Source organism: Dasypus novemcinctus, chromosome 22 (assembly GCF_030445035.2).
Source record: "Dasypus novemcinctus isolate mDasNov1 chromosome 22, mDasNov1.1.hap2, whole genome shotgun sequence".
In the NCBI taxonomy this organism is placed as follows: Eukaryota; Metazoa; Chordata; class Mammalia; order Cingulata; family Dasypodidae; genus Dasypus; species Dasypus novemcinctus.
In genome coordinates this window covers 21,354,087-21,498,265 of record NC_080694.1, presented here as the reverse complement: position 1 = coordinate 21,498,265, position 144,179 = coordinate 21,354,087, and positions in this window count along the sequence as shown.

The window sequence follows — 144,179 nt, the reverse complement described above, 5'->3', positions numbered from 1 at the left end:
TTTTTCTCTTACTATAAAATTATATCCTCAATTTTGAGAATCTCAACAGCTCGTGGTAAATATAAAGCATTTTCTAATTGTGGATCTCACCTCTCAGTAGTGACCTTGCTTTATGGTAGGTATTGGAGTGTATCTTAGCTCTGCTGCTACCAAAAACTCAAAGGCAAATGCAATAGCCTCAGTGATGTACACAGTGATTACTCCCATGTTGAACCCCTTTATTTACATTCTTAGAAACAAGGACATAAAGCAGGCCTTTAAAAAGCTGGGAAACATTCTGTCTATAAAAGGATACTTTGTCTCAAGTTTACAAAAGTGCTCATGATTAACAGAGATCAAACACTAGAAGATTCTTTTTTTGAAAATGAAATATTTTGTTGTCTTTTTTTGAAGATACATAGATAACGCAAAATGTAACATTAAAAATATGAGGTTCCCATATATACCACTCCCCACCCCACCCCCACTCCTCTCACACCCACAACTTATGGTTGTGTGGATTATCATTTGCATTGTAGTTTGCAACTCCCCACAGTCCATTCAATGGCTTATGGCATGATATGTAATGTCCTTCATCTATCCGTACTATATCATTCAGGACAACTTCAAGTCCTAAAAATGCCTCCATATCACACATCTTCCCTCTCCCAGCACTCAGCAACTCCCACAGCCACTGTCTCCAGACAGACTAGTGTGTCAAATCCTCAGCATTGTTGTAAGTATCTGTGAATCTTGTCTTTCAGGCAGTGAAGCTTGGTTGTCACTGTGGGCCCCAAGGGGTGGGGGAGAGAGGAATAGAATAGATGGAAGATGGGACAACTGGGGGCAGTGGAAGTGTTCCACAAGATTATGCAGTGATGGATATAGGCCTTGTTAAAGTTCACCAAAAAATTAAATGTAAACCATAGTACAACCAAATTTTTATAAAATTGTACTATCTAAAATATAAACCATAATGTAAACCATAGTGAAACCATGGTTTGTATCTATGTTTCAATATCTGTTCATCAGCTATAGCAAATATATGCACATTAAAAAGATAATTGCAAGAGGAAGAGAGAAATGTGTTTGATGTTGGCATCTCAGATTCCCTTATATTATATATGTGACTTTATTGTGATCTAAAACTTTTTTGAAGACATTATAATTTTTTTAAACAAAGGATGAAGACCCTGAGAAAAGAATGGGAGAGAGAGCTTTTCTACTGTACATACACAGCAACACCTATTACAGTGATGAAGGCAAAATGTAAAATATATTTTATGATATTTTGCATTTTAATACCCTGACTTATTTTTTACTTTTAGTTTTTCTTAAATATAGAAAAAAATATTCTATTTTTTATCTTTAAACCTATCACTAATATTTCATTTTCCTGTTAATTGAGTTTAGAAATATATTAGCATATAGTTTTGAAGAAGTTTTGGATCACAGAGTGTTTCAACAATTGCAGGGCAGGAGCACTGGTGTGGGATGTCATTGATGGGGGATGCATGGGCAGGGGGCAGTTCTCCAGGGCATTCATGCAGGGTATATAAATATATTTTGGATATTAATTGTCATATTAGGTAGAGTTTGACATGACAACTGAGGAAGTGCTGAGTTCCTATTCTGGGAAACTATGTTGCACTCCCCAGTTGAGGAGCAACTATCCCCCAAGTGCAAGAACAAAGACCAGTGAAGAAGGATGGTCCAATGATGGGCCCTTGATACTGATGACAATGCTTATGAGCCTGTGTGCTTGAAATTTCAACTAGGTCTAGAGATGCAAGGTGCCTAAGAGTAACCTTCTGAGAGCCTCCATGTTGCTCAAATGTGGCCACTCCCTAAGTCAACTCAACATTACCTTCCCTCCAGCATGGGACATATCCCCTGGGTTGAGAATCCCTCATGCTGAGAAATTACTACCAAGCACCAGCTGGTGATACAATTAGAAAAATAACTTGAATAAAAAGGGGAAATGGGAAAGACAAATTAGTTCATATGGCTAAGAGACTTCAAAATGAGTCAGGTCTTCAGATGAGTTGGATTTATGCATCTTTCAGCAGGATCTCAGAGACAGCCTAAGTAGGTACTACCCCAGGTAGTGGTTCTCCTGAGGACTACAGAGACACCTCATTCCTATGGTCATGGCAGATGATTCTGGAGTTCAGTGCCTTGCCAGAAGATACTACTTTGGAATTTGTACCCTGAAGTGTGATGGAGTTGGACTCAGATGTGATCTTTCTACATGTGCCTCTCTGTCACTTTTACTCAACATTTTGTTGGTGCTGGGGTTGTTGTATGGTCAGGAGACTTGAATGAGCTTCAGGAGAGTTGCAACACCTGCTCTCAAATTCATTGGATTTGCCAGTGTCAGCTAACAGGGAGGTGAGGATGGTCAACCAACATACCAGGGAACCGAGAGAGTCTACAAGTGCAAGCAGGAGAATTCCACCCATCAGCCATGTGGGATCTAAGCCAACTTTCAATTTAGAGGTGGAGTGGACATCACCATCCCAGGGTACACAAGGTGGAGGAATAAAATATGGATTAGAGGAGATCTTAATCTAGGTACTTTGTAAGTGTATAGAGAGATAATCTTGCATTTGCCTAATAAAAACATACATTTGTTTCATTTTGGTATATCACGGATTCCTATTTCTTTTGTATTATTTTACATCATGTGTTCCCTCATTGTATTCCTGGATTCAGGATTGAAGATAGAAACTGCTGCCTGGATTTTCAGCAGTAAAATATTTCATTCAGTTTATTCTGTATATATAAAATTAGAGCAGGTGCTGGGGGGATGAAAGTGTATTGCAGTCACTCCCAGATGAAAGAAACTGCTTGTGTTTTATGGTGTTAGTGAAAAATAAGCTCGGGCGGCAGACTTGACCCAGTGGTTAGGGCATCCGTTTACCACATGGGAGGTCCGCGGTTCAAACCCCGGGCCTCCTTGACACGTGTGCAGCTGGCCCATGTGCAGTGCTGATGTGCGCAAGGAGTGCCCTGCCATGCAGGGGTGTCCCCCGCGGAGGGGAGCCCCACGCGCAAGGAGTGTGCCCCGTAAGGAGAGCCGCCCAGCGTGAAAGAAAGCACAGCCTGCCCAGGAATGGTGCCGCACACACGGAGAGCTGACACAACGAGATGACGCAACAAAGAAACACAGATTCCCGTGCTGCTGACAACAACAGAAGCACAAAGAAGACGCAGCAAATGGACACAGAGAACAGACAACTGGGGGGGGGGGAGGGGAGAGAAATAAATAAATCTTTAAAAAAAAAAAAAAAAAAAAAAGAAAAATAAGCTCTCCAAACAAAGGCTCTGTACCCGCTACCAGGGCTTGTTCATTCCTTCCTGAAAGAGGTCACATCCTGAACTGGAGATGTCATCTGACTGCTTTATAGTAATCCACATTCTATCTCCAATATGTGCCTTTCTCCTGCACCTTCAAAATCATAATTCAAGCGAGGTTGTAATCAACAACACATTCCCTGATTTTTCAAACAATGATGGTTTCAATAATTTCTATCATTCTTCCAGCGATGTAAGTTTGCCCTTTAAAAAATATTTCCATATTGAAGGATATTTTCTGGAAATTTCTTTCAGCACTCCCTACAATAATAGTCCTCATTTATGGGTCATAAAAAGCAAATATGTGTTTTTCTGCCTTTCCTACTATATCTTATTCTTATATTAAACCCAGATATTAGGACATAATTTCAGACTTTTATGTAAGCTTGCTGTTTTCTTCTGGGTAGACTAAGGTGAATGCTTCATTCATCAACTGATTTCCTTGCCATCACTACAAATGGCAAACCAGAGCGGCATTTTGGAAGTAATGATTTCTCTGAGCTAATGGTCGTATTTGAAGATGTAAATAATTGCTTACATATTTGTATTCACTTCAAATTCTTTGGCAAAGCTGTGAATTCATTTTCACTTGTAATTTATTGACACACAGGTGCAGTCTCTGATGTGAGTCATACACTTATCAGAACTGAAATTTTCAGGAAAACATATTTCATTCATGCAGTTTTATAAAATGTCTATGTTTTGATTACACCTTAATCTGAAAATTAAAAATCCTCAGCTTGTCACTTTTTTCTGGAATTCTCTCCAGTGCAAGTAAGAGCCCCACCTTATTCCACATTAACTTGAATTAGGATTCTCAGTAAAATCATTTTTCACATAAACCAGTTTGTCAATACCTTTCCTAGGTGCTTTCTTTAAATGTTACTGCAAACAGTATATTGTGAATCATTTTTTCCAAGCTATACAAGAGCAATTATGTATATTTACCACATGGAAATAGTGTCAGTGGTCTTCTCACTCCCAACAATTTGATGTATCAGTTCCCAATTGCTACCCTGCAAGACTGCTATTTTGTAATCAGTTCTGGTACAAAATAGTTTACATGAAAGGCTTATTTTTGAGCAGAAATCTCTTTCCAAATAAAAGCTTTTCAGAATTTTTACTTTAGTCCATTGTACATTATAATAACTAGATATTATTATTCTATTATAGATGTATTATTATAGTAATTAAAGAATTTTATCATTGAAATAAAGGCATTGGCCACCAGAGGTTCTGAGGGGAGGGAAGGGAAGAATAAGGAGTAATATGGAGACATTTTGGAGACATAAGAATTTTCCTACATGACCTTTCAATGATGGAAACAAGGCCATTATACATTTTGTCACAGCCTATAAAATTATCTGAGACTGAGGGTAAACTATAATCTACAGTGTAGTCCATGGTTAGTAGCAATGCTTCAATATGTGTCCTTCAATGTTAACAAATGTACAACTCTAATGAAACAAGTTGTTAATGTGGTAAAGTGTGGGATCTTGAGGGGCTGGAGCATATGGGAATCTCCTGTATTTTTAATGTAACATTTATGTAATCTAAAGCTTCTTTAAAAATAAAAACATTAAGAAAATTTTGAAAATGAATCTTGAGAAAAAACGTGGTAGTCATGAACACTCATGTTTCTGAAGAAACTAGAGTTATGTCTTTCAATATTTGGAAGTATGGAAAAGAGTGAAAAACAGTCCAGCTAAGAAAGGTGATACTTCTGTTATAATCAGGAACACGGTATAATCAAGTAGACTCCACTGGAATTATTGACCACAAAAATATGTCCCCTTTCTGCAGTCAGGGAGAAGGAGGCTCATGTCTTCAGTATTGATTAAATAGGCACCACCACCTGCAGTTTCCCCATCTGGAGGACAGGAATACAAACCAGAAAGAGGGAGAAAAGACTGCTAAGAATCACCTACCCTACTGAAGTCACACCCTAAGAAGACTCAGTTGTGGATGCCAAACTTACTTACACTTTGATTGTATTTATGAAGAGAGGGTGATTGGTATCTTTCAAAATCCCTTAAGAAACTTCCTGTTTCCTTTCTAAATATTTAGCTGGTACACTGATTCATAAGGTAACATTTTTATTAAGCAAATATCATATGTGAGTGATGGAGACCTTTTCAACTCTATTATATTCTCCTCGAACTTATGTTATTACAAAGATCTTTTCTTATTTCCCCATTCCTGCATCTTCTCTTTTCCTTTAAAATAAAAATGTATTCCTGGTTTTGTCAGTAGAATTTTATTCTTCTCCAGGATCCTAAAATATGTGAAAACAATGATTCACTCTAAACTGAGGGTAAAATTTGTTCTCATGTAAAACAAAGTTTATTCCTTAAGAGTCTATAAATGGCTATAAGGGGAAAAAAGCATCATATTGTCTTTTATCAGTGAAAATTAAGTACAGTTAGGTTTTTTTAAAAAGGGAAACCTTGCAGAGAGTTCCTAAAATATAGATTTAATCGAAAGACACTTCCATAATTTCAGTGAGAGATAAACACCAAGTTACAGAGGGAAAAACTGTTTTTTTTCCTGGATAAGTGGGGGATTTATTTGCTGTCTGAAAACCATGAAATATATGTTACATAGAAGGAGGGCAAGATACATTTTGAGTGATCTGTGTTCTGTTTAATTGAATGTTTTATGAGTAGAATAAATACTTTGGGACCCTAACATGAGAAATTTAGAAAAGATGAATACTGCCAATTGAAGATTTACTGTCCAGAGCGGGGAAGTGAGAATAAACACACCCAGGTCCAAGGAACATCATTTAAACCAAGAGAAAGTAGAAAACTGTAACAGAATGCTTACCTATTATAATGCATTGTAATAAGGTAGCCCATGCCTAAGTGAGTATATTTCAAACATAGGAGCAATTACTCCTCCCTCCACTGCCAAGAACTGAGTTTGCAAGAGAAGCAAATTCTAGAGTAACAGTATTGAATGAGAAGGTCCTGGATTTCACATTCTAATGTCTTTCTCCAATGTCACACTTCCCATTTCTCCTCATTTCCAGATCATCCCTCTCAGAAGAATTGGAAGCACCTGCATATTAATAGCTCTGAGATACATCATCCTAAGTGTGGTTATATATATATATATTTCATTTCCTGAATGAAAATATTTTGTATTTATTTATTATCCAAGAAGGAAAACATCAGTGGAACAATAAATCACTGAAATCAACCTGTAGATCTGTTTCACTGTGCAAAGAAAATATGAAAGGGAATGTTTTACTGGCAGTAAATGGAGGGACATGGATAAAATGTCAAGTGTAGTAGGTCCACAGATATAAATTTGGTTTATTTTCCATTTCTGTTTCAGGATTAGTGGGTCTTTGATTCCCATGGTAGATAAATTTCTCCCATTCCTACTTGGAAATTTTACATTTTCATCATTGTACATTTTAGCTTCAGAGGTTCTTTTTATTTAATTATTGAAATATACCATTTAATATAATTGCAATATTCTTTTTAATCTTCTAAAACTCATTAAAAAGTGTTGTTTCATATTCTCTGAATATTTTCAAAATCTGAAAAACTTAAAAGCTTTTATTCCTATTGTCTGTCTTTTTTTCTGTCTTTTAGTCATGATAACTTGCTTTCTTAGGATCTGTATAGATACTTTTAATTTTTGAAAAGATACTTAGATTACACAAATATCATATGAAAAAGATAGGGAATTCTAATATGCCCCACTCCCCACACTTCCCACATTTTCCCACATGAACAACATCTTTCATTAGTGAGGTACATTCATTGCAATTGATGAACAAACTGTGGAGCATTGCCACTAAGCATGGACAAATGTTTACATTGTAGTTTACACACTCTTCGACATAATTCCATAGGTTATGGCAAGATATATAATGGTTTGCATCTGTTATTGCAATGAGTTTTAGGACAATTCCCAATTCCAAAAAATGCCCCTGTCTTATAACACTTTTTACTGTTTCCTACCCTCAGAACCTCCAGTGACCACTACCTTCAGATTCCCTACATGTGGCTTTTCTGTCCTTTCTTTTGTACTTGTAATTAGTACTAGAGTTTGTAGGTTTATGTACAAGTGACTTAAGTTTGGGGGCTGCCCATGTGCCAGCTGGGCCCTGAGCCTCAATAGATTTGCAACACTTACTCTCCAGTTCATTGCTTTCACCCAGGACAACAGGCAAGGGGGTGATGATGGACAACTACATACCAAGTAACAGAGAAAGCCTAAAACTGCAAGCAACATAGTCCCACCCATCAGCTCTAAAGGATCACAGCCCCTCTCTATTAGATGTGGAGTAGACATCACCATCCCAGAATCCTCTGGTTTGGGGAATGAAATTTGGACTAAAGTAGACTTACTGGTATCTTACTATGGACTTATTGTGATTCTAGCAATGTAAGAATTTATCCATTGATATACTGATTATTAAAATTCTGCTGTTTAATTTGAGGACATATTTGTGTGAATTCTTGGAGGTCTCAGTGGAAAAGAGAGGATTCACGTTTTACATTATTTGGAAATTAGCAAGCTAAAACAATTTAATGTTAAGTTGTGCACCTTGAGTCATTAAGGTCACAAAGCTTCTGTGATTTCAGACCGCATGAGGATCATTCAGAGAGCTTTGGCACTTGTAGCACCATGGTCAGGAGAAGTGTGTCTCTTCATACACATACTTGATTAATGTATTTATACGTTGTTAACCTTTACAATGCAACTATAATTCTAAGGATCCATCTTTTATACAGAATCTCTTACCAGAGTTCCCACTTAGGATAATTTTCTAATTCATTTTCATATAGAACATATTTAGTAATATGAAATCTCAAATTCCTTAATGTGGACAGTCTCTCAAAACTGCAGCTGGCATTTGAAATCCACTACACATCACAGTCCATTTTATTATTTATTTTGTGGCTAAACTAATTCATTCTGTTAGGCCAGATTTGGGATGAATTTGAAATATTCAGGGAAATTTGTAGGTGTGAATCCTCATATTTTAAAAAATAACACATCAAAAACCTATCTACAGGGAAGCAGACTTGGCCCAGTGGATAGGGCATCTGTCTACCACATGGGAGGTCCCCATGGGAGGTCTGCGGTTCAAATCAGGGCCTCCTTGACCTGTGTCCAGTTGGCCACGCACAGTGCTATTGCATGCAAGGAGTACCATTCCACGCAGGGGTGTCCCTGCATAGGGGAGCCCCATGCGCAAGGAGTGCACCCCATAAAGAGAGCCACCCAGTGTGAAAGAAAGTTCAGTCCGCCCAGGAATGGCACCGCACACACGGAGAGCTCACGCAGCAAGATGACACAACAAAAAAGAAACACAGATTCCCATGCTGCTGACAACAACAGAAGCGGACAAAGAACATGCTGCAAATAGACACAGAGAACACACAACTGGGGGGTGGGGGCAGGGAGGAAGGGGAGAGAAAAATTTTTTTAAAAAGCCTAACTACAGATTTGTGGGAAATAGAAAAAGAAGGGCAAACTGTACCTAAATCTAGAAGAAGGAGAAAATCAATATAGATTTCAGTGAAGAGGAATGAACTAGAGTATAGAAAAAACAATTGTGTGAACCAATGAAATTGTTTCTTGGAAAAGATCAATAAAATAGAAAAGGTTTATTTAGATTGAAAAAGAAACAAGAAAGAGGATGTAAATTACCAAAATAAAAAATGTAATCAGGGATGTTGCTAAATATTGCTGACATTAAAGGGATTATGAATTAAATCTATGAATAATTGTCTACCGAAATCTAGAAAATAGAAGAAATGGACCAATTCCTAAAAACATGCAATTTATCTAAATTGACTGAAAAGAAATAGATCTCAACAAAAACATAATGAGTAAAGAAATTTAATTAGTTATCAAAAACTTCTCAAAACTAGAAGTGTAGGATCAGACATCTTCCAAAATGAAATCTATGAAATATTCAAAGAAGAATTAATGACAATATTTTTCATAACCTTCCAACTTGAAGTCAAGATACATATAGCTTCCAAACTCATTCTATGAGAATAAAGTTATTTTGATGCCAAAACTACATAAAGCATATCAAAGAAAGTAAAGCAAGGAGCAATTTCTCTCATAAATATAGATGCAAAGCACTTAACAAATACTAGCATGTCAAATCCAAGAGCATATTACAAGAATTACCCACTAAGACAAAATGGGATTCAAAATGAATGTTCAACTTAAGAAAATCAATGTAATATACCCATTAACCTAATGAAAAGGAAATCACATGAAAATCTAAATTGATGCAGAGAATGTGAATGATAAATTCCAACACCTTTTCATGATAAAAATACTTAGAAAAATAAGAATATAAATAACTCCCTAAACAGAATAAACAAAATATATAAGAAAACACAGGTAATCTTATCCTCAATCCTGAAAGAGTGGAAGTTATCTCTTTGAGATCTGGAACAAAACAAGGATGACTGCTGTCAATATTGCTATTCAGCATTATACTGGAAGTTAAGAAATTAGGCCATAAAACTAAATAAAGTCTACCTAATTTAGAAAGAAAAAGTAAAATCATCTGTTTTAAGAAATGTGGTGATCCTTATCTATATCATGACAAGCTGCCCCAAGAAAACCCTAGAGATCATAAATGAATTCAGCCAAATGAAACCTATCAGGTTTACATGAAAAAAAAGTTTTATATTATACAATAGAAAGAACATTCTTAAATGGACAATAAAAAAATCCACTCACCATACCATCTAAAGAAGAAAATGCATAGGAATAACTTTAACTAAAAAGGATGCACAATGAAAACTTCAAAAAAAGAGTTGAATGAAATAATAAAAGAACTAAGTAAATGGCAAGGTATTCTGTGTTCATGAATAGGGAGAATTAATATTGTTAAGATGTCAGTACTACCCAAAGTTATCTACAGCTTCGATGTAATTCCCATCTAAGTCCTAAGAGCCTTTTTAGCAGAAATGGAAAAGCTGATCCTGATATATGGAAATATACTCCAGGAGGATTCCAGTACCATCTTATTATGTTGCATTTACTTATTTGCTTATCTCATGCCTTCTAAAGTCTGTGAGCTGTTTGAGCAGAAGCAAAATATCTCACTCTTCTATTCATTCCCAGAATATAACTTACTATTTACCATACAGTATTGTTGAATAAATATTTGTCAAATGATTAAGAAATAAATGATTGAGTGATTTGCACATATATTGCTAAGTTTTGGGGAGAATGGAGAAGAAGTGAGAGAAAAGGAAATCTTGTTGAGAGAGGGAAGTCCCATGACTCCAAAGGAGACAGATTGGAAACAAGATATTTTAGTGTACCCAGAATCTTTTTTACTATCAGTGATAGAGAAACCATTTTGGGAAACCATGTAATATTAGAGTTCACATCTAAAGAAAGGTGAATTCCTACAGGGAAGGAAGGTGTTCAGTGGGATAAGAGATGGACATGATTCTCCTTATCTGTCTTCTGAGGTTCAAAACTGGCATGAGTTTGCTTTGTGGTTTTCTTTCTTACCTCCAGAGAAGTATGTATCTTATCAAGAAGAGAGACAAAAGAAAAATTCATTAATGAGTTTCATGGGAATGAAATCCCTAAAGGTCTCTGTGGCAGGTTGATACTATTTATGAATTCCAAGAAGAGATTTCAATTATGTTTGTAAACTGGTCTGTTCCTCTGTATATGATACCCTTTGATTGATTTAAATTCATTTTTTTACATTTACTTGATTAAATCAAGATTAGAGCTTTGATTTGATCATATCACTGGCGGTACTCATGGTTGAGTCCCTGCCCCCTTGGTGTCCTATATAAATGAACACTCACTCATGAAGAGACACTGGAGAAGACACACAGTGGAACATAATTTCATAGATAGAGATTTTTGTTTCACTGCTTTTTCTTTTTCTAAAATTTTGGGAAGAATCCGGTTCAACACATTCATCCATTTTTTTCGTTTAGTAATTCAACTGACATTTAGTCATCAAACAATATGAAGAACTAAATATGAATTTGGGAATGAAGAATTGAGCGACACATTGTTTCTTTTATAAAAGATTAGATCTAAACAATTTAAGAGACATAGAAATGAGTACATGCAATATCCTGAGCTGGCTCTGAATTCCTAGTGAAGAGGGTCTAGAACTTTGGACTCATCCTGTGTTGTGCGAGTTAATGAAGGCATCATATGGGACCTCATGATTGAACTGAGCCTTGAAGGAGGAATTGGAATAATTGCATGAGGATGTGGAGGTAGAAGCACAACAAAAAGAGATAAGAGGGACACAAATGTGAGTTCAGTATAACCATAGGATGTGGTGCAGTTTTAGAAATAATTCTGAATATCTGATGAACAATGATGGGCATTCATGAAAAGTTGAAAATGAGCCTTGTAAAAGAGAGCCTTGTGTTCTGTCCACAAATTGGATCTTTATGTTTGAGGTTATTGGAGTCTGTGTATGGTTTAGAGAGAGTGATGTTCATGAAAACCCTTGCCAAGTAGAAAGATTTCTCTGGGTTAATATGACTCTATCTGTTGTAAAAACTTTGGAAAGATGATGAGGGATGAAAATAGAAGAGTGGATGCATGGAAGGAGGTGTGATGAGTTAGCATATGTGGGGTTGAATCATAAAGTTTTCACTATTAATGCTTGGCATAATGTCAGTCATTTCATGTTTATCATTTTATTTAGTTATTCCAATTACTCTGTGAAATCGGAGTAATTTTCCAATGCATATAATTGTGTCGGTATTGAATCTTGGAGTTTTATGATCCCAGGAATTTGCATTTCACTAAAAATTTTACTTCTTAATAAACTTAATATTTAGAACAGTTTTAGAGTTGCAGAAATCCTGTAAGGATGTTATAGATAGTTTCCAAGAACCTCTTACCCCCTTTCCCCTGTTCGTAACATCTGCCATCCAAAATAACACCTTTTATTTATTTGTCATAACTTCTTAGTCACTTTGTGATTGTGGCAGCTTCTCAGACTCTTCTTGGTTTTGATAACCTGGATACTTTCGAGGAGTGTAGGTTTCCCTCAGTTTGAATTTTCTGATGTTCTTCTCATGATTAGACTGAGCTTATGGGTTTTTGGAAGAATGCACCAGAAATAAAGTATCATTTTCATACCATCATAACCAGGGTGCATCCTATCAACATGACTTATCATTGTTGATATTGACTTCTTTCAGCAGTGTTTTGTGGTTCCCCAGCATAAAGTTCCTCATTTCTCTAACCTTCCTTATATCACCTTTGGGAAGAAGTCACTAAGTGAAACCCATACTTCAAGAGTGGGATTTTTCTCCATGGCCTTGAAAAAGTAATATCTACATAAATTATTGATTTTTTTCCTGCAAGAGAGATTTGTCTCTTCTTATTTATTTAGTCAATTATTTATTAATATCAGGATGAACTCATGAAATTTATATGATACTTTTAGTAGTGATACAATATTACTTTTCTTGTTTAATTTGTTCCACTTTTGGCCATGGGGGTAAAATGTCAGCTGTACTCTTTATCTGTAGTATAACCCCATCATTGAGAGTTTTATTTTAGCACATATTTACTCTATGGTACTATAAATTGTGCCAGTCATTTCTTGCATGTTTCTCTCCTAGAGTCAACAATTTCTCCAAGAAGACACTTATTGGATAATGGTGATAAATTCCATGTTCTGAGTTCCATGGTACTGTGCCTTCTAAGGCCTCTCTGAAGAGAGTGTGAGGAACCATATGTGTGTATATACATGTAGTATTCCACTGTATATATATATATACCATATTTTATTGATCCACTCATCTGTTAATGGGCATTTGGGTTGATTCCAACTTTTGGCAATAGTGAACAATGCTGCTATGAACATTCGTGGGCATATATCTGTTTGTGACCTTGTTTTCAGTTCTTCTGGGTATATACCTGCAGTGGTATTGCTGGGTCAAATGGCAAACCTATGGTTAACTTTTTGAGAAACCACCAAACTGTCCTCCAGAATGGTTGGATCCTTCTGCATTCACACCAGCAGTGGATGAGGATTCCCATTTCTTCACATCCTCTCCAGCATTTGTATTCTTCTGTTTTTTTCATAGCTGCCAATTTTAAGGGAGTAAGATGGTACCTCATTGTAGTTTTGATTTGCATTTTCCTGATAGCTAAAGATTTGGAGCATTTTTTCATGTCCTTTTTAGCCATTTGTATTACTTCTTTGGAGAAGTGTCTGTTTAAACCTTTCCCCCATTTTTTAAATGGGTTGTTTATCTTTTTATTTTCAAGATATAGGAGTTCTTTATATATGCAAGTTATTCGTCTCTTATCAGATATATGGTTGAAAAATATTTTCTCCCATTGTGAAGGTTCCCTTTTTACTTCCTTGACAAACTACTTTGAGGTGTAGAGGGCTTTAATTTTGAAGAAGTCCCATTTAACTATTTGTTCTTTTGCTGCTCGTGCTTTTGGTGTGATGTTCATGAACCCATTTCCTATTACAAGGTCTTGTAGATGTTTCCCTACACTGCTTTCCAAGGTCTTTATGTTTTTGGCTCTTATATTTAGGTCTTTCATCCCTCTTGAGTTGATCTTTGTATAAGGTGTGAGATGGTAATCCTCTTTCATTCTTCTACATATGGATATCCAGTTCTCCAGGCACCATTTGTTGAATAGGCCATTCTCTCCCAGTTGAGAGGGTTTGGTGGCTTTATCACATATTATATGGCTATATATATGAGGTTCTATATCAGAACTTTCAATTCAATTCCATTGGTCTGTGTGTCTCTCCTTATGCCCATACCATGCTGTTTTCACTTCTGTAGCTTTGTAGTATGTTTTGAAGTCAGGTAGTGTGATTACTCCAATTTTGTTTTTCTTTTTCAATACGTCTTTGGCTATTCAGAGCCTCTTTCCTTTAGAAATAAATTTCATAGCTAATTTTTCCAGTTCCTTAAAGAAGGCTGTGTTGACTTTTATTGGGGTTGCATTGAATGTGCAGATCAGCTTTGGTAGGATAGACATCTTAATAATATTTAGTCTTCCTATCCATGAGCAGGGAATATTCTTCCATTTATTTAGGTCTTCTTTGATTTCCTTGAACAGTCTTGTATAGTTCTCGGTGTATAAGTTTTTTACCTCTTTAGTTAAATTTATTCCTAAGTATTTGATTTTTTTACTCACTATTGTGAATGGTATTTGTTTCTTGATTTCCTCCTGATCTTGCTCATTATTGGTGTACAGAAATGCTACTGATTTTTGCGCATTGGTCTTGTAACCTGCGACTTGACTAAGCTCATTTATGAATTCCAGAAGCTTTGTTGTAGACCTCTCAGGGTTTCATATGTATAGGATCATGTCATCTGCAAATAATGAAATTTTGACTTCTTCCTTTCTAATTTGAATTCCTTTTATATCTGGTTCTTGCCTCAGTGCTCATTCAAGTACTTCTAAGATAATGTTTAATAGAAGGGGAGACAGTGGGCATCCCTGTCTTGTTCCTGACTTTAGAGGGAAGGATTATAGGATTTCTCCATTGTAAACAATGTTAACTGTAGGTTTTTTCATATATACTCTTTATCATGTTCAAAAAATTTCCTTGTATTCCAATCTTTTGGAGTGTTTTTATGAAGAAAGGGTGCTGTATTTTGTCAAACACTTTTTCTGTATCTATAGATAAAATCATGTGATTTTTTTCCTTCAGTCTGTTTATATGGTGTATTACATTGATTGATTTTCTTATGTTGAACCATCCTTGCATACTTGGAATGAATCCCACTTGGTCGTGGTGTATAATTCGTTTAATGTGTTGTTGAATATGATTAGCAAATATTTTGTTAAGTATTTTTGCTCCTAAGTTCATTAGAGAAATTGGTCTGTAATTTTCCTTTCTTGTGGTGTCTTTGTTTGGCTTTCGTACTAGGATAATGTTGGCAAGAAAGAAGGAGTTAGGTAATGTTCCTTCTGTTTCGATTTTTTGGAAGAGCTTCACCAGGATTGGTGTTAATTTTTTCTGGAATGTTTCGTAGAATTCACCTGTGAAGCCATTTGGCCCTGGGCTCTTCTTAGCTGCAAGGTTTTTAATGACTGATTCTATCTCTTTACTTGTGATTGGTTTGTTGAGATCATCAATTTCTTCTTTCATCAATATAGGCTGCTTCTGTGTTTCTAGGAATTTGTCCATTTCCTCTGAATTGTCATTTTTGTTTGAATATAGCTTTTCAAAGTATCCTTTTATGATAGTCTTTATTTCTGTGTGGTCAGTGGTGATATCGCCTTTCTCGTTTCTTATTTTGTGTATTTGCATCTTCTCTCTTTTTTCTTTGTTAGTCTCTCTAAAGGTTTGTCAATTTTATTCATCTCAAAAAAACAGCTCTTGGTCTTGTTTATCTTTTCAAGTGCTTTCTTATTTTCTATTTCATTTAGTTCTGCTCTTATCTTTGTTATTTCCTTCCTTCTTCTTCCTGTGGATTACTTTGTTGTTTTTTTTCTAATTCCACCAAATATGCAGTTAGTTCTTCAATTTTTGCTCTTTCTTCTTTTTTGATGTATGAATTTATGGCTATAAATTTCCCTGTCAGTACTGCTTTTGCTGCATCCCATAAATTTTGGTATGTTGTGTTATCATTATCTTTTGTTTCAAGGTAGTCATTGATTTCTTTTGAGATTTCTCTTTGACCCACTGTTTTTCTAAGAGTGTTCTGTTTAATTTCATTATTTTGGTGTGAAATCTGGGCTCTCTGGCCCTTGTAGATTTCTAGCTTCACTCCACTGTGGTCAAAGATTTTATTTTGTATTATTTCAATATTTCTGAATTCATTAAGCCTTTCTTTGTGGCCTAGCATAGATCTATCTTGTAGAATGATCCATGTGCACTTGAGAAGAATGTATATCCTGCTGTGTTTGGGTGTAATGATCTGTATATGTCTATTAGACAAGCTCCTCTAATAAATTGTTCAAATATTTCATTTCTTTAGTGATTCTGTTTTGAGATGTTCTGTCCAGAGTTGATAGTGGTGTATTAAAATCCCCCACTATAATTGTAGATGTGTCTATTCTTTCACTTAGTTTTTCTGGTGTTTGCCTCACGTATTTAGAGGAGCCCTTTTTAGGAGCATAAATATTTATGATTGTTCATTCTTCTTCACAGATTGTCCCTTTCACTAATATGTAGTATCCTTCTTTGTCTCTCACAATTGTTTTGCATTTAAAGTCTACTTTGGCTGCTATTAATATAGCTACTCCTGCCCTTTTTTTTTTGGTTATTGTTTGCTTATAAGATTGTTTTCCAACCATTCATTTTCAGCCTCCATGAATCTCTGGCTCTAAGATGTGTCTCTTGTAGATAACATATTGATGGGTCATATTTCCTTATCCAATGTCCCAGTCTGAATCTTCTCATAGGTGATTTTAATCCATTGACATTCAGTGTTATTACTTTCAAGGTATTATTTATGTTAGCCATATTTTGATTGGACTTCTGTTTGTCATATTTTGTTTTTTTTCTTCTTCTCTTTTTGTCTTTTTTGTTCTCTTATACTCTCCTCCAACTCTGCCTGTCCTGTTTTATCCTTTCTTCCTGCAGAACTCCCTTTAGAATTTCTTGAAGGGGAAGTTTCTTGTTGGCATACTCTTTCAATTTCTGTTTATCTGTGAATATTTGAACTCTCCATCATTTTTGAATGCTAGTTTAGCTGGATAGAGTATTCTTGGTTGGAAATTTTTTTCCTTTAGTACTTTGACTATATCATACCACTGCCTTCTTGCCTCCATGGTTTCAGATGAGAAATCAGCACTTAATTTTATGGAGCTTCACTTGTATGTGATGGTTTTCTTTTCTCTTGCTGCTTTTAGAATTTTCTCTTTGTCTTGAGGGTTGGATAATTTGACAAGTATATGTCTTGGGGTGGGCCTGTTGGGGTTTATGATGTTTGGGGTTCACTGTGCTTCTTGGATATGTACATCTGTCTCTTTCAGTAGATTTGGGAAGTTTTCAGCCATTATTTCCTGCAACACTGCTTCTGACTCCTTTCTCTTCTCTTCTCCTTCTGGGATGCCTATAATACGTATGTTTGTGCATTTAGCATTGTCATTCAGGTCCCAAAGTCCTAGCTGGATATTTTCTATATTTTTATCAATCAATTTTCTATCTCTTTGATTTCCGGTGTACTGTCTTCCACATCACTAATTCTCTGCTCTGCCTCTTCTAATCTGCTGCTATTTGCTGCAGGTGTATTTTTGATTTCTTGAACCGTGGTGTTCATTCCCATCATATCTGTTATCTTTTTGCATATGTCTGCAATTTCCCCTCCAAATGTTGACTTCATATTGTTAACCTCTTCCTTTACTTCATTAAATTTGTCTGTGATATATGTTCTGAGATCTTTAATTACTTGTGCAAAGTTCTGCTCCCCTTCCTGATTTTTAGTTTGTTGATTGGATTCAGCCATGTTTTCCTGATTACTGGTGTGTTTTGTAGTTTTTTGTTGCTGTCTGGTCATCATTTTACCTTGATGGGTTAATCAGTTTCTTAGCTTCTTTGTCTAGTCTTGGGGATTAGTTAGCTGTTGTTTTTGTGTAAGTGTTATATCTTCTCTTTGTCACTTTGTTCTTCTTATTCTAATTTCTTGTTGCTGGGTGAGTTCACTTTGGAGGAAAGTATTAGGGCCAGGGAAAGGCAATTGTGTAAGAAAGGAAAATGTGTAAAGTAGTATTGGTAAGAAATGTTAACAGAGCAACAATATGAATTCTGGGAGAATGGATAATAGATTCATGTATGTTGTGTAGAGTTATAGCATTAGGTAGAGTACCTATAATGAGGTAGTTGACTGAATATGGGAGGAATATGGTATGAATTAAAAAGTAAGTGTTTTCGTGAGAGAGGGAAAGAGAAAAGAAAGGCAATAGTTTCAAGAGTGGATAAAAGACAGAACACAAAACAAAGGTATAAGAAATTAACAGACAATTTTGGGGATCAAAGAAAGGGAGGTGGAATATAGGAGAGACAATAGATGATGGAGGATGTCAATATGTGGGGGAAAGGAGATAGTGTAGGTAGCCAAAATCAATTAATACAGACATGAGGCAGTGGAGGATGAGGAAACCCAGCAAATGTGAGGTGTTCCCTCCAGCACCTATTGTATAAGTAAGATAAAATAAGAAGAAAATGAGTGACAAGAGAGAAAGAAGAAAAAAAGACCTTGGGGGATACAATGGGAGAAAAGATTAGGAGATAATGCAATGTTAGCAATCACTACAATAAAAAATAAAAAATAAAATTTAAAAAACAAAACAAAAAAACAAAAAAGAAAAAACACAAATGTTGAGGGCTAGGACATTCAATGACATCAGATGTACCACAGGGCGTGGTGGATTCAAGGAAGGAAAGTCTGTGATATTGCAGACTCAAGAGGTGTGATTCTTGGGGTGTAGACCACCAGGGTTTAGGGTACACAGACCTGGCAACCTCAAATCTGGTTAACAGGGAGCCTGGGAGCACCGCAGCGCAACAGAGCCTTCAGGGATCCCCACAGCTCAGTGCCAGACCTATGGGGGAGATCACATCCACAAACTCTGACCTATGCTTCAGAACCCCACATTTCACCCTCTCACTAGTGTCTCCTCTGCAGCTGTATCACTAATTCGACTTCAGGACAGCTCCCGTCCTGCAATCACCTGAAACAGCCACCTGTGAGTCCCTCTACACTGCAGCCAATTTAATGACACTGCAGATCAGCAGCCAGGCCCAGCCGGCGTGGCTCCAGCCAGAAGCGCAGATATCAGTGTTTGAACCTGAAATTCCCATGCCTTGCAAAATATTCCCCTAATCAGCTTCCAGACATCTCCCACCCTGCAGGCCTCTGAACCAACCTCTTGGTGATGTCTCTTTTTTGTGAGTGATTTAAGGCTGCTGCAGATTGGCAGCCAGCCTTGGGGGTGTGGATCTAGCCAGAAGCACTTTTATTCATGTCAGAAATAAAAAATTTCCCTACCTCACACAAAACTTCTGTCTGTCTCCCCAAATCGGTCTGTGAAGGCCTCCTGCAGCTCCGCCCACCCCAGGAAGGAGCGTCCCACATGCAGCCCCCAACACCGAGTAAAAGAGCCTCAATTTTATCTTATACATGAATTTTCTCTATTGCCTTCCCACCAAATCAATGTCCAGATACCTCCTGCCCTGCAAAATCTTGAAACAGCCTGGTCCTGAAGAATTTCCAATGCTACCCAGTTGCTTCTATGCAGGAGAGACACTCAGGTGCACTCACTCAACCAACATCTTGCCCCGTCCCTCTCCCCCTGCCTATGAATTCAGCCCCCTGCCCTCCAGCAAGTGTGAGGGAGGAACAATTCTTATCCAACAGTGGCCCCTAGTGGTGGTAGTTTTGCCTCTGACTTTCCACCACAGAGCCACTTTCTTTTTCCTGTAGCTTCTTCTGCCTCTTTTCTTCCCATCAGACATACATGAGAGAACTGTCCAGGACACAAGAGCAGAAGTTCTCTTCTCACAAAATGATTTTAAGAGCCAAAGATGGGTTCCATATATTAGTAAAAGGGGTAAACTTTCAGCAAGAAAGAACAAAAATAAAGATTTATGCACCTAAGCATGAGGCTCAAAATACATGAGGCAAACACTGGGAAAATTAAGTGGAGAAATAGATGCTTATACAAGTATAGTGGGGTAATTTAATACAAAATTATTATGACTAGACAGAACATCTCAACAAAGAATCAATAAAGAAACAAAGGCTCTGAATAATACATTAGAGGATCTGGACCTAATTGACATATACAGAACAGTACACCCAAATACAGTGGGATATACTTTCTTCTCAAGTGCACATGGACCATTATCCAATATACACCACATACTAAGCCACAGAATAACACTCAAAGAATTAAAAAAGATTGAAATTATACAAAGTAATTTCTCTGATTATAATGGTATGAAGCTTGAAATTAGCAGAGGACAGAAAACTAGGTCAGACACAAATATATGGAAATTAAACAACACACTCTACAACAAACACTGGGTCAAGGAGGAAATTACAAAAGAAATCAGGAAATACCTTGAAATTAATGAAAATGACAACAATACATATCAAAACTTACTGGATTCAGCCAAAGCTGTACTGAGAGGGAAATTTATAGACATAAATATATAAATGAAAAAAAAAAAAGAAAAGCAAAAATCAAAGACCTAACTACACACCTGTAGGAATTAGAAAAAGAAAAACAAACTAACCCCAAATGAGGTAGAAAGAACTAAATAAAGATTAGAGTAGAAATAAATGAAATAGAAAATAAGAAATCACTAGAAAAAATTAAGAAAACTAAAACATGGCTCTTTGAGAAGATTATTAAGATTGAAAAACTCTTAGCTCTATCAACAAAGAAAAAAGGAGATCAGATGTAAATACACAAAATAATAAATGAAGAAGGGGATATCACCATTAACCACACAGAAATAGAGTACCAGAAAACAATACTTTGAGAAATTATATGCCAACAAGAAGGATAATTTAAAGGAAATGAACTAATTCTTAGAAACACACAAGCAGCTTACATTGACAAAAGAATTTGATGAACTCAACAGACCAATCACAAGTAAATATGGAATCAGAACCTCCCAAATAAGAAGAGTGCAGGATCAGACAGCTTCACAGGTGAATTCTACCAAACATTTCACAGAGAACTATCACCAATCCTGCTTAAACTCTTCCAAAAAAAAAAAACAAAAGTAGAAGGACCATTGCCTAGCTCATTCTATGATGCCAACATTACCCTAAAAACAAAGCCAAACAAAGACACCACAAGAAAGGAAAATTACAGACTAATTTCTGCAATGTCCAGATGCTAAAATCCTCAAAAAAATACTTTCTAATCATATTCAAAAGCACATCAAATGAATTATATACCATAACCAAGTGAGTTTCATCCCAGGTATATAAGGATTATCCAACAAAAGAAAATCAATCAATGTAATACACCACATAAACAGATTGAAATAAAAAATCACATGATCATATCTACAGATGCAGAAAAGCATTCACCAAAATACATCACCCTTTTCCTGATAAAAATCCTGCAAAAGAGATAGTAATAGGAGGAAAATTTTTGAACTGGAGTATATATGAAAAAGCCACAGCTAACAACATGCACAATGGTGAAATCCTAAAACCTTTCCCACTAAGATCAAGAAAAAGACAACGATCTCCACTGCCCCTGCTTCTATTTAACATTGTGTTAGAAGTACTTACTCAAGCACTTAGGCAAGAAAAAGATATAAAATGCATCCAAATTGAAAGGAAGAACTCAAAATTTCACTATTTGCAGATATCATGGTCCAATATATGAAAGGCCCTGAGAAATCTACACCAAAACTTGTAGAACTTATAAATTATTTCAGTAATGTCACAGGTTATAATATTAATGCACTAAAGTCAGTAGCATTTCTGTACACTAGTAATGAGCAATCTGTGAAGGAAATCATGACAAAAATCCAATGTACAAGAGCAAATAAAAGCATCCAATACCTAGGAATAAACTTATCGAAAATGTAAAGGATTTCTACACAGAAAACTACACAGCCCTGTTAAAGTAAATCAAAGAAGACTTTTTTAAAAATGAAGAATATTCCATTTTCATGGATGGGAAGACTAAACTTCATTAAGATGTCCATCCTACTGAAAATAATCTACACATTTAAAACAATCTCAATAGAAATCAACACATCATTTTTATTGAATTGGAAAAACTAAATATGAAATTTAAATGGAAGGGCAAGTGTCCCCAAATAGCAAAAGATATATTGAAAAAGGAAAATGAACTTGGAGGAATCACACTTTTTGACTTTAAAACATTCTATAAAGCTACAGTGGTCAAAACTTCATGGTATTGACACAAGGATAAACATACCAACAAATTGAGCCAAATTGAGAGTTCTGATATAGAATCAGATATTCAAAAAGGCCACCGAACACATTCAACTGGGAGAGAATGGCATCTCCAAAAAATTGTGCTTGGAAAACTGGAATCCATATCCAAAAGAATTTGAAAGAAACACCATCTCACACTATATACAAAAATCAACTCAGGATTGATCAAAGATCTAAATGTAAGAGCAAACAGCCTAAAGACCTTGAAAGATAATCTAGTGGAGCATTTACAGGACCTTGTAATAGGGAATATTTTTTCATCTCTTTATTGTTTTTAATGTTACATTAAAAAAATATGAGGCTTCCATATACCCCCCACCCCCCTCACCCCACTCCTCCCACATCAACAACTTCTTTCATCATTATGGGATATTCATTGCATTTGGTGAATATAATTTGGAGCACATGGAAAATGGTTTACATTGTAGTTTCCACTCTCCCCCAGTCCACCTAGTGAGCCATGGCAGGACATACATTGTACAGTGTCTTTCCTTGCAGTACCACCGAGGACAACTCCAAGTCCTGAAAATGCCCCCACATCATATCTCTTCTTCCCTCTCCCTAACCTCAGCAGGTACTGTGGCCACTTTCTCCACATCAATGCTACAAATTCTTCCATTACTAATCACAATAGTTCCATAGTAGAATGCGGTCACCCCTCAGGCTGAAGTGTGGTTTGCTGGCCTGGCAGGGGAGTGGCCGTGGCAGGCCAAGCCGCTGCCCCCATAATAGGGTGGCTGGTCGGACTCACCGCCACCCCTGAAGGGAGCTCAGCATGGGCACAGAGTGCCCTCGGTTCTCCCCTTCTCGGCAGCCATGCTTCCACGGCTGCCCCTCCTCCCAGATGGTGCCACACGATGCCTGTGGGGCGGTAGCCTTCTTCTTCTTTTTCCCTGCGCAGGCGCTGGGCGGAAAATTCCAGTCTGCCCTTTTCCCCTCCCCTGACAGCAGCAACAGCCAGGCGTGGGAGGAAAAATCCAGTCTGCCCTTTTCCCTCCCCCCGACAGCAGCAACAGCCAGGCATGGGCGGAAAAATCCAGTCTGCCCTCTTCCCTTCCCCCGACAGCAGCAACAGCCAGGAGTGGGCGGGAAACTCAAATCTGCCCTCCACCCCAGCAACAGCAGCCACCAATCCCTAAACCCTGCCCCTTCCCCCAGCAATAGCGACAGCCAATCCCTAATCACCACCCCTCCCCCATCCAGTACCGCCCACTGACCTTTCTTTGGCAACCAATCAGAACAGGGCATGGCTTCAACCAATCAGCCTTCCCCAGGCCCTATAAAACTGTTGCCTCTTCCTCAATAAAGTGGACTTGTGTGTTGACCTTGTCTCCGCGGTGGTTCTTCTGCGGTGCGCCCTCCAGTCCTGAGAGCCCCCGAAAATGGCCTGGCCTCCCTTGTCTCCAGTTCCTCGCCTGCTTCTCCGGGCAACCCCTTCATTGCCGGCTTCGCCGGGCGACCCCATCAGCCGAACCGCGCAACCCCTGTGAGCCCTATACCTCATCTGCTGCTGGACAGACCCCTCGTCCCAAGCGGGACCAACCCCTCGTCCTAAGCTGGACCGACACCTCGTCCACAGCCAGACCCCACCTCTACCGACTGAGCAAGCCGCCGCAGCTGGCGCCCAACGTGGGGCAAGGCAACTCCACCAGACCGATCCCTCGTCTGCTGCCAGACCAACCCCTCGTCCCAAGTGGGACCGACCCCTCGTACCAAGCGGGACCAACCCCTCGTCCAGAGCTGGACCGGCCCCTCGTCCGCAGCCAGACCCCACCTCTACCGACTGAGCAAACCGTCGCAGAAGAATATCAGTAAGTTTACTCTAATCCATACTCTAATCCTCCAGCCTGTGGACCCTGGGATGTTTATGTCCACTCCACCTCTTTATTGCAGGAGCTTAGGTTCCACATGGATGAAGGATGCAATTTTCCTGCTTGCAGGTGTAGGCACTCTTGGCTCTGTGGTGTGGTGGTTGACCTTCTTCACCTCTCTGTTAGGTGGCCAGGGTAAGTCCAATAAACCAGACAGTATAAGTTGCAAGTCTGCTGAGGCTTAGGGCCTGACTATCACATGGACAGTCCAGAGATTCAGGTCTCCTGAATATACACCAACTCCAGTGCTAACCACAGGTCCAGTAAAAGTGACAGAAGAGGCATGTGTAGAAAGGTCATATGTGAATCCAACTCCATCACACTCAGGAACACAAACTCCAAAGTAGGGCCCACTGACATGGCACTGAACTCCGGAGCCATCTGCCATGACCATAGAACCTGTGGGTCTCTATAGCCCTCAGGAGAACCAGTACCTGAGGTTGTATCTACTTTGGGTGTCTCTGGGACCTTGCTGAAGTGTGTGTAAGCACAACCTCTCTGATGACCTCCTGACTCTCTTTTAGAGACTCATAGCCATATAAACTCATTTGTTCTTTTCATTTCCCCCTTTTATTCAAGATCATAAAGCAGTTTTTAATGCCTAATATTACATATAGGCTGAGGTATTCTGCTCTTCTGAGTTGACCCTTTTATTCAAAGTCTTTTTCTAGTTACATCACCAGCTGGTGCTTGGTAGTAATTCCTCAGCACCAGGGAGGGGCATCCCTGGGAGTTGTGTCCCATGATGGGGGGAAGGTAATGCATTTACATTCTGAGTTTGGCTTGAACTTCACATCCAAATCCCAAGCAGTGAAAGAAAAAATAGATAAATGGGAACTCCTCAAAATTAAAACTTTTACACCTCAAAGATGTGATGGAAGAAAATATTTGGTAATTATATATCTGATAGGAGCCTAACATACAGCATATATAAAGAAAACATATCTAAAAACAAAAGACAAACAACCCTTTTAAAAATGGGGAAAAGAGAAAGACAAAGATACAGCTCCAGTTATTGGTGCTCCTGAGAGGTATGGAGACACACAGATTCTACGGTCATGGCAGATGCCTCTGGAGTGGGCCTTACTATGGAAATTGTGCTCCTGAGTGTGATGGAGTTGGACTCAGATGTGACCTTTCTACACATGCCTCTTTTGTCACTTTTACTGAATTTGTAGTTTTTCACTGGGGTTGCTGTATCCTAAGAAGACTTGAAGCTATGGAATGGCCATGTGGCAGCTGGGCTCTAAGCCTCAGCAGATTTGAACCTCCTATTCTCTGGTTTGTTAAACCTCCTATTCTCTGGTTTGTTGAACACCAGCCAGCTAACAGGAAAGTGAAAATGGCTAACCACCACACCAGGGAACTGAGATTGCCTACAACTTTAAGTAAGAGATTCACATCCACCAACCATGTTGGAATAAGTCCCCTCTCAGTATAGAGGTGGAATGGACATCACCAACCCAGGGTCTACAGGATGGAGGAATAAATTATGGAATAGTGTGAGCTTAATGGTATTCTACTGTAGAATCATTTTGAATAGTAAGGGAAGCAGCTCAAAGATCTGGGGAAAGTGGCTATGGTAGTTGCTGAGGGAAGGGAGAAGGAAGAGTTGAGATGTGGGACATTTTTGCTACTTGAGGTTGTCCTAAATGATATTGCAGGGACAGATGCTGGACATTATATATCCTGCCATAACCCACTGAATGTACTGGGGAGAGTGTAAACTACAATGTAAACTATAATCCATGCGGTCTGGCAGCGCTCCAAAATGTAGTCACCAAATGCAAATAATATGCCACAATGATAAACAAGGTTTTTGATGTGGGAGGAGTGGGAGGGTGGTGTGTGGGAAATGGAAGAACCTTTTACTTTTTATAATACAACTTTATTTTGTGATCTATGTATCTTTAAGAAACATACAATTTAATAAATAAAAAGAAAGAATACGGAACTAGCTCATGGAATAACATGGATGAACCTTGAGGTCCTTATGTTGAGTGAAGCAAGTCAGACATTGAAGGACAAATATTACATGACTTTTGATATAAATTAAGCAAATCAAGCAGACTCAGAGAGCTATTGTCTGTAAGAGATATTTAGAGGAAATACAAAGGGAGAAGTTTGTGAGCCAATGCCCATATGGACCAAATCTATGATAAGGTGAAAGTGTGTCATTGGGTAGTGAAGGACTATGACAAAACATTGGTGATACTATTGGGTTAGGCATTGCTGGTTTGACAGGGGTGGGGTAGTGAGGGTAGGTTGGATGGCTCATGGAATTGGGGAAGGGTTGGGCAATAGACCATGTGAAGACTGGGAATTGTCAGGTATGTGGCTGAACGTAAAAAGTTGAGAACACTCCTATGGCAATATGACAAGGGAGGGTTACTGCCTTATGGTGTTGGATGGGGAGCATTCAGGACAGGGTGCACCTGGTGCAGGCTTCCAGGGAGAGTGTGAGAGATCATTTTGTCATAACGTTTTGGGTCGGTGTGTGGAAACCCACATAATGAGTGGGAAGCTGTTGAACTCCCATCCTGGGGAGAACCTATATCTTCTCAAACAATGGGACAGGAGTCATTTGAGGGCATAGGTGATTCCTAGGAGGGGAGGACAAACCAGAATGTCAAGACTTCAGTGTTGCAAGTAACTATGAATCTTATCCAAGTAGTGAAGCCAGATGATCAATATTGGCCCCAAGGGGAGGCAGAGGGAGCACATAGAGTACATGAAAGAGGGGTATTTATTGGGCAATGGAAGTGTTCTACATGATCTTACAATGATGGACACTGGTCATGTTAAATGTCATCAAAATTTATAAATGTATGTGCTGTAAAATGTGAACCACAATATAAACCATTGACCGTGGTTAGTAGCTATGATTTACTGCTTGTATAACAGTTGAAACAAATGTACCATCCACATATAAAATGGTATTAACATGGGAAGGGGAAAATGGGGGAGGATGTTGGGTATATGGGAGTCCCCTACATGCTGTTTGTGACTTTTCTGTGAACTAAAACTTCTTTTAAAACAAAATTTTATAGTTTTTTTAAGGGAATAAACAAAATGGAGTAAATGGAAGGAAATGTCAGTATACACACAGTACAATATATATTAAACTGATGAAAGAAAAAAGTTTTTAAAAAAATAATAGTTTTCATTATTTTGTAATATCCCAAATTTTAAATTTTATTTTAAATTTTTTTGTATTTTATTTTTAATATTTAACCTATCATTATTATTTGATTTTCCTAATAATTGTATTTGGCTATTTTATTGGCTTCATTTTTGAAGAAGCTTTGGATCACAGAAGAGTTACAATTGGTGAAGGGGAGAATCATTAGTGTGGAGTGTCAGTAATGAGGGATACATGGGAGGAATTTCACCTGGAAATACACATAAGGTATATAAATGTTTTCAAATATTCATGTGGCATTGCCACAGTGGATGGAGAGACACACAATAACTGAGAGAATATTGAATTCTAATCCTGGAGAGCTCTGCTACATTCTCTAATGGAACAGCAGCAATCCCCCAAGTACAGGGGCAATGACTAGTGAAGAAAAATGGCCCATTGATGGACCCTTGATATTGATGACTGTGCTTATGATCCTTTGCTCTTGAAATTGAAACTTAGCCTTGTGTTTAGGGTGCCTAAAAGTTACCTTCGAGATCCTCCTTGTTGCTCAAATGTAGCCTCTTTCTAAGACAAATTCAACATACAAATGCGTTGTCTTCCCCCCAGAGTAGGACATGACTCCTAGGGATGAGCCTTCACCAATCACATAGCAGGGTAACTGGAAAAAGATGTAAAAGAAAAGGGGGGGAATGCAAAGACAAACGAGTTCATAAGGCTGAGAGACTTCAAAGTGAATTGGGAGGTCATTTCAGAGGTAGCACTTATGCACATCTCAGCAGGATCTCATAGACTGCCAAAATAGATACTACCCCAAATAGTGAGTCTCCTGAGAGCTCTGGAGACACCTAGGTCCTATGGTCATGGTAGATAGGTCAGGAATTTGGTGCCTTCCCAGTGGGCCTACCTTGGGGTTTGTGCTCCCCATTGTGACAGAGTTGGGACTCAGTTATGACTTTCCTACACATAGCTCATCTGTCCCTTCTATTTGAACTTATACTTGGTGAAGGTGTTAGTAGATGTACACCCAAGAAACTTAAGTCTTTGGACTGCCCATGTGCCAGCTGTGCCCTGAGCCTCAGTGGAGTTGCAACACCTACTCTCCATTTCATTGGACCCACCCAGGGCAATTAACAAAGAGGTGAGGATGGGCAACCACTATACCAAGGAAATAAGAAAGCCTATAGCTGCCAGCAAGAGCATCCCATCCATATATGGGATCAAACTCCCCTCTCAATTAGAGGTGGATTGGGCATCACCATCCCAGAATCCTTAAGAATGGGAAAGAACTATGGACTAGAGTGGACTTACTGGTATTCTTCTATAGCCTTATTGTCTATACTTATTGTTACTTATTGTAATTCTAGCAATGGAAGAAATTATAACATTGGTGTGGAGGCAGTGACCGCTGGAGGATCTGAGGGCAAGGAGAGGGAAAAACAGTTGTAACATGGGGGCATTTTGGGGACTTGAAGTTGTTCTGAATGGCTTTGCAATGACAGATAAAGGCCATTATATGTCTTCCCATACCCTACAAAATTATGTGGGAGAGAGTGTCAACTACAATGTAAACTATAATCAATGCTCAGTAGCAATATCCTGAAATGTGTTTATCAATTGCAATGAATGTATGTCCCTAATGAAAGATGTTGTTTATATGGGAGAATGTGGGAGCTACGAGGAGCAGGGCATATAGAAATTCCTACATATTTTATGTAACATTTATGTAATCTAAGTACCTATAAAATAATTTTAAAAAATATTTTTTAAAAAAGAAACCAGTCTAAGTAGGATAAGACAAAACAGCAGAGATATTAGAATGATCACTGTTTGCCCAGGCCTTAGACAGAGGGAGGTACATTGAGTAGGTGAAGCTCAGAAATTTTCAGAACAGTGAAATTATTCTCTATTATACTGGGATTGCAGGCATATGACATTATGTATTTTTCAAAACCCATTGAACTTGACAACATCCAAGTTCAAAAATAATCTAACTGTATTGTAAATGCATCAAATGCCCTATCTGAGGGGTATGGGAGGAAAAGATGCTGGATTAGTAATATTGGATATGAACAGTATCTGTAATATGAAATCAATGGGCACTGTACACAGGTATGCTACTCTATTTGATATTGTGTCCCATCAGGGTATGGGTTAACAAATTTTACTTTCATACATGTACACTGGAATTAAGCAATGAAGTAAATGAATGGAATATGGGAAATATGCTTCCCAACATGGTGTGGAAGGATTCAGATAAGCAAGGGGAGGATGTTAGATTGTTCTGTTAATGAGTTAGAGACAGACACATCAGTGTGAATTTGTGTGGAGGTAAATATAGTTACACAGGGTTGGATGTAGAAATAATTGCAGATATGTATATATACATAGGATTGTGTACACACATGTGTGTTCTTGTAATATCCATGGAGATGGCCCAGTAGCAAGGCACATATAGTGCCCAGACTTTAGATATTAAAAGCATTTTTGCAAGAAGAATTTTCTTGGAGAAATAGCTGCCTGCAGGACTAGGTCAAGAAATATACAAAAAGAGTCTGGAGTATCTCTTAGTACAAAAAAGTTAGTATGTGTTAAAATAAAACTGGTAATGTTGGGGATAATTTCAAATAGACACAGGACATAGCCAAAAGGGTTCCAAAGGTCAAAACTGGAATAAACTGTAAAACAAAATAAAGTAGTACTGTATCACAACCCAAAGTAAGAAATAAATGTCATGAGGCAATCCTAATATAAATAATAGATTTTTAAAAGATACATATTTATTGTGAAGATGAATTCCATAATATATGGAGATATTTTTCTCTCAAGGCAGTGGCACAAACATCACACTCCTGAATGTGGGCTTCACGTATTAATTTCATTCCAAAAGCCATATATGGAAATGCAGAGAATTGATGAGTATTGGGGAAGCTGGGGAAGCTCCAAACACTGTTGATCAAGGTCAACATCAAGAGTGATAAGTCATGTTGATAGGATGCACCCTAGATATGATGCAATGAAAATAACACATTATCCTGGGATCTTCCTCCAAAATCCCATTAACCCTGTCTAAACATGAGAAGAATATCAGGCAAATTCAGAGTGAGGGGCACTTTACAAAATACCCGACCTACACTCCTGAAAAGTATACAACTCATAAAACATGAGGAGAAAATCTGAGACGTTGTCACTGCCTGAATGGCTTAAGAATTTTTGAAAATAAATATAATTTGCTATTCTGGCTTGGAGGTGTTAAGATGTTGGAAAAGTATGTGAGAAGTTCTTGAAAATCCTCTCTACTATCCTTGCAACGTTTCTGTAAATCTAACACAGTTTTAAAATATTAATGTTATTAATAAATAAGTTATTAGTGAAGTGCAAAATTCCAGAAACTTTGAACTCAAAGGTTCAATCCATGACAATTACATTTACATATCTTGGACAAGAATATAGCATTGCTGCCTCACATTATTCTTCCATTAAATCAGAATAGTGAAAAACAATTTCATGGAATAATTGAATTAAATGAAATAATGAATACAAAATGCCTGACACTGTGCTTAGGATAAAAATGAATATTTTTCTTTGTAGTCCAAGCCCACACAGATTCACTTCCCACTACAATTGTGCTATTTCCACCCCTCATCCTCTCTGTAGGGTTTTGGCAACAGCGATCGTCATGTTGACTGAGAGTAAGCTTTCATCATGGCAAGTAATTTCACGACCATCACCTTCTATAAACCTGCCCTGACTCTCAATAATTTAAAACATAAATATCCATGTTCTGCACAAAACACCAGGCTCTCTATACTATGGCTACTGCCAAAATGGTCAGGCTGCTTATCCCCTTTTCACATCCTACCCCTTCATTGTACATCAGATAGCAAGAACTAATTTTAAAACCTCACCACACCATATGGTTATCTTGATTGGATTGTTTCCCTCTTGTTTCTTCTTGGTGTGCTTCTACACCTTTCTCCTCTTGAAGTTACCCCAATCTCTACTTTCAGTGTCAGTGCAGTCATCTCCCTTGTGAAGCCTTCACTTGTCTCCACAGAATGAGCATAAACTTTTAGATCCACTTCACCAGGATGTCAGTGCCATCTCAGGGTATTTCATGTAGTCACTACTATTTTTGCTTGCACATAATCTCTATAAGATGTGGAAGAATATTTTACTTATCTCTTTATTCACAAAATATTATTTAGTAACTTCCATGATGTGTTTGATGACTAAATGGTTGTTGAATGACTAAAATTAAAAATGAATGAGGGATGTGCAGAAAGGTCACATCTGAGTAAAATTCCATCATACTCAAGAATACAAACTCCAAAGTAGGGCCCACTGATATGGCGCTGAACTCCAGAGCCAGCTGCCATGACCACAGAACCCGTGGGTCTCTGCAGCCTTCAGGAGAACTAGTACCTGGCCTTCTATCTACTTTGGCTGTCTCTGGGACCCTGCTGAGGCATGCATAAGCACGACACTTCTGATGACCCCCTGACTCCTTTTTGTAAACTCATAGCCATATAAACTCATTTCTCCTTTTCATTTCCCCCTTTTATTCAATCAAAAAACAGTATTTAACAACTGTTATTACGTTATTACGTGAAGGTTGAGATATTCTGCTGGTCTGAGTTGACCCTTTTATTCAAAGTCTTCTTCTAGTTACATCATCAGCTGGTGCTTGGTAATAATCCCTCAGCACCAGAGAAGCTCATCCCTGGGAGTCATGTCCCATGCTGGGGGAAAGTAATGCATTTTCATGCTGAGTTTGGCTTAGAGAGTGGCCACATTTGACCAACATGGAGGATCTCAGGAGGTAACTCTTAGGCAAACTGCACCTCTAGGCCTAGTTCATATTTTAGGCACACAGGCTAATAAGCATAGTCATCAGTATAAAGGGCTCATTGTTGGACCATCCTTATTAGTCTTTGTCATTGCATTTGGGGATTGATGCTGTTCCATTGGGGAATGTGATAGAGCTCCCTAGTTTAGGAACTCCACATTCCCTTATTTGAAGTTTTTAATTGTAACCACTATGAAAATATCCAAACATTTTTATGTACCCTATATACATGCCTGGAGAACTCCCTCCCAGCCATGTGGCTCCCATCAATAACATCCCACACAGTGTTCCTCCCCTACCAGAGTTGAACCTCTCTGTTCACACTGAGACTATTTTAATACTTACTCTTTGAAATCTAAATTTGATTGTGAAAATAATTGATTCTTCCTTCCAATGTACAATATATAGTCAAAATAACCTGCTGGATGTTGATTAAATTTAGAATATTAAAATTTTGTTCAACACACACAAAAAAAAACTTCTTAAAAAATGAAGCCTAATATATTGTCAAGTTCCACAAATAATAAAGTGGAAGATAGTGATGGATTTAAAGGTTAGATATATTATACATAGTAATTTAGAAAAACTAAATGAAGTAAAAATAAATTGGGGTATGAAAAAATGAAAATACTTCATTTTTGATGTTTTGTCTTTCATTAATGCAATAGGTGTTGCCCCGTATGTACAGTGGCAAGGCAATTTCATTTCTTCGTCAGTGTCTACATCCTTTCTTTTTTTCTAATTATTTGTTTTGTCTTCACAAAATGTTTAGATCACAGTAATTCACATATATAATATAGGGTATTCCCACATATCCAATATCAAACATTTTGTCCCTTCCCTAGCAATGATATTTTTACATGTTCATATTGTGTTTGCTGCACTTGATGTACGGATATTCAAACATAAATTTCAACCAAGGTTCCATGTTGGCTTACATTATGATCTATATTTTAGACTATACACTTTTCTAAATTTTTAGTTATCTTATGTTTTACATTATAGTTTACATTTTAACCTATATACTTTTATACAATTTTGGTGTAATTTAACATGTCCTATATCCATCATTGCATGATCTTGTGGAACAGTTCCATTACCCTACAGTTACCGCGATTCCATCTATTCAATACCCCTCTCCCCCTCCCCAGAGCACCCACTGTGACAATCAGTCTTCATTACTTGAAGGACCATATTCAGAGATACTTGCAACAGTGTTGATGGCTTGACATACTCGACTGTCCTAACCCATTTAGAGCCACCAGTATTCTTGAGAGACACATTTCCCTGTTTGAGAACATCAGTCCTCAGGATGTGGGTATAACGTCATACTAATTGTATGGATCTCCACCGAGTGATATAACCCACTATGACAAAATGAGAATTCCCACACTCCCTGGAAGCCTGACCTGTGTAAGATGTCCCTGCTTAAGCATCTTAAAGAGATAAACTTCCTTACTATATTTTCTAAAAGTTTTCTCAACATTACAGTTTCAACCACATACCTGACAATCTACTATGTCCAAATATTTCCCCACCCTCCCCCCAATTTCTAGGGCCATCTGACCCTTCCTCCCATCCCTAGCACTCCTCAAGCCATCAAAGCTCCACCCAAGGCATCCCTATGCCCCCATTTTATCCCTTCCCTCTACAAATACTTACATACAGCTTATCATAGATTTCACCCATGTAGGTGTTAGCTCTCTTCCAAACTTTCTTTAAGCCTATCAACCAGTCTGTAGCTCTCTGAGACAACTTATCATGTAATATTTGTGCTTCAATGCCTGGGTTGCTTCACTCAACGTAAGGTTCTCAAGATTCATCCATGTTATCACATGTGTTTGTACTTTATTCCATCTTATAGCTGAGTAGTAGTCCATTGTATGTATATGCCACATTTTATTTATCCATTCATCTATTGATGGGCATTTGCATTGATTCCAACTTTTGGCAATAGTAAATAATGCTGCTATGAACATTGGTGTGCATATATCAGTTTGTATCCTTGTTTTCAGTTCTACTGGGTAAATACCCACCAGTGGAATCGCTGGGCCATATGGCAAATCCATAGCTAGTTTTTTTTTTGACACACCACCAAACTGTTCTCCAGAATGGCTGTATCCTTCTGCATTTCCACCAGCATGAGTGAGTGTTCCCATTCCTCCACATCCTCTCCAGTACTTGTAGTCTTCTGTGTTTTTGATAGCTGCCAGTCTCGTGGGAGTAAGATGGTATCTCATTGTGGTTTTGATTTGCATTTCCCTAATATCTAGTGATTTTGAGCATTTTTCATGTGCTTTTTAGTCATTTGCATTTCTTATTTGGAGAAGTTTCTATTTAAGTCTTGCCACTTTTTAAAATGGGTGGGTTGTCTTTTTATTTTTGAGATATAGGAGTTCTTTATATTTGAAGGATATTGGTCTCCTATCAGATATATGGTTACCAAATATTTTTACCCATGGGGTAGGCTCTCTTTTCATTTTCTTGACAAAGTCCTTTGAGATGCAAAAGGCTTTAATTTTGAAGAAGTCTCATGTATCTATTTGTTCTTCTATTCGTGCTTCTGGTGTGAAGTACATGAAGCCATTTCCTAATACAAGGTCCTGTAGGTGTTTCCCTACATTGCATTCTAAGGTCCTTATGGTCTTATGGTCTTGGCTCTTATGTTCAGGTCTTTGATCCATCTTGAGTTGATTTTTTTATAAGATGTGAGTTGGTAATCCTCTTTCAGTGGGTTTGGTGGTCTTGTGAATATCATATGACTGTATCTATGAGGAGCTATATCAGAATTTTCAAATTGGTTCCATTGGTCAGTGTGTCTCTCCTTGTGCCAGTACCATGCTGTTTTCACTACTGTACTATGTTTTGAAGTCAGGTAATGTAATTCCTCCAATTTTGTTTTTTTCTTTTTCAATATGTCTTTGGCTATTTGGGGCCTCTTTCCTTTCCAAATAAATTTCTTAGCGAGTTTTTCTAGTTCATTAAAGAATGTTGTGTTGATTTTCATTGGGATTACATTGAATGTGTAGATCAGTTTTGGTAGGATAGGCATCTTAATAATATTTAGCCTTCTTATCCATGAACAGGGAGTATTCTTCCATTTATTTAAGTCTTCTTTGATTTCCTTGAACAGTGTTGTGTAGTTTTCTGTGTATAAATTTTGTACATCTTTAGTTAAATTTATTTCTAGGTATTTGATTTTTTAATTTACTATTGTAAATGGTATTTTTTATTGATTTCCTCCTCAAGTTTTTCATTAGTGTTGTACAGACATGCTACTGATTTTTGCGCATTGATCTCATAACCTGTGACATTACTGAACTCATTTATAAATTCTAGAAACTTTGTTGTAGATTTCTCAGGGTTTTCTATGTATAGGGTCATATCATCTTCAAATAGTGGAATTTTGACTTTTTCTTTTCCAGTTTGAATGCCTTTTATGTCTGGTTCTTGCCTCAATGCTCAGGCAAGTACTTCTAACACAATATTAAATAGAAGGGGTAATAATGGGCATCGTTGTCTTGTTCCTGATCTTAGAGGGAAAGATTTTCAGATTTCAAAATTGTAAATGATCTTAACTGGGGGTTTTCCATATATATCTTTTATCATGTTCAGAAAGTTTCCATCTACTTCAATCTTTTGCAGAGTTTTTATTAAGAAATAGTGCTGTATTTTGTCAAATGCTTTTTCTGCACCTGCAGATATGATCATGTGATTTTTTTCCTTCAATCTGTTTATGTGGTGTTTACATTAGTGTATTTTCTTATGTTGAACCATCCTTGCATACGTGCAATGAATTCTTCCTGGTCATGGTGTATAATTCGTTTAATGTGCTGCTGAATATGATTAGTAAGTATTTTGTTGAGGATTTCCACATCTATGTTCATTAGAGAGATTGGTCTGTAATTTTCCTTTCCTGTGGCATCTTTGTTCAGCTTTGATATTAGGGCAATATTGGCATCATAGTATAAGTTAAGCAATGTTCTTCTGTTTCAATTTTTTGGAAGAGTTTCAGCAAGATTGGCATTAGTTCTTTATGGAAAGTTTGGTAGAATTCACCTCTGAAGCCATCTGGCCCAGAACTCTTATTAGTTGGGAGGCTTTTAATAACTGATTCTATATCTTTACTTGTGGTTGATTTGTTGAGATTGTCAGTTTCCTCTTTCATTAATATAGGTTGCTTATGTGTTTCCAGGAATTTGTCCATTTTTTCTGAATTTTCATTTTTGTTGGAATATAGTTTTTCAAAGTATCCTCTTATGATAGTCTTTTTTCTGTGGGTTCAGTGGTGATATCCCCTTTCTCATTTCTTATTTTCTGTATTTGCATCTTTTTTTTTTCTTGTTAGTCTAGCTAAGGGTTTGTCAATTTTATAGATCTTGTCAAAGAACTGGCTCTTGGTTTTGTTTATTTTTTCAAGTGCTTTCTTATTTTTTCATTTAGTTCTGCTCTGATCTTTGTTATTTCTTTCCTTTTCCTTTGCGTTTAGTTTGTCATTGTTTTTTTTTACTAAATCCTCCAACTGTGAAGTTAGTTTTTCAATTTTAACTCTTCTTTTATCACGTTTGAATTTATGGCTATAAATTGCCCTCTCAGTACCACTTTTGCTGCATCCCATAAGTTTTGATATGTGCATTATCATTTTCATTTGTTTCAAGGTAGTTATTGATTTCTTTTGAGAGTTCCTCCTTGACCCACTGTTTTTCTAAGAGTGTTTTATTTAACTTTCATATCTTGTTGCCAAATCCGGGTCTCTGACCTTTGCAGATTTCCAGCTTCATTCCACTGTAGTCAGAGAAATTATTTTGTATGATTTCAAACTTTCTGAATTCACTGAGACTTTCCCAGCAACCTATCCTGTTGTCTATCTTGGAGAATGTTCCATGTGCACTTGAGAAGAATGTTTATCCTGCTTTATTTGGGTGTAATGTTCTGTATATGTCTATTAGGTCCAGTTCCTCTAATATATTGTTCAAAGTCTTTTCTTCTTTATTGATTTTCTTTTGAGATGTTCTGTCCAAAGGTGATAGTGGTGTATTAAAGTTCCCCACTATAACTGTAGAGGCATCAATTCCTTCCCTTAGATTCTCCAGTGTTTGTCTTACATATTTGTAGGCACCCTTGTTAGGAGTGTAATGTTTTTTGTTTGTTTTTGTTTTTGTTGTTAATGATGTATTTATTTATTTCTCTCCCCTCCCCCCCACACTAGTTGTCTGTTCTCTCTCTTTTTGCTGCATCTTCTTTGTCCACTTCTGTTGTCAGTGGCATTGGAATCTGTGTTTCTTTTTGTTGCATCATCTTGCTGTGTCAGCTCTCTGTGTGTGCAGTGCCATTCCTGAGTAGGCTGCAATTTCTTTCACACTGAGCAGCTCTCCTTACAGGGTGCACTCCTTACGCTTGGGGCTCCCCTACACGGGGACACCCCTTCATGGCACAACAATCCGTGTGCGCATCAGCACTGTGCATGGGACAGCTCCACATGGGTCAAGGAGGCCCCAAGTAGGTCCAGGGTTTGAACCGCGGACCCCCCATGTGGTAGACAGATGCCCTAATCACTGAGTCAAGTCTGCTTCCCAGGAGCATAAATGTTTATACCTGTTCTTTCCTTTTTGAATGATTATCCCTTTCACTAATATGTAGTTTCCATATTTGTCTCTCACAATTATTTTGCATTTAAAGTCTATTTTGTCTGATATTAACATAGTTACTCCTGCCCATTTTTGGTTATTATTTGCCTGTAAGATGTTTTCCAGCTATTCACTTTCAACCTCCTTGAATCCCTAGGTCTAAGATGTTTTTCATGTAGACAACATATAGATGGATCATACTTTCTTATCCAATCTTCCAGTCTGAGTCCCTTGACAGGTGTGTTTAATCCATTGACATTCTGTGTTATCACTTTCAAGGAATTATTTATATTAGCCATATTTTCTTTGGATTTGTGTTTGTTATATTTTGTTTGGTTTTTTACTTTTTTTTGTCTTCTTATTGTTCTTACACTCTCCTCAAACTCTGTTTCTCCTGTTTTTTATCTTTCCCCCTATAGAACTTCCTTTAGTATTTCTTGAAGGGCAGGATTCTTGTTGGTATAATCTATTAATTTCTGTTTGTCTGTGAATATTTGAACTCTCTATAATATTGAATGTCAGTTTACGTGGACAGAGTATTCTTTTTTGGAAATTATTTCTTTTAGTACTTTGACTATATCATACCACTGCCTTCTTGCCTCCTTGGTTTGAGATGAGAAATCAGCACTTAGTTTTATGAAGCCTCCTTTGCATGTAATGTTTCTCTTTTATCCTGCTGCTTTTAGTATTTTCTCTTTGTCTTGAGCATTGGATAATTTGACAAGTATATGTCTTTGGGTAGGCCTGTTGGGATTTATGCTATTTAGGGTGCATTGTGCTTCCTGGATGTGGACATTCATCTCCCTCAATTGGTTTGGGAGGTTTTCACCCATTATTTCCTCCAACACCCCTTCTGTTCCCTTTCCCTTCTCTTCTTATTCTGGGATGCCTATATTGCGTATGTTTTCACATTTTGCTTTGTCATTCAGGTCCCAAAGTCCCTGTTGAATTTTTTCTCTCTTTTTATCTATCATTTCTACTGTCTGTTTGATTTAGGATGTACTATCTTCCATAATAGAAGACAGTACATCACTAGTTCTTTCCTCTCCCTTTTCAAATCTGCTGTTATTTGCTGAGAGTGTATTTTTTATTTCTTGGATTGTGCTGTTACTCCCCATCATACCCATTGTCTTTTTTTTGCATGATTGCAATTTCTTCTATATGCTCTCCAAGTGTTTTCTTCATAGTCTTATCTCTTCCTTCACCTCATTAATTTGGCCCCTATTAAATGTTTTGAGAGCTTTAATTACTTGTTTGATGTTCTGCTCTTCTTCCTACTTTTTAGTTTGTTCATTGGATTGGGTCATGTTTTCCTGATTATTGGTTTGGCTTGTAGTTTTTTGTTGCTGCCTGGTCATCATTTTATCTTGGTGGGTTGATTAGCTTCTTTGTCTAGTGTCAAGGTTTAATTAGTTGCTGCTTTTCGTGTGTGTTAAGTCTTCTCTTTGCCATTTTGTTCTTCTTATTCTATTTCTGTCCTGTTGGCTAAGTTCACTTGAAGGAAAATATTAGGGTAAGTGAAAGCAAAAAGAGTAAGAAAAGAAAAAAGTATAATAGTAGTATTTTTAGTAAATATTAGCAGAAGAACCATGTGAGATCTAGAAGAATGGGTATTAGACTCATGTAAGCTGTGTAAAGTTATAACAGTAAGAAAAATGGAGTATCTATAATGAGACAGTAACCTGAATATGGTGAGGAATATAGTATTAATTAAAAGACCAGTGTGGTCAGGAAAGTGGGAAGAGAAAGGAAAGGACAATAATATAGAGAGTGAATAAAAGACAGAAAACAGTACAAAGGTATTAGAAATAAAAATTGGGGGCTAAATTAAGAGCAGTGGAATGTAAGAGAAACACTAAATGATGGAGGATAGAAAGATGTAGAGGAAAGGGGTAAGTATTGGTAGCCAAAATCAGTACATACAGAAAAGAGGAAATAGAGGATGAGGAAACACAGCAAATGTGAATCACTCCCTGCCACACCTAATATAAAAAATATAAAAAAGAAGAGAAAGGGAAAAAAGGGGGAACAGTGGGGGTGGAAATTCAAGCAAGAAAAGGGGGATGAAGAAAAAGAGGAGGAGGAGAAGGAGAAGTAGGAGGGGGAGGAGGAAAGGGCTGTGGGGTTATAAAGAGGAAGGAAAAACAAAAAAAATAAGCCAATAAAAAAGACCAACATTTCGAGCAAGGAATCCTCTTTGCATTTAAATAAAATGCTTAGGAGTCTGACCTTCCCCCTTTCTCCCTTTTTCCCTTCTCTCTCTCCCAGGGCAGCAGGAAAGCTGTGTGAGGTGTCCAGTAGGAGAATCAAGTGGGTCCTTGGTGAACCAAATCACCAGAGAAAACAATGTCTTAATTTCCAAAGAGAGCGTGCCCACACATTACCAGGAACACCAAATATGCTAATAGAAGTTTTCAAAACACATCTTACAGTCCATCTCCCTTAGTTGTACTACAGGAGGGCTAGTTGAATTTTTTTTTAAAGATTTATTTATTTATTTATTTCTCTCCCCTTCCCACCCCCCCCAATTTTCTGTGTCTATTTGCTGTGTCTTCTTTGTTCGCTTCTGTTGTCAGCGGCATGGGAATCTGTGTTTCTTTTTGTTGCATCATCTTGTTGTGTCAGCTCTCCGTGTGTGCGGCATCAATCCCGGGCAGACTGCACTTTCTTTTATGCTGGGTGGCTCTCCTTACAGGGCGCACTCCTTGCACATAGGGCTCCCCTACATGGGGGACCCTCCTGCTTAGCAGGGTACTCTTTGCGTGCATCAGCACTGCGCATGGGCCAGCTCCACACAGGTCAATGAGGCCCGGGGGTTTGAACCGCAGACCTCCTATGTGGTAGGCAGACACTATAACAACTGGGCCAAGTCTGCTGCCTAGTTGATTTTCTGACTCCACCTTCTCCCAGACCAAGTTTCCGATCCCAGCATTTTTAGGTAAATTGGGCTTTCTTGGCAGATTTGCCTTTCCTTTCTTACCCAGTTTTCCCCAAGCCAGCTGGAATGCTCCTCAGCTCAAAAAAAAAAAAAGGGGGGGGGGTGGCAAGACCTGAAAATTGAACCCCCATCTCATTTGGCCCCTCTGCACCTCCCACCAAAACCCTCCAACTCACAGAGTCACTCCAAAACTGAACGGCTAGTGTATTCCCTTACCGCAGGGAGCACTGGATTTGGGAGAGCGCTGGATTTGGGAGTTGGAAGTCTGGGATATTGTTGGCTTGGGGTCTGTGGGTCTGTGTAATGTGGGCTGTGGTGGCTTAGGGGTCATGGACCTGGGGAGAATTCTTCTGGGGAACACAGGGCTTGGGAATATCGCCACACTACTAACAGTCCAGGGAATGCCCTAGGGGGAAGAGTCCCACCTCTCCACAACTTCTGACCTCAGTGTTAGAAACCCACAATTCTACCCTTAGCAAGCACTACTTCTGTTCCAGTCTCTCCAAATCAATGTCCAAACACTTCCTGCCTTGCACGTTCCCCGAAACAGCCCACTGCAGCAATATTCCAACTGTACTCAGCTGGCCTTTTGCAGGAACAATTATGAAGTGCATTCACTCAGGTGCCATCTTTCCCCACCCATCAGCTATCATCTTTTAATATCTCCATTTGTTCATCCCACCTTGTCCTTAAAGGGAAAGTACGTCTGCCTCATTATCTAAAAAAGATGAAGAAATGCACTTGCTAGCTGTTCTTTAATCCTCCCCTGGTTAGCCATGTGTATCACTTTGGCTGCTTATATCCTCCCGACAGTGAACTCAGACACGTGGTCTTGCTGGATTTGGGCAGGATCAGGTCTTGAACCTAATGCCAGGTTGCCTAAGTTTGTTTTTGCCTTACTTTTTTCCTCTGGGTGGGTAACAAAAGGAAGCATTTCTACCAACTACAAGGCACAAGGTAGAAAGTACAGTTAAGAGAATGCAGCACATGTGCAGAGTATGTTGGAAAACCCAGTAATCCCCAAGCTCACTGACTCCAGGAACTCAGACTGGGTGAAAGCAGCTCCAACTGAGTCTCTACAGACCCTTCACACACCTTCCATCCTGTGCAAGACACCTGGTCATTCTGGGGGAGGTGTGAAGATAAGTCAGCCTGGTTGTTGTCCACAGCCACATGCTAAGGTGAACAAGGCAATCCTTAGTATTTTCTTAAAGTTCTTGAGAATTCCAGGGGTGCCATACTAAAGGAACTTGTCCCATGGCTGCTGGAAATCCTGGTGTGCCTGTGCTCCAAGTCACTTTACAGGACGGGGAGGACAGAAAACCTCCCAGCATGGGCTCAGGGCTCCTGCTCCCACACGACGGCTAGCGGGAACCAGCCCACCACACCCGAGCTTCCTTCCACTGCTGCCTTCAAGCTTGTCCACTTCTGGCATGGTCACAGGGTGCCCTGGTCCACTGTGGCCTTCACTTCTGTGGAAAGCATCACCTCCAGTATGGCTCCTACACTCCTAGGTTAACAAGAAGCCCAAACCATGGCCAGTGATAAAGTTTTCAGTGTTTGGTACTGTGAAAACTGGATAGCTCTTTGGGTTAAAAATAAACTTGTATTTTCCCACTTCATTGCAGACAAAAGAAAATTCTGGATGGATTTTAAAAGGTAAGTGAAAAAACAGCTCTAAGGGCCTTTTAATCATCAAAGCAATGGGGAGAAATCAAAAAGAAAATATCAAACACTTTGACTATATGCATTAGTCAACAAAAGGGGTACTGATGCAAAGTACAAGAAATCTGTTGGCATTGACAAAGGGGGCTTATTTTGGGTAGAAGCTTACAGTCGCAAGACCATAAAGTGTAAGTTACTTTCCTCACCAAATCTGTTACCACATGTTGGAGCAAGATGGCTGCTGGTCTCTGTAAGGATTCAGCCTTCTTCTTCAGAGTCCATGGTCCCAGCTTCTTCTCGTCTCAGCTGTAGGCTGGCATAAGGCTTGTCTCTCTGTCTGGGGCTTGTTTCTTTTTTGGCTTGGCTGCTCTGGTGTCTCCACAAGGTCAGCTGTAGACCATCAGGTTCTCTCTCTTTCCATGTCTCTGCCATGTCTATAGAGCCATCTCTGTTCCTCTGTGTTCTTCTCCTGTGTGTTTATTTCCCTGGGATCCAGCATCAAAACTCCAACTACTTCCTTTGCCATGTCTTTTTCTTAGTGAGTCCCTGCCCACCAAGGGGGTGAAGACTCAATGTCCTACTGACATGGGCCATTTCAACCCTTGATCATAATTTAATAAAGTAAAAGTGAAACCTCTGAAATTAATACAATCTATTATGCCCATAGGAAGAGACCAGTTTACAAACATAATCCAATATCTATGTTTGGAATTCATAAACAGTATCGAATGGCTACACTATATAAAAACTAAAGATATTTGAATTAAATCAAATAAAATCCAACATTTTAAGAAATGTAATGCACCATGGAGAGATCACATTATCTTTAACATACATAACATAGGATGTTGATTGGCCGAGAGTCACCTCTTGCTGGCAGTGTTATATCCTCTTGAAGGAAACTTTGTAGGTAAACCCCCAGATCAGAAGGCCCTTCAGGAACCCAAGGAAACCCAAGCATCCCACCCACTCTTCTGGGATGATACAAGGTCAATTCTCCAAAGGAGGAACTTGGTCTCCTGTCAGGGAAAGTTCTGGAATCCAGACCCTCCCCTCTGAGGTTCAGAGTTACTGCCCAGCCCACTTGAGGCCAGCTGGAAAGAAAAAAAGATAACATGGTCCCCATCACTCACATCACCTCCATATGCCTAGTAAATTAAGGACTTAGAATGAAGCTGGGCTCCTGGTCATTCTGTGGCTTAAGTCCTTCCTGGCCAGCCCACCAGAGGAACACATATGTGGCTGGAGAAGAGCCACAGGGTCCAACACATAGACCAGGCCTCCAGACACCTGGTGGAGAGGTGGGAGGCACCTTCCTCTCTCACACCTGAAAGTCTGGTGCCAAAGGGGACAGGGCAGCAGGGCAGCCAGCAGGGGGCAGTGCTAACAGCACGGGAACAAGGAAACAGAAGATCCTCAAGGAAAAGGCTGGGCTTGTGCTTCCTCTGACCCTTCTGAGCTGAGTTAACCCCTAGGGTTCTTATTCTGAGAGAAAGATCCTAAAGGGGAAGGATGGACTCAAGAACAGAACATGCAATCACCCTGCACTGAATGTAAGAGCTAATGGCACTTTATTTTGTTCCCTAAGCTGGAGAAAACCAGCATAATAGAGTATGATATGCAACATTATTGAAAAATGCCCATTTCTTTTCCTAATGAGTTCTAAAACTCTCTTTAAAGTAAGAATGATGAGTAAGCAGCAATGCCTGTCCCCCAAGCCCTGGATTAGTTACCAGGAGCCTATCATAGCTCAGAATAACTTTCCTTAGCAATGCTGGTGGATGTTATCACAATCTTAGACAGCTCTTCCTCATGGGGATTTCGCATATTCAGAACTTTTGCAGAACAAAATAAAATTTTCTATCACAGCAAAATAAAGAAAAAAATATTCATCACCAGCCAGCCTCAGTTAGTAACATTACTATCCATTTCCAAAAACTAATCAAACTGAAAAATCTGCTTTTCCTTGATTTGTTTCACCAATTTTTCTTCTTTCCTCTTTTTTTCTTTCACTACTTTATGGATTGAAGCAGAATGTCATTAATAAAACTGACTCAGATTTACATGCTACCACAAAACGGAGCTTCTGGGTTTATTGGTATTTCATTATTACCATTTCTCAAGGGATTTCTTGTTTCACACAGGATGTTGCTTTTAAAACACAAAGCAAAAAGAACGCCACTTACTTTTCTCTCTTGATGTCCATTTGGCCCTTTGTGTTTTGAGTATTATTGAATTCAGTGTTTCCTGATACTGGTTTGGCCCTTGCTGTCTACCATCACTTTTCCCTCAGAAAATAGCTGAGGTGTGAACAAAGTGCAGGGTGACACAGAAGGAGGGTTGCTTAGGTTGTTGGTGCTGGGGGTAGGAAACAGACGTGACAGTGGAGGAGACCTTGCTACTGCAGGTAGAGCTGCTGGCTGAGAAAGGGTACTTGGTAGGAGAAGCAAGGGCTTTCCAACAGTGGGAAATGGAGCCAGAGACACAACCCCAGAGCGTTGTTCAGGATCAGCTGAGTGGTAGATGGCACCAATAGCCAATTCTCCTCCACTCCTGGTCACCCACAGGAGTAACCGTCCCTGCTCCTCTGCTAGGTGCTTGCATGTGACCAAGGAGCCATGTGCAACTCTTCAGGCAGAAGCATGTAAGCACCCATGGCCAGGAGCTCCAGAGACTTCACACTGAAAGGACAACAGCCTGAGTGGTGGCCCTCCCTCCACCTGGGTTCCTGAGACTGGACTGGGCAGAGCCTCCCTGCCACATACACAAACACACACACACACACACACACACACACACACACACACACACCCCTTGGCATGGGAAGTCTATCTTTACTTTTAGCCACTGTCTCAGTTTGCCAGGGCTAGTCTGACAATGCCCCAGCGCTGCTTATTTAAGCCCCCAGGTTGATGGTTCTATCATGTGCCTCTCTGACAGTGGTCAGATAAGGAAGGAAAGGCTTGGCCCAGTGGACCCAGTCCTTAGCAAAGGGCACTGACCATCACTAGCCAAAGCCAATTAGTCTATGGGGTGCAGCAGTGCTCCAAAATGTATTCACCAAATAGAATGAATGTGCCACACTAATGAAAGAGGTTGATGATGTGGGAGGAGTGGAGTGAGGGGGATGGGGGTATATGGGAACCTCTTATATTTTTTGAATGTAACATTTTTTGTGATCTATGTATCTTCAAAAAATACAACTAAAAAATTGATAGGGGTGGGGGTAGGGAGTGGGGTATATGGGAACCTCTTATGTTTTCTAATGTAACATTTTGTGTGATCTATTAACTTTGAAAAAAGATAATTAAAAAATAAAAAAATAAAAACAAACCAGTAACTTGAGCTCCACCGACCCAGGGCTTACTGTGAGCCACTGTATGCGCACTAAGCACATTCATTCTCTTAAGTGGTCCATGAGGTCAGTTCTGTTTGATCTGTCCTAGAATGGCAAAGTGAGACAGAGAGGCTGTGACTTGTGAAGGCTCCACAGCTAGTCACCACAGAGCTGATACTTCCACCCAGGACTCCTCAGCCTGGGCTGCTAACCAACACACTGACTACTGTTAACTGTGCTCCAAGGAAATTGATTTAGGAAGAATTTGATCAGCTTTAGTACAGAGTTTGATCAGCTGTAGTACAGAATTTGCCCTCTTTATGACCAATGATCCCAAGGTCAGAGAAACTGCTCCTGGAGCCCTGGAGCTGATCAGATACCAGTGCCCATAATCCCAATACCATGGTGTGAACATTGGTTCAAATAGACTTTGAAATGCCTTTTGCTGTTCTTATTGCTTTTAAGGCTCTTTTCTTTAGATTTTAATTAATATTTATTTCAGTTGCATAATTTCCTTTTGGCATGCACAAAGCCCCAGGACTTAAATTTGCCTGTAACCTCAGCTAACCAAAACTGCCCTGAAATGCTTTAAACACATAAAATCCCATTTGAATGCATGCGTTCTAAAGACAGTTACCAGACATTGTATGTCCTCCCATGGCCCACTGGGTGGACTGTGGGAGAGTGTGGGCTATAATGGGGACCATTGACCATGAGGTGCAGTGGTGCTCAGAGATGTATTCACCAAATGCAATGAATGTCTCATGATGATGGAGGAGATAGTTGCTATGGGGGGAGGAGAGGGGTGAGGGGAATAGGGGGTATATGGGAACCTCATAATTTTTGAATGTAATATTAAAAAAATAAAGACAAAAAAAATAAAGACAAAAAAAATAAATAAGTAAAGACATTTCCCATTTTCCAGGAGGCAATAAGGCATTCAAGCAGCAGTCAGCGACTTTCTTTCTGGAGGGCCAGGGGGGAACTCTTCTGGCCCTGTGGGCTCTTTCGTTATCACTCAACCCCAACATCCTGCACAGGAACGTTAGAGAAATGAATGGGTGTGGGTGTGTTCTAATAAAACTTTATCAAAACAGGCAGGCGGCCAGATTTGGCCTGCAGGCCTTAGTTTGCTGACCCTGTCATATAGAAAAGTGTGCTTATGGCTCATTCCTGATGTCCCACCAAGAGATAGAGCCCTGGTCACTTCTTACCTCGGGGCCCCTCTCTGGCCCTTGTTCAGTTAGCCCTGGAAGGCGGGGCCATTTATCAGACCGCCAAATTCTGGAAGGAGACACTGAGTCTTCAGGCTCACTCTGCCCTTCTCCCTCTTGGGCCTGGCCCGCAGGGGGCAGGGGCTCTGCTCTGCATTTCTACCACATTTAAGCTTCAGAATCCACAATCCCCACTGTGCAGTCCTCAGCGGTACCTTCCATCAGTGACATCCCATCGAGGAGCAGTCTACAGTCCACCTTATGGAAAGGGACTCCTCAAAGGTACAAACAAAACGGTGTAGCGTGAACTGTCTTTGTTATGCTGAAAATCCGGATGAATTTTATATTCTCTAGCTAAAGAAGATTTGAACAACTTCATACACCAAGAGTCTTGGCTTTTTGACTATTATCTCATGATGGCCATCAACTCACTGGCAGTATCATAGGTACCGTAGACTCAAAATGTAAACCCCACTTAGTAGTGACACTATTTACAGTTGTTCAAAAACTATTGCTCACAGGAAGAAAACATGAGGTGTGTGTTTACAGAAGGTCGGGAACCCTTCCGTTCCACCCCCCTCCTGTTTTAATGGCCAGCAGAGACAGGTACCTTGTCAGATGGCCCCGGAAGTCCCCTTCCTCCATCCAGTCCTTCCACACGCTAGAAGCCAGGCAGAGGGGTACCTCAGATTCAAGAGACATCCCAGGGGCAGGCTGAGGGCCATGGTTGGTTCAACTGGAAACCACGCTTCTGTGTTTGAAGTGAATCTCATGAGACTCAAGCGGCCTCCCATATATACTCCAGCAAGAGTTGACCTGAACTGGGGACTCACCTGGGCACCACTGATTGTGGGTAGCTAGGAGAAGAGGAAGGAGGCATTTTGCGGGATTATTTTATACACCATTAACTTCCTTTCCAATGGAATCTGTGTTCCACGTTATGGGTTGAGCTGTGTACCCCAAAAAGATACCTTGAAGTCCTAATCCTGGGTACCTGGGAACATGAACTTTTTGCAAAAGCGTTATTGCAAGCAGAATCATTTAAATTGAATGAGGCTGACTGCAGTGGGTGGACCCTTAGTCCAGGATGGCTGGTGTCTTTAGAAGGGGGGTGTGGACACAGACAAAAGTGGGGAGCGGGAGCACCATGGGAAAAGAGACAGAGCAGGCCATAGGGTGACTGAGGAGGCACTGAAAACCCAAGGCTTGCTGGCCAAGGGACAGGCACCCCAGCGGCCAGGACTGACACACCAGCACGGCCCACGCACTTGCGGCTTCAGCCTGCCGGGCTGAGAGAGCCGTTTCTTGTGTTTTTAGCCACCCAGTTCATGGCACTTGTGACAGCAGCCTGAGAAAAGTGAGGTGTCCCTCTTCTGGCAGTCCCATCCCTCCAGGAGGGCTGAGGGATAGCCCAGGTGCCCAGCTGTCCGCAAGGCTGAGGGTCCCCAATCAAGGCTTTTATCTAATCAGATGCCCTGAGGAACGCCCTGGGGACGGACAGAAACAAGTTTGAAAAGAAAGGAATGGGTGACCTGGACAACTCTGAACACCCTTCTCTTCCTTCCTTCCACCCTCTCTTGGGGGCTTCGGCTGCTTAGACCACCGAGGTTTTCCCACCACGCACATCTTCCCAGAGGGGCCGGGCCAGATGGTGCAGACCTATTCCTGGTTCTTGGTGGGTGGGAAGGCGGCCCGAGGGTTCCAGTGGCCCAGGACCATCCATCAGCCTGGCTGCTTATTCACAGCCCCAGGAACCACCGCACATACTGCTCAGGGGGCCCACCCTGCACACTGGATAGCCTCGGGGCTCCCTTTCAAGACTGTCCGCGCACCCCCGGATTGCCGCAAGGCCCCTCCAGCCCGGGGGAGGGGTGCCTCTGTGTCTCGCAGTACTAAAAGGTCTGCTCTTTCGGGTCCAGGCGCTCATCTCACGGACCCCGCCGAGCAGCCCCTGCCCCATCCACCCCCGGGCGCCCCATCGAGTCTTCCTCCCTGGTGAGCACCCCATTCTTGCCCCCCCCCACTTGACCTTCCAGGTAGCCCTTTCCCTCTATGATGTCCTGCTCCCACCCCCACAGAAGCATCCCCCACCCTTCCCGGGCCCCGCCCCCACGCCCTGCCTGGTCCCCAGACCCTTCCACGCGGTGCCGCTGGGGGTCCAGTCCCCGCTCCGGGTGGCACAGCCCCGCCCCTCCCTGGCAGGGGAACCCTGCCGCCAGCCCCGCCTCACCCCCGCCACGCGGTGTCGCCCCTCCCGCCTCACCCGGGCCTGGCAGGAGAAGTAGCTGCGCTCCTTGGGGTCCAGGCACCCCTGCGGGACGTAGCTGAAGGCGGACTGCGCGGAGATGGGCGGCGGCCCTGGCGTGCCCCGCAGCGTGGCGGCGGTGATCTCCTCCTTGTCCGCCAGGCCGCCCGCGTCCAGCTTCTCCGCCCAGGCCATGTCTGTCCCACCCGGCCGGGGGCCCCGCCCGAGTCAGCCTCCCTGGCTGCCCGGCGCCCGTGTTCGGCAGTTGCCGGGGAACCGGGGCCTCGGGTCACAAAGCTGGGCGGGGGGCGCAGGGCTGCGGCGCAGGGCCAGGGGCGCAGGGCGGAGGGCTCAGGTGGGCTGGGGATGGGACCGTGCCCTCCTGTGTCCTTGCGGGTAACTGGAGCGCCCACTTGGAACACGAGGAGTCGTGTCTGCTGGACTGGGGGCCTCCATCTGCTTGCCCTTGCCCTTGCCCTTGCTCTCCCGGAGGATTCCAAGCGGGCTGTCCCGAAGAAGAGCAGGCCATGGCAGCACGGCGTCTGAAACCCTCCAGGAGCCACGGAACAGTAGTGGAAGACTCAGGTAGAATTCACTGCCATCGTATATTAACTCAGTGTGTCCGCAGCAGCATCGTGTCAACGTGCAACGAGTCGGTTTTCAGCGCCTCGGTCACCACGAGCGGGCACCGCTCACGGTACTGGCAGGTGCGGGTGTGCAGCGGCAGAAATCGAATCCATTCAAGTGGTATCTGGCAAAACTGAGCTGTTCCGCAGCGCTCTGCTGTTTCTTGAGTCAAATGCTGGTTCAAGAGGTGTGTTCCTTCTGTCGAAATTTCACTTAACTCTAAATCCTGGGATGTGTGTGTATCAGTAAAAAGGAAAAGGAGAACTAAACAGGCCTTGGGAATACTTTAACCAGGGCAGCTCTAGGAAGACTGGCTTGAAACATAAATGATAATGAGGGGCAAGACTTGTGAAATCTGGGGAACAGTGGGTCATTCCAGGCAGAGGGAAGAGCATCTGTGGTGGCCCTGAGGCCGAGCCCATTGATGTGCAGGCGGCAGAAAGGGAGGACAAGGACGGTGCAGCTTTCAGAAGGGGTAGGCAGCAGGGAGTGCAGGTGGACAGGCAGGCAGGGGAGGGGGCGGTCTTAGGCCCGGACCAACGAGCACCCCTCTCAGGAGGCTTCTTGCCTGTATGTCCTTGATTCAGGCAGAGGTTTTAGAGATTTTTCAGTACCATGTCCTTGATGCTAATTAACAAAAGCAATAACCACACACATACAGTGGCACCCCTAGAAGTAGAGCACCCTAGATATATGGCACCCCTAGAAGTACAGCACACCTAGCAGTAGGGTACCCTAGAATTATGGCACCCCTAGAAGTATGACCCAGCAAGCCAGTCTGTGCTCCTCCTACACCTCCTTACACATGGACACAACCATTCTAAGGTCCACAGGATGGAGGACTAGAGTATGGATTGGAGTGGACTTACTGATACTTCTATTCATGAACTATTGTGATTAGTAATTGAAGAAAATGTGGCATTGGTGTGGAGAAAGTGGCAATGTTGGCTGCTGGGGGTGGGAGTGGGAGGAAGAAATGTAAATGTGGGGGCATTTTCGGGATTTGGAGTTGTCCTGGGTGTTGCTGCAGGGACAGTTACTGGATATTGTATGTCCTCCCATGGCGCACTGGGTGGACTGTGGGAGAGTGTGGGCTATGGTGTGGACGATTGACCATGAGGTGCAGCGGTACTCAGAGTTGTATTCACCAAATGCATTGAATGTCTCATGATGATGGAAGAGGTTGTTGTTATGGGGGTTAGAGTGGGGTGAGGGGGATGGGGGGTATAGGGTGTGACAGGGAGGGACAAGAGAGCTCACAGAAGGCAGAAGTGACACTGGGCTTGGTCTGGGTAGCAAAGAGGGACTGTGGAAGGGTTTCCGAGGCATAGTATGATCCAGAATGGTGCTCAGGCCCAAAGCCATGAAATGCTCTAAGAACTGTAAGTGAGACCACTTCACAGGTTTCCCAGAGATGTGAGAATCCTTTTGGCCTGGCCCCCAGGTGAGCGGGAATTCACTTGGGTATATGAACACATCCGAATCGATTGCAGCTCTCTCCTGGTCAATCTTTCATTTGCTTCTATTTGTCTCATTCCTTCTCTGCAAAGAAGCATAAAATTTAAAAGTGAACTTGGAGCTCTAGAACTCATAGAGTTTCAATAACCAATGCTAAAGCTTAAAAAGCCTTAAAAAGTAAAGATAAAGAGATCTAAAATGTTACAGCATGATGGGGTCATGTGATGGTTAATCACCGTCCAGTTGGTGCCGAGTCATTGGATGATGCAAGCCCTGGCCTGCCAGTGTGAGGGCATTCTGTAGGTGGCTTTAGACCATTAGGCAGTTGCAGCTATGGCTGATGACATCCACAAACAAGGGCAACTGCCTTCAGCAAGGACGGGAGTCCCATCACCCCAGCAGCTGGAGGTCTTAAAGCAACACCAAGGCCCTCAGCAGTGGCAACTCCTTTCTCTCCTTCTCCAGCTTCTCCCAAGGAAGTAATCCCTTGTGCTGTCTCCAATGCATGGCCTGCCCTAGGAAATCTGAACTTGCCTATCCCCAGGGTCACTGAGCCAATTCTACTAACAAATTCCTCCCTATTTACGTATGGGCCCATATCCTGTTGGCTGTTTCTTCAGAGAACCCTAATACTGGTAGAAATGCAGACATTACTAGCTAATATGTCCTGTGATTACTTTGTGGTGGGCCTTTTGCTAAATGTTTTTATTTGTATTAACTCATTTCATCCTTATTTTCTGATTAGCCATTTGGAAATGAGGCCCAAGGCCATACAATTTGCAAAAGAGGTTGAAATCAACCCCACGTGCCTGACTCCTGAACACAGATTCTCAGTCCTCTGCTGCATTGCTGCTCAGACCAGGTTCAAGTCTCATCTTCACCCGTGGTTCTGTATCCAAGGCAGGCATTGACCATCTCTGAGCTTTGGAGAGGAAACACTGCCCAAGTCCAAGGCCCCTGGAAATCATACAAGCCTGTGTTCAAGTGCTTAGCATAGAGCTCAGCACAGAGTGGGTGAAAAGTAAATGGAAGCTCCTTTCCCTGTCCAAGGCCCCAGAACTAGCCAGAGGTAGAAACCCAATCTCCAAACTCTGCAGCCCTTTCCACATCTGCGTGCCTTGTCTCGCTCTCCCCTCAAGCTTTAACCTGACCGTAATTGGAGAGTGAAGCATCTGTACTTCACTAAATACAATGTAATTCACTCATGATTTACATTTTAGATTTTCCCCCAATCAAACCTGCCCCCTTACAACCCTACCTAAATTTACTTTACTTCATTGTATATTTAAAAAGAGAATACTCCTGAATATATATATACTTAAAGATTTTATTTTAATTTACCCCTCTCCCCGGTTGTTTGCACTTGCTCTCTGCTCATCTTCTTTTTAGGAGGCACTGGGAACCAAACCTGGGGCCTCCAATGTGGGAGGGAGGCACCTAATTATGCAAACCAACTCTGCTCCATTTGATATGTCTCATTGTGTTTCTTCACTGTGTCTCTTACTGCATCATCTTGTTGCATCAGCTAACTGTGTCATCTTGTTGCATCAGCTCACCAAATCTGCTAGTCCTGTCAGCTTGCTATTTGGCTCATCACCTTTACGAGGCACTGGGAACTGAACCTGGGATCTACCACAGTGTGGGTACGAGTCCAGCTGCTTAAGACACATCCACTTCCCTATATTTTATTAAAGGATTATTTCTGTATAATTCTACAATTATAAATGTTATAGTAATCCAAAGTGCTGTCATCTGTTTTCCCATTGCTCCTCCTCACCATACATTATATCTGCTAACAAAGTACATCAGGAAATGGGAAAAAAAACATTTCTTATATTTGTAGGAGGAAGAAATGAAGGTCTCTAAAAAGGATATTCTTTTCATTTAGCAGATAACTGTTACAAGATGGCAGATTTAAAAATAGTCATTCATTGTATTCATTTATTCTACTTGATCGATTCTGTTTGACATATAAAATCAAGTATCTATGATACTAATATTAAATTGAACTTTAATTTTAAATCAATCACTGACACTTGGTATTCACGGTATAGGGAAATTAAAGGCTCCTTCCATGTCTCTGTAAGATCTAGACAGATCCTTTTCAGATCACCAAATAGTCCATAATTCTGCAAAATGGCTAATTCACAAATACGGCTCTTTTTATGCTGAGTCCCATAAAAACACAACTTCTTTCATGATCTGAGTTCTGAAGTCACTATTTCTTCTTGTCAGCACTGAACCCCGGGGTTTTGAGAAAACAATTTTCTTGATAAAGATTTGACAAATTCAAGCCTTGATTTTAGCATCTCAGCCTCATGAAAATGTATCTGTTATGGGAAGAATAAAGAAAAAAGGAACTGGCTAGTATAATCCTTCACAATTGAAATTACCATGTTGAACTTGTTTGTCTCTAACAACTTGCCCACAAATGCTTGCACACACATAAGAATGGAAGCTCCTCGAGGGCAAAGTCACAGCTATCTTACTTGTGTACTCCCAGAGCCCAGAACAATGCTTAGTACATAATAAGAGCTCAATAAATATTAGTTGCTTAAATAAGAGGGATATTTAAAGGATCAAACATGATTCCTCTCCTCGAAGACACAATCAATACTAGAGGTATGCAACAAGCCAAAGCAGAGTGTGTGAAGAAAATCAACATTCCAGCCCTCAGAGGAGGTCAGGGTTTTAGGTTGTGGGGAAAGAAGAGACCTGAGTGGGGTGTTGCTGAATGGACAGAATTTAGTCATGGGGAGATGCTGTCTGGAGGGAGAAGGGACACCTGGTCAAAGGAGCAAGGCAAGAGAGAATGGAGTGGGTTAGGTGGGAGAGAAGAGACCGCCAGCTTGAAGACAGGTAACAAGGTGCAGCCTCAGGGGATCCCAAAAGTCAGAGCAGAGGAGGTTCTACTGTATCCCGTGAGTAGGAAAGAAACAAGGTTTCTGATCACAGGCTGGCATGCTGAGGGTTTTCAGAAGATTAGTCTGGGGTGTGCAAGATGAACTGGACAAGAGTAAGCCAGAGAGGAAATCAGGTATCACACTAGCACCAATACCTTAGAGAACTTGGGAAATTCATCTACATTCTAGTCACTCATCATCATAATGCCTTATTAAGTAACTTGCAAAGGAAACAATAAGGTCTTAGACATTAGGTAGTGATGAAGATAATGGTTTTAGTGAGTCATCCTGTCCATTCTTACACTTACATCAGGGGGAAATTAAAACAGATATTCCAATAATTTAATAACTCTAAAAGCAGTGTTGAGCATAGCTTATGAAGAATATAGGCATATTCTGCTTTTGGAAAACTGAACATCAGAAAATTGTATATTTCAAGGGAAGCGGACTTGGTCCAGTGGTTAGTGCATCGGTCTACCACATGGGAAGTCCATGGTTCAAACCCCGGGGCCTCCTTGACCTGTGTGGAGCTGGCCCATGCACAATGCTGATGCGCGAAAGGAGCGCTGTGCCATGCAGGGGTGTTCCCTGCATAGGGGAGCCCCACGCGCAAGGAGTGTGCCCCATAAGGAGAGCAACCCAGCATAAAAGAAAGTGCAGCCTGTCCAGGAATGGTGCTGCACACACGGAGAGCTGACACAACAAGATGAGACAACCAAAAGAGACACAGATTCCCATGACGCTGACAACAACAGAAGTGGACAAAGAAGATGCAGCAAATAGACACAGAGAACAGACAACCGGGGTGGAGGTTGGGAGGGGAGAGAAATAAATAAAATAGATAAATCTTAAAAAAAAAAAAAGAAAATTCTGTATTTCAAAACATAAGCCGAAGATTTATAAAAAATATCAAGTACACTGAAAAGCCTAATTAACAAAGTGGGTACTTCAATTAGAGATATAAGATTCTCAGCCCACTGTCCTAGCAGACTACTTAGGACCCTGGAAAAAGCAAGTATGAATGAGGGATTACTTTGGGGGGTGGAGGGAATGGACCCATACCTGGACAACTTGATAACCAAGTAAATGGAGTTGCCGTTGTTTAATAGCCTCTATTCCTAGTAAGTTTTTGCTGTTAAAACAAACTCTTTTGGGGCCATTAATGCATAGTGTTACTCTGAAGAAAAAATCAAAGAGAAATAAACTTAGTTTTTATAACAATCCAAAACATTATTTTTTTGGCCAAAATTTACTCAAAATGTGGCTTTTCCTAATGGCCACTACTCTCACATCAATCATGAATGTGTTACTCTTTAGTCTACTGAAAAAGTACTTGGCTTAATTAATGATGCTGTTTATAAAATATTACAAGGAATTTCCAGAAAACATATCCTGAAATGTAGTTTTAATTTCTGGAATCATCTATTTTTCTCACCTTTTTAAGAAAATGATCCTTTCCTATTCACCTCAGCAGGCCTTTTAATATAAAAACTAGAACAATTTCTTTATCTTTTGTGTACATCTTCATCAACTGTAAAAGGTAATACAAATCCTTCTTTATCTAATTTAATTTCAATATCTAGAGAGAGAAGGAAAAAATTCTTCATGTGATACCCTCACAAACACTATCTTCCTTTACTTCTTTGTTCTGTTTTGATTTCTTCCAAACTGTATTTACCAATAGGACAGAAGGCTGCAAAGTAATGACCACAACCAAATGAGGATGTTCACTCACGCAGCTTCAAGAACAAGCCTGTCAGCCTGAAATTAAGGAGGCTTCATGGGCTAAAGCAAGGAGTAGGTCCTCAAATTAGCAGGGGAGCAGTAGGAACCACACACTTTCTCCTTCTCCTTACAAATGGTGGCACAATTTCAATTCAAACAGGGAAGAAAATCCTCTAATTTCAGCAAAATTAGACAACTAAGCAGCTCAACACATCCCTCTCTTCCATGTCTCCTGACAGCTAATGCAGCCCATGACCGTGGCACCTCAAACTGCAACATGTGACCAAGGGGAGTGGCTGGAGTTCCCTTCCAAGCCCTCTGGTATATGCCATTCCTTCTGTAGAAAGGGCCATGAGAGCAGGAGAGGTGGAACATGAGACCATTTGAAGCCTATCAGAGATGGTTCTCTTAGAGATGATTTTTAATTGATGAAAGGAAGGACTTCGACTCAAAGTTAGCATAGTTCAGCAGCTATTTCTGGGCGGATTTGTGTGCTTATATCTGTGATAATGTGGTAGACACCAGCTATGGGAGTCTTTGGAGCACTTGAAATGTGATATATGATTAGGGAAATGAATTATAAACTTTGCTTATGTTTAATGTAAATTTAAGTAGCCATCTGCACTAGTGGCTACTATACTGGACAGTCAGGCCTAGACTATAAGAGCAGCTCAACAGACATGAGCACTTACTGTGTTATTCCCTCATTTATTCCTTCTTACCATAAGTGTTTGAGGTCAATATTCTTCTTAATCACATTTTACAGATGAGGAAGCAAACAGAAAAAGGTTAAAAAGGGTAAGTACACTGTGCAAAGACATTCTGCTACTCTGTGGCAAGCTGGATTCAAATACAGTCTATATACTATATTCTAACATCTACACTCTAGAGCCTCATGTGGGGCAGGGAAGATTCCATTTTGCATTCTGTGGCTACTAAGCTCCACCTGTCTCCCAAAGAGATAACAACCACTAAGGTTCTGTAAATAAATCCCCTGTTCCTTACCTACTGTATACCAATAGGTTATTAACATTTTGGAAGCAAAGTAGGATCTTGCTCCTAAAAGGTCGATCAATTCAATTACCAGAGATTTATGGAAGTGAAAATCCACAGGGGTCTCCAGGGAATGGTATGGAGTAAAAAATGATTTCATTTGATATTTAGGAAGGAGTTTGGGATCCTAAAAATCATATATTCAAACATGAGAGAAAAATAAGATACAAAACCAGAGAATAAAGTGAAGGTAGTGAGTTACCTATGTATAAAAGTTTGATACAAAATTCCTTTAATGAATGATATTTTTCTAGGACTTAGGACTGATATCTTTCTTAACACAGCAATGAAAAATATTCTTGTTATAGTTAAAGTCTAATAGCTCAACATATTCTTAAAATGTGTTTTAAAAGTAGTCACTGAAAAAAGAACAATAAACATCATAACAATGCTGTCAAATTCAAGAAACATCTCTGAAACTCTCAGAATTGCTTTAAGGAGGACACTCAGTTAAAATTTTTAATCCAAGAAGAAATGATAAAACTGACATCTCAATTCAATAAATAAAGGATTGCAATGGAACAACTAGTGCTGGAAAATTAGTTATCTGTCTAGTAAATAAGAGTTAAACTCCTACCAAACATCAGACTATGAGCATATCTCCTTTTACTGAGTTTTGCTTTATTGCACTTTGCAGATATTGTGTTTGTTTGTTTTTTTTTAAATAAACTGAGGGTTTGTGGCAATCCTGTGTCAAGCAAGACTATCAGTTCCAGTTTTCCAACAATGTGTGCTTTCTTCATCTGTGTCACATTTTAATTGAGGTATATACATTTAAAAATAAAAATAATGCTTTTGCATATTTAAAAGGCTATAGTACACGTGCACTGGGAAACCAAAACATGCATGTAACTCACTTTATTATGGTGGCCTGAAACTCGACCAGCCAAATGTCTGAGGTATACCTATATAATAAATCACAGGTGGATTAAAGATCCAATGGGGAAAAATTAGTAAATATTTGCACTAACACATATTTGGTGAAATAATCTTATGCATGATGGAAAAGTCAGGAACCATTAAAAGACAGGTAGATTTGGTCACACAAAACTTAAAAACACAAAGCAATAGAAAGATGAATAAGGGAGCAGGAAGGCAATACCTAGGAAATACAAATGGCCAATAAACATTTGACAAAATGCTCAACTTCATTACTGCTCACTCAAATGCAATTTAAATACATCACAAGACACCCTTTTCCACTGAACTGAGTGGCAAAAGCTAACAGGACTAAAAAAACACAGCCACCTTCACTAACTGCTGGGGAGGTGTGACATCTACCATTCAGAGTCACTACTGACATTACACCACTGGTCCCACTCTTAACATTCTAGTCTGCAGCTTAAAGGAACATGGGCTGCAGTAGAATGACACACAAGGGTGTTTACTACAGCACTGCTGATAGAGACCAAAGTTGGAAAGAACCTGAAAGATCATAAGCTGGGAAACTGGTGAGTAAGTCCCATAAAATACTGCACCACTTTGAGGAAGAACGTATTTGTTCCACACACATTGGCCTTGAGGAAGGTGTATGTATACTGTACATAATGGTAAATTATATGATATACTGGACATAAAGAGAAAAGAAAATTGGTTTATATATTTGTGTATGTTGGGCATAGAAAGCACAGTTACAAATTTGTTATTTCAGGGAAGGGAGGTGTTTGGAGTTAACTAATTTTAGTGTTATATGCCTTGGCATTGTTAAAAATGTTTTAAAAGAAAAGAGTAACGACTTTCCACTTCTTTACCTTTTACCAGAATATGATCCTGAGTCAAGTTTGAAGGACAAAGCAGAAGGTGATGAAGTCTGTTGGGACTATTTCCAATCACACAAAAAAGTTGTGCTGTGAAGTTTATGAGAGTGAACCTTTATAGCACAGATACCACCTAAAATAAAGTCTACCAGAGAAGAGTGAAATTTCTGGCTTGGTTAAAAAATACACTCAGAAATAATTAGGATTTGTAGAGTTCAGAGATTCAGACTTTTTAATCAAATGGCTATTGTGCGTGCTAAGCCCTTTAAAACCCTTGAAATGAATCAAGGAATATTAAGATTTGTATGCCTTCAACACTTGAAACCATCTAGAAATCTAACACAGCAGGAATTGGTCCTATAGGACAAGACAGAAATGGGGTCAATTTATCAAAGAATAGGCCAGCTGTTGCACCTAGCTCCAAGTAAATGAAAGTTTTCCCTTTTAATAAAGTTATGGAGACAGGTCAAAAGAGAAAAGACTTAGTTTTCAGAAGGGGCACAAGAAACCTGTTTGCCCTCCTTGAAATAATGCCATACACCTTTTGTTTTTACCTTATAGAAAGGATATTCTATGACTGAGAATAAGTAAAGTTGTGTCAGTTGTGCTAGACTCAGTCTGTCCAGATATGATTCTTCACCTGAAATGAAAACATCCCAATCAGTTATGCTTGAATTTTGGTACATGTAATGAAAAAAATCATGAACATACAGCACTAATTCATTCATTCCAGAAGTGTGATGTATTTTTAAGTGACACTAGATAGTGAAGTTGTTAGAATTATGCTCTCATGCTTGTTTAACCAATGACATCTCATTTTGACTTCTATGAACACAAGCTCCTACCTTCTGCCCCTTTGCATGATTCAGGCAGCTACAGCAGCAGACCCCTGCTAGTGGGAGCATCTCAATGATCCCCTACAGGAGCATGAATGGCCCATTGAGGTGCTGATGTCTTCCATCTATGGGAAGAACATCCACCCGCCCATCAAGCCACTGAACTACCTCCATTGCTGTGCCAACCACGTGAGGGCTGACTTCTACAGGAAGAACGACATCCCCAGCATCAATTCTCCTGGCTTTGGGCACTATTCTCCAGTCTGAGGCTCACCCCAGGCTCCACAGGCCCAGGGTCTCCTTTTACAGGGGGTGGGGAACCTAGGGCCTTATATCCTGGTTCTGCTGACATCTAGAAACTGCAGAGATGCCCCCATCTGGCCTAATGGTGGGGACAATGAAAGACAAGCAGCTTCCGTAAGCGCCCTTGGTCAAGAGCCTGGGAGACACCTTTAGGATATAGGCACATCCAGCAGGTGGACTTTTACATGAGACTATTTCAGATTAAGTGATGCTGGTGACTCATTGACTGCAGGCACCTTCACAACATTAAAAATATCCCCCCACCTTAAGTGACTGGGATTTTTGTTCATGGATTCTCTGCATTTGTATTTGGGGAGGGGTGTGCAGTTATTTTCCTAATAGTCACAGAAGCCACTACTACCTGATATTATCTCTAGTGTACCTAAAACAATGCTTGCATTTGACTTTCTTCAAGAGGAAATATCAGGAAAGTTACATTTTAGCACAATTGAACTCTAGATATACTGCAATGCACATTCTCCCCAATGATCTGAACTGTAAATAATCGAATTTTGTTCACTCGAGGACAAAATCCCTAGGAGGATGGATGGCCCTGGTGTCCAGCATTTTCTGTTGTCACCCTGTAAGTGAGAAGCAGCTGAGGTCATGAGGAAAGCATGGCGCTTGGCATTCACCAGGGTTGGGTAAAATTCTGGCTCCTCCTTTTTCTCGCTCTGAGGTCTAGTGTAAGTCATGTCATTTCTTTGAGCCTACATTCCCCCATCTTTACAGTGGGGGATGCTAACCACGTCTGTCTGAGTCTGGCTGGTTGACTGTGACACATACCATAGGCAGCAGGAATTCAGTGTCTCAGGGTTTGGAGGCTAGACATCAAATCAAGGGATTAGCAGCCACACGGTCGTGCAGGGGGGCATCCTACTGGTGGCTCAACCTCTGCTCATCACATGGCCATCTGAATCCTGTGGTCTCCACTTCTGCACAGGGGTCCATCTGCCTAGATCCTCTCCTTGTGAGGTCTCCAGTCCTGTAGGATGAAGGCCCTCCTGGCTCAATTTGGTTTTATCTTAAAAGGATCTTAGAGATTCTTTCAAATAGCTCCCACCCACAGCACCAGGGACCAGGATTTGAATGTGTCTTGGGGAATATGAGTCAGCCCCCATCACTAAGTCTGTGAGGGGCTTGGTGTGCTCCCGGAGTTGGTCATGAAACAGGTGGCCCTGTGGTACACCACCCTGCTCAACAATCGTGGTGATGATCACCAACTTTGGGTGGTTTTTAAGGCAGTCACTTTTAACCTCATTTGGAAATGTTTACTTTGGATAGAATATGAAAAATTGTTTGAGTGTTAAGATACTATCTATATTTTTAATGAAGTGATCCCTTGGAAAAGATAATCCCTCATCTTTTGTGATTAAATTCTCCAGTTTAGTAGTTGAAAGGTAGGTGATTCAGTTGATTTCAACCCTGATTCCTCAATCATTGGTTTTATTGTTTTGAAGACCAGGTCATTCTCAAAGGACACATGACATTGAATTACTGGTAATTTCAAGGCTGAGTGACTTCTAAATATGTCTTTATTAATTTGAAGCCAGCTTTTTTCACAATATTTGCCTTTTATTTTTTTCAAACAATTAACAATATTTTATTCAGAATGCCTTTGGGTCCATTGTATCATATTAGTAATGCCTTAGAAGAAAATATATAAAGTTTGGGTTATAGACATTTTTATAAATAACTCTTTCTTCAGTCTAGATTACCAAGAAAAACAATGCATCTGTGGGAGATGCCTTCATCTGAAAGCGACAGCAATAAATTAATTTCAAACTTAAGTTATTTTCATTTAGTTTAAATTAGACCTTTAACCTTTTAGTGCTTACTTTTAATAAGCAGGGTTTCAAATGGGCAAGATTTCAAAAGCTCTCATGTTTGTTAGACAGCTAGGGAAATTAAATGTATTTCTGTAGATGAGACATTTTCAACTTAAATGTGTTAAGTATGCCCATTAGAGCCATATCAAGCAGAAACATATTCTTAGATTAAAATAATTTGTTTTACTTAATCAGATATCCACCATTAGTCAAAAATGAATTTTCTATTGTTAGACATATCTAGAGCAAGGGGAAGTGGAGTGGTTGCTGGCTTTAAGAATTGCACATTGAGTTTGGAAAAAGAATAATATAGAGGATTCAAGACAAAGCCTAGTCATTTCTAAACAGATGCTTTGAAATACTGGAATTTTAAAGGGTGTGGACTTAAAGTGTTTTTGTGTTTTCTAAAGATTTTATTATTTATTTATTTATTCATTTATTTATTTAATTTATCTCTATATTTCTCACCCTCTCATTGTTTGTACTCACTGCCTGCCCTCTATGTCTAGTGTTTTTTTTGTTTTTTGTTTTTTTTAGGAGGCATCTGGAACAGAACCCAGGATCTCTCATATGGGTGGGAGGTGTTCAGCCACTTGAGATACATCTGCTCCCTGCTTGTAGCATCTTTTGTAGTGTTTCCTCATTGTGTTGTCTCATTGTGTCATTTTGTTGTGTCAACTTGCTGCACCAACACTTTGCATCAGCTCTCTGTCTTGTTAGTTTTCTTTAAGAGACACTGGGAACTGAAGCCAGGACTTCCCAAGTGGTGCCCAACTGCTTGAGCCAATTCTGCTTCCCCTAAAGTGCTTTTAATGAAAGAATACTTCCTACAAAGCTTAAGCGTTTAGAAGAACTTTGAGTATGGGCATTTTTACTCACCTACGGATGTCACTGTTCATTGGCTTGACAGAAGTGAACTCCAAGGCTTCTGATTTGCATTTTTAGTTCATAGAGTTGTTCAGTTGCCTGAAGCTTTGCATAGGTTTTACTCTGTCTTGGAATTCAGGGAAGAGGCAATTTTCCATTCCATTCTTGCCTCAGCCATTGGACAACTGTGAAAATTTGGAGATGTCCCTTATCCTCTCTGCAATTCAGTTTTGTTTTTGTAAAATACAGGGGCTGGTCTAGTGCCTGGACTCTCAGCCACAGCGTCTCAAGATTGACCTTGAATCAGAGTCTCCTGGACAACTGTTAACTAAAACAGCCTGCCCTATCCCTGGAGTTTCTGATTCAGCAGGTCTGGATCTGGGTCTGAGAATTTGCCTTTCTAACAAATTCCCAGGTGATGCTGTGGCTGCTGGTAGGTGGGTTGGGGGAGCCCCACTTAGCCAGGCCCTTGTATGCATAGAGTTTCATCAGGTAGACTCTGATCATAATGCTGATTGCTTTTAAGGCCTATTGGTTAGAAAGACTGCTGATAAAGCCTCAGGAAAGAAAAATCTTCCCTTTGTGTTCTTTTTGCCATAAACCCCAAATTGAGATAATCTCATGGGGGTAGAGGGGAGGGACCATATTTGAGCAATCACTAGCTGTGGACATTTCCATGGGCTAGCAAAGGGGACGGCTGTGCTACCTCAGGAAGGTCTCTATGACATGGGCTATGGGTGGGAGGCTCTTTGTCTCTTCAGAGATAACTTAAACTGTCTGACTTGTGGGTTTGAAATGATAAGAGGCTGCAGTCCTGCCCTTGGTGACAATGGCAACATCTCCAGTCCCAGGAAACAGTTTAACAATGCAAGGTCTATAAACTTTAAGTATTAAGGGGAAATGTAAACCAGATATGCTAAAAGCTTATCTAGAATGTATGAAGTCCATGCTAACACCTAACCTAGGATGTGGAAGATATATATGCTAATTCAAGCCTATTGAGAACTGAAACAAAGGGACCATTTAATGTTTCCTCCATATAAAAGGGATTCAAAAATCTTGTTCAGGGCTCAGGATTGAAACAGAAAGCTCCTGAGTCCGACCACCATCAATAAACCATTTTTCCTTCTCAAAATCATTCCTGAGCCCTGGCCTCTCTATACACAAATAATTGAACCTCTCTCAAATTCTACAACAATATCATACTATTTTCTGTCTTTTAACCATTTATTTCACCCTTTGTAACAATCTTCATTTCAACACTCTTCTCCAAGTCTCTCTCTTTTTTTCCCTTTCAGGATGCAGTAGTCCCTTTTGTATCTCTTGTAAGTCTTTTGGTAACATTCTATTAGTGTTCGTTTTTTTCTCCTGTGAAAACTTTGGACTCACCCTCATTTTTGAAGTTCAGTTTTACCAGATACAAAATTCTTGGCTGATGGTTTTTCTTTTTAAGTACATTAAGGACTTCATACCACTTTCTTCTCTTCTTCATGGTTTCAGATGTGAGGTCAGCACTTAATCTTACTGAGGTTCTATTGCATGTGATGCTTTTCTTTTGCTGCTTTCAGAATTCTTTTTATCTCTTATGTTTGTCATTCTGAATAGCAGGTGTCTCAGAGTAGGTCTATTTGGATTTACTCTACTTCTGGTGCATTGTCCTTCTTGGATTTTGATATTTATATCTTTCATAAGGGTTGGGAAGTTTCCATTTGCTATTCCCTCAAATATTCTTTCTACTCCTTTTCCATTCTTTTCTTCTGGGAAACCAATAGTGTAAATTTGTGTACTTTGCATTGTTTTTTGATTTCTTGAACACTTGTTTTACTTTTTCCACTGTCTTCTCTTTTACTCTCCTGTCTTTTCCAGTTCAGGTGTTCTGTTTTTGAAATCACTAATTCTGTCATTGAACATTGAAAATCTGCATTTATTGCCTCTAATGTATTTTTAAATTCATTGAACTATATCACTCATACATAAACATACATAAACAGTAAGTGTATAAGAGTTGTAAACTTACAAAACATATATAACATCAAACAAACATATATAATATCTCACCCTACCACCAATAACTTATATTATTTTTAAAACTTTTTAACTAATAAAAAGTATTGTCAAAATATTACTACTAAACAATTTTCCCCTAACCAATCCAATTATTATCTTTACATCATTCATATATGAGCATACATAAACAATTATGTGTATAGTATAAGTTGTGAACTTACCAAGCAAACCTGCATAACATCATACAGGGGTCCCATACATCAACCCTCCACCAACACCTTGCACTGTCATGAGACATTTGTTACAATTTATGAAAGAATATTGTCAAAATCTTACTATTAATCATAGTCCTTATGTTACATTTGTTGTGTTTTCCCCCAACGCACCTCATTATTTTTTAAATATTTTCTATGACAGAAGTTGTAACCTTATAAAAAATCATGCATATGTGCAGAATTCCCAAACAACACCCTCCATCAACACACCACAATGTGGTGTGTGTCATTTGCTACAGATGAAATAATATCAACTGATTGTTACCATGTCCATAGTGTACATTTGGCTCACTTTTTCTGTACTGCCTCAGTACCAACACAGTACATCTTTCACTCAGATGCAAGAATATTATATTATTACTACTAACCACAGTCCATAGGTCACTCCAGCTGTGTTTTTCCCATCCTTCTCCATATTCCCAACACCCAGCAGTAGTGATCTACATTTGTTTTACCTAACAAAGGACACGCTTGCATCTGTATCATCAATCACAATTCTCACCCACCTCTTAGTTTACTATGCTACTCAGTTCCTAGATTATTTCCTAGCATTCTGTCAATTGGCATTTTCAGAACTAGACTACCATTTTCAGCCACATCTCCATTTATAAACTAGCTGTTACTCACTGTGTGTTACCATCCACTCTATATATTTCCATACCTTTACAGTAAAGCTAATTAAAAATTCTACATACATTAAACATCAGTAGTCCACTCAGTCCTTCTCTTATCTCTTCTAAGAATCCACCACCCACCACCAGGTATTGAAGATATTTTCCTAAAATGTCTTCTATAAGTTTTATGGTGCTTGCTTTTATTTTCAGTTTGTGATATATTTTGAGTTAATTTTTGGATAAGGTGTGAGATAGGAGTCCTCTTTCCTATTGTCAGCTATGGATGTCCAATATTTTCAGTGCCATTTGTTGAGTGGATTGTTCTGTCCAAGCTGTGTGACTTTGACAGGCTAGTAAAAAATCACTTGAACATATATGTGAGTCTGTTTCTGAACCATAAATTTGATTCCATTGGTCTATTGTGTCTGTCTTTAGGCTAGAACCATGCTATTTTTACCACTATATGTAGGTATTATGATTTAAAGTCTGGAGATGAGGGCTTGCTTTTCCTTTTTATGATGTTTCTGGCTATTCAGGACTCCTTACCATCCCAAATAAATTTAATGATTGTGTTTTCAATTTTTTCTTTAATGCTGGTGGAATTTTTATTAGGATTGCATTAAGTCCATATATCAACTTGAGTAGAATTGACATCTTGATGATATTTAGTCTTCCAATCCATGAGCATGGAATGTTCTCCCAGTTATTTAGGCCATTTTTGAATTGTTTTAACACTGAGTTGCAGTTTTCTGAATACAAGTGCTTTGCAACATTGGTTAGGTTTATTCCCGACTATTGAGTTTTATCTGTTATATTGTATTTTCACCACTCTTTTGACAGTATTAGTTACTTTTATTGATATAATCTTCATTTCTATACTTTCTTCCAGGCCCCTCTCTCCTGTCTTTTCTTTTCAGGCTCTAGCACACCCTTTAGGATTTCCGAAAAATCTGGTCTCTTGCTTAGAAATTCTCTCAGTTTCTGTTCATCTGTGAATATTCTAATCTCACCCTCATTTTTGAATGACAGACTTGCTGGATATAAGATTCTTGGCAGGAAGTTTTTCTCTTGTAGTATCTTAAATATATCAGACCACTGTCTTCTTGCCTCCATGATTTCTGGTGAGAAATCAGCATATACTCTTATTGGATATCCCTTATATGTTATGTATTTCTTTTCTCTTGTTGCTCTCAGAATTCTCTGTCTTAGGCCCTTGACATTTTGATGAATATGTGTCTCGGAGTTGGTCTATTTGGATATTTTTTGGATGGAAGTACATTGTGCTTCTTGGACAGGGATCTGTCCTTCAATAAGGTTGGGAAATTATCTACCATTTTTTCGTCAAATATTTCTTCTGCCCCTTTTCCCTTCATTTCTCCTTCTGGGACACCCATGACTTTTATGTTTGCATGCTTTTGCTGTCATTTCTTTCCCCAAGACCTTGTTCAATTTTTTTCCATTCTTTTCTTCATCTGTTCTTTTGTATGTTCACTTTCAGAGGCCATTTCTTCAAGTTCACCAATCCTTTCTTCTGCCTCCTCAAATCTGCTCTTATATGATTCCAATGTTTTTAAAATTTCATTGATTGCACCTTTCATTCCCGTAAGATCTGCTATTTTTCTATGTATGTTTTCAAATTCTTCTTCGTGCTCATCCAGTGTCTTCTTTTTTATTTTTTATTTTTTGTCTTTATTTTTATATTTTAATATTACATTAAAAAATATGAGGTCCCCATATACCCCCCACTCCCTCCCTCCCCCTCCCCCCATAGCAACAACCTCCTCCATCATCATGAGACATTCATTGCATTTGTTGAACACATCTCTGAGCACCACTGCACCTCATGGTCAATGGTCCAAATTATAGCCCACACTCTCACACGTTCAATCCAGTGGGCCATGGGAAGACATACAATGTCCAGTAACTGTCCCTGCAGCATCACCCAGGACAACTCCAAGTCCCAAAAACACCTCCAGTGTCTTCTTAATATCCTTAATCTCTTTGGCCATCTCATTGAATTTATTAAGAAGATCTCTTTGAACATCTATAATTAGTTGTCTCAACTCCTTTATGTCATCTGTAGGCTTATCTTGTTCCTTTAACTGGGTCATAGCTTCCTATTTCTTGGTGTGGATTGCACTATGTTTGTTGGTGTCTTGGCATCTGGCTTACTAGAGAATTTATTCTGGGTGCAGTTTTTCTCTTTAGTTTAGGGCTTCCTATCATTTCTCCCTTGCCGGTTGAGCAGTAGGAGCCAAGCATGTAGTTGGTGCTGTAAGCTGTGGAGGCTCAAGCTGCCCTCATTTTGCCAGGGGCCAGTGAAGCTTCTTCCAACTTTCCCCTTTGCCATGGGTAGGGACAGAGTCACAGCTATGTAGAATAACCCAAGTGCAGGCCTAGACTGTAGTTGCCCAGAGAGACTGATGAAGCTTCATAACTTTTTCTCCCCTGCCTGGGTCAGGGATGGAGCTGCAGGTGTGGGCAGCAATCTATGCAGTGCAGGTCAAAGATGACTAGAGTTGCCCTGGTAGACTTCTGATTTTTCAGTCTTTTACAGCCAAATTTACCTGCAGTTACCTGTATAGGCTGGTGCAGGGCTCCTCAGGCTTCTCCCTGCCAGAGGCAGGGCTGAAAGCCTAGGTGGGCTGCAGGCTGATCTGCATGAAAGAAACTGGTTCCTGCCAACACTGAGAATTTCAGTCAGCCTGGCTTCCCCTCAGGCTGGAGGTGAAGTCAGAACGATGGCTACTGGCCTCTTTTTGACTTGGGCTGGTTCACACCCCAGCTGTTCCCAGGGTTATATCTTAGCCAGCTGAGTCTACCAATCAGCAGCCCAAATTGGCAGCCAACTGTCTCCTCCTTCCCCATTTCTGGGAAATGGAGCTTCCAATTCCAGCCACAGAATAGCCTCTGGGGTGGCTCCTGCAGCCAGAGTAGGATAGTCACCAGCCTCCATGGCTTGGCTGGTAATTTCCCAGAGAGGCTGATGCAGGTCTCTGCAGCTTCCTCCCTGCTGAATAAGGCACTGGGGCCTAGGCTTGAGCTGTAATATGATCTGGGTGGGAAGAAGCCGGTCCCCACCAGCACTGGGATCCTCAGTCTACCCTGCTTCCCCTCATGCCAGGTGCAGAGTTAAGTTGGTGGCTCCCCACCTCTTTCTGACTTGGACAGTCTCAAACTTTAGCTGTTCTCAGGATTATATCATAGCACACTGAATTTACTCATCAGCAGCTGAAATTCGTGCCCAACTGACTCTTCCTCCCCCATTTTGGGGAAGTGGAGCTTTCAGTTCAGGCATGGAACAGCTCCCAAGGTGGCTTGTGCCTTCAGTGGATGATAAGCACCGACCTCCGTGGCATGGAGTACTCTACTTATGAGTCTTCTCTGAAGATTCATCTTCAGATGAATCGTCTACTCCTTCAAGGACATTGCAGGATGCTCTTCTGGCTTCCTGGAGCACCCAAAGAGGTGCTTCAGCTAGCTCCAGAGAGCTCTTTGTGTTTACTAACTGCCCCGTAGCAGGAGCTGATTCTAGGAGCTCCTTACTCTGCCGCCATCTTGCTGGTTCCTCTAATATATATTTTATATATATATAAATATTTTAAAGATACATAGATTACACAAAATGTTACATTAAAAAATATGGGAGGTTCCCATATGGCCCACCCCCACATCCCCCACTTTTCCTTCATCAACAACTTCTTTCATTAGTGAGGTGCATTCATTGTATTTGCTGAATACATTTTGGAACACTGCTACACAGCATGAATTATAGTTTATGGTGTGGATTACACTACCCCAGTCCACCTAGTGTGTTATGTCCCTGCAATATCATTCAGGATAACTCCATGTCCCCAAAAAGCCCCATATCACACCTCTTACTCCCTCCCCCTGCCCTCAGTAGCTTCCATGCCCACAATCTCCACATCAGTGACATAATTTTCTTCCATTGCTAGAGTCACAGTAGTTCTATAGTAGAATACCAGCAAGCCCATTAAAATCTGTAATATATTCCTCCATCCTGTGTAACTTGGGATGGAGATGTACATTCCACCTCTAGAATCAAGTGGGGACTTAGATTCCACATGACTGATGGATGCAATTCTCCTGCTTGCAGTTGTAGACATTCTTGGTTGCCTGGTGCGGTGGTTGACCATTATACTTCCCCATCAGCTGACCTGGGTAAGTCCAAGGAAACACAGAGTAGGTGTTCCAACTCTGTCGAGGTTCAGGGCCCAGATGACACATGGAACATCCAGAGATTCCAGTCTTCTGAGCATACACAAACTGCAGCATCAGTCACAGGTTCAGTAAAAATGACAGAAGAGGCATGTGTAGAGAGGTCACATCTGAGTCCAACTCCATCACAGTCAGGAGCACAAATTCCAAAGTAAGGCCCACTGCAAGGCAATGAATTCCACAGTCATCTGTCATGACTATAGGACCTGTGTGTCTCTGTAGCCCTCAGGAGCACCAGTATCTGGGGTTGTATCTACTTTGGCTGTCTTTCAGATCCTACTGAGATGTGCATTAGTGCGACCCCTCTGATGACCTTCCAACTCATTTTGAAATCTCTTAGCCATATAAATTAATTTGTCTTTACCACTTCCCCCTTTGATTTAAGGTCTTTTTCTAGTTGCATCACCAGCAGGTGATTGGTAGCAATCCATCAGCACTAGGTAGGCTCATCCCCGGGTGTCATGTCCCACGCTGGGGAGAAGGCAGTGCATTTACATGCTGAGTTTGGCTTAGAGAGTGGCCACATTTGAGCAACATGGAGGCACTGAGGAGGTAACTCTTAGGCACCCTGCAGCTCATGGCCTAGTTTAAATATCAAGCACAGAAGCACATAAGCATAGTCATCAGTACAAAGGGCCCATCATTGGGCCATTCTTCTTCATGTGTCTTTTCCCTTGCACCTGGGGGATTATGCTCTTCCACGGGGGATGCAACAGAGCTCCCCAGGATGGGAACTCAGCACTCCCTCAGTTGTCATGTGTAACTCTATTCACTATGACAATATCCAATGAACATCTGAACATATCTATATATCCTATATGCATACCCTGGAGAAATCCCTCCCACCCATATATTCCCTTTCAATGACACCCCTCACCAGTACTCTTCCCCTGTCATAGTGGATCCTCTCTGTAATCCAAAACTTCTTCACAAATTAAGTCTAATATATTGCCAAATTCAATTAGAAGGATAATGAAACAGTATTGACATGCTTATAGATTAGACATAGAATTTATAATAATTTAAAAAACTAAAATAAAGAAATGAATTGGGGTATTAAAAAATGAAAAATATCATAAAACTTTGTTCCTGATGTTCTGTGTTTCATCACTGTAATAGGTGTTGCCCTGCAAGTACAGTGGCAAGGCAATCTCTTCCATTCCTTCTGCAGTATCTACATCATTTTAAAAAATTTTAATTTTAACTTCTAAAGTTTTAGATCACAATAAAATCACATATACAATTAGGCGACCCCCATATACCCAATATCAAACCCTTTTCCCCCTTCCTCAGCAATGGTCTTTTTACATGTGCATGTTGCATTTGCTACAGCTGATGTATAGATTTTAAAATATAACTATTAACCATGATTCCGTTATGGCTAACATTATGGCTTATATTTTAGGCTGTATACTTTTTGGTTACTGTATAGTTTACATTATGTTTTACATTTTTGACTATTCACTTTTATATATTTTTGGTGAAATTTAACAGGGCTTACATCCATTTTTGTAAGATCTTGTGGAACACTTCCATTGCCCTCCAGTAAACCCCACTTCCATCTATTCTATTCCTCTCTCCCACTCCCCTCAGGGCCCACAGCGACAACCAAGCTTCACTGCTTGGAGAACAAGATTCATAGATACTTACAACAATGCTGAGGGCTTGACACTCTAGTCTATCCTCCCCCTTTGGGAACCACCCATGCTCTTGAGAGACACCTTCTCCTCTGTTTGAAAACATCAGGCCTCCCCAGGATGGGCGTACAATACCTTCCCACTCATTGTAAGTATCTCCACCCACTAATAAAACACAATATGACAAGATGAACCCTCACACACTCCCTAGAAGTCTGTCCCAGGTACATCCTGTGCCAAATGTTCCCCATCAAACACCTTAAACAAGTATCCTTTCCTTAATATATTTTCTAAAGAGTTTTCTCAACATGTAGTTTTAATCACATACCTGACAATCTCCCATGTTCTCCCCCTCCCCCAACCCTTGTCCTCAACTACATGGGACAGCTGACCCACCCTCCCAATCCTAACCCCCCAAGCCTTCAAAACCCCACCCAATAGTATACCTATGCCCTCATCTTATCCCTTCACTCCACAAAAACTTACCCACAATTTATCATAGATTTCTCTCATGTAGACATCAGCTCACACACACACACACACACATTTCCTATAAGCATATCGTCCAGTCTCTATCTCTCTGAAACAGTCTGATTTGCTTAATTCATGTCAGAGAAGATATGTAGTATTTGTCCTTCAATGTTTGGGTTACTTACTCAACGTAAGGTCCTCAAGGTTCATCCATGTTATCCCATGTGTTAGTACTGTATTCTTTCTTACAGATGAGTAGTATTCTGTTGTCTGTATATACTACATTTTGTTTATCCATTCATCTTTTGATGGGCATTTGGGTTGATTCCAACTTTTGGCAAAAGTGAATAATGCTGCTATGAACATTGGTGTGCATGTATCAGTTTATGTCCTGGTTTTCAGTTCTTCTGGGGATATACCCAGCAGTAAAATTGCTGGTCATATGGCAAATCTATAGCTAGTTTTTGAGGAACTGCCAAACTGACATCCAGAAAGGCTGGATTCTTCTACATTTCCACCAACGGTGGATAAGGGTTCCCATTCATCTGCATCCTCTCCAACACTTGCACTTCTCTATTTCTTTAATAGCCTCAAGTCTAATTGGTAAGATGGTACCTCATTGTAGCTTTGCTATGTATTTCCCTAATAGGTAGTGATGTTGAGCATCTTTTCATGTGTCTTTTATCCATTTGTATTTCTTCTTTGGAGAAACATCTGCTCAAATCTCTTGCCCACATTTTGAATGGGTTGTTTGTCTTTTTATTTTTGAGAAATAGGACTTTTTATATATGTTGGATATTAGGATCCTATCAGATATATGGTTACTAAATATTTTCTTCCATTGGGTAAGCTGTCTTTTTACTTTCTTGATAATCTCCTTTGAGGTGCAAAATGCTTTAATTTTGAGGAGGTCCCATTTATCTATTTTTTCTTTTGCTTTTGTGTTTTGGGTGTGAAGTTCATGTAGCAATTTCCTATTACAAGTTCCTGTAGATGCTTCCCTACATTGTCTTCCAAGGTCTTTATGGTCTTGGATCTTATATTTAGATCTCTCATTTATTTGAGTTGATTTTTGTATAAGGCATGAGTTGGTAATCCTCTCGTTCATTTGCATATGGATATCCAGTTCTCCAAGGACCATTTGTTTAAGAGGCCATTCTTCCCAGTTTAGTGGGCTTTGTACTTTCTTGAATATCAGATGACTGTATATATGAGGATGTGTGTCTGAACTCTCAATTCAGTTTCATTGGTCTGTGTGTCTATCCTTCTGCCAATACGATGTTGTTTTGACCACTGTCGCTTTATTGTATGATTTAACATCAGGTAATATTGTTCCTCACATTTAATTTTTCGTTTTCAAATGTCTTTGACTGTTTGGGGCCACTTTCCCCTCTAAATAAATTTCATAGTTAGACATTCCAGTTCATTAAAAAATGCTGTGTTGATTTTTATTGGGTTTGCATTAACTGTGTAGATGAGTTTGGATAGGATAGTCATCTTAATGATGTTTATTCTTCCTATTCATGAACAGGGAGTATTCTTCCATTTATTTAAGTGTTCTTTGATTTCCTTTAACAATGTTGTGTAGTTTTCTCTAATATAAGTCCTTTACATGTTTAAATTTATTCCTAGGTATTTGATTTTTTAATTGGTATTGCAAATGGTATTTTTTTCTTGATTTCCTCCTCAGATTGTTTAATATTGGTGTGGAGAAATCCTACTGATTTTTACACATTTGATATTATACCCTGTGACTTTACTGAACACATTTATAAGTTCTAGAAGCTTTGTTTTAGATTTCTCATGGCTTTCTATGTAGAGAATCATGTCATCTGCAAAGAGTGAAATTTTACCTCTTCCTTTCCAATTTGGATACCTTTTATATCTGTTTCTTGCCTCATGCCCGACAAGGTACTTCTAACACAATTTTAAATGGGAGAGGCGATAATTGGTATTCTTCTCTTGTTCCTAATCTTAGAGGGAAAGTTTTTACAATTTCAGCATGTATATGATGTTAGATGTGTGTTTTTCATATATATCCTTTATCCTGTTCAGAAAGTTTCCTTCTATTCTTATCTTTTGCAGTATTTTTATTGGGAAAGGGTGGGTATTTTGTCAAATGCTTTTTTCTACATCTATAGACATGATCATGTGATTTTTATTTGACCTGATTATATGGTGTATTACTCTGATTAATTTTCTTATGTTTAGATTTCATTGCATACTAGGGATGAAATCCACTTTGTCATGGTGGATAATTCATTTGATGTGTTGCTGAATACAATTAGCAAGTATTTTGTTAAGGATTTTAGTATATAGGTTCATTTGAGAGTTTGGTCTGTTAATTTCCTTTCTTGTGGTGTCTTTGTTTGCCTTTGGTATTATGGTAATGTTGCCATCCTAGAATGAGTTACACAATGTTTCTTTTATTTCAATTTTTTGTAAGAGTTTAAGCAGAATTGGAGGTAGTTCCTTCCAGATGTTTGGTGGAAGTCACCTGCGAGGCTGTCTGACCCAGGGCTCTCCATATTTGGGTGGATTTAATGACAGGTTTTTTCTCTTTACTTGTGATTGGTTTGTTGAGATCATCAGTTTCTTCCTTTGTGAATGTCAACTGCTTATGTGTTCTTGTTGGTATATAGTTTTTCAAAATATTCTCCTATGATTCTTTTTATTTCTGTAGGTTCAGTGGTAATATCCCCTTTCTCATTTCTTATTTTGTCTATTCACATCTTTGGTCTTTTATCTGTGTTAAAAAAAAAACACAGGAAAAAGCTAAGGGTTTGTCAATTTTATTGTTTTTTTCAAAGAACTCACTCTTTGTTTTGTTTATTTTTTCTAGTGCTTTCTTATTTTCTTTTTCATTTAGTTCTGCTCTGATCTTTGTTATTTCTTTCTTTCTACTTCCTTTGGGGTTATTTATTCTTTCAACAATTCCTCTAAATGTGCAGTTATTTGTTTGATTTTAGCTATTTTTTCTCTTATGATATATGAATTTATGGCTAAGAATTTCCCTCTCAGTACAGCTTTTGCTGCATCCCATAAGTTTTAATATGTTGTGTTATCATTTTCACTTATTTCAAAGTAGTTGCTGATTTCTTTTGAGATTTCCTCCTGGGCCCACTGTTTGTCTAAGAGTGTGTTGCTTGACTTCCATATCCTTGTGCCTAATCTGGTTCTCCAGCCCTTGCAGACTTTCAGTTTCATCCCACTGTGGTCAGAGAAATTATTTTGTATGATTCCAATCTTTCTGAATTCATTGAAACTTTCTCTGTGGCCTAGCCTGTGATCTATCTGGGAGAATGATCCATATGCACTTGAGAAGAATGTATTTATGCTGTATTTTGTTGTAGTGTTCTGCATATGTCTATTAGGTTCAGATCCTCTAATAAATGATTCAAATCTTTGTTTCTTTACTGATTCTCTGTCAAGATGTTCTGTCTAGTGATGATAATGGTATATTAAAGTCTCCCACAATGATTGTGGAGTTATCTATTCCTCCATTTAGTTTATCCAGTGTTTTCCTCATGTATTTTGAGGCACTCTGATTAGGTGCATAAATATTTATGATTGTTCTTTCTTGATAGATTACCACTTTTACTAATATGTAGTGCCCATTTTTGTCTCTCACAATAGTTTTGTTTTTAAAGTCTGTTTTGTCTGATATTAGTATAGTTACTTTTGCATTTTTTGGTTATTAGTTGCTTGTAATATTATTTTTCAGCTATTCACTTTCAACCTTCTTGAATCACTGGGTCTATGGTGAATTTCATATAGACAGCATATAGATGGGTCACATTTCCTTATCCATTCTGCCAATCTGTGTCTCTTGACAGGTGAGTTTAATCCATTAACATTCAGTGTTATTACTCACAAGAAATTACTTACATTAGCCATATTTTCTTTGAAGTTGTGTGTGTCATATGTTGTTTTATTTCTTTTTTGTCTTTTATGTTCATCTTAAACTGTCCTCCAACTCCGACTTCAGTTTTTTTCTTTCAAGCTACAGAATTCCCCTTAGTATTTCTTGAAGAGCACATTCATTATTGGCATACTCTGTTAGTTTCTGTTTATCTGTGAATATTTTGAGCTCTCCATCAATTCTACTCAATAGAGTATTCTTGATTGGAAAATTTTTTCTTTTAGTATCTTGACTATGTCATACTACTGTCTTCTTGCATCCATGGTTTCAGATGAGAAATCAGCACTTAATCTTATTGAGCCTCCCTTGTGTTCGATGGTTCTCTTTTCTCTTGCTGCTTTCAATATTTTCTCTTTGTCTTGAGCATCAGATAATTTCGCAGATATGTTTTGTATTAGGTCTTTGGGATTTATACTGTTTGGGTTGTGCTGTGATTCCTGGGCATGTACCATCCATCTCCCTCAGTAAGTTTGGGAATTTTTCAGCCATTATTTCCTCCAAAAAACCTTCTGTCCCCTTTCCCTTATCTTCTCCTTCTGGGATATTTGTGCATTTCGTGTTGTCATTCAGATCCCTAAGTCTCTATTGGATTTCTTCTAAATTCTTATCTAATAATTCTACTCTTTCTTTGATTTCAGATTTAATGTTTTCCACCTCAATGATTCTTTCCTCTGCCTATTCAATTCTGGTGTTAGTTGCTTAGAGTGTTTTTTTTTTAATTTATTTATTTTTTATTTCTTGGATTGTGCCATTCATTACCAACAATTCTGTTATCTTTTTCCATATGTTTACAATTTCTTTAGTAGGCTCTGCAAGTGTTTTCTTAATATCCTTAATCTCTTCTTTCACTTCATTATAATGAGCCATGATATTAGTTTGGACATCTTTGTTTAGTTGTTCAAAGTTCTGCTTCTCTTTCTGGTTTTAAGTTTTTTTCATTGGTGTGGGCCATGTCTTCCTGATTATTGGTATGTTTTGTAATTTTTTTGTGGCTCTCTGCTCATCATTTTATCTTGATGGGTTTCTTCAGTTGGTTATGTCCTCCATGTAGTCTCAGGTTTTATTTAGTTGCTGTTTTTGTGGGTGTATTAAGTTTTCTATTTTACACTTTGTTCTTCTTATTCTATTTCCTTGTTGTTGTCTAAGTTCCCTTGAATGAAAAAGTTTACATCCAGGGGAAGCAAAAGAAGTTAAAAAAAAGATTTAATAGTAATATTGATAGTAAATGTTATCAGAAGAATCATATAAGACCTAAGAGATTGAATATTAAACTAATGTAACTGTGTAGAAATACAGGAATAAAAAAGTGGTGCACCTACAAGGAAATGGGAAACTGAATATCAAAAAGAATATAGTGTGAATTAACAGGTCAGTGTGATGAAGAGAGAGGGAAACAGAAAAGAAAGGATAAAAATAGAAAGGTAATAAAGGATAGAAAACAGAACGGTTAGAATTAAAAAGTCAGGAAAATTGGGGACTAAACAAAGGTAATTGGAATGTAAGGACAACAACAGAAGGTGGAAGTTAGAAAGATGCAGGAGGGAAATGAGACAGCATTGATTGCCAAAATAAGTACACACAGAAATGAGAAAATCAAGAAAGTGGAATCACACCAATCAAGAAACAAGCTGGCAGCATCGAAATGACTCTCAGTCTCTTTGAAAGAGAGCACCCACACCTTGCTGGGAACCCTAAATACGCTCTTGGAAGCTTATTAAGCACTTCCTACTGTCCCCCTCCCTTAGAGGAGTTGCACAGGACTAGTTAATTGCCTGGCTCCACCTTCTCCCAGACCAATTTTCCCTATCCCAGGGAGGCTAGGTAAATCAGACGGCCTCAGCAGATTTACCTCTCCCATCTTCCTGGTTTCTCCAGAGGCCAGCTGGTATGCTTCTGAAAGCTAAAAAAAGGGCGGTCCAGACAATAGAACCCACACTCAGGGGATCCCTCTCCACCTTTCACCAGAACCCTCCCACTCTCAGAATTTGTCTCTTTTAGATGACTGACTGGCAAGGGTCAGGGAATGCTGTGGCTCCTGCCCTGAGGGAGGGGCTCAGCTGTCCAATAGCTCCTGCCTGAAGCATCAGAAACTCATGGTTTGACCTTGCACAATCACGCTTTTTGTTATGCTCTCTGAAGATGGATGCCCTTAAGCCTCCTGCTTTTTTGGTTCCCAAAAGAGCTCAGTCAGGAAGGATTTTGCTGAACTCAGTTGTTTTACTTAGGAGAGATGATGTAGGTGTACTTAATCTGTCACCATCTTGCCTCTCTCCATTTTTTTTTTCTTGATTGAATTTTTTATACAAAGTTTTTGTTAATTTCAGAAGAAAAGAAGTTAATATAGGAAGGAAGAGAAGTTAGGAAGAGTGCTGGTGAAGGAAGGGATGGGTCTGTGTGAAAGGACCTTTGTGCAGGAATGCCAAACCCAGCATTTAGACAGGGTGAAGGACATGTCACTGCTATTTGATAGGATTTGTTATCTTGTTGGTGAATGAATTGCAGTTGCTTAAAGAATTTTATCATATCACAGTTTACATAATGATTTCAAGTACTTTTCACAAGTGAATCAATTTTCTCAGTTTATTCAACTATTTTAAAAGCAGAAACCTGGGAATGATATCTACCCTTTCCCCCCACATACCTACTAACTCTGTAGGGCACAGCTTTCTACTGGGATTCCCTCATTTTTGTCTGGAGCCAGAACCCTCAGCCCAGAAGAGAAGTGGCTCTTCTCATTCAAGACCCCCAGCACTTGCCCTCTGAATTTGAGTCATTTTCTGGTTGCATAGCAAACAGGAAATCTGCTTCTCCTCCCTTGGGTCTGACCAAGGCCACCAGACATTGAGCAGTGGGGCCAGGGCTGATGAGACCATAGTAAGCAGTAGCCATGTTTAAGGGTAAAGAAAACATGTTGAGGTCTGGACCTCAGAAATTCAGGGTCACCCCATTCCTCTCTGCACCCCACCTTGGTCTGCAGGCAACATCTTCAGACTATCACACATAGCTTCAGAGAGAGGGAACACACCCCATTCCCCACAGACAAAACACCAAAGGTCAGCCCGAATAGGGGTCCTGAATGTGAAAGAGAGCACAGTGCTGACCCTGGTTCTCCCTTGCCTCTTCACGTTTATGGGTCTTGGTCTGTCCCTTTCCTTCACATGGCCTCAGTGTCCCCATCCCTAAATGAGGGCCTAGGACTCATATGTCAGTTGTAGAATTGGAATAGAGCCTGAGGGAGCTTTTGTTGATTCACTATCTTTTACCTTATTTATCCTTGAGTAAGCCAGCATAAGCAAACTATGTCTAGAATTAAATTCATGATCATCTTTGGGAATGGTTATTATGAAAAGGAAACTAATATTTTAATCACAGATATTTTTTTGTTTAAAAATTATTTCAAAGCTGTTTTGACTCTTGACCCCTAACTGAAATCCTAAAATGACTGGGCATAAATAAAGAGTAAGGGATTTATTGTTCTTTTATTATTCTCCCAATTTCTATGAACAATTAAAAGAATCAGGGAGTTATTGTTAAGTAAAAACAATTCAGGAGAGTGACTGTGGCTCATGTATTGAGTGCCTGTCTCTGACATGGGAGATCCTGGGTTTGGTTCCTGGTGCCTTCTGAAAAACACAACAAAAAAGAAACACCAAGGAAACAAATGAAAAAAAAACCTCAGGGGATAAGTGATGATTTCTCACTTAAAATGTCCCAGTTTCAATCTCTGGCCCTGGGACCTCAAAAAAACCCACCACATCACAAAAATTCAAAGCCCCTTACCTGGCAGATCCAGTCACAGAAATTCCTCTATTGTTTTATTTTTCCATAAATAATATAACACCAGTTTGTTATTTCATTTATATACCAAACTCTCCTAACTGGCTCTCCTGTTCATAGAAATCCTTTAAATAAAATACATTCCAAGAACTAAAAGCATCTGTAAGTAGTTAAGATTTCTACTTTGAAATCATCATCAGGACTAACAGGGATGCCTAGGCCCGCCATGACCCAGGACCACCACGTGGCATTAATCTGCATCTTCTGCCCACAGGATCAGAGCTGTGAAAGGGGGGCCGTGTATCTGTGGGTCTCGGGCCCAGGAGGAACAGGACTCAGAGAAGGTGACCACTCAGGGGATGGCTGGTGGGGAAAGACAGAGAATGAGCAGGATTCTGCTGACCAAAAACAGCATTTGTCCTGAGCTTATGGAGGAATGGGAGGGTTAGGGACTATATAAAAAGGACAAGGAGGGGGAAAGGAGTTGTCTTAAATTGTCATGTTTCCATGCAAAAAAAAATCATGTACAATTGTGTTAAAGCACCTGTAAACAGAGTGATAGAGAGGGTATATTGTGTACTTTTAAGTTAATATGCATAGACAAATATAAATAGGTAAAAATTAATATTGGTGTGAATGTGTCTGTAGGTAAATATAGCCACAGTTAGTTTGGCCTGACCGGCCCCAGGGCCTATAGTCAGTCTTATTTAGGCAACTGTGTGAAGTAGGAAACAGGGTTGTGATTGTAGACCAGGACAGAAAGTGGTCATAAGAGACCCAGGTGGGACTTTGCCTTGATTTAGGAGTCCCCATGGGAGTTTATTTTAAGAAAGTCAGTTGACATTAAAAAAAGGATCAGGAAGCCATTATAAATGGCATTACTTGGCCTAGAATTGTCTCTTAATAAACAAACATCTATCTACTGTTATGGATTAGTGATATTAACCAGACTCAGACTTTGAATAAAGTTCCAATTGAGAGCTTCATTAGCTGTGCAGTGACTGTCTCATCCTATGCGGAGGAGACAGCAGCCCTGAGTTAAGGGAAGAAGTGTTTTTATAGCCTTTGAGGATGGGGGGAGAGTTACTAGCAAGCAAGCAGGCACAGAAGCAGAACACTGTGGTTAGCTGAAGGTAGTGTATCTATTTTTTTCTTTTTTAAAAGCCCTTTCTTGTGATCAGTCCCATGTTATTTTTTGGCCCTTTTCTTGGGGACAGCCCTAAGTTATTTACTGACACTCTCCTTGGGGACAGCCTAAGTTATTTATTTATCTGAAGGCACATGCAATTCCCATTTCCTAATGTAGTTCTATTCCTATTTTCCCAATGTGGCCTTACCCTTACACTACCAAGAAATGAAAGACCTTCCAAATGGTGTGTTTAACTTTATGATGATTGTCATCCTGAGCAGCAGCCCTTGGGGATGCATCCCTAGGAGGAAGGTTCCCTAGGAATCCCTCCACATTGAAAGCCCTCAGCACAGGGTCAGGGACAAATCATTTGTGGGAGGGGCTTAGCAGTGTTGGGAATGCTGATGAGTCATTTCAGATATAGTAGCTTTAAAACTCTCATGACTGGCTTGCCTAGCTGTCAATTTTGCAGAAAATCCTCTTGAGAAAATACCTGTAAAGAAATAAATTTATTTTGAGATCTTTGAGGCACAGCTAAACTCAAATAATTACACTTGCAATTGTCTTAAAATTAGCCCAATAAACATTTTTTAGCCATTTAGCATTAACTGGCTTTGCATACCCCAGGAAACTAGCTCAACATAGGCTCTCAATTTGTAGGTAAGCAGGGATGTTTATATGGTCCCAAGCTGCCTTGGCACTCCTTGCCCTGCTTCCCCTTCAGCAGACTCCTTCCCACCTGTGGCCTTTGGAAGCTTTTCTGTAGGGGTCCATCCTACAAAACAGTCAACACCATGTCCTATGAATAGATTGTCACTGCCATCTGGTGGTTATGTCTTCTGGGTCAATGACAAAATCCTCCATTTAAATTCCCCACAGTTGCACATCCTGTTAATGTGCTTCCTGTGTTCCCTGAGCATGTGAATTGTGGAATTTCCTTTCCGACCCAAAAAGGGGCTTCACCTGGTGTTCCACTGCTTTTTCTTTAGCTGCCCCAAGGTTAGAGAGGGAAGCTGTGGAAGGGGAGCAGATACCTGGATCCTGGCCCCAGATTTGGACAGGAGTATGTCCCAAGTGGGAAACATGTCATGGGGAGTCAAGAAGGAGGAACAGGTGCCAGAGAGCATCCTCCCTTCACCCAGACTCTTCTCTCCATATTTTATCCCAGCTCCAGCTGTCACACCCAGGCTCCGATTGTAGCACCGGGGACATCTTGATCACACATATGTGATGTTACACTGGGGCACCACTTCACATCACCCTCCTCCCCCCAGGTGCTTGGCTCCCTCCATGGAGTCCCCACCCTCTCAGAGCCCTCCCTCTCTTATGCCCATCAACTCTCTGCTGTGTCCTTTTAGGAAATGTCCACAGAGATCTAGAAAGTTCATCTGGGTAGAAGCTAAATGTCTGCCTCCATGCCAGTGATTCTCTAAGAGGGCTAGGAAAAGTGAGGAATGGGATTTGCCGCAGACTGGGGGTTTCCCTGAGGCCCTCTAATTTTCAACCTGTGACCTGGGTGGGGGGGGAGTAGTTGAAAGAAGCCTGTGGCTGTATCCCATACTCCATTTACACTGATGCTTCTAGCTTTCAGAATGTCTGCATTTGAAAGAAGTGATTGAAATCTGCTATGGGTTTTGGGAGCAAAGGTAAGGGATTGTATCTTTTTTTTCTATCTGGTTGCACCATCCTCTTTTTGGTGCTTCATTTTGCATGTGGGGTCAGGGGCTGCACCTCACTGCACAGGTCTGGGATGCCTTTATTTTTTAACAGGAGGTTCCAGGAATTGAACCTGAGTCCTACATATGGTAAATGGGAGCTCAATTGCTTGAGCCACAGCTGCTTCCTTAGAGTTGCATCTTAAACGATCAACCAAGCCTGAAGCCATCTATAGGAAATTATTCTCAGATAACTAAAAGAACTTCACTAATGCCACATTTGGCAACCTGCACTAAATTCCTGTGACAAGTGACATCCTTCCATCTAAGCTCAGAAGCTTCCTGTGGAATAACAGTGTGAGGACTGGTCTCTAAAGGTAAGTTAATTCTTAAGCTGAAATTCAACAAGTGTTTTAGGCAAAGTCCCCATAGTGGTGACCCATTTGGGGATGAGACCTTTATCCTGGGATTGCCCTTCATATATCTCTGCTTTGGGATCTGGTTTTGGCTGTGAAAATCCTGGGGAGGCCTGTGGAAGGAGGTTGGTAGGGGAAGACCATAGGATGGCCAGCCAGTGGCCACTATATGGAGCTGATGTCACCCTTGACCTGAGAACACAGAGACCGCTGATCCCCAGATCTTGGGGAAGGGCAAATGGGAACTATCTGTGATCTTATGTATGCAATTGTCAGGGATTCTGTTTATTCCAGGCAAGGTGTTAAGACATCAATAACAATACTACAGGAAGTAATACCAATAGAAGTGACTACTAGTCACTGCTCTCGGATAAGAATTGTTTCAATATTCACAGTTCCTCAAGGGGCAGGTTACTGGGCTTTTTATACAGGAGGAGGAGCCAGGGACCCCCCCCCTAAAGGGGTGTGTGGGCCCATGTAGAGTGGGTGCCTGGGTTTGATCTGTGACTGATGTGTGACCCTCCCTCCTGCTGATAGCTCACCTGGCCCAAGGCTTGCTGGCAGTAGGAGCCTTGGTTGATCCAGGCTGCCTGGTAACATGGGCAGAGGCATTTCCTCACAAAAAATGTTCCATGACTGTGTCAAAGGGGCCTCCCCAAGGCTGGAGATATACTCAGGGTATCTTCTATCACAAGGCTCAAAGAAAAGTTCTGTCCATAGCATCATCTCCATCTTTTTATGTAAAAACGTGGCCTTATTAATTGTTGGTGGGAATCTGCCTTGTCTATCAGCCAGCTCTGCAGAGAACTGTCTCTCTCCTTTTGTATGTAAATAGAGGAGGGCCTCAGAGTCTTTAGTGTTAGGACTCAATTACCTCTGTCTCTTTTTTTTCTGGAATGAGAGGGGCCACTCACACCCCCAGTTACACTTACCAGGCTGCCCTTTCTCCTCATTCCTCTATTTTTCACCCTGTTCATGATCATTTTTATTGTTATTTTTTTGAGTTCTTGTGACCAAGAAAACAGCTGCTTAAAGATTTGTGTACAAGTTTGTATGTGGAAATATTTTCCATTCTCTTGAGTAAAGATTTACAAGTGGGACTAAAGGAATATTTGTTAAGTGTATGATTTACTTTAGAAGAAACTGATATTATATTCCAAAGTGGCAGTTTTCTTTTGTTTGGTATTCATATGAGTAAAACATATGAGTTCCTGTTGTTCTGCATTCATGCCACTATTTGATATTATCCTCATTTTTTTCAAACTAGTGGTAGTGTTGTCCTACGAGGTTCTAATTTGCATTTCCCTCATGGCTAATATGTAGAACATTTTTTCATATATTTTTTCCTACCTATGTATTTTTTTAAAAGGTACTATTAGGATCACTTAGCTATTTCTAAAATTAGAATGTTTGTATTCTTATGGTTGAGGTTTTATCTAATGGTCAGAGAAGCAGCTTCCTTCCTTCATTTTTCTCCCCATTGAAAGTAACTGTGACATTCAGAACATAGCCTGCTGCAAACACACAATGAGACATTTAATCATGAGCTGTACTAGGTTAGACATGCTTATGATTAACCAGGAAAATAGATTCATGTGTTATGTTTCATTTTTAATTCTCCATCAATGATAGAAACAGGAGAATATATATGGTTGAGTTTTGAGTATTCTTTGTATATATCTCTAAGGAAGAAATACAAATGGCCAAAAAGCACATGAAATGATCCACAGTTCTGTGGTAACCGCTCTGGTCAAGGGCAGTCTGGGGCACCTCCCTGAAAAAAAACCCTCTTCCGAGTCCCGAGCTTATACTGACTTGCTTAGGCTAAGAGGCGCCTTGTGTTCCCACAATGGACACAGCTGGGGATGGTTGAAACAAAAGGCTGAGTGAGTATTGTGCAGTGTCAATACACAGAGGAAACATGGGAAGCACAGAAAGTAGGACCCCATTAAGTTATATGCAGAAAAACTTTCCCTGAGTTTTCCACGAAGATGTGGCATAAAGCTCTAACCAGGAAATGTTAGAATGCTTTGTGAACTACAATGGCTGGCTTTTTTCATGGGCTGGCCCCAGGAGGGCACCTTTGACCCCGGATCATCTGTAAAGTCCATGAGATGTTAACGAGAAAACCAGAGTGCCCTGGCCAGTTCCCCTACATTGATGCCTGGCAGGACACTGCAAGTCAAAGTCCGCCCTAGTTAAGGGTGAGTAAGGAAGCCAGGATTTGCCTGATACAAAAGCCCACAGGTGCTGTCTCAGGAACCAGGCAAAACAGGTGCCTTGCAAAGGGTCCAGAGAAAGTAAGCCCCAAATCTAGTGACAACCCACCCATTCTAGAGGGGCCACCAACTTATGAGATTGTTCCTACAGTGCCAGTGCCGAGGAGTGGCAATTTTCCCAAGCAATGCAACCTCGCTGCCCCGACTGCCATCTCCACTGCCGTCCTCCCTGAGCAGTATGACCTCGCTACCCTGACAGCTGTCTCCACTGCCATCCTTCCTGAACAGCGTGACCTCACTGCCCCCACACCCACCGTCCTCCCTGAGCAGCGCTACCTCGCAGCCGTTCCTGCAGCCGCTTCCACAGCCATTCCCACAGCCGATTCTGCAGCTGCTTTCTCCAAGCAGCACAGCCCAGCTGTTCCTACAGCCACTCCCACAGTCCTTTCCACAGCCGGTTCAGTTCCACGGCCACTTTCTCCAAGAAACAGGAGCCAGCTGCTCCTGCAGCTGTTTCCACAGCCGGTTTCGCAGCTGCTTTCTCCAAGCAACACAGCGCAGCTGCTGCAGCAGCCGCTCCCACAGCAGGTTCTGCTGGCAATTTCTCCAAGCAACATGGCCCAGCCACTCCCGCAGCCACTCCCACAGCCGCTTTCTCCAAACAGTGCAGCCTCTGCACCTCTGCAATGCCTGTCTCCACCAATCTTGACCACTGGCAGCATAGTGCTGGCCATCACTCAGGAGGAGTCCCTGAAAGATAGCAACTCAGACCACGAGGAGCCCCAGGGACAGGTGGAGCAGGGAGAAGGGCCACCCTGCAGCTACCTCTCTCTGAAGCCTGGGCTCCAATTTATTATGATGCTGATGACCATATACAAGGAGGACACTTCACTACTACTGATCTCTTTATCTGGAAAAGTCACACCCCACATACCTGGAGAAGCCTCAGGTCATGATGGACCTCTTCCAGGCTATCATTCAAACCTGCAAACCCACCTGGGCTTACTGCCTGTAAGCAGCTCCTTATGACCTTACTCAACTTCAAGGAGAGAATGTGAGTCACAAAAGGAGCTTTCACCTGGCTTAAAGAGCACCCATCTGGTGGAAGCCTGGACAGGGATCAATATGCCCACACTCAGTTCTCAGACAAGGACCCCCAATGGGATCCCAGTGACATGGCCAGGCCCAACTGTTTAGAAACTTTCCATAGGGCCTTAGTTGAAGGTTTCAGAGCTGGGAGACAAAAGGTAGTAAACATGGCAAAGACCACCCAAGTCCTACAGACTCTCGAGGGATGTTGGCTCAATTCTGACAGGATTGACTCCTGACATTTATTTCAAACTTTGGGGTGTGATACGATACTACTTTTGTTGTTGATTTTCAATTTGTTCTACTTTTTAGCCATGGTAGCTCTTTGCAGTGCATCCTATTGCTCTTTACTATAACCCTATCATTGACGGGTTTATTTTACATCTATTTACTTTTTGGTACTACACAATATTCCAGATCCTTCTTGCATATTTCTTTCCTAGAAAGAGCAATTTCTCTAAGAAGGCATTTATTGGAGAATGGTTTTAAAACCTAAAGTCTGGGCATTATCTCTGCTCATTGTTACTGCAGCCTTGAGGGCCTCTCTGCAGAGAGTGTAAGGAAATATATGTGTATATACTAAGATGTGTACATGCACATATATAGAACAACAAGAAACCTCCCCTTTAAGAAATTCTAAAGAGAATTCTGCAGGAAGAAAGGAAAAAACAGGACAGGCAGAGTTCGAGGAGAGTGTAAGAGCAACAAAAAAGACAAAAAGACAAGGGAAAAAAGCACACAAAATATGACAAACACAACTCCAATCAAAATATGGCTAACACAAATAATTCCTTGAAAGTGATAACACTGAATGTCAACAAACTTAACTCACCTATCAAAAGATTCAGACTGGGACATTGGATAAGGAAATATGACCCATCTATATGCTGTCTACAAGAGACACATCTTAGACCCAGAGACTCATGGAGGTTGAAAGTGAATGGTTGGAAAATAATCTTACAAGCAAACAATAATCAAAAAATTGCAGGAGTAGCTATATTAATATTAGACAAAATAGACTTTAAATGCAAAACAATGTTGAGAGACAAAGAAGGATACTACATTATAGTAAAAGGGAAAATCTGTCAAGAAGATCAAACAATCATAAATATTTATGCTCCTAACAAGGGGGCCTCTAAATACGTGAGGCAAACGCTGGAAAAACTAAGTGAAAGAATAGATGCATCTACAATTATAGTGGGGGATTTTAATACACCACTATCAACTCTGGACAGAACATCTCAAAAGAGAATCACTAAAGAAACAAAACATTTGAACAGTATATTAGAGGAGCTGGATCTAATAGACATATATAGATCATTACACCCAAACACAGCAGGATATACATTTTTCTCAAGTGCACATGGATCATTCTCCAGGATAGACCATATGCTAGGCCACAAAGAAAGGCTTAATGAACTCAGAAAGATCGAAATCATACAAAATAATATCTCTGACCACAGTGGAGTGAAGCTGGAAATTTGCAATGGTCGGAGGCCCAGATTTCAGACCATGATTTGGAAATTAAACAGCACACTCTTAGAAAAACAGTGGGTCAAAGAGGAAATCTCAAAAGAAATCAAAGACTACCTTGAAACAAATGATAATGATAACACAACATACAAAAATTTATGGGATGCAGCAAAAGCAGTACTGAGAGGGAAATTGATAGCCATAAATTCATATATCAAGAAGAAGAAAGAGCAAAAATTTAAGAACTAACTGCACATTTGGAGGAATTAGAAAAACAACAACAAAGTAAGCTAATAGGAAGAAGAAGGAAGGAAATAACAAAGATAAGAGCAGAACTAAACAAAATAAAAAATAAGAAAGTACTTGAAAAGATCAACAAGACCAAGAGCTGTTTTTTTGAGAAGATCAATAAAATTGACAAACATTTAGCGAGACTAAAAGTAAAAAAAGAAAAAAGATGCAAATACACAAAATAAGAAATGAGAAAGGCGATATTACCACTGACCCCACAGAAATAAAGACTATCATAAGAGGATACTTTGAAAAAACTATATTCCAACAAAAATGAGAATTCAGAGGAAATGGACAAATTCCTAGAAACACATAAGCAGCCCATATTGACAAAAGAAGAAATTGATGATCTCAACAAACCAATCACTAGTAAAGAGATAGAATCAGTCATTAAAAACCTCCCAACTAAGAAGAGCCCAGGGCAAGACGGCTTCACAGGTGAATTCTACAAAACATTCCAGAAAGAACAAACACCAATCCTGCTGAAACTATTCCAAAAAATTGAAACAGAACGAACATTGCTGAACTCCTTCTATGATGCCAACATTACCCTAGTACCAAAGCCAAACAAATACACCACAAGAAAAGAAAATGACAGACTAATTTCTCTAATGAACCTAGATGCAAAAATACTTAACAAAATACTTGCTAATTGTATTCAACAAAACATTAAACGAAATATACACCATGACCAAGTAAGATTCATTCCAGGTATGCAAGGATGGTTCAACATAAGAAAATCAATCAATGTAATACACCATATAAACAGATTGAAGGAAAAAAATCGCATGATTATAACTATAGATGCAGAAAAACCATTTGACAAAATACAGCACACTTTCTTGATAAAAATCCTCCGAAAGATCGGAATACAAGGAAATTTTTTGAACATGATAAAGAGTATATATGAAAAACCCACAGCCAACATCGTTTACAATGGAGAAATCCTAAATTCCTTCTCTCTAAAGTCAGGAACAAGACAAGGATGCCCATTGTCTCCCCTTCTATTTAACAGTGTCTTAGAAGTACTTGCTGAAACACTGAGGCAAGAACCAGATATAAAAGGTATTCAAATTGGAAAGGAAGAAGTCAAAATTTCATTATTTGAAGATGACATGATCCTATACATAGAAAACCCTGAGAGATCTACAACAAAGCTTCCAGGACTCATAAATGAGTTTAGTAAAATCACAGGTTATAAGTTCAATGTGCAAAAATCAGTAGCATTTTTGTACACCAATAATGAGCAAGATCAGGAGGAAATCAGGAAACAAATACCATTTACAATAGTAAGTAAAAAAATAAAATATTTAGGAATAAATTTAACTAAAGATGTAAAAAACTTATACACTGAGAACTATACAAGACTGTTCAAGGAAATCAAAGAAGACCTAAATAAATGGAAGAATATTCCCTGTTCATGGATAGGAAGACTAAATATTACTAAGATGTCTATTCTACCAAAACTGATCTACACATTCAATGCAATCCCAATAAAAACCAACACAGCCTTCTTTAAGGAACTAGAAAAACTAACTATGAAATTTATTTAGAAAGGAAAGAGGCCCAAATAGCCAAGGACATATTGAAAATGAAAAACGAAATTGGAGGAATCACACTACCTGACTTCAAAACATACTACAAAGCAACAGTAGTGAAAACAGCATGGTATTGGCATAAGGAGAGACACACAGACCAATGGAATCGAATTGAAAGTTCTGATATAGAACCTCATATATATAGCCATATAATATGTGATAAAGCCACCAAACCCTCTCAACTGGGAGAGAATGGCCTATTCAACAAATGGTGTCTGGAGAACTGGATCTCCAGATGTAGAAGAATGAAAGAGGATTACCATCTCACACCTTATACAAAGATCAACTCAAGATGGATCAAAGACCTAAATATAAGAGCCAAGACCATAAAGACCTTGGAAAGCACTGTAGGGAAACATCTACAGGACCTTATAATAGAAAATGGCTTCATGAATATCACACCAAAAGTACGAGCAGCAAAAGAACTAATAGATAAATGGGACTTCCTCAAAATTAAAGCCTTCTGCACCTCAAAGGAGTTTGTCAAGAAAGTAAAAAGGGAACCCACACAATGGGAGAAAATATTTGGTAACCCTATATCTGATAAGAGACTTATAACTTGCATATATAAAGAACTCATATATCTTGAAAATAAAAAGATAAACAACCCGTTAAGAAATGGGAAAAAGATTTAAACAGAACTTTTCCATAGAAGAAATACAAATGGCTAAAAAGCACATGAAAAAATGCTCCAAATCTCTAGCTATCAGGGAAATGCAAATCAAAATTACAATGAGATACCATCTTATTCCCATGAGATTGGCAGCTATGAAAGAAACAGAAGACTATAAATGCTGGAGAGGATGTGAAGAAAGGGGAACACTCATCCACTGCTGGTGGGAATGCAGAAGGATCCAGCCATTCTGGATGGCAGTTTGGTGGTTTCTCAAAAAACTAACCATAGATTTGCCATATGACCCAGCAAAACCACTCCTGGGTATATACCCAGCAGAACTGAAAACAAGGACACAAACCAATATATGCACACCAATGTTCATAGCAGTATTGTTCACTATCGCCAAAAGTTGGAATCAACCCAAATGCCCATCAACAGACGAGTGGATCAATAAAATGAGGTATATACATACAATGGAATACTACGCAGCTGTAAGAACAAATACACTACAAACACATGTGATAACATGGATGAATCTTGAGAACCTTATGTTGAGTGAAGCAACCCAGGCATTGAAGGACAAATACTACATGACCTCAATGATATGAAATAAGCAAGCTGCCTCAAAGAGCTAGAGACTGGAAGATAGGCTTACAGGAAATCGGGGGGTGGAGGAAGGATGTGAGCCGACGTCTGCAGGTGTGAAATCTATGATGAGCTGATGGTAAGTATGAGCACAAAGAAGAGATAAAATGGGGGCAAGGGGTTGCCTTTGGGTGGGGCTTTGCAGATTTGAGGGGGGCTAGGGATGGGTGGATGGGTAATATTGCCCAAAAATTGGGAGGAGGGAGGGGCAACATATGAACATAGGAGAGAGACAGGTGTTGGTTAAGAGTAAAATACTGAGAAAATCGTATCAAAATATAATCAGGAGTGTTACCTGTTTAGGATGCTCGGAGGGGATGGTCTGATGCGGGATGGACTCCTGGGGAATGTCTGAATGCTCATCTTGCCAGGGTGGGTTGCACCATTGGGTAGAGACCCAAGTAGTGAGAGTGGGGGTGGACCCACATCCTGGGGAGGACTAATGCCATCAAATAGAGGGAACTGTATCTCTTGAGAGAAAGGGTGGCTCCCAGGGCATGAGGGCAGCTGAGCAAGTCAGGCCCTGAACACTGTTGCAAGTATCTCTGTACATGGCTCCTTGGGAAATGGAGGTTGACTGTCACTTTGGGCCACAAGGGGAGGGGAAAATGGATGTTGAATGGATAGAACCAAGGTAAATGTAGGGATAAGAGAGAAGTTTCACGAGAGTACACAAGGATGGATATAAAACATGTAATATTACACCATAAACACATAGGGGACGACAGACTAATAATGTAAACCATAATGTAAAACATAGGATAACTAAAAATTTAGAAACCTGTGTATCCTAAAGTATGGACCACGATGTAAGCACAGATGTCACCTTGTTTGAAAGCTATTGTCTCAGAGTCTGTACATCAGTTTCAGTAAATATGATATGAATAAGTTATTAGAATATCACTGTGGAAGGGAAAAGGTTTTATGGTGGATGTGTGGGAGTACTGTATATAATGTATATATGAATTACTGTGATCTAGGGCTCTTGTGAAGAGAAGCTCAATAGTTAGGAGAAAAGAAAAGAAAATGAGAGGGCATAGACACTGAGGAAAAGACAGAAGTACTTGCCTTGCCTATTTGCATACAGGGCAACACTTACTGCAGTGACGGAAGGTAAAACATCCAAAACAAAGCTTTTGCATTTTTAAATTTTTTGACACCCCAATTTATTTTTACCTTAATTTTTCCAAGTTAATATGTATTCTATATCTAACCTTTAAACTCATCACTATATTCCATTTTACTATTAATGGGACCTGGCAATATATTGGGTTTCAATTTTCATGATGTTTGGATCACAGAGACGTTCATCAATGGCAGGGGAGGAATACTGGTGTGGGATGTTATTGACAGGGGACACATGGTTGGCAGGATGTTCTATAGGGCATATATCCAGGGTACATAAAAATGTTTGGATATTTTCATAGTGGATACAATTAAAACAACTGAGGGAGTGCTGAGTTCCTAGCCAGGGCAGCTCTACCACAGCCCCTAAAGGAACAGTAACAATCCCCCAAGTGCAATAGCAAAGACCAAAAAATAAGTAAGGTCCAACAATGAGCCCTTGATACTAATGATTATGCTTGTGAGCCTGTGCACCTGAAATAAGAATAAGGCCTAGAGCTGCAGGGTGCCTAAGAGTTACCTCCTGAGAGCCTTCGTGTTGCTCAAATGTGGCCAGTCTTGAAGCCAAATTCAGCATGTAAATGTGTTGCCTCCCCCTCAGATTGGGACATGACTCCCAGGAATGAGCCTCCCTGGCATGGAGGGATTACTACCAAGTACCAGCTGATGATGTAACTAGAAAATGACCTTGAATAAAAGGTCAACTCGCACCAGCAAAATATCTCAATCTACATATAATACCAGGAGTTAAAAATGCTGTGTGACCTGAATCAAAGGGGGAAATGGAAAGGACAAATTAGTCTATATGGCTGTGAGTCTCCAAAAAGATCCAGATTATCAAAGGGGTTGCCCTTATGCATTCCTCAGCAGAGTTCCAGTGACAGATAAAGTAGATACAACCCTGGGTATTGGTTCTTTGGAGGGCTACAGAGATCCACAGGTCCTATGGTCATGGCACTTGGAGTTCAGTGCCATGTCAGTTGGCCCTACTTTGGAGTTTGTGTTTCTGTGTGATGGAGCTGGACTCAGATGTGATCTTTGTTCACAAGCCTCTCCTGTTGATATAGATGTGGAGTGGACACAACCATTCCAAGGTCCACAGGATGGATGAATAGAGTATGGATTAGAGTGGACTTACTGATATTCTATTCATGAAATATTGTGATTAGTAATTGAAGAAAATGTGGCATTGGTGTAGAGGAAGCGGCCATGGTGGCTGCTGGGGGTAGGGAATGGGAGGAAGAGATGAGATGTGGGGGCATTTTCAGGACTTGAGGTTGTCCTGGGTGGTGCTGCATGGACAGTTACCAGACATTGTATGTCCCCCCATGGCCCAGTGGGTGGAATATGGGAGAGTGTGAGCTATGATGTGGACCATTGACCATGAGGTGCAGTGGTGCTCAGAGATGTATTCACCAAATGCAATGAATGTATCATGATGATGGAGGAGGTTGTTGTTATGGGGGGGAAGTGGGGTGAGGGGGTTGGGGGGTGTATGGGACCTCATATTTTTTTAATGTAATATTAAGAAATAAAGACAAAAAAATAAATGATATTCACCTATTCCTAGAAAAATAAAAGTTGCCAAAAAAATAGGCCCCCAAAATAAAAAATCTGAAAAGATTCATATCTTCTTCAGTGGTTGAATCTATAGATGAAAACATTCTCATAAATTTTCATATGGACCAATGGCCTTATTGGGGAATTCCACTAAACTTTCAAGGAAAAAACAATACTTATTTACTCAAACTTTTCCAAGGAATAGGAAAAAAATGGGAAAATATCTCCATTTATGATTACGGCTTAACATTTGTATCAAAATCTTATAAGGCCATTAAAAATAGGAAATTTACAGGTTTCTAGCTTTTTGAAACATAAGCTCACATATCATAAAAAAATAATCTGCAGTCTAATTCCAGCAATATTTTATAAAGAGGATTTATCTTGGCAAAGCAAGGTAATTCAGTATATGTACCCCCTGAAAAGTAGAAACTGTCATCTCAGTGAATGAAGGAAAATACTTAATAAAATTCAACACCCACCAGTGATTTTAGAACAAACAACAAAAGCATAACTTATCAAATAAAAATTGAGAAGAACCATCTTCATCCTTTAAAAGATACTTCCTGAAAACTAACACAAATTTCACATCATATTGAAATATTTCATGCCTGGGAGATCAATAACAAAACAAAACTTTTCAATATTAACACATCTAACAATGCACTGGAGATCCTTCCCAAAGCAATATTGGCAAGAAAAAGATTGGAAGGAATAATTACTTGAAAGGATAAAGTAAAATTGACATAATTTGGAAAGGAGTTTATTGCATAAAGATTTTATAAACTCAGTTTAGTGGTCTGAATACAAGGGTTATATAAAAACTTCTTATATATGCAACTCATAGGGCTTTATAAAATGAAACTTCCAAACATGATATTTAAAATATCTTGAAAGTATTAAATGCCTAAAAATAATATTTAGGAAAGTTTGGAAAGACTTCTGTATAATAAAGGTATCAAGAAAAATTTAAAGAAATCTAAATAAATGGAGGGATGAACCATGTTCATAATTGAAAGGACTCAATATTGTAAAGATATCATTATTCTCCAAATTGATTGACTGAGTCAATGCAATTGTTATCACAATCACAACTTTATGGGGCAATTACAACTTATTAAATCATTCCTATGAGATCATTTTCAAAAAGCTTTGCTAAGACAAACTTTAAAACAAAGAGTGAAATGGGAATGTGTATTCTACCTGTTTCTTTTTTTAAGTCACTATAATGTTGTTTCATCATAAGGATAAAAAGGAAATAAAATGAACCAAATGACATATCTAGAAACAAATTGGTCACATGCAGATTCATCAATATCAGGAAAATTGTAATTCTAAATGTAAAAATAAAAACCTTAAAGAAACAAAAAGGAGAAGAATGTTTTCATTTTCAAAGGAGAAAATTTGTTTAATAAGACATGTATCATCATATATCATCAACCTTAAAGGAAAAGTTTAATGAATGTTAATTACATTAATACTGATATTTTCTGTTTGGCAATGAATGGTCAAGCCACAAGTGGAATAAATTATTTAACATAGATCTAGTCAATAGTGAATTACATCAAAATTATACAGGGACCATCTACAGAAACAAGCAGAAAATCCACTAGAAAAAGTATGATGTGTGGACAAGAAAAGAATGGAAGCTCAACAGTAAATAAATTACACTGTTATCAAATTGATGGACTGAATGTTTAAAAGAAAGCCAGAGGTCTAAGAGAAAGTTTAGGGAAGGAACAACAAGCACATTAAAGCACAGGGTTATTTAAAATCATCACAAGCTGGACAAATTTGGCTGAAATTGTCCAATGTTATTCTTTTGGGTCAAGTGAATAAGTGAGAATTACTGAACATGGGCTGATGACACTTTGCATTTCTCGCCAGATGTAGAACACTGTGTGAAGTGTCCAGATCATCAGAATGCAAACAATGAGAGAACTCATTCCCTCCAAAAGACCCATTGGGGTTGACTCTGGTCTGCATAGCTCTTTGCTTCTCTTTCCTCACTACTGTTATTCTTGGGGTCTTTGTGAAGCACCAAGACACTCCCACCGTCAAGGCCAATAAATGGATCCTCAGCTACATCCCGCTCATCTCCCTTACCCTGTGTTTCCTATGCTCCTTGCTCTTCATCATTTATCCCAACACAGCCATCTGCATCCTCTGACAAATCACATTTAGAATTGTTTTTGCAGTGGCTGTGCCCACTGTTTTGGCCAAAACAATCACTGTGGTTCTGGAATTCAAGGTCCCTGCTCTAGGGAGAAGGATGAGGCAGTGTTTGGAATCAGGGCCACCTAACTTTGCTATTTCCATTTGCTCCCTAATCCAGATGATACTCTCTGGAATCTGGTTCAGAACCTCTCCCCCATTCATTGATAAAGATGCACACACTGAGCCTGGTTATATTACCATTGAGTGTCTTAAGGGCTCAGCTACTGCCTTCTACTGTGTCCTGGGATACCTGGGCTGCTTGGCCCTCTGCAGCTTCAATGTAGCTTTCATGGCCAGGAACCTGCTTGACATCTTGCTGGTGTTCTGCAGGGTTTGGGTCAGTTTCCTCTCTGTCTACCACAGCACCAAGGGGAAGGTAATGGCAGCCATTGAAATCTTCTCCAGCTTGGCTTCCAGTGCTGGATTACTAGGCTACATCTTTGCTCCTAGGTGCTATATTATTTTATTAAGACCAGATAGGAACACTCACCATGGATTATGGTATAGAACATATTCTGTGGACAATAAGACTTACTTCTTAAGTTGTAACTGAATATTGTCCTGCAATAAATAGAATGCCTGAAGAAAATCAACACCATGCTTGCATTTACCTTCACCAATTAAGAAGTGAATCACATTTTTTCTCTAATAATGTCAGGAGAATGACAGTCACATCATCCAACTTTTCAATATTAAATTACATTTTTTTGTCCTTTTTCATTACATTAAATCTAATATTGAATACTCATATTCTAGTTAGTTTTGTATGTTTGGAATACATTTGAATAGACTTCCACTTTGGTTTTCAGTTTTTTGTTTACAAATTTCCTTTTTTCCTAATTATCCTGGAATGCATGATAAAGGTTTCCCTCCTTTCTTCTGTCTGTGGTTATTTTAAAGATCCAACAACATTTTGGGAATATTCCTTATTTTTCCACATATTTGAATTGCTATATATTGAAGATAATAAATACCTACATATAAATTCTGTTTCTGGACACACTCTGTAGCAGTTTGATATTGATTATGAATTCCAAAAATAGATGTTAGATCTTGTTTGTGAACTGGTCAGCTCCTCTGGGCATATTAGATTAAATTGATTCAGAGGTTTCACTTTTATTTGATTGAATAATAAGCAAAGCTTTGATCGGGCCACATCTGTAGCACACTGGGTGTCCATAACTTTGGTTTCTGAGATTCCAGCTTTTGGACTCAGAAACCAATAATTCCCCAACATCAGAATAGTTTGCAGTGCAAACAGTGCACAGATGAATACCCTGTTGCCCCTAGCCCTAGAGGTGCTCGCAGTCAAGACATGGAGACCAAGCTGATACGTAAACTTTAACTGACTTCTGTACCAAGAAACACAGCATTTTTCCATTACTAGAGGCTGCAGAAACAATGGCAGGCACAGACAAGTAGTTTATTGAGGAACTAGCATGGACCAGGTGTGAAAACCATGTGGTGTATGAATGGTGGAATGGACCATTGTATAGCTCTTGCCCAGTCATTTTAGGTATCATATTAAAACAACTTTTGTACCCCTCTTTCACCTGAATGCATTAAAAATGAATATACTTGCTTACTGGAAGTACTAAAGTGGAAGATGGGATCAGATTTTTAATCACTCTACTTCTGAATCACATTTAACCTGGTATAATTTATAGTCACTAGTACTGAATTACTGGACCTGAATTTACCCTGACATTGAAATGACATTATGCATTTTACTCTTTAAGCCTTCAGAGGAGATGTTTCCTGTGCACAACACCTTGTGCACACTAGACATCAATATGTTAATTGAATAAATTTTGTGAATGTATAAAAGTGTGATACTATGTGTGCATTTCATTTGTGTGTGTATGTTCATTCATTCAACATGTCTGCATTAATACACCTTAAGTATTTATTCCATGAAGATACAAAATTGAATACCATAGAGCCAGAAACTGTCCTCATTAGTCTAACTGAAAAGTTCAATTGTTGGCATTGGCCTTTGAAGGGCGATTCTGGATGCAATGAGAAAATAGAATGGGATGCCCTAATCTGGATATGGCAATAAGAAAAACCCTTCCATGGTAAGGAAATTAGAGACGATACCTTGAGGAGGAGTAGGAATTGAGACTAGGCAGGGAAAGGGGACATAGATGTAGAAAATGATATTACAAGCATGGGGACAAGCTGAGCATAGACCCCAAGTTTGACAGGTGCATTGAAGAAGACAGAGGCTCTGGAGGAGGGAGAAGTGAGAATAGATAGGCATGAGTCAGACTGTATGGTTTTTGTAGTTCATTTTAGGGGGAGTATGAACAATTTTATGCTACTTTTATGCTAAAAAATCTAGACAATGTAGATAAAATAGAAAACTTCCTAAGAATGTACAAACAACCTGCACTGATGCTCAAAGAAATAGAAGACTCAACAAACCAATCACAAGTAAAGAGATTGAAACAGTCATTTAGCAGTTCCCCAAAATGAAAAGCCCTTGACCAGACAGTTTCACAGGTGAGTACTACCAAGCATTCAAAGAAGAATTAATACCAATGTGACTCAAGTTCTTCCAAAAAATCGAACAAGAAGGAATGCTACAAAACTCATTCTATGAAACCAGTATCACCCTAACACTAAAGCCAAATAAAGCTATTACAAATAAAATAAAGTTATAGGCCCATTTCTCTAATGAATACAGATGCAAAAATCCTCAATAAAATAATTGTTAATGAAATTGAACAACACATTAAAAGAATTATCCTTCTTTATCAAGTGGATTATATACAAGGCATGTAAGGCTGGTTCAACACAAGAAAATCAATCAGCGTAATACACCACATTAATAAGTCAAAGAAGAAAAATCACATGATCTTATCAATTGACACAGAAAAGGCATCTGACAAAATACAGTATCCTTTCTTGAGAAAAATACGCAAAGAAATAGGAATTGAAGGAAACTTCTCAACATGATAAAAGCCATATAAGAAAAACCCACAGCTAACATTGTATTCAATGGTGAAAGACTGAAAACTTTCTGATTGACATCAGGGAAAGGACAAGGATGCTCACTAACCACATTGTTCTTCAATGTAGTGGTAGAGTTTCTAGCTAAAGCAATTAGACAAGAAAAAGAAATAAAAGGCATGCAAATTGGAAAAGAAGAATTAAAATTTTCACTATTCGCAGATGATGATTATATATCTAGAAAGTCCTGAAAAATCTACAACAAAGCTGCTAGAGCTAATAAATTATTTCAGTAGAGTGTCAGTATTCAAGATCAATAAGCAAAATTCAGTAGTGTTTCTTTACATGAAAAATGCACAATCTGAGGAGGAAGTCAAGAAAAACACTCCATGTACAATAGCAACAAAAGAATCAAATATTTAGGAATAAACTTAACCTAGGATGCAAAACACTTGTATTCAGAAAACTATAATGCATTTCAAAAAGGAATTTAAAACACCCAAATAATTGGAATAACATTTCTTGCTCATGGATTGGAAGACTAAATATCATTAAGAAGTCAATTCTACCCAAATTGATATACAGATTCAATGCAATACAAATAAAAATTCCACCAGTATATTTTTTAGCAAATGGAAAACACAATTATCAAGTCTCTATGGAAGTGTAAGAGTCCCCAAAAGGCCAAAAACATTTTCAAAAGGAAAAGTGAAGTTGGAGGACTCTCACTTACAGACTTTAAATCATATAATTAGCTACAGTGGTAAAAACAACATGGTATTGTCATAAACATAGACACATAGACCAATGGAACCAAATTGATGGTTCATAAACAGACACTCACATCTATGGCCAAGTGATTTTTGACAATCCTGTCAAGCCCTCCCAGTTGGGGAAGAAAAGCTTATTCAAAAAATTTTGTTGGGAGAACTGGATATCCATAGCTAAAAGAAAGAAAGAAGACCCCTATCTCACATATTATACAAAAATAAACTCAAAGTCGACCAAAGACCTGAATATAAAAGGAAGTACAATAAAGCCTCTAGAGGAATATGTAGGAAAACATCTTCAAGACCTGGTGGTAGGTGAAGGATTCATAAACCTTACACCAAAAGCACGAGCAAAAAAAGAAAACATGGATAAATGGGACCTCCTCAAACTTAAACATTTCTATGATTCAAAGGGCTTCATCAAGAAGGTGAAAAGGCATCAAGACAATGGGAGAAAATATTTGGAAACCAATTATCTGATAAGGGTTTGATTTCCATGCTATATAAAGAGATCATACAATACAACAATAAAAAAGCAAGCAATAAATTTATAAATGGACCAAAGATTTAAATAGACATTTCTCCAAAGAGGAAATACAAATGGCCAAAAAGCACATGAATAAATGTTTCATATCACTAGCTATTAGGGAAATGCAAATTAAGACAACAATAAGATATCATTTAACACCACATAGAACGGCCATTATTAAAAAAAATAAACAGACAACAATATGTGCTGGAGAGGATGTGGAGAAACAGGAACACTCCTTCACTGTTGGTGGGAGTGTAAAATGGTGCAGCCTTCATGGAATAGAGTTTGGAGGTTCCTGAGGAAGCTAAATATAGAACTGTCACATGATCCAGCAATTCCTCTACAAGGAATATATCCAGATGAACTAAAAACTAGGCCATAAACAGACATCTGCACACCAATGTTCATAACGAAGTTGTTCACAATTGCCAAAGATGGAAACAACTCAAGTGTCCCTTCATGATTGAATGTATAAACAAATGTGGTCTATACAAAGGAATATTATGCTGCAGTAAGAAGAAATGAAATTGGGACATATGTGATAACATGGATGAGTCTTGAAGACATTATACTAAGTGAAGTAAGCCAGACACAAAAGGACAAATATTGCATGGTCTCATTAATATAAACTAAATACAAATAATAAACACATGGAATTGTATATGTTATTAGGAGATAAGAGGATTTTTGAGAATAAAGATGCTTAATGTATGTAGAAGTTTTTTTCTTTATTTTCTTTTAAATGTTACATTAAAAAAATAACAGGCCCCTTTATACCTCCCACCACCCTCACCCCACTCCTCCCACAACAACAACCTCTTGCATCATCATGGCACATTCACTGCACCTGGTGAATACATTTTGGAGCACTGCAGTCCCGCATGTACAGTGGTCTACATAGTAATCTACACTCTTCTCCAGTCCACCCAGTGGGTCATGGCAGGAAACACAATGTCCGGCAGCTGTCCTGCATCATCACCCAGGACAACTCCAAATCCTGAAAATGCACCCACATCATATCTTTTCTTCCTTCTCCCTAACATCAGAAGCTACCGTGACCACTTTCTTCACATCACTACTACAATTTCTTCCCTTACTAATCACAATAGTTCCCCAGCAGAACACCAGTAAGTCAACTCTAATCTATATCCTACTCCTCCATCCTGTAGACCCTGGGATGGTTCTGTCCAGTCCACCTCTACATCAAGAAGGGACTAACATTCCACATGGTTGATGGATGCAATTCTCCTGCTTGCAGTTGTAGGCATTCTTGGCTCCCTGGTGTGGTGGTTGACCTTCTTCACCTCCCTGTTAGCTGGCCAGGATAAAAGCAATAAACCAGAGGGTAGGAGTTGCAAGCCTGCTGAGGCTCAGGGCCTGGCTGTCACATGGACAGTCCAGAGATTCAGGCCTCCTGAGTATACCCGAAACCCAAAGCCAACTACAGGTCTGGTAAAAGTAACAGAAGAGGCATGTGTAGAAAGATCACATCTGAGTCTAACTCCATCTCACTCAGGAATGCAAACTCAAAGCAGGGCCAACTGACATGGCACTGAACTGCAGAGCCATCTGCCATGAACATAGGGTCTCTGCAGCCCTCAGGAGAACCAGTACCTGGGTTTCTACCTACTTTGGCTGTCTCTGGGACCCTGCTGAGATGTGCATAAACGTTACTCCATTGATGACCTCCCAACTGTTTTTGGAGAATCATAGCCATACAAACTCATTTGTCCTTTCCATTTCCCCCTTTTGTCCAAGACAAAAAGCAGTTTTAAACACTTGATATTACATGTAGGCTGAGATATTCTGCTGGTCTGAGTTGGCCCTTTTATTCAAGGTCTTTTTCTAATTACATCATCAAATGGTGCTTGGTAGTAATGCCTTGGCACCAGGGAGGTTCATCCCCAGAAGTCATGTTCCATGCTGGGGGGAAGGTAATGCATTTACATGCTAAGTTTGGCTTAGTGACCACATTTGAGCAACATGGAGGTCCTCAGGAGGTAACTCTTCAGCACCTTGCAGCTCTACGCCTAGTTCATACTTCAGGCACACAAGCTCATAATCGTAGCCATCAGTATCAAGGGCTCATTGCTGGGCCGCCCATCTTTATTGGTTTTTGACATTGCACTTGGGGTATTGTTGCTGTTCATTTGGGAATGTGATAGAGCTCCCCTGGATTGGAACTCAGCACTCCCTCAGTTGTCATTTTTAACTGAAACCACTATGAAAATACCCATACATTTTCATGTACCCTGTGTACACACCGTGGAGAACTCCCTCCCAATCACGTGCCCCCTTTCAATAACACACCACACCAGTATTCCTCCCCTGCCATAGTTGAACCCTTCTGTACTCCAAAACTTCTTTAGAAAGGAAGCCTAATATATTGCCAGATTCCATAAATAGCAAAATGGTGTATAATGATGGGTTTAAAGGTTAGATACAGAATATATACTAATTTAGAAAAATTTAAAAAAGGAAAAATAAATTGGAGTATCAAAAAATGAAAAATTGAAAGTTTTGTTTTAACATTTTGCCTTTCATCACTGCTGTAGGTGTTGCCCTGCATGTACCGTGGCAAGGCAATTTCTTCCATTTCTTCCTCAGTGTCTACATACTTTCATTTCTTTTCTTCTTCCAACTATTAAGTTTATCTTCACATAAGTTTTAGATCACAATAATTCACATATACAATATATGGTACTCCCACATATCCAACATCAAACCCTTTGTCCGTTCACAAACATTGATCTTTCTACATGTTCATATTCTATTTGCTGCAGTTCATGTACAGATATTGAAACAATAGCTTTCAAACATGATTCCATTTGAGTTTCCATTATGGTTTATATTTTAGACTATACAATTTTCTAAATTTTTAGTTATCTTATGTTTTACATTATCATTTATATTTTAGCCTATAGACTTTAATACATTTTTGGTGTAATTTAACATGTCCTATATCCATCATTGCATAATCTTATGGAATACTTCCATTGACCCACAGTTACACTGATTCCATCTATTCAACACCTTTTTCCCCATCCTCTCAGGGCCCACTGTGACATTCAATCTTCATTACATGAAGGACCATATTCAGAGATACTTGCAACAATGTTGAGAGCTTGACGTACTCGACTGCCCTAACCCACTGGGAGCCACCAATTCTCTCAAGAGGTAAAATTCCCTCTATTTGAGAACATCAGTTCTCCCCAGGATGTGGGTATACTTTCACCCTCATTGTATGGGTCTCCACCCAATAGTATAACCCATTATGACACTCTCCCTAGAAGCTTTCCATGTGTCAGACCCCCCCCTTAAGCATCTTAAAACAGGTAACCTTCCATACTATATTTTCTAGAGTTTTCTCTAATTTATAATTTCAACCACATACCTGACAGTTTCCTATGTTCAAATGTTCTGCCCACCGTCCCCCCCAAAAATTGGGCCATCTGATCCATCCTTTCATCTCCAGCCCCCCTCATGCTCACAAAGCCCTGCCTCGAGGTATCTTTATGCCCCCATTTTATCCCTCCTCTGTACAAATACTTATATTCAGCTTATCATAGCTTTCACCCATGCAGGTGTCAGCTTGCACCCTTTCTCTACTCCCCAACTTCCTTTAAGCATATCATCCAGTCACTCTGAAGCTGTTTCTATCTCTCTGAAACAGCTTGGTTTACTTATTTCTTATCAGAGAGGTCATGTAGTATTTGTCCTTCAATGCCTGGGTTACTTCACTCAATATAAAGTTCTCAAGATTCATCCATGTTATCAAATGTGTTTGTAGTGTATTTGTTCTTATAGCTGAGTAGTATTCCATTGTATGTATACACATTTTATTTATCCATTCATCTCTTGATGGCATTTGGATTGATTCCAACTTTTGCCAACAGTGGATAGTGCTGCTATGAGCATTGGTGTGTGTATATCAGCTTGTGTCCTTGTTTTCAGATCTTCTTGGTATATACCCAGCAGTGGAATTGCTGGTTCATATGGTAAATCTGTACCTAGTTTTTTGAGAAACTACCAAACTGTCCTCCAGAATGGCTGGGTCCTTCTGCATTCCAACCAGCAGTGGATGAGAGTTCTCATTCCTCCACATTCTCTCCAGCACCTGTAGATCTCTGATTTTTTGATAGCTGCCAGAATTATGGGAGTAATATGGTATCTCATTGTGTTTTGACTTGCATTTCCCTAGTAGCTAGTGATTTTGAGCATTTTTTCATGTGCCTTTTAGCTATTTGTAAAACTTCTTTTGAGAAGCATCTGTTCAAATCTTTTTCCCATTTTTTAAATGGGTTGCTTGTCTTTTTATTTTCAAGATATAGGAATTCTTTATAAATGCAGGATATTTCTCCCATAAGATATATGGTTACCAAATATTTTCTCCAAATGTGTAGACTCTCTTTTCACTTTCTTGACAAAATCCTTTGAGGTGCAGAAGGCTTTAATTTTGAGGAAGCCCATTTATCTATTTGTTCTTTGGCTGCTCATGCTTTGGGTGTGAATTTCATGAAGCCGTTTCCTATTACAAGGTCCTGTAGATGCTTCCCTACATTGCTTTCCAAAGTCTTTATGGTCTTGGCTCTTATATTTAGGTCTTTCATCCATCTTGAGTTGATTTTTGTAAAAAGTGTGAATTGGTAATCCTCTTTCATTCTTTTAAATATGGATATCCGGTTCTCCAGGCACCATTTGTTGAAGAGGCCATTCTCTCACAGTTGAGAGGTTTGGTGGCCTTGTTGAATACCATATGGCTGTTTATTTGAGGATCTATATCAGAACTCTCATTTCAAGTCCATTGGTCAGTATGTCTATCCTTCTGTCAATACGATGCCATTTTCACAACTGTAGCTTTGTAGTACGTTTTGGAGTCAGGTAGTGTGATTCCTCCAATTTCATTTTTCTTTTTCAATATGTCTTTGGCTATTTGGGACCACTTTCCTTTCCAAATAAATATCATAGTAAGTTTATCTAGTTCATTAAAGAATGCTGCGTGGATTTTTATTGGGATTGCAATGAATCCATAGATCAGTTTTGGTAGGATAGACACTTTAATGATATTTAGTCTTCCTATCCATGGGCAGGGAATATTCTTCCATTTATTTAGGTATTCTTTGATTTCCTTGAGCAGTGTTTGTAGTTTTCTGTGTATAAGTCCTTTACATCTTTATTTAAATTTATTCCTAGGTATTATATTTTTTTTATTTACTATTGGAAATGGTATTTGATTTCTGATTTCATCCTCAGATTGATCATTATTGGTATACAGAAATGGTATTGATTATTGCATATTGATTTTGTAACCTGTGACTTTACTGAACTCATTTATGAGTTCTAGAAGATTTCTTGTAGACTTCCCAGGGTTTTCTATGAATAGGATCATATCATCTGCAAATAGTGAAATTTTCACTTCTTCCTTTCCAATTTGGATGGCTCTTATGTCTGGTTCTTCCCTCAGCGCTTGAGCAAGTACTTCTAAGACAATGTTAGATAGAAGGGCTGATAGTGGGCATCCTTCTTTTTTTCTTGATCTTAGAGAGAAAGATTTTAGATTTTCAACATTGTAAATGATGTTAGCTGTGGGTTTTTCATATATGCTCTTTATCATGTTGAGAAAATTTCCCTCTATTCTGATCTTTTGCATTGTTTTTATTAGGAAAGTGTGCTGTATTTTGTCAAATGCTTTTTCTGCATCTATAGATATGATCATGTGATTCTTTTTCCTTCAGTCTGTTTATATGGTGTATTACATTAATTGATTTTCCTATGTTGACCCATCCTTGCATACCTGGAATGAATCTCACTTGGGCATGGTGTATAATTTATTTAGTGTATTGTTGAATATGATTAGCAAGTATTTCTTTGAGGATTTTCATGTCTAAGTTCATTAGAGGGATTGGTCTGTAATTTTCCCTTCTTGTGGTTTCTTTGGCTTTGGTATTAGAGTAATGTTGGCATCATAGAATGAGTTAGGCAATGTTCCTTGTATTTTTATTTTTTGGAAGAGTTTAAGCATGATTGGTGTTAGTTTTTTCTGGAATGCTTGGTAGAATTCACCTGTGAAGCTGTCTGGCCCAGGGCTCTTCTTAGTTGAGAGGTTTTAATGACTGATTCTATCTCTTTACTTGTGATTGGTTTGTTGAGATCATCAGTTTCTTCTTTCATCAATGTAAGCTGCTTATGTGTTTCTAGGAATTTGTCCATTTCCTCTAAATTGTCCTTTTTCTTGGAATATAGTTTTTCAAAGTACCCTTTTATAATAGTCTTTATTTCTGTTGGGTCAATGTTGATATCTCCTTTCTCATTTCTTATTTTGCATATTTGCATCATCTTCCTTCTTTTTTTCTTTGTTAGTCTAGGTAACGGTTTGTCAATTTTATTGATCTCAAAAAACCAGCTCTTGGTTTTGCTCATTTTTTCAAGTGCTTTTTTTTTTTTCTATTTCATTTAGTTCTGTGCAGATCTTTATTTCTTTCTTTCTTCTTCCTTTGTATTTAGTTTGTTGCTTTTTCACTAATTCCTCCAATTGTACAATTAGTTATTCAATTTTAGCTCTTTCTTCTTTTTTGATGTATGAATTTATGGCTATAAATTTCCCTATCGGTATTGCTTTTGCTGCATCCCATAAGTTTGGATATGTTGTGTTATAATTTTCATTAGTTTTAAGGTAGTTATTAATTTCTTTTGTCATTTCCTCCTTGACCCACTGTTTTTCTAAGAGTGCTGTTTAACTTCCAAATCTTGGTGCCAAATCTTGGTCTCTGTCCCTTGAAGATTTCCAGCTTCATTCCACTGTGGTCAGAGAAATTATTTTGTATGATTTCAGTCTTTCTGAATTCATTGAGACTTTTTCTGTGGCCTAGCATGTAATTGTACAAGTATATGTCTTGGGTAGGCCTATTGGAATTTATGCTGTTTGGAGTGCATTGTGCTTCCTGGACATGTACATCCATCTCCCTCAGTAGATTTGGGAAGTTTTCAGCCATTATTTCCTCCAACACCCCTTCTGTCCCTTTTCCCTTCTCTTCTCCTTCTGGGATGCCTGTAATGTATATGTTTGTGTGTTTTCCATTGTCATCCAGATCCCTAAATCCATGCTGGAATTTTTCTTTCTTTTTATCGATCACTTCTACTATCTGTTTGATTTCAGATATACTGTCTTCCACACCACTAATTCTTTTCTGTGCCTCTTTGAGTCTGCTGTTATTTGCTGAGAGTGTATTTTTGATTTCTAGAATTGTGCTGTTCATCACCATCACAACTTTTATCTTTTTGTGTATGATTGCAATTTCTTCTGTATTCTCTCTAAGTGTTTTCTTCATATTCTTAATCTCTTCCTCCACCTCATCAAATTTGTCCCTAATATATGTTTTGAGAGCTTTAATTACTTGTTTGATGTTCTGTTACTCTTCCTGATTTTAGTTTGTTCATTGGATTGGAGCATGTTTTCCTGATTATTATTTTGGTTTGTAATTTTTTGTTGCTGTCTTGTCATCATTTTATATTGATGATTTTAATCAATTGCTTATCTTCTTTGTCTAGTTTGGTGTTTAATTAGTTGTTTTTGCATGTGTGTCAATTCTTCTCTTTGTCACTTTGTTCTTCTTATTCTATTTCCTAGTTGTTGGCTAAGTTCACTTGAAGGAAAATATTAAGGTCGGGGAAAGCCAAAAGAGTAAGAGAAGAAAAATGAACAATAGTAGCATTGATAATAAATATTAAGAGGAACCATGTGTGATCTAGGAGAATGGATATTTGACTCATGTAAGGTATGTATACTTATAACAGTATGAAAAGTAGTGTATGTATAATGAGACAGTAAACTAAATATGGGGAGGAATATAGTGTGAATTAAAAGGCCAGTGTGTTCAGGAGAGAGGGAAAGAATAAAAAAAGGACAGTAATATAAAGAGTAAATATAAGACAGAAAACAGAGCAAAGCTATTAGAAATAAATTCAGAAAAATAGGGGGGCAAACAAAGAGATGTGTAATGTAAGAGAAACAATAAATGATGGAGGATAGAAAGATGTAGAGGAAAGGGGATAGTGTTGGTGACCAAAATCAATATACACACAAAAGTGGAATGGAGGATGAGGAAATACAGCAAATGTGAATCACTCCCTGCAGCACCTAATATAAAAAAAATAAAAAAAGAAGGGAATGAAAGAAAGAAAAGGAAAAAAAGGGACAAAAAGGAGGGGTAAGTAAGCAAGAAAAAGAAAAAGAGCAAAAAGAAAAAGAAAGAGAAAAAGGACCTTGGGGGATTAAGAGAAAGAAAACAAGAAGACAACCCAATAAAATGCCAGACAAAGTTTCAAGCAAGGTATCTCTTTGCAGTTAAATAAAATGCTTAGGGATTTGACATTCTCCCCTTTTCCCCTCCTTACTTCCCTGTCACCCAGGGCAGCAGGAAAGCTGCCTGAGAGGTCCAGTAGGAGATTCAAGTGGGTCCTTGTTGAACCAACTCTGCACAGAAAACAGTGACTTTTGTTTTCCAGAGAGAGAGCACCCACAGCTCACCAGGAACCCCAAGTATGCTATTGGAAGCTTGGAAAGCACCTCCTACAGTCCCTCTCTTTTAGGTGTGCTATGAGAGGGCTAGTTGATTTTCCGACTCCACCTTCTCCCAGACCAAGTTTCATATCACAGGGTATTTAGGTGAATTGGGTTTTGTCAGCAGATTCACTACTCCTTTCTTCCCAGGCTCTCCCCAAGCCAGCTGGTATGCTCCTCGAAGCACAGATACACAGAAAAAGGAGGGAGGGAGAACCAGAAAATTGAACCTTCACTCGCTTGGACCCTTTGCTGCACCTTCTACCGAATCCCTCCCACGCATGGAGTCAGTCCAAAACTGGAGGGCTTGGGCAATCCCGGACCTCCAGAAGTGCTGGACTTGGGAAACGGAAGCCCAGGACACTGCAGACTCAGAGTATGTAGGTGTGTGGAATGCGGGCTATGGAGCTTAGGGGACACAGACCTGGGGACCACGTATCTGGGGATCATGGTGCCCAGGGACACCACCACACAACTGACAGTTCTCAGAGAACATTGTGGCCACCAGCCATAAGTGGAAGGGTCCCGCCTCCCCACAGCTTTCAACCTCTGTGCTTGTAAGCTGCAATTCTACCTTTAGCAAGCACTACTTCTGTCACTGTCTCTAAAAAACAGACGTCCATACACCACCTGCCTTGCAAGGTCCTGAAACAGCCTGCTCCGGCAAGACTCCAACACCACTTTGCTGCTTCTTTGCAGTTGCACTCACTCAGACACCACCTTGCCCTGCCTCCTCCTGTAGAAGTTTTAATTAACTGGACTTAAAAGTGTAGTGATGGATAGAGTTGATAATAACACATTATAGTGAGTAGTAACTGGATTATAAATGGGATTGTGGCTGAAAAAGTTAGTCTGGGGAAGTAAATGTCAATAGAAAGAAAGCTAAAGAATAACTGAGAGGGAAGCAGACTTGGCCCAGTGGATAGGGCATCCATCTACCACATAGGAGGTCCGCAGTTCAAACCCCAGGCCTCCTTGACCCATGTGGAGCTGGCCCATGTGCAGTGCTGATGCACACAAGGAGTGCCCTGCCACGCAGGGGTGTCCCCGCATAAGGGAGCTCCATGCGCAAGGAGTGAGGCCCATAAGGAGAGCCGTCCAGTGCAAAAGAAATTTCAGCCTGCCCAGGAATGGCAGGCAGCACACAGCAAGATGATGCAACAAAAAGAAACACAGATTCCCGTGCCACTAACAACAACAGAAGCGGACAAAGAAGAGCACACAGGAGATAGACACAGAGAACAGACAACTGGGGCAGGGTGGGGGGGAGAAATAAATAAATAAATCTTTAAAAAAAATAAAAGAATACCTGAAGGACTGAAATACACAGTAAACCCAGAGGCTGTTGAGAATTGTGGTTAAGGGTGCAAATACAAGCAAGTTCTTCTGTGAACTAGAGCAGATGTATATCACTATTGTATATACATGGAAAACTACAATTAGTGTGACCTATAGACTGTGGTTAACAGCAATACTATAATATTCTTGCATAAATGTCAAGCTGTACTGTGTTGATAAAGGAGGTGTATGGAAAAAGTGTGCTAAATGTATGCTATGGGCAGAGGACGTTGCCCAGTGGTTAGGGCATCCATCTACCACATGGGAGGTCTGCAGTTCAAAACCTGGACCTCGTTGACCCATGTGCAGCTGGCCCATGTGCAGTCCTGATGCACACAAGGAGTGCCCTGCCATGCAGGGGTGTCTCCTACGTAGGGGAGCCCCATGCACAAGGAGAGCACCCCAGAAGGAGAGCTGCCCAGCGTGAAAGAAAGTGCAGCCTGCCCAGGAATAGTGCCACACACACAGAGAGCTGACACAATAAGATGACACAACAAAAAGAAACACAGATTCCTGTGCTGCTGACAATAACAGAAGCGGACAAAGAAGACACAGCAAATAGACACAGAGAACAGACAACTGGGGTCGGGCTGGGGAAGGGTAGAGAAATAAATAAATAAATAAAACTTAAAAAAAAAGAAAGATAAAGGTTTGCATGACTCTAAAAAAAAAAGGATGCTAATGGACCATGATTGGTAGTAATAGTCTGGTCATATTGTCTCATAGTCTGTAACAAATGTTCAACAAGGGTGTGGAATTGTATGGGAAATTTACACATCTGTATGATTGTTTTGCAAGTTCACAATATTTGTAATAAAAATATATTTAAAAAATAATATGGGTTGGGGAAAAAATACACCAAATGTAAGATAGGAACTATAGTTGGTAGTAATATTGTGATGATGTTCATGCACAGTTTGTAACAAATGTTTGACAATGCAAAGAGTTGGTGAAAGGGTGATGTATGAGACACCTGTGTGATGTTACGTATGTATATTTTGTACGATCACAATCTTTAGTGTGCATGTTAATGTATGAATGATATACTTCCATAAAATATAAAAAGTTTTTTAAGAATAGAGTGTTCAGAGATGATGAAGAAAGAGTTGGCCTTGCTGATTCTGAAACTTCAAGATTCAGAGAGCCACTTACGCACACATTGTTGTGACTGGCAATGGAAGAAATTGAGCATTGATGTGGAGTAAGTGGCCACAGTAGTTGCTGAGGTCAGGGAGAGGGAAGAAAAGAGGTGATGTGGGGACAATTTTGGGACTTGGGGTTGTCCTAAATGATATTGCAAGGACAGATGCTGGACATTATATATCCTGCCATAACCTACTGAATGGACTGGGGGAGAGTGTAAACTAAAATGTAAACTATAATCCACGTGGTGCAGCAGTGCTCCAAAATGTATTCACCAAATGCAACAAATGAACCACAATGATGAATGAGGTTGTTGATGTGGGAAGAGTGGGGTAGGGGGTTTATTGGAACCTCTTATTTTTTTGATTAATTTGTGATCTATGTATCAATACAATTAAAAATGATGCAATTGGGGGTGGGGAGTGGGGTGTAAAGGAACTTCTTATATTTTTTCAGTGTAACATTTTGGAAAAAAATCTACTCATTCCCTATAAATGTGTATTATTTTCATAATTAATTATCTTTAAAGACATTTTCAATGATATGTTTTAAACTTTAAAAAAAGAATTAATATTGGATATGAATGGACTCTGTAAAATAAAGCCAAAAGAAACTATGAAAGTACAGTTCTATAATTAACAATGTACCAACCCACCATGTATGGATTAACAATTCTAATACTTCTATGCATTTGCACTGGAATCAAGTTTCATAGATAGTTGACAGATGAGGGAATATTTTTCACACTGTGAAATAGGTGATTATAGATAAGCAAGGGAGGAGACTAGAATGTTCTATATGTTAATAGTTTAGATTTATTAACTCATGTATCAGTAAATATAGAGTGTTGTATGTAGGCATATTTATAAACATGTATATACACACATATGTTTCCTCACACTCTCTTCAGAGAGGCCTTAGAAGGCACAGTACCATGGAACTCAGAACATGGAATTTATCACCATTATCCAATAAGTGTCTTCTTGGAGAAATTGTTGACTCTAGGAGAGAAACATGCAAGAAATGACTGGCACAATTTATAGTACCATAGAGTAAATATGTGCTAAAATAAAACTCTCAATGATGGGGTTATACTACAGATAAAGAGTACAGCTGACATTTTACCCCCATGGCCAAAAGTGGAACAAATTAAACAAGAAAAGTAATATTGTATCACTACTAAAAGTATCATATAAATTTCATGAGTTCATCCTGATATTAATAAATAATTGACTAAATAAATAAGAAGAGACAAATCTCTCTTGCAGGAAAAAAATCAATAATTTATGTAGATATTACTTTTTCAAGGCCATGGAGAAAAATCCCACTCTTGAAGTATGGGTTTCACTTAGTGACTTCTTCCCAAAGGTGATATAAGGAAGGTTAGAGAAATGAGGAACTTTATGCTGGGGAACCACAAAACACTGCTGAAAGAAGTCAATATCAACAATGATAAGTCATGTTGATAGGATGCACCCTGGTTATGATGGTATGAAAATGATATTTTATTTCTGGTGCATTCTTCCAAAAACCCATAAGCTCAGTCTAATCATGAGAAGAACATCAGAAAATTCAAACTGAGGGAAACTTTACAATATATCTTACCTACACTCCTTGAAAGTATCCAGGTTATCAAAACCAAGAAGAGTCTGAGAAGCTGCCACAATCACAAAGTGACTAAGAAGTTATGACAAATAAATAAAAGGTGTTATTTTGGATGGCAGATGGTACAAACAGGGGAAAGGGGGTAAGAGGTTCTTGGAAACTATCTATAACATCCTTACAGGATTTCTGCAACTCTAAAACTGTTCTAAATATTAAGTTTATTAAGAAGTAAAATTTTTAGTGAAATGCAAATTCCTGGGATCATAAAACTCCAAGATTCAATACCGACACAATTATATGCATTGAAAAATTACTCCGATTTCACAGAGTAATTGGAATAACTAAATAAAATGATAAACATGAAATGACTGACATTATGCCAAGCATTAATAGTGAAAACTTTATGATTCAATCCCACATATACTAACTCATCACACCTCCTTCCATGCATCCACTCTTCTATTTTCATCCCTCATCATCTTTCCAAAGTTTTTACAACAGGTAGAGTCATATTAACCCAGAGAAATCTTTCTACTTGGCAAGGATTTTCATGAACATCACTCTCTCTAAACCCTACGCAGACTCCAATAACCTCAAACATAAAGATCCAATTTGTGGACAGAATACAAGACTCTCTTTTACAAGGCTCATTTTCAACTTTTCATGAATGCCCATCATTGTTCATCAGATATTCAGAATTATTTCTAAAACTGCACCACATCCTATGGTTATACTGAACTCACATTTGTGTCCCTCTTATCTCTTTTTGTTATGCTTCTACCTCCACATCCTCATGGAATTATTCCAATTCCTCCTTCAAGGCTCAGTTCAATCATGAGGTCCCATATGATGCCTTCATTAACTCGCACAACACAGGACGAGTCCAAAGTTCTAGACCCTCTTCACTAGGAATTCAGACCCAGCTCAGGATATTGCATGTACTCATTTCTATGTCTCTTAAATTGTTTAGATATAATCTTTTATAAAAGAAACAAAGTGTCGCTCAATTCTTCATTCCCAAATTCATATTTAGTTCTTCATATTGTTTGATGACTAAATGTCATGTGTTGAACTGGATTCTTCCCAAAATTTTAGAAAAAGAAAAAGCAGTGAAACAAAAATCTCTATCTATGAAATTATGTTCCACTGTGTGTCTTCTCCAGTGTATCTTCATGAGTGAGTGTTCATTTATATAGGACACCAAGGGGGCAGGGACTCAACCATGAGTACCACCAGTGATATGATCAAATCAAAACTCTAATCTTGATTTAATTAAGTAAATGTAAAAAAAATGAATTAAAATCAATCAAAGGGTATCATATACAGAGGAACAGACCAGTTTACAAACATAATTGAAATCTCTTCTTGGAATTCATAAATAGTATCAACCTGCCACAGAGACCTTTAGGGATTTCATTCCCATGAAACTCATGAATGAATTATTCTTTTGTCTCTCTTCTTGATAAGATACATACTTCTCTGGAGGTAAGAAAGAAAACCACAAAGCAAACTCGTGCCAGTTTTGAACCTCAGAAGACAGATAAGGGGAATCATGTCCATCTCTTATCCCACTGAACACCTTCCTTCCCTGTAGGAAGTCACCTTTCTTTAGATGTGAACTCTAATATTACAAGGTTTCCCAAAATGGTTTCTCTATCACTGATAGTAAAAAAGATTCTGGGTACACTAAAATATCTTGTTTCCAATCTGTCTCATTTGGAGTCATGGGACTTCCCTCTCTCAACAAGATTTCCTTTTCTCTCACTTCTTCTCCATTCTCCCCAAAACTTAGCAATATATGTGCAAATCACTCAATCATTTATTTCTTAATCATTTGACAAATATTTATTCAACAATACTGTATGGTAAATAGTAAGTTATATTCTGGGAATGAATAGAAGAGTGAGATATTTTGCTTCTGCTCAAACAGCTCACAGACTTTAGAAGGCATGAGATAAGCAAATAAGTAAAAGCAACATAATAAGATGGTACTGGAATCCTCCTGGAGTATATTTCCATATATCACGATCAGCTTTCCCATTTCTGCTAAAAAGGCTCTTAGGACTTAGATGGGAATTACATCGAAGCTGTAGATAACTTTGGGTAGTACTGACATCTTAACAATATTAATTCTCCCTATTCATGAACACAGACTACCTTGCCATTTACTTAGTTCTTTTATTATTTCATTCAACTTTTTTTTTGAAGTTTTCATTGTGCATCCTTTTTAGTTAAAGTTATTCCTATGCATTTTCTTCTTTTAGATGGTATGGTGAGTGGATTTTTTTATTGTCCATTTAAGAATGTTCTTTCTGTTGTATAATATAAAACATTTTTTTTCATGTAAACCTGATAGGTTTCATTTGGTTGAATTCATTTATGATCTCTAGGGTTTTCTTGGGGCAGCTTGTCATGATATAGATAAGGATCACCACATTTCTTAAAACAGATGATTTTACATTTTCTTTCTAAATTCGGTAGACTTTATTTAGTTTTATGGCCTAATTTCTTAACTTCCAGTATAATGCTGAATAGCAATATTGAAAGCAGTCATGCGACGGCTTGCTCGGTCGGTAGAGGTGGGGTCTGGCTGCGGACGAGGGGTCGGTCCAGCTCTGGACGAGGGGTCGGTCCTGCTTGGGATGAGGGGTCGGTCCCACTTGGGATGAGGGGTCGGTCCGGCAGCAGACGAGGGATCGGTCTCACAAGGGGTTGCGCGGTTCGGCTGATGGGGTCGCCTGGCGAAGCCGGCGACGAAGGGGTCGCCCGGAGAAGCAGGCGATGAAGGGGTAGCCCGGAGGAGCAGGCGACGAAGGGGACGCCCGGAGAAGCAGACAAAGAACTGGGGACAAGGGAGGCCAGGCCCTTGTTGGGGGCTCTCAGGACTGGAGGGCGCACGGCAGAAAAACTACCGCGGAGACAAGGTAAACACGCAAGTCCAACTTTATTGAGGGAGAGGCAACAGTTTTATAGGGGCTGGGGAAGGCTGATTGGTCGAAGCCACGCCCTGTTCTGATTGGTTGCTGGAGAAAGGTCAGTGGGCGGTACTGGATGGGGGAGGGGTGGTGGTTAGGGATTGGTTGTCGCTGTTGCTGGGGGAAGGGGCAGGGTTTAGGGATTGGTGGCTGCTGTTGCTGGGGTGGAGGGCAGACTTGAGTTTCCCGCCCACGCCTGGCTGTTGCTGCTGTCGGGGGAAGGGAAAAGGGCAGGCTGGATTTTTCCGCCCACGCCTGGCTGTTGCTGCTGTCGGGGGAGGGGAAAAGGGCAGACTGGAATTTTCCGCCCTGCGCCTGCGCAGGGAGAAGGAAGAAGAAGGGTGGCGCCCCACAGGCATCGTGAGGCGCTATCCAGGAGGAGGGGCGGCCGCGGAAGCACGGCTGCCTAGAAGGGGAGACCTGAGGGCACTCTGTGCCCATGCCGAGCTTCCTTCAGGGGTGGCGGTGAGTCCGAACAGCCACCTTATTATGGGGGCAGCGGCTTGGCCTGCCGCGGCTGCTCCCCCGCCAGGCCAGCAAACCACACTTCAGCCCGAGGAGTGACCGCACAGTCATCCTTGTTTTGTTCCAGATCTCAAAGAGATAACTTCCACTCTTTCAGGACTGAGGATAAAATTACCTGTGTTTTCTTATATATTTTGTTTATTCTGTTTAGGGAGTTATTTATATTCTTATTTTTCTAAGTATTTTTATCATGAAAAGGTGTTGGAATTTATCATTCACATTTTCTGCATCAATTTAGATTTTCATGTGATTTCCTTTTCATTAGGTTAATGGGTATATTACATTGATTTTCTTAAGTTGAACATTCATTTTGAATCCCATTTTGTCTTAGTGGGTAATTCTTGTAATATTCTCTTGGATTTGACATGCTAGTATTTGTTAAGTGCTTTGCATCTATATTTATGAGAGAAATTGCTCCTTGCTTTACTTTCTTTGATATGCTTTATGCAGTTTTGGCATCAAAATAACTTTAGTCTCATAGAATGAGTTTGGAAGCTATATGTATCTTGACTTCAAGTTGGAAGGTTATGAAAAATATTGTCATTAATTCTTCTTTGAATATTTCATAGATTTCATTTTGGAAGATGTCTGATCCTAGACTTCTAGTTTTGAGAAGTTTTTGATAACTAATTGAATTTCTTTACTCATTATGTTTTTGTTGAGATCTATTTCTTTTCAGTCAATTTAGATAAATTGCATGTTTTTAGGAATTGGTTCATTTCTTCTATTTTCTAGATTTTGGTAGACAATTATTCATAGATTTAATTCATAATCCCTTTAATGTCAGCAATATTTAGCAACATCCCTGATTACATTTTTTATTTTGGTAATTTACATTCTCTTTCTTGTTTCTTTTTCAATCTAAATAAACCTTTTCTATTTTATTGATCTTTTCCAAGAAACAATTTCATTGGTTCACAAAATTGTTTTTACTATACTCTAGTTCATTTCTCTTCACTGAAATCTATATTGTTTTTCTCCTTCTTCTAGATTTAGGTACAGTTTGCCCTTCTTTTTCTATTTCCCACAAATCTGTAGTTAGGCTTTTTAAAAAAATTTTTCTCTCCCCTTCCTCCCTGCCCCCACCCCCCAGTTGTGTGTTCTCTGTGTCTATTTGCAGCATGTTCTTTGTCCGCTTCTGTTGTTGTCAGCAGCATGGGAATCTGTGTTTCTTTTTTGTTGTGTCATCTTGCTGCGTGAGCTCTCCGTGTGTGCGGTGCCATTCCTGGGCGGGCTGAACTTTCTTTCACACTGGGTGGCTCTCTTTATGGGGTGCACTCCTTTCGCATGGGGCTCCCCTATGCAGGGACACCCCTGCGTGGAATGGTACTCCTTGCATGCAATAGCACTGTGCGTGGCCAACTGGACACAGGTCAAGGAGGCCCTGATTTGAACCGCAGACCTCCCATGGGGACCTCCCATGTGGTAGACAGATGCCCTATCTATCCACTGGGCCAAGTCTGCTTCCCTGTAGATAGGTTTTTGATGTGTTATTTTTTAAAATATGAGGATTCACACCTACAAATTTCCCTGAATATTTCAAATTCATCCCAAATCTGGCCTAACAGAATGAATTAGTTTAGCCACAAAATAAATAATAAAATGGACTGTGATGTGTAGTGGATTTCAAATGCCAGCTGCAGTTTTGAGAGACTGTCCACATTAAGGAATTTGAGATTCCATATTACTAAATATGTTCTATATGAAAATGAATTAGAAAATTATCCTAAGTGGGAACTCTGGTAAGAGATTCCTGTATAAAAGATGGATCCTTAGAATTATAGTTGCATTGTAAAGGTTAACAAAGTATAAATACATTAATCAAGTATGTGTATGAAGAGACACACTTCTCCTGACCATGGTGCTACAAGTGCCAAAGCTCTCTGAATGAGGATCCAGCATGCAGTCTGAAATCACAGAAGCTTTGTGACCTTAAAGGCTCAAGGTGCACAACTTAACATTAAATTGTTTTAGCTTGCTAATTTCCAAATAATGTAAAACGTGAATCCTCTCTTTTCCACTGAGACCTCCAAGAATTCACACAAATATGTCCTCAGATTAAACAGCAGAATTTTAATACTCAGTATATCAATGGATAAATTCTTACATTGCTAGAATCACAATAAGTCCATAGTAAGATACCAGTAAGTCTACTTTAGTCCAAATTTCATTCCCCAAACCAGAGGATTCTGGGATGGTGATGTCTACTCCACATCTAATAGAGAGGGGCTGTGATCCTTTAGAGCTGATGGATGGGACTATGTTGCTTGCAGTTTTAGGCTTTCTCTGTTACTTGGTATGTAGTTGTCCATCATCACTCCCTTGCCTGTTGTCTTGGGTGAAAGCAATGAACTGGAGAGTAAGTGTTGCAAATCTATTGAGGTTCAGGGCCCAGCTGGCACATGGGCAGCCCCCAACTTAAGTCACTTGTACATAAACCTACAAACTCTAGTACTAATTACAAGTACAAATGAAAGGACAGAAAAGCCACATGTAGGGAATCTGAAGGTAGTGATCACTGGAGGTTCTGAGGGTAGGAAACAGTAAAAAGTGTTATAAGACAGGGGCATTTTTTGGAATTGGGAATTGTCCTAAAAGCCATTGCAATAACAGATGCAAACCATTATATATCTTGCCATAACCTATGGAATTATGTCGAAGAGAGTGTAAACTACAATGTAAACATTTGTCCATGCTTAGTGGCAATGCTCCGCAGTTTGTTCATCAATTGCAATGAATGTACCTCACTAATGAAAGATGTTGTTCATGTGGGAAAATGTGGGAAGTGTGGGGAGTGGGGCATATTAGAATCCCCTATCTTTTTCATATGATATTTGTGTAATCTAAGTATCTTTTCAAAAATTAAAAATATCTATACACACCCTAAGAAAGCAAGTTATCATGACTAAAAGACAGAAAAAAAGACAGACAATAGGAATAAAAGCTTTTAAGTTTTTCAGATTTTGAAAATATTCAGAGAATATGAAACAACACTTTTTAATGAGTTTTAGAAGATTAAAAAGAATATTGCAATTATATTAAATGGTATATTTCAATAATTAAATAAATAGAACCTCTGAAGCTAAAATGTACAATGATGAAAATGTAAAATTTCCAAGTAGGAATGGGAGAAATTTATCTACCATGGGAATCAAAGACCCACTAATCCTGAAACAGAAATGGAAAATAAACCAAATTTATATCTGTGGACCTACTACACTTGACATTTTATCCATGTCCCTCCATTTACTGCCAGTAAAACATTCCCTTTCATATTTTCTTTGCACAGTGAAACAGATCTACAGGTTGATTTCAGTGATTTATTGTTCCACTGATGTTTTCCTTCTTGGATAATAAATAAATACAAAATATTTTCATTCAGGAAATGAAATATATATATATATAACCACACTTAGGATGATGTATCTCAGAGCTATTAATATGCAGGTGCTTCCAATTCTTCTGAGAGGGATGATCTGGAAATGAGGAGAAATGGGAAGTGTGACATTGGAGAAAGACATTAGAATGTGAAATCCAGGACCTTCTCATTCAATACTGTTACTCTAGAATTTGCTTCTCTTGCAAACTCAGTTCTTGGCAGTGGAGGGAGGAGTAATTGCTCCTATGTTTGAAATATACTCACTTAGGCATGGGCTACCTTATTACAATGCATTATAATAGGTAAGCATTCTGTTACAGTTTTCTACTTTCTCTTGGTTTAAATGATGTTCCTTGGACCTGGGTGTGTTTATTCTCACTTCCCCACTCTGGACAGTAAATCTTCAATTGGCAGTATTCATCTTTTCTAAATTTCTCATGTTAGGGTCCCAAAGTATTTATTCTACTCATAAAACATTCAATTAAACAGAACACAGATCACTCAAAATGTATCTTGCCCTCCTTCTATGTAACATATATTTCATGGTTTTCAGACAGCAAATAAATCCCCCACTTATCCAGGAAAAAAAAACGTTTTTCCCTCTGTAACTTGGTGTTTATCTCTCACTGAAATTATGGAAGTGTCTTTCGATGAAATCTATATTTTAGGAACTCTCTGCAAGGTTTCCCTTTTTAAAAAAACCTAACTGTACTTAAGTTTCACTGATAAAAGACAATATGATGCTTTTTTCCCCTTATAGCCATTTATAGACTCTTAAGGAATAAACTTTGTTTTACATGAGAACAAATTTTACCCTCAGTTTATAGTGAATCATTGTTTTCACATATTTTAGGATCCTGGAGAAGAATAAAATTCTACTGACAAAACCAGGAATACTTTTTTATTTTAAAGGAAAAGAGAAGATGCAGGAATGGGGAAATAAGAAAAGATCTTTGTAATAACATAAGTTCGAGGAGAATATAATAGAGTTGAAAAGGTCTCCATCACTCACATATGATATTTGCTTAATAAAAATGTTACCTTATGAATCAGTGTACCAGCTAAATATTTAGAAAGGAAACAGGAAGTTTCTTAGGGGATTTTGAAAGATACCAATCACCCTCTCTTCATAAATACAATCCAAGTGTAAGTAAGTTTGGCATCCACAACTGAGTCTTCTTAGGGTGTGACTTCAGTAGGGTAGGTTATTCTTAGCAGTCTTTTCTCCCTCTTTCTGGCTTGTACTCCTGTCCTCCAGATGGGGAAACTACAGGTGGTGGTGCCTATTTAATCAATACTGAAGACATGAGCCTCCTTCTCCCTGACAGCAGAAAGGGGGCATATTTGTGTGGTCAATAATTCCAGTGGAGTCTTCTTGATTATACAGTGTTCCTGATTATAACAGAAGTATCACCTTTCTTAGCTGGGCTGTTTTTCACTCTTTTCCATACTTCCAAATATTGAAAGACATAACTCTAGTTTCTTCAGTAACATGAGTGTTCATGACTACCACGTTTTTTCTCAAGATTCTTTTTCAAAATTTTCTTAATGTTTTTATTTTTAAAGAAGCTTTAGATTACATAAACGTTACATTAAAAATACAGGAGATTCCCATATGCTCCAGCCCCTCAAGATCCCACACTTTACCACATTAACAACTTGTTTCATTAGAGTTGTACATTTGTTAACATTGAAGGACACATATTGAAGCATTGCTACTAACCATGGACTACACTGTAGATTATAGTTTACCCTCAGTCTCAGACAATTTTATAGGCTGTGACAAAATGTATAATGGCCTTGTTTCCATCATTGAAAGGTCATGTAGGAGAATTCTTATGTCTCCAAAATGTCTCCATATTACTCCTTATTCTTCCCTTCCCTCCCCTCAGAACCTCTGGTGGCCAATGCCTTTATTTCAATGATAAAATTCTTTAATTACTATAATAACACATCTATAATAGAATAATAATATCTAGTTATTATAATGTACAATGGACTAAAGTAAAAATTCTGAAAAGCTTTTATTTGGAAAGAGATTTCTGCTCAAAAATAAGCCTTTCATGTAAACTATTTTGTACCAGAACTGATTACAAAATAGCAGTCTTGCAGGGTAGCAATTGGGAACTGATACATCAAATTGTTGGGAGTGAGAAGACCACTGACACTATTTCCATGTGGTAAATGTACATAATTGCTCTTGTATAGCTTGGAAAAAATGATTCACAATATATTGTTTGCAGTAACATTTAAAGAAAGCACATAGGAAAGGTATTGACAAACTGGTTTATGTGAAAAATGATTTTACTGAGAATCCTAATTCAAGTTAATGTGGAATAAGGTGGGGCTCTTACTTGCACTGGAGAGAATTCCAGAAAAAAAGTGACAAGGTGAGGATTTTTAATTTTCAGATTAAGGTGTAATCAAAACATAGACATTTTATAAAACTGCATGAATGAAATATCTTTTCCTGAAAATTTCAGTTCTGATAAGTGTATGACTCACATCAGAGACTGAACCTGTGTGTCAATAAATTACAAGTGAAAATGAATTCACAGCTTTGCCAAAGAATTTGAAGTGAATACAAATATGTAAGCAATTATTAACATCTTCAAATATGACCATTAGCTCAGAGAAATCATTACCTCCAAAATGCCACTCTGGTTTGCCATTTGTAGTGATGGCAAGGAAATCAGTTGATGAATGAAGCATTCACCTTAGTCTACCCAGAAGAAAACAGCAAGCTTACATAAAAGTCTGAAATTATGTCTTAATATCTGGGTTTAATATAAGAATAAGATATAGTAGGAAAGGCAGAAAAACACATATTTGCTTTTTATGACCCATAAATGAGGACTATTATTGTAGGGAGTGCTGAAAGAAATTTCCAGAAATTATCCTTCAATTTGGAAATATTTTTTAAAGGGCAAACTTACATCGCTGGAAGAATGATAGAAATTATTGAAACCATCATTGTTTGAAAAATCAGGGAATGTGTTGTTGATTACAACCTCACTTGAATTATGATTTTGAAGGTGCAGGAGAAAGGCACATATTGGAGATGGAATGTGGATTACTATAAAGCAGTCAGATGACATCTCCAGTTCAGGATGTGACCTCTTTCAGGAACTAATGAACAAGCCCTGGTAGGTGGTACAGAGCCTTTGCTAGGAGAGCTTATTTTTCACTAACACCATAAAACACAAGCAGTTTCTTTCATCTGGGAGTGACTGCAATACGCTTTCATCCCTCCAGCACCTGCTATAATTTTATATATACAGAATAAACTGAATGAAATATTTTACTGCTGAAAATCCAGGCAGCAGTTTCTAACTTCAATCCTGAATCCAGGAATACAATGAGGGAACACATGATATAAAATAATACAAAAGAAATATGAATCTGTGATATACCAAAATGAAACAAATGTAAGTTTTTATTAGGCAAATGCAAGATTATCTCTCTATGCACTTACAAAGTACCTAGATTAAGATCTCCTCTAATCCATATTTTATTCTTCCACCTTGTGTACCCTGGGATGGTGATGTCCACTCCACCTCTAAATTGAAAGTTGGCTTAGATCCCACATGGCTGATGGGTGGAATTCTCCTGCTTGCACTTGTAGACTCTCTCGGTTCCCTGGTATGGTGGTTGACCATCCTCTCCTCCCTGTTAACTGACACTGGCAAATCCAATGAATTTGAGAGCAGGTGTTGCATCTCTCCTGAGGCTCATTCAAGTCTCCTGACCATACAACAACCCCAGCCCAAACAAAAGGTTGAGTAAAAGTGACAGAGAGGCACATGTAGAAAGATCACATCTGAGTCCAACTCCATCACACTTCAGGGTACAAATTCCAAAGTAGGATCTTCTGGCAAGGCACCGAACTCCAGAATCATCTGCCATGACCATAGGAATGAGGTGTCTCCGTAGTCCTCAGGAGAACCACTACTTGGGGTAGTACCTACTTAGGCTGTCTCTGAGATCCTGCTGAAAGATGCATAAGTCCAACTCATCTGAAGACCTGACTCATTTTGAAGTCTCTTAGCCATATGAACTCATTTGTCATTCCCATTTCCCCTTTTTATTCAAGGTATTTTTCTAATTGTATCACGAGCTGGTGGTTGGTAGTAATTCCTCAGCACCAGGGATTCTCAACCCAGTGGATATGTCCCATGCTGGAGGGAAAGTAATGTTGAGTTGACTTAGGGAGTGGCCACATTTGAGCAACATGGAGGCTCTCAGGAGGTTACTCTTAGGCACCTTGCATCTCTAGACCTAGTTGAAATTTCAAGCACACAGGCTCATAAGCATTGTCATCAGTATCAAGGGCCCATCATTGGACCACCCTTCTTCACTGGTCTTTGTTCTTGCACTTGGGGGATAGTTGCTCCTCAACTGGGGAGTGCAACATAGTTTCCCAGAATAGGAACTCAGCACTTCCTCAGTTGTCATGTCAAACTCTACCTAATATGACAATTAATATCCAAAATATATTTATATACCCTGCATGAATGCCCTGGAGAACTGCCCCCTGCCCATGCATCCCCCATCAATGACATCCCACACCAGTGCTCCTGCCCTGAATTTGTTGAAACACTCTGTGATCCAAAACTTCTTCAAAACTATATGCTAATATATTTCTAAACTCAATTAACAGGAAAATGAAATATTAGTGATAGGTTTAAAGATAAAAAATAGAATATTTTTATTCCATATTTAAGAAAAAATAAAGTAAAAAATAAATCTGGGTATTAAAATGCAAAATATCATAAAATATAATTTACATTTTGCCTTCATCACTGTAATAGGTGTTGCTGTGTATGTACAGTAGAAAAACTCTCTCTCCCATTCTTTTCTCAGGGTCTTCGTCCATTGTTTAAAAAAATTATAATGTCTTCAAAAAAGTTTTAGATCACAATAAAGTCACATATACAATATAAGGGAATCTGATATGCCAACATCAAACACTTTTCTCTCTTCCCCCTGCAATTATCTTTTTAATGTGCGTATATTTGCTATAGCTGATGAACAGATATTGAAACATAGATACAAACCATGGTTTCACTATGGTTTACATTATGGTTTATATTTTAGATTGTATAATTATATAAAAATTTGGTTGTACTATGGTTTACATTTAATTTTTTGGTGAAATTTAACAAGGCCTATATCCATCACTGCATAATCTTGTGGAACACTTCCACTGCCCCCAGTTGTCCCATCTTCCATCTATTCTATTCCTCTCTCCCCCACCCCTTGGGGCCCACAGTGACAAACAAGCTTCACTGCCTGAAAGACACGATTCACAGATACTTGCAACAATGCTGAGGATTTGACACACTAGTCTGTCTGGAGACAGTGGCCGTGGGAGTTGCTGAGTGCTGGGAGAGGGAAGATGTGTGATATGGAGGCATTTTTAGGACTTGAAGTTGTCCTGAATGATATAGTACGGATAGATGAAGGACATTACATATCATGCCATAAGCCATTGAATGGACTGTGGGGAGTTGCAAACTACAATGCAAATGATAATCCACACAACCAGAAGTTGTTGGTGTGAGAGGAGTGGGGGTGGGGTGGGGAGTGGTATATATGGGAACCTCATATTTTTAATGTTACATTTTGCATTATCTATGAATCTTCAAAAAAAGACAACAAAATATTTCATTTTCAAAAAAAGAATCTTCTAGTGTTTGATCTCTGTTAATCATGAGCACTTTTGTAAACTTGAGACAAAGTATCCTTTTATAGACAGAATGTTTCCCAGCTTTTTAAAGGCCTGCTTTATGTCCTTGTTTCTAAGAATGTAAATAAAGGGGTTCAACATGGGAGTAATCACTGTGTACATCACTGAGCCTATTGCATTTGCCTTTGAGTTTTTGGTAGCAGCAGAGCTAAGATACACTCCAATACCTACCATAAAACAAGGTCACTACTGAGAGGTGAGATCCACAATTAGAAAATGCTTTATATTTACCATGAGCTGTTGAGATTCTCAAAATTGAGGATATAATTTTATAGTAAGAGAAAAAGATCCCAGTGAGTGGTATAACCCCCAGAAGTCCACCTGCAAAATACATCACAAGGTCATTGAGGAAGGTGTCAGAACAAGCATGTCTGACTACCTGATTAAGTTCACAGAAAAAGTGGGGCATTTCCATCTCTGTACAAAAAGACAATTGCAAAACCATTAAGTCATGCAAAAGAGAGTCCAAAACACTCAATAACCAGGATACCAGCAGTAGGAGGCCACAGAGCCAGGAGTTCACGATGACCGTGTAGTGCAGGGGGTGACAGATGGCCACGAAGCGGTCATAGGCCATTGCAGTCAAGAAGGAGTTATCTAATTGTCCAAAAAGCATGAAAAAATATATCTGGGTGAGACGGTTTTCAAAAGTTATGATTTTGTTGCCTGTCTGAATGTTCAGCAGCATCTTTGGTTTCATGGTGGAGGTGAAACAGATATCAGTAAAAGACAGGTTGGAGAGGAAGAAGTACATGGGTGTGTGGAGATGGGAGTCCAAGATGATGGCCAGGATGATGAGCAGGCTGCCAATGAATGTAACCAGGTACATGGACAGGAACATTCCAAAGAGGAGGGACTGCACCTCTGTATTTTCTGAGAGCCCCAGGAGGATGAATTCTAAAGCATATGTTTGGTTTTCTGTTTCCATGTGGATGATGAATTTCCTGAGGAGATATTCAATACAATGCAATTTAGCCTCAAGCCATAATCAGAAAAATATAATAAATGGTACTGTTTGTATTGTAATTACATTACGTTAATATTTTTATGGATTTTATAGAGATCTAGTACCCTTTTCTGAAAATAGGGAAAACATATGTTCCTGCTTCTCCTTGATAGTTGTGATGGCTAGAAACCCTTGGTCATAATAGAATACACTTTGCCAAGGCAATAATTTCCATATTAAATTCTCTCAGACTTTATTTTAAGCAACAAACATTATGACCATGTTTTTGTACCCTGTGACAAAATAGAAAAGAAGAACAAAGTAGTAGGAACCATGTTATTTGGTTGTAACAGTTATTATAAAAACACAATAATTTAAAAAATCTTTTTGGTGAAATGGACAAATGACCCCACACAGATGTGTTCCACTGATGTTTCACAGAGGACAAGGGTAATTCAGTGTAGAAAGTATGATCTTTTCAAGAAGTGGTGTTGGAACAAAAGTGAAGCAGGCTAGTAAGATAGGGAATAGATGGATCTAGAACCTGACAGAGTCCACATGGACATCAAAACCCCCTAATGATGGCTGCTGGAGGAATCTCACCCTGGGATTCTGCTACCCAGAACAAAGCCTCCTTCCTGAGAATATGGAAAAGCCTGGATCTTCCCTAGGAACTTTATCACTGGGTCCTCACTAAGGAATTGATGGGCAGGGTAATCAATCCAAAGAGCAAACAGCTGAAACCCCCTCCCCTGCCATTAGCAAAGGGGTGGATAACTAGCAGTTTAAAAGCAAACCATGAGGTTTGAGCTTGCTCTTGCCTAGCTTTTTGCCTATTGACCCGTCTTGCCTTCTGCATGTCACTTTCATCATTTTTCCTCTGCCATGTGGCCATGCAAGTTACCCTCGGGACTTATAATCTATAATGGGGAATTGTAGCTTGTAAATTAGCCCTCTTCATCCCTTTTCAGCCCCTTCCTCACTACCTGCTGGGGCCCTGCTCTGTTATTTTCTCCCATTTCTCTTCCCTTCCTACCTGAATTAATTACTGGCCTAACTCACCTGGCGTGTTCTTGAAATTCACTTCTGCAGCATAGCCAAGAAATTAGTTAGAATGTGGTAACAATAGGATGCACTCATGCCAAATAAAAAAGGAACTTAGGCACTGATTGAATTCATTTCACAAAAATTAAATCAAAATGAATCATACCATTTTAAAGTAAAATGCATTGTGAAAGTGCTAGACTAAAATGTGAAGAAAATCTAAGGGCCCATAGGTTGGAAAAGAGTTTTTAGATATAGTAATGGAAGCATGATTCATGAGAGATTAAAATTTATAAGTCAGTTTTTATTCAAATGTAAAATATCTACTCTGTGAAAGACATTGATAAGGGGTTGTAAGAAAACATGCAGTCCGGCAAGATGGTGGCAGCGTGAGCTTGCCTGGTAGTGTCTCTGCAGGGGGCGGCTGGGCAGCGTTGAAGGCTCTTTGGGACCGCGCTGTTTCGGGGATTTTTACTGGTTGGAAGGTGTCTGGACGTCAATTCGGTGGGAAGGTAACAGAGAGGATACGTCTATAATATATAAACAGAGGTCCCAGCTGGGCGCGGGAAGTTCCCTCCTTGGGTGGGCAGAGCCGCGGTAGCGGGCGCTCCGGCAGCTCCGGAGCCGCGGCGGCCAGGGTTTTTGTTTTTTTTTTCCTTATTCTAGAGGCTTTGTGGTGCTGAAAAATTCGCGGATACTGGGCTGGCTGGTGAGGGATTGTTGGGACAAGACTCCTTTGCAGATTGATTTGCAGAGACAGACGGTGTTTCCCTGTGAAGCGGGGGACGTTTTAGCCTCCGGACAGGGAGACTTCCGCCTGGAGCCCCATCCCCAAAGGTCCGGCTACCGATCTGCAACGGAATTGGATTTTGGACAATAAGGGGACACAGTTGGGAGACTGTTGTAGGGTGCAGTGAGAGAGGAGGACACGTCTGGAAGCAGATTGGGGAATATTTTGCGAATTTGGGATTTTGGATCTTAGAGTCTGTTTTCGGCATTTCCAGCTGAAGCCCACCCCACCCGGCGGGGCTTGGGATCTGGGTCATTGAACTGGCCGTGGTGTAGAGGCGCCCTCAAGTGGCCGTTGCGTGGGAGCACAGGGAGGGAGCTGTCCAAAGGCTGATACCCTGAGGAGTTAGGTGAATTTCAGAGATCAGACATTCAATATAGAATTCGCCGATCTGGCTTCCCCCACGGGGCTGGCACCCAGCTACGGGGATCCCTGAGGGCTGTGTTGCACTGCGGGGCTCCTAAGCTTTCTGTGGACCAGATTTGAGGTTGCCAGGTCTGGGTCCCCTGGACTCTGGCGGTCCACACCCCAGACTCACACCTCTTGAGTCTTCAGTGTCTCAGACTTTCCACCCCCGAATCCATCACGCCCTGGGGTCTACCTGGGGTCCTTGAGTGCTCTGGACCTTAACGTTTGTGTTTTATCTTTATTGGTTCATATTGTTTTGTTTTTATTTTCACTTTATCTTATTTTCTACTCTTTTTGACGCCCTGATTGCTAATATTGCATTATCCCCTAGTCTTTTCTCCTAGCGTGCCCCCCAAAGTCCTTTTTTTTTTTTTTAATATATATACAATTATTTAGGGGTTTTTTTTGCTTGTTGTTTTAGATAGTGTTGTAATTGTGACACGTGTATACCTGTATCTCTCTTCGCCCTATCTGTTCCCCACCGTGTGCCTATCCTCTTTTTCTTTCTTCCTTTCTTCTTGTCTTTCTTTTTTTTCTTTATTATAATTAGTGTTTTTTTTTTCCGGTTTTCTCTTTCCCTCTTGTCCCTCATTTTCCACTTATTTTATTTTAATTCAAGTACACAATAGCTGCTACAGGGAACACCTCATATTTACTGGGTTTTCCCATCCTCCACTACCTCATTTCTGTGTGAACTGATTTAGGCTACCTACACTATCCCCCTTCCCCTGCATCTTCATATCCACTATCATATACTGTCCCTCCTATATTCCACCCCCCACCTCCCATTCTTTGACCCACAAACTGTCTAACTCTTAATTTCTAATACCTGTGTCCTGTTTTCTGTCTGTTATCCACTCTTGAAACTATTACCTTTCTTTTCTTTTTCCCTCTCTCATGAAAACAATAGCTTTGTAGTTCATACCATATTCTGCCTATATTCAGTCATCTACTTCATAAAAGGTACTCTACCTACAGCTATAACTCTATACAATCTACATGAATCTAACCTCCATCCTCCCAGATCTCATATTCTTGCTTTGTTAACATACATTACTAATACTACTTTACACTTTTCCCTTGCTGACACAATTGCCTTTCCCCAACACTAATACTTTCTTCTAAAGTGAACTTAACCAACAACAAGTAACTTGAATAAGAAGAAAAAAGTGACAAAGAGAAGATATAACACCTATGCAAAAATAACAACTAATTAACCTCCAAAAGTAGACAAAGAAGCTAAGGAACTGGTTAAATTTGACAAAATAAAGAGATGACCAGAAAGCAACAAAAATCTACTAACCAAACCAATAATCAGGAAAACATGACTGAATCCAATCAACAAACCAATAATCACGAAGGGGAGCAAAACTTGGCACAAGCAATGAAAGAACTCAGAACATTTATCACCGACAAATTTGATGCAGTAATGAAAGAGGTTAACAACATGAAGACATCACTTGGAGGGGAAATTGCAGACATACGCAAAAACATAACAGATATGATGGGAATGAACACCACAGTTCAAGAAATCAAAAATACACTTGCAGCAAATATCAGCAGGCTAGAAGAGACAGAGCAGAGAATTAGTGATGTGGAAGACAGTACATCAGAAATCAAACAGATAGTAGAAGGGGTCAATAAGAAGATAGAAAAAATCCAATTAGGATTTAGGGACCTGAATGACAATGCAAAACACTCAAACATACGTATTATAGGCATTCCAGAAGGTGAAGAGAAGGGAAAGGGGTCAGAAGGAGTGTTGCAGGAAATAATGGCTGAAAACTTCCCAAATCTACTGAAAGAGACAGATGTACATATCCAAGAAGCACAGCGCACTCCACAAGTCATAAACCCCAACAGGCCCACCCCAAGACATATACTTATCAAATTATCCAAGGCTCAAGACAAAGAGAAAATCCTAAAAGCAGCAAGAGAAAAGAAAACCATCACATACAAGGGAAGCTCAATTAGATTAAGTGCTGATTTCTCTTCTGAAACCATGGAGGCAAGAAGACAGTGGTATGATATAGTCAAGGTACTAAAGGAAAAGAACTTCCAACCAAGAATACTCTATCCAGCTAAACTAGCATTCAAACATGATGGAGAGTTCAAAATATTCACAGACAAACAGAAACTGAAAGAGTATACCAACAAGAAACCTCCCCTTCAAGAAATTCTAAAGGGAGTTCTGCAGGAAGAAAGGAAAAAACAGGAAAGGCAAAGTTGGAGGAGAGTATAAGACCAACAAAAACAACAAAAAAGACAAAAAAATATATACAAACAAAATATGACAAACACAAATCCAATCAAAATATGGCTAACACAAATAATTCCTTGATAGTAATAACACTGAATGTCAACGGATTAAACTCACCTATCAAAAGATTCAGACTGGGACATTGGATAAGGAAATATGACCCATCCATATGCTGTCTACAAGAGACACATCTTAGACCCAGAGACGCATGGAGACTGAAAGTGAATGGCTGGAAAACAATCATACAAGCTAACAATAACCAAAAAAAGGCAGGAGTAGCTATATTAATATCAGACAAAATAGACTTTAAATGTGAAACAATTGTGAGAGACAAAGAAGGATACTACATTTTAGTGAAAGGGAAAATCTGTCAAGAAGATCGAACAATCATAAATATCTATGCCCCTAACAAGGGTGCCTCTAAATACGTCAGGCAAACGCTGGAAAAACTAAGTGAAAGAATAGATACATCTACAATTATAGTGGGGGATTTCAATACACCACTATCAAATCTGGACAGAACATCTCAAAAGAGAATCACCAAAGAAACAAAACATCTGAATAGTATATTAGAGGAGCTCGATCTAATAGACATATATAGATCGCTACACCCAAACACAGCAGGATATACATTTTTCTCAAGCGCACATGGATCATTCTCCAAGATAGATCATATGCTAGGCCACAAAGAAAGGCTGAACGAATTCAGAAAGATTGAAATCATACAAAACATTATCTCTGACCACAGTGGAGTCAAGCTGGAGATTTGCAAGGGACAGAAGCCCAGATTTCACCCCACGATTTGGAAATTAAACAGCACACTCTTAGAAAAACAGTGGGTCAAAGAGGAAATCTCAAAAGAAATCAATGACTACCTTGAAACAAATGATAATGACAACACAACATACCAAAATTTATGGGATGCAGCAAAAGCAGTACTGAGAGGGAAGTTTATAGCCATAAATTCATATATCAAAAAAGAAGAAAGAGCAAAAATTGAAGAACTAACTGCACATTTGAAGGAACTAGAAAAACAACAACAAAGTAACCCAACAGGAAGAAGAAGGAAGGAAATAACAAAGATAAGAGCAGAACTAAATGAAATAGAAAATAAGAAAGCACTTGAACAGATAAACAAAACCAAGAGCTGGTTTTTTGAGAAGATTAACAAAATTGACAAACCTTTAGCAACACTAACAAAGAAAAAAAGAGAGAAGATGCAAATACACAAAATAAGAAATGAGAAAGGCGATATCACCACTGACCCCACAGAAATAAAGACTATCATAAGAGGATATTTTGAAAAACTATATTCCAACAAAAATGACAATCTAGAGGAAATGGACAAATTCCTAGAAACACATAAGCAGCCCATATTGACAAAAGAAGAAATTGATGATCTTAACAAACCAATCACAAGCAGAGAGATAGAATCAGTTATCAAAAATCTCCCAACTAAGAAGAGCCCAGGGCCAGATGGTTTCACAGGTGAATTCTACAAAACATTCCAGAAAGAACTGACACCAATCCTGCTGAAACTATTCCAAAACATCGAAACGGAAAGAACATTACCCAACTCCTTCTATGATGCCAACATTACCCTAGTACCAAAGCCAAACAAAGACATCACAAGAAAGGAAAATTACAGACCAATTTCTCTAATGAACCTAGACGCAAAAATACTCAACAAAATACTTGCTAATCGTATTCAACAACACATTAAACGTATTATACACCACGACCAAGTGGGATTCATCCCAGGTATGCAAGGATGGTTCAACATAAGAAAATCAATCAACGTAATACACCATATAAACAGATTGAAGGAAAAAAATCACATGATTATATCTATTGATGCAGAAAAAGCATTTGACAAAATACAGCACCCTTTCTTGATAAAAACACTCCAAAAGATTGGAATACAAGGGAATTTTTTGAACATGATAAAGAGTATATATGAAAAACCTAAAGCCAATATTGTTTACAATGGAGAAATCCTAGACTCCTTCCCTCTAAACTCAGGAACAAGACAAGGATGCCGACTGTCTCCACTCCTATTTAACATTGTCTTAGAAGTACTTGCACGAGCACTGAGGCAAGAACCAGAAATAAAAGGCATTCAAATTGGAAAGGAAGAAGTCAAAATTTCATTATTTGCAGATGACATGATCCTATACATAGAAAACCCTGAGAGATCTACAACGAAGATTCTAGAACTCATAAATGAGTTTAGTAAAGTCGCAGGTTATAAGATCAATGCGCAAAAATCAGTAGCATTTCTGTACACCAATAATGAGCAAGATCAGGAGGAAATCAAGAAACAAATACCATTCACAATAGTAAATAAAAAAATCAAATACTTAGGAATAAATTTAACTAAAGAGGTAAAGAACTTATACAACGAGAATTATACAATATTGTTCAAGGAAATCAAAGAAGACCTAAATAAATGGAAGACTATTCCTTGTTCATGGATAGGAAGACTGAACATTATTAAGATGTCTATCCTACCAAAACTGATCTACACATTCAATGCAATCCCAATAAAAATCAACGCAGCATTCTTTAAGGAACTAGAAAAACTAACTATGAAATTTATTTGGAAAGGAAAGAGACCCCGAATAGCCAAAGACATACTGAAAAAGAAAAACGAAATTGGAGGAATCACACTACCTGACTTCAAAACATACTATAAAGCTACGGTGGTGAAAACAGCATGGTATTGGCATAAGGAGAGACACATAGACCAATGGAATCGAATTGAAAGCTCTGATATAGAACCTCACATATACAGCCACATAATATTCGATAAACCCACCAAACCCTCTCAATTGGGAGAGAGTGGCCTATTCAACAAATGGTGTCTGGAGAACTGGATAGCCATATGTAGAAGAATGAAAGAGGATTACCATCTCACACCTTATACAAAGATCAACTCAAGATGGATCAAAGACCTAAATATAAGAGCCAAGACCATAAAAACCTTAGAAAGCAGTGTAGGGAAACATCTACAGGACCTAGTAATAGGAAAAGGATTTATGAATATCTCACCAAAAGCACGAGCAGCAAAAGAACTAATAGATAAATGGGACTTCCTCAAAATTAAAGCCTTCTGCACCTCAAAGGAGTTTGTCAAGAAAGTAAAAAGGGAGCCCACACAGTGGGAGAAAATATTTGGCAATCATATATCTGATAAGAAACTTATAACTTGCATATATAAAGAACTCCTATATCTTGAAAATAAAAAGATAAACAACCCATTTAAAAAATGGGAAAAAGACTTAAACAGACACTTCTCCGAAGAAGAAATACAAATGGCAAGAAAGCACATGAAAAAATGTTCCAAATCTCTAGCTATCAGGGAAATGCAAATCAAAACTACAATGAGATACCATCTTACACCCATAAGATTGGCAGCTATGAAAAAAACAGAAGAATACAAGTGCTGGAGAGGATGTGAAGGAAGGGGAACACTCATCCACTGCTGGTGGGAATGCAGAAGGATCCAACCATTCTGGAGGACAGTATGGCGGTTTCTCAAAAAACTAGCCATAGATTTGCCATATGACCCAGCAATACCACTACTGGGTATATACCCAGCAGAACTGAAAACAAGGACACAAACTGATATATGTACAACAATGTTCATAGCAGCATTGTTCACTATTGCCAAAAGTTGGAATCAACCCAAATGCCCATCAACAGATGAGTGGATCAATAAAATGTGGTATATACACACAATGGAATACTACTCGGCTGTAAGAACAAACACACTACAAACACATGTGATAACATGGATGAATCTTGAGAACCTTATGTTGAGTGAAGCAACCCAGACATTGAAGGACAAATACTACATGACCTCAATGATATGAAATAACCAAGCTGCCCTAGATAGCAAGAGACTGAACAATAGGCTTACAGGAAATCGGAGGGTGGAGGAAGGATATGAGCCGATGTCTGCAGGGGTGCAATTTAAGACGAGATGGTGGTAAGTATGAACACAAAGAAGAGATAAAATGGGGGCAAGGGGTTACCTTTGGTTGGGGCTTTACGGGTTTGAGGGTGGCTGGGGAGGGACGGTTGGGTAACGGTGCCCAAAAGTGGGGGGAGGGAGGGGTAGCATACGAACACAGGAGAGGGACAGGAGGTGGTGGAGAGTAAAATGCCGAGAAAATCATAACAAAATATAATAAAGAGGGTTACCTGTTTAGAATGCTCGGAGGGGAGGGTCTGATGCAGGACGGGCTCCTGGGGAATGTCTAAATGCTCATTCTGCCAGAGTGGGTGACACCATGGGGTAGAATCCCAAGTAGTGAGTGGGGGTGGACCCACATCCTGGGGAGGACTGATGCCACCAAATAGAGGGAACTCTATCCCTCGAGAGAAAGGGTGGCTCCCAGGGCATTGGGGCAGTTGAGCAGGTTAGGCCCTGAACACTATTCCATCTATCTCTGGAAGTGGCTCCTCAGGAAACGGAGGTTGGCTGTCACTGTGGGCACCAAGGTGGAAGGGAAAATGGACGCTAAATGTGTGGAACCAAAGTAAATGGGGGGCAAGAGAGGAGTTTCTTGAAAGTACACAAGGATGGATATAAAACATGTAATATTACACCATAACATATAGGAGATGATAGACTGATAATGTAAACCATAATGTAAAACATAGGATAACTAAAAATGTAAAGAACTGTGTATCCTAAAGTATGCACCATAATGTAAGCACAGATATTACCTTGTTAGAAAGCAAATATCTCAGACTCTGTACATCACTTTAAGTAAATATGATGTGAATAGGGTGTAAGAGTATCGCTGTGGAAGGGAAAAGGTTATGTGATGGATGTATGGGAGTGCTGTATATTGTATATATGCATTGCTGTGGTCTAGGACTCCTATGAAGAAATGCTGAATAATTAGGGGGGGGGAAAAAAAAAAAGGATAGGATGTGGAAATTTTTTCAAGTCAACATTCTTTTTCTAAGTTCTTTATTTAACTTTATCCAAGTTCTTTATCTATCCTTTAAACCCATCGCTATATGCCATTCCCTAGTAAGGGACCATGACATTATATTGGGCCTCAAATTTCGGGGAGTTCTGGATCACAGAGTGTTTCAACAATGGCAAAGGAGGAATACTGGTATGGGATACCAATGACAGGTGATATATGGCTGACAGGGAGCTATACAGAACATATGTCCAGGGTGCATGGTAATGATTGGATATACTCATGGTGGCAACAATTGGAAACCACAGCAGGGGGGGTACTGGGTTCCTGGCCAGTGGTGCTCTGTCGTGGTCCCTAGGGGAGCAGCGACAGTCTCCCAGGTACAGCGGCGGGGACCGGGAGGGAGTGAGGGTTCAACGGTGAGCCCCTGATGCTAATGACTATGCTTGTGAGCTGATAAACCTAAAATAAGAACAAGGCCTAGAGCAACATTGTGCCTGGGAATTTCCTCCTCTCAGCCTTCATGTTACTCAAATGTGGCCAGTCTCGAAGCCAAACTCAGCATGTAAATGCAATGCCTTCCCTCCAGCGTGGGACATGACACCCGGGGATGAGCCTCCCTGGCAACGAGGGACCACTATCAAATACCAACTGATGATGCAACTGGAAAAGGACCTTATACGGAAGGTTCAATGCGGATCAGCAGAATATCCATGTCTACATAAAATACCATGACTTTAAAATGCTGTTTGACCTAAAGTAAGGGGGAAATGGAAAGGAGAAATGAGTTTATATGGCTACGAGTTTCTAAAAAAGAGTCTGGAGGCTGGCAGAAGGATTGCCCTCATGCACAACTGAGCAGAGTCAGAGAGACAGATAAAGCAGATACAACCCCCAGATAATGGTTCCTTTGAAGGCTAAAGAGACCCATGAGAGTTATGGTCATGGCCGATGGGGTTAACTATCAGGGCAGATGGCCCCTCTTTGGAAATGGTGTTTATGTGTGATGAATCTGGACGCAGATGGGATCTCCCTTCATAAGTCTTTCATGCTAATGTGCTGGAGGTGCAGTTAACGTGGGGGTTTAAGATATATTTAGGGGATTTGAATCTCTGGACCGACAATGTGATAGCCAGGTCCTGAGCCTCAACAGACTCCAGCACCTACAATCTGATTTATTGGACTTACCACACTCAGCTAAGATGGAGTTGAAGAAGGACAATCACCACACCATGGAGCCTAGAGTGATTACAACTGAAAATGGGAGGACTGCATCCAGCATCCATGTGGAATCTGAGCCTCCTCTTGACATAGAGGTGCAATGGACACAACCAATCCAATGTCCACATAGAAGAGGTGGCATGGAATTGGGAAAAGTGGACATGGTGGACGATGGGTATGGGGAAGGGCAGGAGGAGATGAGAGGTGGAGGCATCTTTGGGACATGGAGCTGCCCTGGATGGTGCCTCAGAGGTAATCACCGGACATTGTAAATCCTCATAGGGCCCACTGGATGGAATGGAGGAGAGTGGGGGCCATGATGTGGACCATTGTCTATGAGGTGCAGACATGCCCAAAGATGTACTTACGAAATCCAATGGATGTGTCATGATGATGGAAACGAGTGTTGTTGGGGGGGGAGAGGGGGGGTGGGGGGTGGGGATTAATGGGACCTCATATATATATTTTTAATGTAACATTATTACAAAGTCAATTAAAAAAATTAATTAAAAAAAAAAATTAAAAGATGCAAAAGTTTTGTTTTTGATGTTTTGCCTTTCATCACTGCAATAAATGTTGTCCTGTACGCAAATTGGCAAGGAAACTTGAAAAAAAAAAAAAAAAAAAAGAAAACATGCAGATTTGGAAAAATACTTACAAAACACATCTGATAAAAGATTTGTATACAAATGCAGAAATTAATATTAACACCACAAAATAAGAAAGCATAAGCTGAATTTAAAAATCTGCAAAAGATATAAACAGAATCCTAACTTAGGAAGAAATTCAAAATACAAATACAAAATACAATATATAAAAATAAATTCAACTTCACTGGCACATAGGTATTATGACCAAATGCCAACTAGCAATGTCTCTGAAAAAGACCTTGGCCAAAAAGGGGAAATATTCAGTGCAGATGAAATTTTATGATTAAGAGATTTCAAAGTGAGTTTGGTGGTCATTCCAGAGGTTATGCTTATGCTCATCTCAGCAGACTCTCACTATCTGTTACAGTAAACAGTGCCTCAAACAGTAGGGATCCTGATGGTTCTAGAGATATCTAGACACTGTAAATAGTGCAGGGAATCTCAGGAATTTGGCACCCTGTCAGTAGACCTTACTTTGGAATTTATGCTCCCCAGTGTAAAGAGTTAGCCTCATTTGTAGATTCCCAACATGTGGCTCTTCTCTAAATGTTATTTACATAAAGCCATGTGTTGGCACTATCCTTGTTAAATACATGAGCCAGAGCATTATGTTTTTGGTCTGTTCATGTGCCAGTTGAACCCTTAATCTAAGCAGAGTTTCAACACTTACTCTCCAGTTCATTGGACCTATGTAAAACAACTAATAAGGAGATGCTAATGGACAACACCTATCCCAAGGAGCAAAGAATGTCCGCACCTCTAGGCAAGATAGTTCCACCCATATATCCCAAGGGATCTAAGCCCCCTCTCAATTAGAAACAGTGGGCATCACCATCACAAAATCCTGAAGATTGGGGAATGAACAATGGACTAAAGTAGACATTATTTTTATATTATAGACTTACTATTCTAGCAATGGAAGAATGTTTATCATTGATATAAAGGCCATGGCCACCAGAGATTCTGAGAGGAGGGAGCAGGCAGAATAGGTGTAATATCAGGGCATTTTCAGGACATTGGGATTGTTCTGCATGACATTGCAATGATGGATACAGGCCATTATATGTTTTATCATTACCTAAAATTGTGCAGGACAGGCTCTTAACTATAATATAAACTATAATTCATGGTTAGCAGCATTGTTTCTATATGCATTCATCAATTGTAGCAAATGTACTATACTAATGAAAGTTGTTGTTACTATGGGAAAGAGTGGGAGGGTGAAGGGGTGGGGCATATGGGTCCCCTCTATATTTTATGTAACATTTATGTAATCTAAACCTGTTTTAAAATTTTTAAAATTTAAATAAATAAATGAATAAATAAACTCATTAAAACTCTTTTAAAAATTAAACATCATCTGTCATTAGGGACTTGGAAGACTATGAACACAATAATATATGACCACATGTTTATGAGAAGAGATAAAAACCTAAAAACTGAGAATACCAATTGCTGTTGAGTATATGGAGCAATACATCTCTCATTCACTGCTAGTGAGAACACAAAATGGTTCATCCAGAAGACAGTTTCTTTTAAAACTAAACATTGTCTTACCATACAATCCAGCAGTTTTGCTTTTAGGTGTATATATATATATAAATACACACACCATATCATATATATATATATATGATATGAAAATTAGAGTCCACATAAAAGTCCACACATGAACGTTTACAGCAGCTATATTTTTAAACTCCAAATCTGAAAGCAAACAAAATGTTGGTCAACCACCACACCAGGGAACAGAGAGAGTCCATAACTGCAAGCAGAATTCCATCCATCAAACATGTGGGATCTAAGGCCCCTCTTGATTTAGAGGTGGAGTGGTCATCACCATCCCAAGATCCTCAAGATAGAGGAATAAAATTAGAATTAGAGTGGGCTTAGTGGTATTCTACTATAGACTTATTGTGACTCTAGCAATGGAAGAAATTGTGTCACTGTCATGGAGACAGTGACCACTGGAGTTGTTGAGTGCAGGGAGAGGGAAGAAGAGGGTGTGATATGGTGGCTTTTTTGGGGACTTGGAGTTGTCCTGAAATATATCTCATGGACAGATGCAGGATATTATATATCCTACCATATCACACTGAATGGACTGGAAGAGAGTGTAAACTAACATGTAAACAATAATCCAAGCTTTGTAGCAATGATCCAAAATGTATTCATTAAATAAAAGGAATGTGCCACACTGATGAAAGGTTGTTAATGTGGGAGGATGGGGAATTTAGGGAGTGGAGTATATGGGAATGTCATATTTTAAAATGTAAAATTTAGTGTGATCTATGTATCTTAAAAAAAGAAGAACATAATAATTTTTGCTAAAGAAATCTCATAGTGAATTTATAAAAACAAACAAGAAAAATCTTTACATCTCAGTGAACATACTCTAATAATGACTGAAGTAATAAATGCACAATTATGTCATTAAGGCAAATACAACAAATTTTACATGTCACAGGAATTGTATGCTTTTTAATATGTATCAATAAAGTTGATTTCTTTTTTAAAAAGAACTATTTTTAAAACCTCCCCACACCATATAATTATTGACTCCATATTTGTGTCCATGTCATCTCTTCTTCTTGTACTTCTAGCCTTTTCTCCTTCTGAAATTACTCTAAATCTTCCTTCAAGCCTTATTGCAATTAAAATCTCCCTTGTGATGCCTTTACTAACCTCCACAAGATGAGTCGGTAATTTCTGATCCACTTCAGCAGAATTCCAGAGCCACATATATTGAATGACTAAAAGAAAAAAAATGAATAAACACAGGTAAACAGATAATTTCTACAAGTATAGAGAAAGAAGAATGAGTGAAACAAGGAAACAATGCTTCTGAGAGAGGGAAGACCCAAGAGTAAGAGATCAGAGGAAGCAGATTGGGGAAAAAAATCTATTTTAGTTTATCTGCTATTTTCACTCAGGCTTTTTAATAAGACAGAACTCTGTGTTTTAAGTTTTCTCTGTGGTCATAATCTGCTGATTTCCTTAAAGCTTCTACCAATAAAAGGTGTCCATGGAGTCAAAAATACATTCCCCCGGTACCTGTGAAGATTCTGTAAGTCGCTCTGAAATTATCAAGTCAGGGTGTAAGTTCACCAATGCAGGTTCTTCCTTGACAGATGAATGACCTTGGAAACTCTGTTCCCAAGAAGTGAAGTGAGATGGAATGAGTCATAAGGTCTGTAGAAGACAAATTGTGTTTTCTTTGATACAGTGAAGGAGAAGCACATAGAGTATCTGAGCAATTAGGGATTCCGTTGCCATGAACCACATTAATGAAGTATTCTTTTGCATCAATCTCCCTGAGATAATTATTTCTCTGGAGATAAGAAAGGAAAACACAATGTAAATTTGCACCAGTTTAGTCCCTTGTGACAGCTTTGGAGCTCCATGTTCATCTCTTATCCCTGTGGACACCTACCTCCCAGGAGGAGGTCACCCTTATTAAGGTATGGGCTCTAGTCTTGTAAGGTTTCCCATACTGATTTCCCTCTTGTTGCTTCTGGAGTAAGATTCTGAATACACTAAACTATCTTATTTCCCAATTTTTCTCCTCTGGAGTTGGCTGTCATGAATGGAGACACCCACTCACAAGTGAATTTCCTCTTGTCTCACTGCTTCTCCTTTCTCCCCCATAATTAGCAATATCTGTTCAACCCACACAACCATCTGGTTTCCTAGTCATTCAACAATATTTATTCAGCAATACTGTATGGTAAATCCTAAAGTACATTCTGGGAATGAAGAGAAGACAAAGGTACTGTGTTTCCTAACAAACTGTTCACAGTTTTAAAAAGCCAAGAAATGAGCACTCACACAATCCTTAGAAGCCTGCCCCTGGTGCACCTTGTGCCAGATGTCCACCATCCAATACCCTAAAACAGTAAACCTTCCTTATTATATCATCAACAGTGTTTTCTCAAGGATGGATATAAGACATTTAAAATTACACAAAAAATATATAGGGGCTGATAGGCTAAATATAAATCATAATGTAAAACATAAGATAACTAAAAATATAGAAAATTGTATAGTCTAAAAAATAAAGCACAATGTAAACACAAATGTTACCTTATTTGAAAGCTATTGTCTCATATCTGTACATCAGTTTTAGTAAATATGGTATGAATATGTTAAAAGATTACTGCTGTGGAAGGGAAAAGATATTATGTTGGATATGTGGGATTACTGTATATTGTATATATGAATTACTGTGATCTAAAACTCTTGTGAAGATAAGCTTAATAATTAGAAAAAAGAAAAGGAAAAGATAGGATGTTGAATTTTTCCAAATTAATATGTACTGTATATCTAACCTTTAAACTCATCGCTATATTCCATTTTACTATTAAGGGAACCTGGCAATATATTGGGCTTCACTTTTCAGGAAGTTTTGGATCACAGAGAGGTTCAACAATGGCAGGGGAGGAATACTGGTGTGGGATGTTATTGACAGGGGACACATGGTTGACAGGGAGTTCTACAGGGCATATATCCAAGGTACATAAAAATGTTTGGATATTTTCATTGTGGAAACAATTAAAAACAACTGAGGGAGTGCTGAGTTCCTAGCCAGGGAAGCTCTATCACAGTCCCTAAAGGAATAGCAACAATCCCCCAAGTGCAACAACAAAGACAAATAAGAATGAAGGTCCAACAATGAGCCCCTGATACTAATGACTATGCTTGTGAGCCTGTGCACCTGAAATAAGAACAAGGGCTAGAGCAGCAATGTGCCTAAAAGTTACCTCCTGAGAGCCTCCGTGTTACGCAAATATGGCCAGTCTTGAAGCCAAACTCAGCATGTAAATTTGTTGCCTTCCCCCAGCATGGGACATGAATCCCAGGGATAAGCCTCCCTGGTGCTGAGGGATTAATACCAAGTACCAGCTGATGATGTAACTAGAAAATGACCTTGAATAAAAGGTTCAACTCGGACCAGCAGAATATCCCTGTCTACATATAATAACAGGAGTTAAAAATGCTTTTTGGCCTAAATCAAGGGGAAAATGGAAAGGACAAATGAGTTTATATGGCTATGAGTCTCTAAAAAAGAGCCTGGATGTTATCAGAGGGTTTGCCATTATGCACACTTGAGCAGAGTCTCAGAGACAGATAAAGTAGATACAACCCCAGGTATTGGTTCTTCTGAGGGCTACAGAGACCCACAGGTCTTATGGTCATGGCAGATGGAGTTCAGTGCCATGTCAGTTGGCCCTTCTTTGGAGTTTGTGTTTCTGTGTGATAGAGCTGGACTCAGATGTGATCTCTTTTCACAAGCCTTTCCTGTTACTTTATCAGAATTGTAGTTGGTGCTGGGGTTTAAGATATTTCTAGGACATCTAAATCTCTGGACTGACCACGTGATAGTCAGGCCCTGAGCCTCAACAGACTTCAGCTCCTACACTCTGGTTTATTGGACTTACCCCACTCAGAGAACATGGAGATGAAGAAGGTCAATCACCACACCATGGAGCCTAGAGTACCTACAACTGAAAGCAGGAGGAATGCATCCAGCATCCATGTGGAATCTGAGCCCCCTGTTGACATAGATGTGGAATGGACACAACCAATCTAAGGTCCACAGGATGGAGGGATAGAATATGGATTAGAGTGGATTTACTGATATTCAATTCATGAACTATTTTGGTTAGTATTCAAAGAAAATGTGGCATTGGTATGGAAAAAGTGGACATGGTGGCTGCTGGGTGTGGGGAATGGGAGTAAGAGATGAGATGTGGAGGCATTCTCGGGACTTGGAGTTGTCCTGGGTGGTGCTGCAGGGACAATTACTGGACATTGTAGATCTTCCCATGGCCCACTGGATGGAACGTGGGAGAGTGTGGGCTATGATGTGGACCATTGACCATGAGGTGCAGCGATGCTCAGAGATGTATTCACCAAATGCAATGAATGTGTCATGATGATGGAGGAGAATGTTGCTATGGGGGGAGTAGTGGGGTTACGGGGATGGGGGTACATGCAGACCTCATATTTTTTTAATGTAATATTTTAAAAAATGAATTAAAAATTAAAAACACAAAACAAAACAAACTCCATTTACCTTTCTCCCTTGATATCCATTTGGCCCTTTGTGTTTTGAGTATTGTTGAAATTCAGTGTTTCCTGATACTGGTTTGGCCCTTGTTGTGTACCATCAGTTTTCCCTCAGGAAATAGCTGAGGTGTGAACAAAGTGCAGGGTGACACAGAAGGAGGTTTGCTGATGTTGGTGGTGATGGGGGTAGGAAATGGACGTGACAGTGGAGACCTTGGTACTGCAGATAGAGCTGCTGGCTGAGAAAGGGCACTTGGTAGGAGAAGCAAGGGCTTTCCAGCAGTGGGAAATGGAGCCAGAGACCCAACCCTGGAGGGCACTTCAGGAGCAGCTGAGTGGTAGATGGCACCAATAGCCAATTCTCCTGCACTCCCGGCCACCCACAGGAATAACCGTTCCTGCTCCTCTGCTAGGTGCTTGCATGTGATCAAGGAGCCATGTGTGACGCTTCAGGCAGAAGCATGTAAGCACCCATGGCCAGGAGCTCCAAAGACTTCACACTGAAAGGACAACAGCCTGACTGGTGACCCTCCCTCCACCTGGGTTCCTGAGACTGGACTGAGCAGAGCCTCCCTGCCACACACACACACACACACACACACACACACACACACACACACACACCTTGGCATGGGAAGTCTATCTTTACTTTTAGCCACTGTCTCAGTTTGCCAGGGCTAGTCTGACAATGCCCCAGAACTGCTTATTTAAGCCCCCAGGTTGAAGATTCTATCATGTGCATCTCTGAGAGTGGTCAGATCAGGAAGGAAAGGCTTGGCCCTGTGGACGCAATCCTTAGCAAAAGGGCACTGACCATCACTAGCCAAAGCCAATTAGTCTATGGGG